Here is a 144179-nt window from a genome sequence, read left to right as displayed (position 1 = left end):
GTTCTCTCGGTGGGAAAGAGTCCATTTCAAGGCGACGCAAGCGGCCGCCTTCTATTCTCGCGCGCGCAAGGTCACATTCTACCGAAGGTGAACGTTTGACTCCTCACGCCGTCCAAGCTCTCCCACAGCCGTGTGTATACTCACAAGTTAGCACATCTTCATCGCTCGGGCCCATTCCTTTCGAGGTTTTTCGGCTGGCTTCGCCAGGAAAACGCAGCACAAAGCAACGTATTTGCGCATAGTTTGCATATTCTTTCCCCGTACAACAAAGTATAGCATCAGTATCGCAAGTCATCAGTATTGCAATTTCAATTTGCACTGCATTTTTTCACCTTATCACTTTTTTAGCATTACTTGAATCTCATTTTTTTCGCGGTAAACCTTAGTTTGATTCAAGTCTTGCTTGGATTGACTTATTTTCATTACATACCGTTAGCATATTTCCGTTTTCTATATAAGTGTATTTGTGTGTATCTTGTACAGCATGGAGCAAAGCATGTTTGGCGGGAGCCCACACCACCTGCATGAAGGTGCACGAGTTACATTTATCATTATTCATAACAATGGAGTGCGACTGTGGGGTAGGTACAGTCACTTTCGAAAGTTTTAGGACTAAGTTTGTGGCGCCAATTCTGCTTCGCGAGAAACTCTAGTTCCCCTCACTCTTTCCGTTTTTCTTGGCTACTCACCACAAATATTTCGTGCGGCGCATGAAGATATACTGCTTCACAGGGAGATGTTGCTTGCACATTGATCATTCTGTTTCCATTTATGTCGGATTTCATGATTATTTCGTGTGCTTTTATTCCGCACTTTCACTGGTTTTCCTTGTCGGTTTATACATTTTACGTATTAACTTCATCGGGAAGCAGTTGTAGTGGTCTAGTAGGGTCAACGTTCGACTGTATGGACGATTGTTCCTCGTTCGAATCCCCAATGCGGAAATTGTGCTTGCATTTTGGTACACGTTCACTTGTTTTGTATTTCTTTATAGGTTTCAAATCATTTAAAATTCTCTGAAACAGCATCATACACTATTTTTTAAGTTTAATGAGCCACATAAAAGTTAAAAATAGGGAAAGTGTGGTATAATCCTTTTTAAGAATGACTACATTTATACGGCAAGGGATCGGAAAAAAGGGTCAGCCGATGGGCGGATAAAAACCCGGCGTTGGCGTTATTGAACAGTTGAAAGATTGGTGTAAAGAGTCACACATTATTGCTAGAAACACATGCTATTACAATTAATATTGCTGTAAACTTACTATTAATTGTCGAACGTATGAAATCTTTTCGGACTTGATTTTGTGAAAGTTTGCTATATCCGTGATAAAAACACAAATGGTAATTTCCACACTATTTAATTCATCACTTTTTCCCTGAAAATGACCCGAAGTGTTGAAACCATGTTCGGTCGTTGAATGGTGAATTAAATAGTGACGAAATTACCATTTATGTTTTTATCACGTATAATCATTTGCAATTAAATCGATCTTTTTGATTTGCTATATTTCATTTACTTCGCACTCTCTTCGGTTTTCTTGGTTGTACTGTCAGATTTGAAAACTTATTCGCATCTTTATGGATTGTGCACATTTCGTGACCATCGACATTCGTTTGTTTACATTTATGTGCCTCATTATATGATGTCTTAGTTGAGTTATATAAAGTAGCCTTCATAATATATTTTCACAATAAGCCGTAAATAGCTTTCATAATCATCACATACTATTTTACTGGGACTTCGCATTGAATGTGTTGTCTGGTAATCAATTCGTGCAACGATCCCACTAATCTCTCAGAACGGATTCGTCCAATTAATTGGAGGGGTGAAAAAAAAACTTGTTGATTTTATACCCTATGGTGACTGCAAAATCTAGTAGGCCCAATGACCTCACAACTTATTACAGTGACACACCTTTCTATCGTCATTGCCTTAGGCCGAGCGCATTTTTAAGTATTTCAATCCTATAGAAGAATTACACTGTTTTTAGGCATAGTTGCTTGCATAAAATTTGCCAAACAATCTTATTTCTTCTTTCAAATAAGCAAATGAATAAGCACAATTCTCATTATTCTTTTTAGTAATCTAAACTTTTCTTCAAACAACCTGAGACTTTATCATATCAATCTTTGGATCTTACCACTTCTCCATGTCACGAATTACTATTAGTAGATATGTGAAAATTGAAGATTGCCATAGTTTTGAAGTGGACATCATGGGAATAGGACCTGGGGGCCATGGAAAATGGAATAGCGATTTAAAGGAAAACATGTGGCTCACCAACAACCTCATCGATAATTCAGAACCAGGCATGAGCTTCTGAGCTAAGAAAGAGTAATGAAGCACGCAGTTGATTCTTACCCTTCGTGGACAGATAATAAGAATGATAGAAGGCGGAGAGACAGTTGCCTAAATAGCTGGGCTGCTGAATTTGTTCCGGAATACTGTTTATTACTGGGTAAGGCGTTTCAAGGAAGGCGACAAGTCGCTGATAGGCAGGCGAAGGAGCGGCAGACCTCGAGCCACCCACGATGTTGAGGACACCAGGATACGCCATTTGATCGAGGATAATCATTTGTGTCGGTAGAGTAGTTGCCTTATCGCAATTTGTACAAGTGCAGATAAATTCACGCAGAGATATCAAAGAGAAATGTATTCCTTGAAATAAATTAAATTCTTTCACAGGAGTTAGGGTAAGGAAAAGTGAGAGATGACTTTCGGAAATCAAACGGATGTAGTGCTACTGGTAAATCAGTGCACCAAATCAAAGTACTTGGCATGGTAGAGTTCCTCTTTTCGCGATGGTGCCAGTGGTAATACTTGATTTCCTCGTAGCCGATATTAATATAATTACGATCTCTAATTACATTTTCCCCGTCTCTTCGTGCGATCGCTCCAATGACGGCGGAAAATGACGTTTTCACGCGATCATTTTCCGCCATGTCTCCAGGGATGGAAGGTCGCATCCCTTTATCCGTCGCTGAAACCATCGCCGTCTTTCAGCCTATCAGAACGCACGGCCGATAACATTGATTGTAACACCACGTTTGGTTTTTAGTTAAATTACAGCAGTAAATACCGAAAAAGGGACGATGGCAATGACCGTGTGATTAAAATAATGACGGGTGCAGTGATTACTTTTATTTTTTGTCCCCGAAAAGCTATCGCTGGAGCTATCACTATGAGGGACGGAAAAAAATGATCGTGTTATCCAGGCTAATTTTTTTCTTATTCTGATTGGGATTGGCGGAGTGGATGGAGTGAGTACTTACTCTCTGCGCTGGGGCCCCGGGTTTGACGAGCGGCGACGAAAAAAAACTACTCTAGGAAATCCGATTGTTGCTCAGAAGCTTCGAGAAGATGTTGGGATCATCCCGGTAGATGGGGCGCTTAACGAGATGCTCTCCGCGTCTAGTTATGAGCCAGTTAATGACTGCAGCCAGCTCCCAGCTTCCACTTCAAACAAGTTTAGAATGGTTATGACGGCTAGAAAGGCGGCTTGCATCGTAAGGGGAGCGTGTTCACATCCCAGTATTCGAAGAAATATTTTCAGCGGGGAGCTTTTGAGTGCGGCGCAGCGTCCGTCGAATGGGACGCTAAACGTGGTTCGTTAGGAGCAGACTAATGTCGTCCGCAGACCGCCCCTTCCCACACTACCTTCCAATTTGAAAACCCTCCAGCAAGTATGAGGCGCTGATTCGTGCAGGGAAGATTGGTGATGAGCAGGCGGTGGCATGGGAATTCATTCGTGTACTCATTGCCTCCATTCCTCCACGCTCTATTTGCTCTGGTCAGAGGGCGATGGCAAACCAATCACCTCTCAACGTGATTTGATTTAACACCCATAGAACGAACTGCTTTTTCTAGAATACGTGCCCATATAAAAATAAGAACCACCATGAAGGCTCTGGACGAATGATGGGGTGCCTAGGAGCTTATGGCAACGTGCTTACGTGAGAAGCAGCCGAATCATGGCTAAAGAAAGGCATAATTAACAAACGTGGTATCTGCTCGTGTACTCGAGTGTTTCAATGCGAAGGCTTATTGAGTGGGTGAGGGGATATATATCATCCCGGGCTGCGCCTCTGGTGTGGCTAAAGGTGTGAATTGATCAGATTCAGGGTGGGGGTGACCCTGTGGTGTTTCCTCTCCCAGGGTCACCTCGTTCTTCCAGGATTTATTTTGTTTTTTTTCCGAAAGCTTCGCAACCCGCAATGGTATCCTCGCAAGCCTCCTAAATAGGTGTGCGGTGGGGAGTGTTTGGACTCTAGCTGTGAACAAATGAAAAGGGAATGCTCCAACGAATATCCACCTGCCATTCAGTAAAGTCTTTTATTGTGCGGGGGAACAATGAATCCCATTCCTATCCGCTCGGAAAAATATCTCTCTTAATTTATCGTTTCTGCTGGACCTGGAAATACGTTGGTATTCTAATATGATACATCATTCATTGATTCCCAAAAATGGCACAACGGGAATTACATTGGCTAATCTCAGAGAGGGGTAATCTAGTGGGTAGAGCACTTGACTGCTGATCGAGAGACTCGGGTTCAAATCCCGTTTGAAGCTCTCGGACACCCCAAATCAAAATGCTGGGAGCGGGCGAGGGAATGGGACTGACCCCTATATCTCAAATGTTCGAAGTGACGGGGCGATCCATCCGCACCGAACCAAAAGGAATCAGTGAGTGAATATGGCCTCAAAAATTAATTTGAACTTATAGACAATAAATTTAATAACAAACCATAAATCAAATTTAACGAAAGTGCTAGGAGGTTTGAGAGCAGATCATTGCTGAGGTGGCATTTTAGGGAGGATTTGAAATTTGTGGACGAGAAGGTTAATTAAGTCCTGAGAAGGATATTGTTATGTCGTGGACCTATTTTCTTCGGCAAGTAAGGTAATCTGTACTTTTATAAGGTTATCTAATTAAATGGACTTTACTTAAATAATTGGTGTGTATTTCTTTATTGCAACGCCTCTGAGGTATGAAAGATCCCGACATCCGAGTTAAACCACATTCCTAGTCTGTGCGTCCCCCCTGGCACACGACAATATTTTGAGGCCAGGGAGATATATAAATTGGGAAATGGGCGGGAAAAAGAGCGCTGAGATGAGGAATTGGGGAACATGAAATAGTGCAATCGCTACTCAAGGGGCGATGAGGAACATGGACATCTACATACTTCCTCGCAAGCCCCCTCAATTGGCGTGTGGCAGGGGGGAGGGGGTTAGGACACTAGCCGAAAACAAATAAGAAGATATGCTCTAACGAATTTCCATCTGCCATTTATTAAGTCTTTTATCGTGCGGGGGAAAAACGAATTCCCATTCCTATTAGTTCGGAAAAATATCTCTCTTAATTTATCGCTTCTGTTGGACCTGGAAATTTATTGGTACTCTAATATGATACATCATCTTCAAGGTACAAATGGGGTGTAGTTACACATTTGTACCTTGAAGATGATGCAGTAGCATGGAAACCTAGGTCTTAATTAATTTTATGATGGAGGAAAATTACAAGTATTTATATCAATATTGAAAAATACTACTCCATCAAGCCTGAATATTCGGATTTTATAAGTATGAATCATTTGTTTACTCATCTAAGGTTTTAAGTGTTCTTCAAACTGTCACCTACTATCCCTGACCTCAAAACTTACTTCATTACAGCAAGGTCAAGAGGAGGAAATATTGCTGATAATACTTAAGGTGCATTTTTGCATGTACCATCCTTCTTTCCACACGCATCCTTCACGCCCTGAAAACAAAACAATAATTACCACTTCCATATCAAAGACCGACATAATTTTCAGAGTAGACATGAAGCCATTAAAATCAGGCCACATAATTGATGTAACAAGTGTCTCTTGAATTCTTTCAACTGTACTTCCCTCGTTTAAAGGTTATACATTCCATGCAAATGCGAAACAGCCATCCGACCCTCATCATCCTCCTGTTTACCATAAATATTTTTACCGACATCAATTCTTATTATTTTAATGCTGATAAACGGTGAAGGATGAGTTGAAATCGCTCAACAGATGAAATACATTTTGCCTGAATGCCACCGATAGTGAAGTGCTAATCAATACATAAATTGCACAATTAGTTAAATTAGTATGCGGAAATTTTAAAAACCTCGAAAATTAACATGTAGAAATAAATTTCCTGATTAGCATAAAGATTCAGTTCAAAATCGAATGGTCAGTCTATTTCAACATATCTCCTCATTTAAATTAAGCATTTATTTTTAACATATCAGTGCTGTCGTCATTTACTTTCCAAAGGACTTTCTTAGCCTGAATGGAAGGACAAGAAAAATCCGAAACATCACTCGGGCAAATAGGTATCCACCTCTAGATTGAATGATTCGTTTTATTCATTTCACCGTTAATAAGAGCGTTGTCATGAATCCACAAAATGAAGGCAAATGAGTCTTTACGTTTCCTTAATATTCGTCGCATAGGCGGTTAGCAAATGCAATACATTTTCTAATCTTTTGCAGGAAGTGTCTTCTCGTTGAAGTATTGGCGTAAATTTACCCTTAGAATGCCCCTAGGCAGGTGGTGAAACTTTCCGTAAAGCGGCACAATGATACTTGCCGCAGTATGATAAAGTCAGGATTGAGAATACTTGCAGCTAATTTGAGTAAAATATCAGAACATAACTGACTTCACAAGAGGTTAATTCACTATTTAGATGAATAATTCCTCGGGACCACTAAGTTTTTTTAGACTATATATACCTTCCATGTAACTAACTACCATTTTTTCAACAGTTTTATTATTGCCATCGAAAAAACCTGAATTGCGATTAGATCGGATTATAATAATTATAAATACTCTAAAAATTGGTATTTGGTCTATTGGTATTATTGGAAGACTTAAAGTTTAGTGAAGTCAGTGGATTGTTGAAGTGTACCTCAACTTAGGTGTACACCATTGACCCTTGTCACAAATTAACTGAATTTCAAATATGATTCGATTACCTCAATAGTTTCTCATATGTAATTTTTTAGATTGGAGATATTAAAAGGTGAATTTTGGTCATGGTCCGCTAAGGCCCCAGGAAAATTTCAAGAATATATCCAAGGTTTCAATCTAGTAAAATGCCAGAAAGCATCTATATCTACATGTTACCTCGATAGCCGCCTATACAGGCACGTGGGGTGGATGTTAGGGCAGAAGCCGGAAAAAAACATGACATAATACAACTGAAAAAACCCTCTATTTTTATGTTTTTAAACTTATGCGTAGAAATCATAGATAGCATGTTGGTATGTGCTTTTTGAAAATCAGCCCAATTTCAAATAGCTGAAGATAAATGACAATTAGATTAAAATAACTTCTCAACTACTAGATAGATTCAAAGGCAAAACGACGATGGCTTAAATTTTGAATCCATGACAATCGACTAGATTAGAGATCGAGATGAGTGTTTCTTTCGATTGAGATTCTAGTTCCTTATTAGCCATCGTTCCATTAACCTGCACGAGGGATGAGCCTCTCATTTTCACCCGAGGACGCTCCTACCAGTTTCACTCATTTCAGCTGAGGACTCATTTCAGTTCACCGGCATTCTTGCTTCAACAAGGGCAACGATTCAATTAAAATTAATCGCTGCGTTCGCTAGAATGGACGAATGCATGTTTTTCCCTTTTCTGGTTTGGGTTTGTTACTTCTAGTCTTCCTTTCCGGTATCCAACTAGTTTTATGGAGTTGCGAAGACATTTATCCACTTAATATTAAAAAAAAACTTTTTCATGGTTGGTGTCAAGTGGCATTGCTCAATGCATGGTCGGTGAGAGCTCGCACCGTCTGCTGGCATGTCCATGTGTTTCGGCCTTTTTTTCGATGACTACGAAGACGTAGCGTATTCAATGCTGCATGCTGGTGTACACTCACCCCCTGCCAAACACCCTTGAGGTGGCTCGCAGTGTATTATGTAGATGTAGACTTACAATCGCCACAGCGGAAGATGTCCCATGGCAGTTTCAAAAGGGTAAGGGTAGGGGTGGGGCCTTGTGAACCCTAGCAATGAAGTACTACTAGTTTTTTTTTAATTAGGGCCAATAGCTGAGTCCTCATCCCCCTACCGACCCTTGCGACATTGTCACACACGGCCACATACCTTTCATACGTCTCCTAATGGGCTACTGACCGTACTTTGACAAGATGCCTGGCAACGATGCTCCCTCCCCACCATTCCTCGAACTTGCTTCCTCCCATCGGACCTCTTTTGCCGTAAAGACTGCACACTTGAGCCCATTGAAATAAGAATTGCATTTTTTGTCCTGCTTTTTTCCATTTAATGTTTTTGCAACCTATGCTCTCCCAATATCTCTCAGCGAATGTGTTCTTTGACAAAGGAGAAAACGATACTTCAGACAGGAGTACGGCTTGTTGGCGAAAACATTCATTAAGTGAGAAAGTAACCCTAAGCAGAGCCTTTTTCTTGACTAGTTACTCTCCCAGCTCTAATGAGGGAGGTGGACTAGAATAAACTTCAGTGACTTCATTTCTCTGCCATAATGCCATTACTAATGGATGAATATTCAACGAAACGGTTGGAAACCATCTTGCTAACAAATAAGACCCAGGCCTTAATTTCACTATGGAACTTCCTGTTGCTCACATAACGAGAACATACCAAATTGTATTGGAAACTAAATTCCATTGTAAAAACACATAAAACCGAAGTCGCTCATAGTTATCTCTGTAATATTACTATGGGTAAATATGAAAATAGAATCAGAAGAAGGCGTGGAAAGAGACCGTGGAGAAAGACACAAGCCTCAATCCTCACTCATTCATTCATTCGTCCCCACTGTTGCCTGCACGCGGTATTATCTCGAGTATATTCATTCAAAGTTTAATCGTTCGTAAATGTCCATCCCTATAATTGATTCTTATTTTTGCCATGTTTCTTATCGAAATTCACCGGAAAACTGAATGATCACAAATATTCATTTAAAATTTCCGCCATTGGGAATCCTTTATTGCACACAACCCCCGAACACTAGTAACGCATCTTCTCCGGACCAAAATTAAAACTCCACCAGATTTTCTCTTATTTTCTTGCAATATTCCATGCATACGAACTTTTTGTAAACCATGTCCCAAGGAAAACTGCAGAAAATTCTTATAGTGTTTAAGAAACCTTCGCTTGAGCCGAGGAGGCTTTCCCATGCAAAAAGGCGGTTTTTGCAATATTTTTTTGCCACATCTTTAGACAGTTAACCATCAAAACATGGGACAAGCAACCTCGTTATGAGAATATTAGGATGAATTTTTTTCTCGGTGATTTATCGGTGTAGTACAATCTTTTTAATTGCACAGATACGTAAAGTAGGAGTTGAGCCGAATCACAGAGTCAGGGGGGAATGTCTATAGAAATGTTTGGACAGCGCCTTCCCTCCCGCCTAGAGCATATTTTCCCTAGAGCACATTCAAGTGATAATTTTAATCAGGCGCCAAGCCACTTTGACGCCTCGGAAACATCAGAGAGAGAAAAACGTAGAAAGCGCAAACAAGGGAGCGCTCGCGTCAAAACTTCCTGCCGACGAGACGCCGGCAATCACCCAATGGTGGTGACGTCATTAAAAGGAGACTGACGGGGGGAGGGGGGAAGGGGAGTGGGGGTGGGGGGTGGAGACAGCTGCAGGTGACGTCATTTGATCTGGGACCACATGCACTCAGCGGAGAGGGCTTGCTCGAGCCACGTGCACTCCATGAAATTGTAAGGCTTGGAGGAAAAAATCCCCATCCGAGAGGCGTACAAAGAGAATTCTCCGCGGGAGAAAGGAGCAGCGACAATGTGGGGGCATCCGTGTCTTGAGAATCCTTGAGGAGAGTTTTGAAGGCTTTCCCTCCCGAGATCCTCACAAAGGACCTGCAAATAGCCTCGGGGATCACTCATTGGGCCAGCACTCATAATTTATCTTCATCTACATGCGAGCATCTTCAAATGTGTTTGGCAGGGGGTGAACAATCACCAGCACGCAACAGGATCCCCACGTCCACACCAAGCGGTCTTATAGAAATTACGCATAGTAAAAAAAAAATCATGCAACGTTGGAACAATGGAAAAATGAAATCATGCAATGATTCCTCATTACGAGTGACACCATTAATTTTATTAATTGAGACACCGTTGTTATTCCTGATTTTACGACGGAAGAATGGCATTTTAAATCTCTCTATTTTCCATTATCTTTCCTTTATTTACTTCTACCATAGCATAACGATAAACTTAGGATATTTTTCGCGTCGTCTGAGAAAAAATCTTCTCTAAATTTACTGAGTATCCTTTTTTCTCAATTTATCCACAGCTCATGGACCGAGGGGTCCACGCCCCTCTCGAAATGGGGATGAGAATTTGTACCATAGTCTGAATTAGCTGAGTCACAAGTGATCTTTTTGGTCCAAAAATTAGTGCAAAGGACTATAATAGGAAACAAACAAACTTTAAAAATGCTTCTACGAGTTAAAATTCTTAAATTACAAATATCCTCATTTCGTTTATTTAACTAGTTATTTTAAAGGCGTAACAAAAAAGACGAGCTTTTGATGATGCAACGTCACCATGAGGCGAAAATAGAAATCATGTAGCCTTTATTTTTGGAGATAAATAAATACATTATCCCCCCCAAATTATTCATTCAAATAACATAATGATCTATATCTAACTATGCGTCAGAAAGTCTACCAATTTTAGATGTGGCATACGTGTATTAATAGATATCACCGATAAAGATATCACTGTTTACCCTCATCATCTTGAAAGGTGTCCAATCTAAAAGACAAAAGCATTGCGCACATTATTTTCGGATTTGAAGGACTTCATCATCCCTTCTCTTTTTCTTGTACTCCTTAAGTTTTCTTTTATTTCCTCAGATCTCCTTCCAGCAATAGTATCGTTTACTAAGGATTCTTTCCTAGGAATCTATGGAGGTTCTTCATCTAGCACATCCTTCCACCACTCCTTCCATGAGGTTGTGGTTAGCGAGTGCCGACACCCGTGTCTCACCCATTCATTGCCTGTTCAGAGGATTGCATTCTCATTGCTTGACCCAATGCAAGTCTTCCCAGAGCCCGAGACTCGAGTTGTTTTTGACTCGCTCGAGATAATTCCGAGTGAGGTAGACTCGACCTAAGGGGGCGTTCAGGATAGTTAAGCGCTTAGAGCAACGCCGTTGAGCCGTCTTAGATCGAGTTTATCTAGCTCGGAATTATCCCTCAAACACAGCCCCCCTTTCCCCTGACCTAGAAGGTTTTCCTAAGCAAAGAGACCATTTTTCTAGCGTTAATTTTTTTAGTGACTTTCATTGCAAGTTAACCATCAAAAATGATATGACCACCAAAATGTTAAGAGATAGGGACGAGAATGAATAGGTTGATAGGGGAGGCTGTGCCGATGTGAACACACAGAGATGACGTGGAGAAAGATGCGTCAGCCCACATATTCATGGCAGACCGAGACCACTGGAACGATGAGAGAATGCCAAGAGGGTATGTGCCTAAGACCCCATTACATCGTTAGTTTACCATCAAATCGTCGATCTTGTAAACAGAAGATTCGTCGTCAGGGCAATATATTGGTCCACACATTAAAAAAATTCAGAAGACCAAGAGTATGAGACGCTTCACGAGTCGCTCAGAGCACAGCCCGAAACAACCAGGTCAAAATCCTGCCATGATTGGGCTCCTTAAAGTGGATATATTACGTGTATGATATCAGCAGTTCAGGTTGATTTTGGGATCACTTGTCATGATGGTGAATTGTATAAAAGGGCTTACTAATATGCCAACGTATTCAATCGAATCGGATCCACCGAAAGCGCATCTCCCAACAAACTTTGCTCCAAAAGTAAAATTGAAGTAAACTATCTCCATCCGGAATTGAATCCGGGCTCCCTTGGTGAGATTGCCGTGTTACGATCGGCAGTAGAAAACCAGGGGAGAATAAATCGAAGGCTTAGGTGAGTGTTGCTGCTCCACAATGCGTAAAAGAGTAGATGCGAGGATTCCACTCTTGGTGCCGCATGACGGATCTGGTTGTGGCATTTAAAATACTAAGTCAGCAAGGCGAAGATCTATTTCGAGGGCGAATCAAGCTTTAAATTCTCTGATGTCAATAGATCTGAAATCAAAAGGCTAATAATTGCGCCTCATTTCAAAGGCAATGAAATTCAAGGAATATCGATTCAAGGAAGTTAGTTACCGTCCATTTTTAGTATGATTGTAATTAAAATCATAGAAAAACAAACATGGTATCATAGATATCCATTGTAAATACATGATGCCGTGATAAATATTCATTCTCGTTATTCAAGGAATGATAATTTGTAAATATTAATCAGCATAATCCTTCACTCTATCTCAATGCCCAAACTATTGAGGAAAGCTAAACTGATTACCATCATGGAAAAGGATTATATCTTATTAATCTGGCAATGCCGGCCTCGGTGGCGGCGGGGTAAAGTCCTCGCCTGCCAAACCGAAGGTCGCGGGTTCGAGTCCCGCCTGGGTAGGTTGCCCCTGTAGGTTGTTATCCAGGGCATGGTGGTGTGTGATAGTTGTTGTTTCATGTTATACCCTACGATGTAAAAGGCCTTGTGAGCTGTTTTCGGGGCGATGGAAATAAATAAAATAAATAAAATAAAAATAAATCAGCTTCCATCAGCTTTTGGCCAGATATGTAAGACTTCTTATTTTTCTGCTGCGTTTTCTCGGCTCAGAACTTGATACCTCTCCCCACAATAAGGTCTAATTTTGAAGTGACTCGGCTTTAGCAAATAGCCTGCAAGGGACACCTTTTTTCCTTTCTTATTGGAAAGGAACTGAGCTGACATCAGAGTAAATCGAGCGGCACGTAAATGAGGGTTATGATATGAACGATTGGAAATCGCGCTTTTTCATCGGGACATCCGAAGAAGACCTTCGCAGACCATGAGAACTCTCCGAGTTCATCGTCCCTGTTGACTCACTTCGACTGTATCTCTCATCTGGCGCGCGCACTGCTTCCTGAGAGAGTGCATCGTGCAAATAAAGACTTCATTTATGGATTGCGAAAGGGGAAACCTGGGCCGTTGTTTCCTGCGACTCAGCAAGGCTGGAGGCAGACTTTTCGAATCGTTTCCAGTCATGCGACTCAACCAATGCCGATGAACCGTTCTTTCAAATCGTTCAAAAGGAACAAAACAACCGTGCGAAATGAATTTGGAACGAACGAGAGACGAGCTCGGAACATCCAAATGAAAGCTGCCAACTTCATGATTACAGCAATCCCAATTAATACGGCGCAAAACGAATCCATCGAAGGCTAAGCGTCAATTATCTTCAGGTGATGCCCATAGCAATCGCTAGTCACTGGAATAATGCAGGGTATAGTATTAAATACTTAAAACTACATTTAGGAGTGAAAAATATAAAATTTTATCCCAATTGCCCAAATTTTCAATGTTTCAACTCAATTACCAGAGTCAAGTATATTCTTTTACACTTCATCATGGTGTACCGTGCGTTAAATTCTCCTAATGTAATTATTATGACTGTTAATACTCTTTTTCTACCAACACAGTAGGCTTAGAATCTTTAGCGTAGGATTTTACAATGGACCAAGTCCTATTCCAATTTCCTTTGATTCTTCATTAGCCAAATAATTGAGGAGACTCAATAGAACCATTTCATTCACTGCGAACAATTAGACAGTTGAAGCGCGGACTTCATCATGCATCATTAACATCGGCGAAGACCAGTTTCACTCCACCTTATTTTTGTATTTTAATCAAGCAATTTTTCTTAGATCAGTATGCGTGAGTTGTGTTTCATTCAGCCTCGAAAGTTCCCTTTTATTTTTCCGCTTTACTCAACTGTAAATACTCTCTCTTATAAGACTATTATTTCTATTGCAATCAAGTTAATTTCAATGAAAAACATAGTACACACTTAGAAGACTGTAGAAGAGGTAAACAATCACGATGCTAGGGAAAAAAGTTGTAATAACGCAACCAAATTTACGATGAGTTTGGACAAATCGATTCAATGGCCAAGCAAGAATAAAGTATCCTAAAGGTTACTTTCCTGAACATTTTTAAAATGTTAACTTGTAATCTTGAAGTAGGTGTGTGAACATTATTTTTTTAGTAAGAATAGGGGTCATTCTGATCGCAGTTGCGGTTCTAGATTTTGTAACATAAATACACACCATATATTTAAGTCTTTTCAAATTAAAAGAAGCTCAGATTGTGAAGGGACCAGTTAGACGAAGGAGAAAGAGGCATGATTACAATTATGGGCTTAAATCTCACTTAAACTTCTGATTTCTCAGAAAATGACGAAAGAAGAAAGGGCGAATTTATCAGAGAGGGCGAATGTACCAGCAATATAGAGTTCAGATCTAATGCCCACTACAGATCTAATGTCAATCATGTGAGAACTACGGACCACATGTAGAGATGAAATTTCCATATAACCATATTTTAATAAAAACATATACATAGTCATTGTAATAATAAAATAAAATTGTTATAAAAATTACATAATTATATAGAACTTAATGTGTAATATAAACTGAACATATATGGCAACTTAATTAAATTCATGTGTTAATTTACTGTTGACCTCATCCAGACGATTGTAAAATGAAACCATTTTTCGTTTCTTGAGTAAATGATAATGAGTAGGGATAATCGAGTAGTACTTTTTGATCTCGAGTACAGTATTGAGTCAAGTGTTGAGAATTGCCGAAAATTCCTGGATGATAATATACAATGCATGCTCCAATATATTCTCATTTTCCCCATCCCCTTGTGAATTATCTAGTCTGGATCCTTAGCCTGATGTAAAAAGGGAAGATAATGAAGAACGCTGATGGTTATTGTAATTATGAGGAACGTGGATGGCAATTGCGTCAAAATCAGGAAATGAATGAAAATTAATTTGTCTTAAATATTTCCAGAAGTACAACTGAAATGAATTAATCTCTGATAATATGTCGTCAAAATTAATTAAAAAGCAACAATTTTACGTAATATCTCAGAGTTCGAGTAAAGAAAGTATGGTAGGGTATAAATGTATCGCATAAGAAAGTATGAGCGAAGCACCGGTCCTCTCCGATTGCTCCGAGTACGCCGCCGGAGGCCGCTGCGGCTGACTAAAAGGTATTCGTCACCCACGTCGACTACCGTAGTGGTTTACTACTACAAGCTAAATATTCCATGCCAAAGCGTTAAAACGATTTTAAAGACGATAATATTACTATTACATGAATTTCATGATAGGGCCTCCTGTCGGGAGATTTCTGAACTCTGATGCTCCTCGACACTCGTAATGGTACTCGAAGCAGTCGAGTCAATCGAGCAGGGGCGCAGGTAGGAACTAAGGCTGGGGGGGGGGGGGTTTAGGTGCAACTAATACCGGGGTGTGTGGTGTTATGGATTACCCACCAGGATAAGCGGTAGCTGCGAGATTAATAAATTGCGGAATTTTAAAGATAAATGCTTCAAAATGGTGAGTTTTACAGCTTTCTGAGGGATATTTTATTCATCCTTACACTATTCTTTTAGTAATATCAATCCAATTAAGTAAAATAGATTAAAATTAAAAAACTCGCTGCGCCACTGCAATCGAGTACCAACTTCTCGACCCGACTCGAATTTTTGAGTACTCGCACATCCCCAGTTATCAGTCAATTTCAGACCCTTCGGTTCCAAAAAGTCAACTCTTAATGATGAAAATCATGAGTGTAAACTATGTATTATGTTATAATGAGAGGGGCCCTTGGCGCGGCTCTAGTGCTACAGCGAATAACGTGATTCAATTCATTCGGGTCATGACAACGATACGTTCACGATGAACGCTTTGCGAGCGCCTCGGTCGTTGCCGAGGCGACGGTCGCCCTTGGCTCATCACGGCACTCGCGAATCTCCAATCAACAGCGAATCCCTCCAGACCTTCCCCGCCACCTACCATCCTCGCAGGGCCGTGAGAGACGCCAGTCGTACCCTCCGCGCACACACTTTACGGCCATTTTTTTCGTAGCATGTCTGGCCACATAACAACGTGCCCCCTGTCTTGTAAAGTCCTTCCAGTCTAGCACCGAGATGGTACTCTTTCGCGAGGAAAAAAAGACGCTTGCGGCTGGGAGAGAAAATGAAAAAATAACATAAGATCAAATAGAATAACAAGTCATTTTAACCGTAAACAATCGAGTTATTCTCCTCATTTGCTGACGACCCAGCTTCCGACGTCAAAAAATTTGTCATCAAATGGAACTAGTTTAAATGAAATTTTTAGTTATGGAGAGGTAACGCAGTTAATGGAATGATATAATATTTTTCTTGTCACACAATCGTTTAATTCTGGTCCATAATGCCGTGCGGTGACATTACTCTTTCAACTTATGGACTTGGAAATTTAAGAAGATATCATTTTAGATTCTTGAAGATACAGCGAGGTGGGAGGGTGCAAAAAATATATTAGAAGCAAAATATTACTTTTTACTGAAAAAATAAGATATGTTATTCGCACATAATATGAATTTATGACAAGAATAATACGGCCCCACCATCATGCTGACCTCATTTTAGCGTCACTTTCAACGTTGGTGATATAATATCGGTTTAAGCAACATATCCGCAGTCATATTAAAACTTACTATTCTCAATTTTGCAATTTTATCGATCAAGCAGATATATAGCTCCTGATATATGTATTTTGACAGCTCAAATCACCATAATCTTCATAGAATTAATTTTTCGCGCACGAACTGGGAAAAATGGAACCAATACATTCAATGATGTCAGAGAACTCTAAAACAGAACATGGGAGTCACTTCAACCATAAAAACATGAGGAGCTTTCCTCGCGCAAAAAATTAATTCCGACCAAGCTTCCAAAGACAAAACGTCACCACGATAACTTCGACGCAAAGTTCACGTCAGAGGATATAATTCAGTGTCAAAAAATATCTCCCTTGTCAGCAGACAGCAAGCCTCGAAACATAACTCGTCCCCTGAAAACGTATCGCTAGAGCTATCACTCTGAGGGACGGAATTAATGATCGTGTACACCAGACTTTGGACAGGAACTTAACGAGTAATTCCGACTTAGCAAGCTCCTGTGTTCCAAATTCGTAGCACATTCCAGTTACCGAGGTTGAGGGGAGTTGGGAGGTAAGCGATAGATTTCTTGGAGGAATTAGGGTAGGAAGAGGAGGGAGGTGAAGACTGACCAACATTCTTCCCTATAGATATTACTCGTTTAAAAATGAACAAAAAAATGAGGTAAGAAGGACGCTCGTGAAATCAAAGGTGAGCGTCGAATATCACTTTTGTAATAAAGACAACTTAATTATAACATAAACAGGAAATAGATATGTGAGAAATAGATATTGAAGAAAATTAAGAATAAATAAATAAATAAACAAATTCAAATATTTTTAAAATTGTAATAAAGCAAGCGAAATCTACGCAATTAAATTATTCACATTTGCTGCAAATAATAAAGAAGCCGCTTCGCAGAGTTACAAAAAAAGTTTCTAGTGTTTCGTAAAATCTACTAATATTTTTCTTCAAGGCTATCATTGAAGTTCAACACATTAAAATTACATAATTTTACAGCATAAATGATAATGCGGACGTTCAAATAAGTTCTGAACTCGGATAAGGTGAAACTAGAAGTATGAGCTGAATTTTACTGGCCGTATGGACTCATTCAGTCTTCTGCCCTCGCTATTGCGACCCGAAAACTTTGTCCGGAAGAGCAACGTTTTAGTGGGAGGAAGTGGGCTTGCCGCAGCCATTAGCGTAATTACAGGGCGACTCAATATCATCTCTGGAGCATTACCCTATATATTCGTGCTAAACACACCAAGATGACGCCAGAGAAATAAACAAAAGCCGGAAGGGAGATAAAAGCCTTCATGCCGCGTTAAAAACATTGTCAGGTTACTTGAAGGGGCACATATTTAACAACAAGCGCAGTAGAATTGTGAGAATACCAATGTCAAGGGCCAAATAGTAGGCTTGGAACGAGCAGGGCAAAGAATAAAAAATGGTAGCTCTAGCTATCATATAATGGAATCGGGAATTTAAATCATTTTGCGATCACCCGTTTGGTCATAACCGTTATAATACAGATAGGTAATATTCGCTCTTGATCCATTAAGGTCAATTAAGCACATACTTACGATATTTTTGCTTACCTCTCCGTATTTAATATAAAATAATTTTAGTCAAACAATAAAAAGTGGAAAAGTTATCAACTTATCAACTTTTGACTTGAGCTAGAAAGCTTTTCAAATGTAAGTGTTCACCGCCCGACTGTATCGTTCTCAATTATCCCATTTCTTCATACCAGTCGCCGCCCGGAAGGACAGCTTCTAATTGGAGAGTAATCCGGGATCACATTTTTATTCACGGCTTGAATCCCCGAGAAGAAGGACGTTGTAAATAGCCTTCTTACATTCGAGAATTGACATCAATTGCAGCATATGACAAACTAGAAAACGGGAAATATCCACCAATATACGACCCTTTAAAGACCTAGGATGACGTTGTATGATATCTTAAGCTTTCACGCGATATAATCAGACTCCTCATATTTAGAATGTAATTGAGACGTCATGTGTTTCTTTTAAGCAAAATAAATTCACGGCCAAAATCGATTTGCCGAGGTCATATTACACAAAATGTTATGATACTAGTATGACAAGAAAAAATAATTAAAATCAAAGGGATATTTCCACTTCCCTTGCGATCGTTCGCCTCAAAGAGCGCTAAACATCCGATGGAGGTTAGTAACACCAATGCCTGTTGAGCTCTTTAAAGAATACAATTACATTTCGAAGTTATTGTATCATGCTTATGGAATAAGATCCCAGACATAAAATGAACAATTATCGATCAAATAATGACACATATGCTGAATATTAAATATTACAATGAAAATTTCCCAGGTTGGGCACACACAGTAAAAGACACAATTAAGAACAAAAAGACTCGCACAAAAATGTTGATTTATACAATGTTTTGCTTTTTCCTCTAGTTACTGTCTTGAAAACTCTAACTGAAAGCGGAGCGAAAAAAACGGATACCTCTTCCTCACAAAAAATGCGTAAAACGGAGATTTATGCAACTGATGGTACATTATTTTATGCCGCTCATTACCTTCTAACGGAGAAGGGATAATTACTCATAATTATCATCAAATCATAATTACCAAAGTATTCTACCGACTGAGGTAGGTTTCCATGGAGTATTTAAAACGCATTTTGGCAGCCTCCCTTTCGTTCATGGAAATTTTTATTTCCTTTTCATTCCATCTAAAAAATCCTCTACTCTTCCTGCCTCTTTCTCTTTTGTTCTATCCTCTAACACTGTCCTCAACATCCCACCTCCGCTCTGTACGCGCTCCAACCATACTGCGCGCTCTTTCCTCCGTCTCGCATCCAGAAGTTGCCTCTCCTCACCCACCAAGAGACAGCAAAAGGCCGTCAAATTGCTGCACAAAAATCCACTGTTATATATGGACGTATTTATAAATAGATAAGATACATAAGATGCCCATAAGAATACAAACAACGTACACTCTCTTTACATCGTTACACAGCCTTCAAATGAGTAAGCTATGGGAATCAAAATGACAGCTGAGCCACATTCGTTGGACTTCGCACTGGAGTGTAGGCCAACCCACGATTCCGAAAACAGACATTAGCTTCATATTCAGGTGGGGGATTGAATATGCGGGCTTCGTGGTTCGGGAGTTTCCCAGCTGGGAAGCAGCGTCCAGACACGTCTCAGGGGCTGGACTCATGAGCAGCACTGCTCCAGCAACAAGTGCCTCAGAGCACTTCCCACGCCACGGAAATGAGCATCGCGCTCAGCCGAGGCGAAGTTGTGTGAACTCAGCTGCCACGTAACTCACTAGTACAAAGCCTAATGATTGCAGCGGCTCTTTCAACACTCCAAAGCTTTACTTCCCGCTCGATAGCGAGACTCCACATTGCTGGAGCAGAGAATTCCGGGCTCTGGACAAAATACTATCGGGGGTTCGGCCGTCGCTGACCACTCCTCGACTCGCCCGCCATTCAACGAATGCGACCAGACCGATTCAACTACAGCCCTTGATGAGTGAAGTGCAAATCCTTTGTTCACACTAGCATGATCATCATTCCAAAGGTGTGTAGGCCTATATCAGCAAGAAGATTGGATGCACGGCTCATACTCGACATGTCTTTTTAGCGACGAATTAAACTTACTCCATAATCTTCGAATTACATGGAAATAATGCAGACCTTTGCTTCACCATTCCTCCGCATTTCAAATTTACAATTTTTGCACATGGCAAACTTTGAGGTTTAAAGTTTCAAATTTCAGATAGGGGCAAATAATCAAATATTGTAATTAATTGACTCTGAAATTATCACGTAGTTGGCATGAGCTTTAAATAAATTCTTTATATTCTCTCGAGTTTTAAAGGCAGGTAGAAATATCAACAATTGCCCGGTGGGAAATCCGAATGGTCTTCCAAGAAATATTAGTCGATTAATGTTCCTGTATTTCAAATATGAGATTTTTTCGAATGAAAATTTTAACTTTTGAGATTTTGGTAAATGCTGATAAAAGGTACTGCATTGATAAAGCACCGACATTATTTTTCAACGCTGACAGTTTCAAGGTGACAGACTTTAACACTAGAAGGACGGCAGGGGTCATTTGACCCATTTTCAGAATTCAAATTTATTATTCTCTTATTAAAGTATTTTTTTTAATTTTGAAACTTTTTGACTTTGTTCATTTTGGTCTATATTTTGACAAATTAGTGAAAATTAAACAATAATGTTTTGTTTTAAATTTTTATGACGTGTTATACCTAGAAGGACGGCTAGGGGTCATTTGACCCACAACTGGTTTTCGCGCTATTTTCTTGCCCGTGGGCACTTTAGTGCCATGTATATCATATAATCAGCAAGAGGCTATTGTGATGATTTGCTTCATATTGAATATGGAAGTACCCGGTTCAATGCCAGTTTCGTCCCGAGGGCTCCTGTCTGTATTCGAAAACCTAGGCATAGCGACTTGTTGTGCACAATCTTTCGATATTTTTTGGGCAGGAAAGGGAAATAAAACCTTTTCAATCCTTGATTTGCGTAAATTCATGTAATTATGATATTTTAGTTTTGTTTTATTTATTGTTCAATGATTATTGTATTACCCACACCGGAAAATCGTCACGTATCTCAAGAATTGTTTTCCGTCGTCCAAGATTCAGAGCTCTTAGAGACATTATTTTCCATATCGACTCATCAGGTTTACGAATAACTTTCATTTTTCTGGCCTGACGGCACTGTCACTTGACCTAGCCCCTTTGCCGTATGTCCAGCATTAGTGCCGCCTGACCCCGTCGGGGTTTGGGGCAGGTTGACTGCACGCTGCGTCCTGGGGGAAAATCCTGTCTATTTTTGAGAGAGCGGAGAAATTGGGTGGACTGTAAAATTCTACAGTAAATCCTACCCTTGGAATCCGCAAGTAGGTCGGAGAAGAAGCATTACTGCAAGTTCCTGGAAGATACGAATCAGGATACGGTTGGCGGTTGAGTCCCTACCTTTCGAACGGCAATTAGCGTTACTTCTGAAAATTTTGTCCTTTTGTATGAATTTCTAACGCTCTCCAGCTCTCTATACCTCCAATGCAACTTGAGAAGATTCTACCATAATTCGCTTTCGTTTGTAGATTTTTTTTGCATTCATATCAGTAGCGAGTTGAGGAAGAAAGTAAGAAGTCGAGAAATATATCAAGAAAAGAGAATCGTCGCGATTCAAATAGCTGTAGGGAATTTTGAAGATCAGTCTGGAAGTGAATCGTAAACATCAGTTCAAGGACATTCTGACCAATGCATCAACATCTGCGTGTGATCGAAGCGACGAAGTCCAAGGTAGTGAATCCGATGGCAACTTTGGCGTGATAGCAAATGCACAGCTCTATCCAACAAAATGCAGCTGTCCTTTTATGAGGTAAATTCCAAATAAACCAGACAAATTTGGAATCGAGTACTGGGTTTTGACAGATGTGAAATGAAAATACAGCCTTAATGAATTTCCATATTGTGGCAAAGATGATGATTGGCCATCAAATCAAGCGTTGGGGAAATATATATTTACTAAAGTGACTGTAACATACAAGAATTCAGGAATAAATGTAACTTGTAACAATTATTTTCCATCCATCAAGATAGCAGAAAATTAGAAAAAAAATGGATAACTACTCTTGCATGGACGATCTGAAAATAACAGGCGTGACGCACAAATATCCATGACACCTAAAATAGCCATGTAATCCATTCATCGTGAGTGTTCAAAAATACCTTAGGTCATACTCTTACGTAAAATCAGGCAAACTAGAACAATAATGTACTTTCACTCAGCAGCATGATCTCATACGACACTATTTCCGAAACTAATAAAAGAATACCAGAGACCATCCTATTTCATTATAAAAACAAAGCGGGAGTAGATATGATGGATAGCATGTATCAATTTATTTACACGTCTCCAAATCCAACAGCCATATCTCCACGGGCACAAAAAAGAGAATAGTGCCAAAAATATTGCATCAATTTTCTTTCCACTTTCAAAATTCCTTTTTATGTGCAAATGGCTGGTGTCCTAACACCCCCTGCCACACACTTTTAAGCGGCTTGCGGGTTAGTGTGTAGATTTAGATGTAGATGAATAAATCATCCAATGAACGCATTCAGCGCAAAAAAATATTTTGTGGAAACAGCGCTGAAAAAATACTGTCTGTCTGAGATTTACAACAAAGTAATAAGTTTAAAAAATTTTAATGCAAATTTTGTAAACCCAGTACCCCTATTGTTTAAACATGCAATATAACTTTTGTATTGAGTGTACGTATTTTCATAATTTGATTTGCAATCGACTACTACATACGGTTTAATTCATGATTCTTTAAAATAATTGTTATTAACTTTTGACGATAGAAATAATATTTAATAATGTTAAATAGTGTTTTTAATGAACTGATTCAACAATTAATACGATTAAACTGAATATTGGTTGAAAATTAGGCGTTTTATTCCAAAATACATTTTAGGGGTCAAATGACCCCTAACCGTCCTTCTAGGTAGCGCGAAACTCCCGTCCTCCTAGTGTTAAGCGAATAACTCATCGGGAAAAAAGACTGCATATGACCGGTCAGTACGGAGTGATGCGTGATCTTAATGCCCATGGGCGGTACATTTATTTTTTTTTTCAATACATTCTTTGTAAAAAATTAAGTCTTGAGAACTTGATAAGTCAATGTTACTCCGTTAAGCTAGAATTCTTGCTTGAATTTTTACTCATAGATGTTAAGAGGTAGCACGAAGTTAGTTAACCCTTCTTGGCTTATATAAGTGATTGAACGAACTTTCTCTCGTCGAATAAGCAGTCGTGGACAAAAAGCGGCGGTATTCTGAGGGGGTATTGGGCTACCCTTGGGTAAGGTAGACAATTTAAAAGACACCAAAACCTGTGAAGATACCGTGACTTGGCGACTGGGGGCCGCCAACAATTATGCCTCTCATCACCAGGGGGAGAGGGCAGCAGCTCTTCTTCACATGTGCGAAGGTGGAGATCATACTGGTCGGTACAGCGACACACATTCCACTACGGGCGTGGTAACATTTACTTTAACGACTGTAGTACTGCGATGTGGAAGGCAAGGGGAAACCACCACATTATCATCCCGAGGAGTCACAGCTACTCCACTCAATTTATATAATGACGGCCGTTAAACAGTAGAAAGAAAATTGAAGAGAAACAGGGCCGTACTCTTTCCCAAAGAGTACGGCCCTGGGGAATTAATTTTCTTTCTACTCTTCTTGGCTTACCTACACAAAGAAATATTTTTACTGATGTTTAATTAATTGTGAGAATTATTGATTGAAAAAATGGTATATACCGCATTTTAGGTTATGTGGTTCTCTTATCAAAATACGTACTAGTGATGGAATGAATATTTTATTCGCAGATCATTGATGCTGTTTCTTTATTGTAAATAGCATTCGCATACATTTTGACCTTAGAGTTCGAGGCACTCTGGTCCTTCATCAACATGAAGACGAAATTCATTCCTTTTTTTACACCTTTTCAAATGATCTAAATACACGGGAAATGCTAAATGAGACGCACATCTCCCGCCCGACCGGTCTCCTCTCGTGGCGTAGAATTATTTCAAACGTAAGCCATCATTTGGAAATTTTTAAGGTAGATAGAGCAGGCTCGATTCAATATTAGCCTGTATCGCACGTTTGAAAATTTCACATCGCTATTCTCGCAGATGTAAAAGTTCAATATGAAAGGTACGCGAAATTATGAAAAGGGTCATACCCTGTACGTACACTAATGTTTCCTTGGGCTTTAAACAAGAGATTCGCCACATGCTGGCGCTTTGTCGATCGGGACAGATGTGATCTCTTGAATATCTTTCCGCCGATTTTTATCGAAAATACTAAAAAGAGTGACAAAAATCGTTAAATGGAGCGACAAAAATCGTTATATGGAGTGAATTTTATTTTTTATTGCTCACTCAGTGATTGAACCCGAATGGTGGTATGGATAGGTGAGGGTAGAGCTCATCTCAAATTCATTTACTGGCGTGTGAACATTGCACATTCAGGATAGGGGTGCAGTTTCTTTCCCCGGGTCACCTCACACTGCGAGAAATTTAATTGGGAGAGTCTTACGGCTTCACCCTGGATATGAACCCAAGGCCCTTCGATTAGCACCCAATCGCTCTACCCAATAGGCTACCATGCCTCCCTTTATTGAAATATAATCCAAATGGCCAAATAATATTGGAGAAATATTTGGCCGTGTTAAGAGATGCCTAAGTATGGAATTTAGAGGAGACGATCAACAGCTGAGGTCATTTGCGCCATGAGGAATGGTTATGGAAGGAAGGGTGGAGAGAAACCCAGCATCGGCGTTGGTTTTCTCTCAACGCAAGGCGCCAAAGGGACAGAAGCTTAACGTCCCATCCGACGGACGGAGCATTGCAATTGAAGTGCCCTTCTCATGCCATTTAAGCAGGGATCCGGCATTCTCTGTCAATTCTCTCCGCCGACGGGATATGAACCCGAACCCACGGGGTGAGAAGCCAACACTATAGCCCACAGACTAACCAGATCTCCAGATATGCATGAATAGAGGCCATAAATCTACCTTACCTCGGCATTGAAGAGTGCGTTTACGGTTTGATAAAGAGGGATAGGGCGATGAGTGAGTGGGAGAATGGGTTGGATGCCATGGGGGCGGGGGGGAAGGGGGGGGGGGAGAGAGAGATAGGAAGAGAGAGAGAGAGAAGCGTTCGAAGGGAATGGGCCCAACAGAGTGAAGAGAGGAGGAGGAGGAGCAACGACAGACGATGCCCACATTCCCATTCTAATTGCGAGTCAAAGAGAAGCACTATCCTCAGCGGCCATTCGCTCTCATTTCTCAGCATATATCATCGGTTTTAGCTCCAAATCAATTGTTCGAAAACTATTTCGAAATGGTACCAACAATGGGATTTCAGCCAACAAATGGTGTTAAAGCACACTATCGTTGTTTTGATCTGCCTAATTTACGATGTTAATTTTTTCCAAGTAATAACCCCACCATTACCCAGATAGCACAGATTTAACTTTATCCCTAAATACGAGGATAATATGTATATATGCCGTGACGAAACCTATCCGCACGCAGAGATAAAGTATGAAGAATCCACGCCCTACTCGGGAATAAATGGGAGATCAATTTCCGCATTTTTGGAGATACACCTATCGTTACGCCGTGATGGCCGATAGGTGGCAGCTGCCTCACGTAAGGCGGGCGGAACACGATTCATGTGTCGTCAGCCGAGATTCATGATAACTAAGCTAAAATAATGTAATTACATACATTTCAAATAGTATCAAATATGTAAGAGATATCTCTCCATGGAAGAAGATGCGAAGCAGGCATCTGTTAAATAAAAAGTAGAAAGAAATTATGAAACAAAATCGACACGATTGTGAGTTTCGAACCTGAAACATCAGATTGGGAAACGACCATTTTAACCCCTGGACAGTAGGGCGGATCGGAAAAATCGTTTTTTTTTCAAATCCATCTGGCCCAATGAAAAAAGTTGTGGGACCGATCAAAAATAAGGCCTGAAAAATTTGAGACCTCTAGGTGAACCCCTGACCCTCGCTCAAATGTAATTTAGGGGGGGAAAGGTCGAAATTCGAAAAATATAATATTTTATGGTCATTCCCTATAGATTTTGCCGAGTTACTGTTCTTTAAGGAAAAGTTTCGTGCATTTTGACGTTTCTGCCACCGTTTAGCCACAAAATGCCTAATTTGAGTCCGCGAAGAAAATATTCCAACGCCCACGCAGCGTCGCGTATACAAGATCAGCTGGCCGATCCCTTCCCCTCCCCGCTCGCTTCTCCCCCTCCCACGCCTCGAATACAGCAAAATTCATCCCGCGTGTGCTTCTAGCAGGGCGTTCATCTTGGATAATGTAAATCGGAAGATGGTAGAAAGTAAAAAAGGATGCGTCGTGAGACGACTTGTCCCTTATTTTGCGCCTCGTCGGCGTTAAACAAATCGATGTTACCAACATTTAGAGAAGTGAAGAAATATTTTTAGATCCGAGAACGCAGGAAAGGAGCCTACGGTCCATGAAGAGGCCTCTCAAGTGGCTGTAAAGGTGTGCAAACTTTGGATATGCACTTCTATTCCGGTATTGTCCGACAGCTGTGACTTAATTAATGCACGAAATTTTTCTCCAAAAAGGTCAGTAACTCGGCAAACTCTATAGGGAATGACCATAAAATATTATATTTTTCGAATTTCGAGATTCCCCCCCTAAATTACATTTGAGCGAGGGTCAGGGGTTCACCTAGAGGTCTCAAATTTTACAGGCCTTACTTTTGATCGGTCCCACAACTTTTTTTCATTGGGCCAGATGGATTTGAAAAAAATCGATTTTTCCGATCCGCCCTACTGGACAGCGACTGGCTGATGACAAAAGGCTCATATACGCAAAGAAACTTGACCTAAAATTGACGTTGATATAAGTATTCACTATTACCTTGTATTCGTTCCAAAGTCACAACCCTCGCGATGATTCCTTCCTTTATGCATTCCTCCCATAATATCCACGTTTCCGGGATGTTTTGCTTAAAATGCCAAGCATGGTCATGCGCTAGTGCGATCCAGGGAAGCCCCCATCAAAGTCACGAAACCACAACGATATTTAGGTTGAATTATTACTCTAAGTATTACTGCATGGAAAAAATGTACAGTTTTTAATCGCATACACCACTGAAAACAAGTATTTACGTAGGTGAAGTCCAAGCAACTAATGGCACTATGACAGCCCCTTCCCAAACGCTTGAAATCGTGGACAAAAGAATATTGAACGTGGAGGATGAGCTTATCCTCAAAATCTCTGATTTATCTCAGGATTAGTTAAAATCTGAGCTACCTGGATAATTATAAAAGAAGCGGAGTTATACTGCGTGTGATTTAAGGCGCCCAGTTAATGTTGAGAAGCGTGCTTGAGAGGGATTGGTACGGGTACTAATGTTCCATCAGGAACACGGAAACGGTCATGATATTTTAACATAAAAAATATTCAATTATATCAATAATAAATTCGATTAAAAAGGAAAATAGTTTAATACAAGACTTAAATTTTAAGTTTTGTAATGCCATAGCATGAGTTAAAACTGCCTGCCATCGAGAGAATCAGCATGACCATGCTGGCATTTGATCATATAAATTAATTAATTTTGAATAACTTGCATGGTTTATATCATTAGGAAACAATTACTGAGCCAATTGAGATTAGTTTTCATCATTAGAGCGTACAAGAGCTTATTTCTTCTAAACGTGGGCTAAAATATTCGATGTGTAACAATGGAATGCCCCACACAGAGACTTGGCAATAGACCTCTGGACAAAATTTTAATTTGCCTTCAAATATGTTCTAAAAATCAACAAGGATAAATATATACGTAAAACGTTTATTACATGCAATAATTTTCCATGGAATGTTTTTTAATCGCAAGAAAAGGAAGCTTTTCTCATCAGCAGACACTCCCACCTCAATACGTATTTCCATTGGCTGACGGAAATATGACGTCAGCTCATGCAACCATGCGGCGGTTTCATGAAATCCATGGGGGTTCGACGGATTTGCAAGGAGATCTTCAGCACGGATCGGCACTTCGTTAGCGTTTCACTTTGAGAAGTGTACATTAGGGCGGATCGGAAAAATCGATTTTTTTCAAATCCATCTGGCCCATTGAAAAAAAGTTGTGGGACCGATCAAAAATAAGGCCTGAAAATTTTGAGACCTGTAGGTGAACCCCTGACCCTCGCTCAAATGCAATTTAGGGGGGGAAGGTCGAAATTCGAAAAATGTAGTATTTTATGGTCATTTCCTATTGATTTTGCCGAATTACTGCTCTTCTAGGGCAAAAATTCGTGCATTTTGACGTATCTGCCACCGTTTAGCCACAAAATGCCTAATTTGAGTCCGCGCCCGCGGAGATAATATTCCAACGCCCACGCAGCGTCGCGGATACAAGAGCCGCAGGCCGATCCCCTCTCCTCCCCGCTCACTTCTACCCCTCCCACGCCTCCAATACAGCAAAATGCATCCCGCGTATACTGCTAGGAGGTCATTTATCTTTGATAATATAAATCGGAAGATGGTAGAAGGTAATAAAGGAAGCTTAGTGAGACGACTTGTCCCTTATTAGGCGCCTCGTCGGGGTTAAACAAATCGATGTTACCAACTTTTAGAGAAGTGATGAAATATTTTTTGATCCGAGAACGCAGGAAAGGAGCCTACGGTCCATGAAAAGACCTCATGAGAGGCTATAAAGGTGTACTACCATCGGATATGCGCTCCAATTTCGGTTTTGTCCGACAGATATGATTAAATGGATTTAGGGCGAAAGCCGCTCGCGTCCCCTCCCCGCAAGCTTCTCCCACGCGCCAAATGCACCAAAATTCACACCAAGTGCGTCTTACTTCGTTAGTCTAAATATTTAATGTTTCAGTATCGTCTGTGGATGAACAATCACGAAAGAATTTTTCAATTACCTGCTTTCCAATCTGTATTTCTTATATCAGTGTCATTCCTCGTCTTTTGCTGTTGTCAACAAAGTTTTTGTGAATATCTTCACGAATCTCTCGTCCGTATCTATAACAAAAAGAAATATTTAACTTCAAATCTGAAAGTTCATCAACAGAGTTTTGAAAATCCACAGCCCTAAGGTCAGATGTAGCCGGAGGTACTGTGGTCTCTCTCTAATATGTCATCAGCGAGTAGTCCTTAAAGTTGATATTAAAATCCAGCACTTTAAAAAATCTCGGATCGGCCGCCAAACAAATACTTGCAACAACGCAAATTCGGTCCTTAGATTGCCCTCCCAATATTTATGCCGCAAATCTAAGTCAAATTAGTGCAATTAGCAAATAGACCTCTGTAAGGGATGAAATATGATTTGATACTTTCCCGGCGAATGATGTGGGTAAACTCTTCTCGGGATTCAACGAAATTTATCCCTGATGATGAGTCCCGAGTCGGAGCTTGAAACGTTTGCCATTATGGAAAAATTAACCCGGTGGGAATCCCGAGAAGAGTTTACTCACATAGCAAGGGATGTTGGAATTATGCTTGTAGCATAGGGATGATGCCTCCTTTTTGGGCGGTATTCACCATCGCATTCAAATCCTTTTTATTTTCGTGTATCTAATTTTCACTCGGAAAGGAATCGAGAATCGCAGATTTTATAACTTTTGCTAATCCTACGACTGGGGAGGTGAACCCAAAAGTGGGACCCTGTTTCTTCAACTAACATCACACATTCCCCTCTAAACTTGGATTGATAAGTGCTCTTGCCTTTTTTCATCAGACAAAAGTATAGTCTTTCACTCCATAAAAATGTAGCCCTTTGATGACACCCTTTGATACCTCTCTTTTCGTATTCACAATAATTAGCATCTTTTTCTGTCAACGTAAGTAATTCTTGCAAACTACCTTGGATGTTTCTTACGAAGTTATGATTTTTGCGTCAACTAAAGTTGCGGGGACGATCATTGCTGTTTCTTGGTTCTTGCATATACCTCTATCACATTTGGCAGACGCATTTTCCTCGCAGAAGTTCCAGTTTGAGTTTAGTCCTGAATTTTTATTTGATGAGGAAAGTAGAGATAAAAATCGGATGATATCTCTTCAGTTTAATTTTCTTCGGATGAAATGATGAAGAAAATTTTTGATACTATTTTCCCATACAAGAATTGACGATGTTGACTCAACACTCTCCGGCGATTCTCTTTTTTTTTCCTCAGTTGTCGAGTTTCTTTAGGACTCAATTCTGCAGACATCATCTTTAGTTTCGTCCGCTGGTCTCTCAACATACTTATTCATTGGGGGGAACATTATGCTCCTTCTTGCACTTACACGCAAAAATATCGCATAATTTCAAATGTTCTTTCCAAAGTGCTTCAGTTTTGTACTTAAGCAAAAACCCTACGTTTGGCCTATTCGCATTTTCCGTAAGTTTTAGTACTTCCTTTTGTACCGCTAAATCATTTAGTCACACACATAATGGAAGGGAAGGGTCACCATAGTTCGCACACCTTTATAGCCACTCAAGAGGCCTTTTCATGGACCGTAGGCTCCTTTCCTGCGTTCTCGGATCAAAAAATATTTCATCACTTCTCTAAAAGTTGGTAACATCGATTTGTTTAACCCCGACGAGGCGCCTAATAAGGGACAAGTGTTCTCACTAAGCTTCCTTTATTACCTTCTACCATCTTCCGATTTATATTATCAAAGATAAATGACCTCCTAGCAGTATACGCGGGATGCATTTTGCTGTATTGGAGGCGTGGGAGGGGTAGAAGTGAGCGGGGAGGGGAGGGGATCGGCCTGCGGCTCTTGTATCCGCGACGCTGCGTGGGCGTTGGAATATTATCTCCGCGGGCGCGGACTCAAATTAGGCATTTTGTGGCTAAACGGTGGCAGAAACGTCAAAATGCACGAAACTTTTCCTTAAAGAACAGTAACTCGGCAAAATCTATAGGAAATGACCATAAAATACTACATTTTTCGAATTTCGACCTTCCCCCCCTAAATTGCATTTGAGCGAGGGTCAGGGGTTCACCTACAGGTCTCAAATTTTTCAGGCCTTATTTTTGATCGGTCCCACAACTTTTTTTCAATGGGCCAGATGGATTTGAAAAAAATCGATTTTTCCGATCCGCCCTAGTGTACATACATACTCGTAATGTCGCCGTGACGTGCTTTTCCGAAGAGTGAAAAAGATACTAGGGATATTATTTTGCTTCTGTGGGCATCATGGATCCTGGTTTCGATAAGGGAGACGCGAGAAACTTGCCTAAAATTTCAACTGCCTCAATGTTTACATAAATAAGTAGAAATAGTAACTACATAAATTCTGAGACCCGGGGAGTGAAGATGGCTAGGTGAGTATATAGCCACGATTATAAATTGAATTTCTTAGGGTATTAGTTGATGTTAACGTTTCTAAATCCTTTTTTTCACATAGAGTCGGACGAGAAGAATACGGCGATGATGCTATAGGTTACGTGCAAGTTAAGCGTGATAAAAATGAATGCATCATCCGTGCTCGTATTCGTAGGTTCGATCGATGGCCTATGTTGTCGAAGCCCGTCTTTTGGAGGAGAGCGGCGAAAGCGAAGTTGTGACTCTTTCGTGTAAGGATTGCATAGCCAGTTTGGGTACGTAAGACTTTACTCCAAGTGGTATTGTATCTTTTTTATTTGGCATTTTAAAGTAAACAAATTTTCCCGTTATTTATTCGTGTAGAACAACCTGATGAAATTTTTAAGTGGTGAAATCTCCGATTTAATAGACCTAACAATTAGTATTTCCTGAAGTGTGGAAAATATAATATGGAACTTCTTTGAAGTAGCCCACCTGCTCAAAATTTCACTTTTAAGTAACTCAATGGGATGAAAAAATTCCCCTTTTTCTGTTGCTGTTCCTTACATTCTTTACCTACAGCAAAAATATAGGAGATAAAACTATCCGATTATTATTATTAAATTTGTTACCTGTCAAAGAGCTGTAGGGTTTTACGGTTCTTATTCATTTGGTTTTGTAAGCATATATTCGAGTTACTATAACATTGTTAACTCCAGTCTTTCCCTAGTTTCAAGAGAGTTAATGATATTAGAGTTTTCGTAGTAAGTACCAATAAATCAAGAAACTGAAATTCGTCGGCACTTTTTCATCCGAACAGTTCGTCGTTCACCGTCTTGGGGGACCGTGTGAAAATACTTATTTGAGGCATTTCCACTAGTATTACTGCACCTAGGCACAATGCAGTACTTATAGCTGCGCTTCGACAAATCGACGAAATACGTACTACAACAAAAACGGCGTAATATCCACAATATCACTAATTCTTTACCTCCTCTACAGTAATGGGCACGGACGCGAACAACACTATTGCATGAGCTGACGTCATTCAAGATGGCAGTGGTGCGAATTACGTTCTTCTTGCATGGCAAGTGACAGCTATTTTAAATGCTCGAAATAAAAAAATGCAAGATTATGCGGCCAAAGTGTTACACCACTTAGCTTAATATTTACACGTACTTTTCAGAAAGGTCTTTACTTTGATAGGTGTCCAGAGGTCTATTCAGTGGACTCATTTTGTGGTCATTTAGTTTCGTTTAATCGCGAAGCAGATACAGAAACTCTAGTTTTATCCCTTTTGAGAGCTAATTACTGAGGATGGGGATCTCTGGAGATGCTACTGGTATTTTGGGAATGTTTTTGCAATCACTTAAAATATCTTTACTTGATATGGTAATACCATTTTCCTCCAACACGTAGAAAATCGTAGAATTTGTGAAAACATAACTCAAAATATTTAATATCTAAAAGTAACTACGAGTCGCGGTGCACTTCTGACACATGCAGAAAACGACAATATATCGCTCCGTTGCACTCACGCCATGCATGAATGTCACAGTAGTGAAATAAATATAACGCAATAGTACCTAGATGCGGGAGACATTCAACTATGACCAGTCCCCGCACCCAAGCGTTCAATATTGTCCACTTTGACATTGGAGGCCGACAACCTGCCCATAGCAGCTCCACGGCTATTATTCCTAGATCGTAATAGTCGAACGAAGATTCTGCATTCCTTTTGAACCGGTCTTTGACAATAAAAATGCATATTTATGGAATTGCCACGATAACTTCTCAGACCTTTCCTAACAGGAGAGATTTCAATATGCCGAACGACAACGGCTTCACAAAGAAGTGACAGCGTTAGTGAAAATAAAATTTGCCGGCACCTGTACAGGTATTCGGACCCAGGACTCCTCAAATCGCGCCTCGAATCTCACACGCTCCGAAATGCCCCTGATTCAAACATTTTACGGTCAACACCGGATAACACCGTTCATGTTACCACAAGGCCAGTCCCGCAGCTCTTCGAATGCGCAGTAGTTTTGCTTTTGTCTGCCCAGGAAAATTCGCATTGGGTGCACGCCCACAGACGGCATAACTTGTATGAAATACGATAGTCCTTTATTCGTAAAATTAAACTTGGAAATGATTTCAGAAAAATGTTTCGTATTTCAAAACCACCCTTGACTAACACTCATCTTCCCTTGCTCCATGCCGGCGTAGTTATTCTATTTTTGAACCGATGCTCGCTTGAGGAATTCCACCACGCACGTAAGTTATAATGTACAATAGACATATATATCCATTGTTTAAAGACAGTGGAGATATCGACGCGTCAGTCATCTCAGCAGCTATCCATACTTCTTGTATGTTTTCAGGTCATATAGAAGAAACGGATCTTACACACTACTAATAGAAAACAAATGCCCACTGGCAAATAGAGTATGAAGATCATCATCCCTAGTTACACTATTTGTCGCGATATATTTTAGGTCTTGACAACGAAAAATGAAATTAATCTTATAAGATCCATAGAGAGGGCTTTCGGGGAGAGTTGTAATTACTTACAATTCTACAGTTCCAAGGGTATAACAGATACCTGGAGCAAACTTGTAACAAGCTATGAAAATTATATAGGCTGCAACTTCTTTTTGGCAACCAATGTGAGCGTAATGGCGCTTACAATGCAGAAAGCAGTAGTATAAAGTAGGGATATGCAAGTACGCGAAAATTCAAGTCGAGTCGAGTAGTTGGTACTCGATTCGAGGGCCTCGAGGGCCATCACGAATGTCGAGTCGAGTAGTTTCGGTTACAAAGCAGTCGAGACCAATAGGTTCATAAATCTACCGACAGTAGTCTTTTAAATCTTTTAATGCCTTGGCCAAGAAGTTCAGCTTGCTGTATACATAGCAGTCAACTACTGTGGTAGTGAACGTGGGCGCCGACTACCTTTTTATCAGTCGCGGCGGCGGCCGACCGTCATCCGAGCCGGCGGCGTATTCGGAGAAATCGTAGTGGACCGCTGCTTCGCTTATATTTTCTTATGCGATACTTTTATACTCTACGCTCCATTCTTTACCCAAACGCCGAGAGAATGCGTAAAAATTGTTAAGAATTCTGGGAAAAGATGTGTAGCTTTTAGGTTTCAGTGCCGGTATGCCGGTTTTGGAATGCCGGGTTTTCCCGGTGTTTGACGTCACTAAGTGGTGCCATATTTTAGCCTTTCATAATGCTACGAATGTCCGATATTAATTTTTGTTTATTCCTTTGCTGCGTTTAGTTTTATTCTTGAAATTACAAAACAAGAGCAGCTATGGTTGGTAAAACGAAGTGAGAAATGAAGAAAAAATATTTTTGTTCTACGAAGCTAAAGCGAAGTTCTATAGTTGGTTCGCTTAGTCCACTTAAATTCCATCCAGATTCACGATCCATAAAAATCGTTGACATATTTTTAATGAAAATTCCCAAGGTTCCCGAATCTTGTAATATTGGCAAGAAAGTACTTGTCCAACCACACAAGTATGTAGCGAAAGTGAATTTTCCACAGGCAGTATTACTGTAACATGGACACGTCAAAACCTGCTGCCTGAGCATGTAGAATAATTTTTTTCTGCATGAGAATTTCAAAGGATCAAACATTACATGATTTATTTATGTATATAAATTTTATTACAATAGTGTCAATGCCTTTACTCAGGGCTCTTCCTAGCAGTCTGGATGCATACATTACTTAAATTATCAACATATTTCTTGATGTTAATTCATTTCAATTGTGCTTATGGAAATGTGAAAGGTAAATTAATTTTCATTCATTTCTTAATTCTGGCACAATTACCATGAATATTCCTCATCATCTTTTCGTTTTCACACCAGGCTAAGCATTCATGATGGAAAATTCACAAGGGGGTTGGAAAATGAGAATATGTTAGAGGATGCATTGTTGCACGCATTGCCTGGTCCATAAATTATTATATTCGATTTGACTCTATACTTGCGAGTAGTTTTCAACCTGACTCGATAGGCGACTATAGATCACAAAGTCGCACATTTAAAGTATAAAGAATTACTTGAGATCCTAAGGCTATGGCCAGGATATCTAAAATTTACTTCAAAACACTAAAATATCTAAAATACCCCCAGGATTGAATTTTAATTAGAGATATTTAGTGGAATCACGAATTTAGTTAACTCTCCATGACTTACTCATGCAAAGAAACGTAGTAACTGACGTCTAAAGCGACGCCTTAAAAGGTAAGAAAAAATTCTCCTTTCATTTAATTCCGGGAAAATTATTGAAAAAAATCTTGGTTTACACCATATTATAGATAATGTGGTCCTCTAAAGTTATAAAATTTCTAATTCAAAATAAATTAATTTTAATCGATGAAAGGGTTTCAGTAATGGTTGTAAGAGTGACTAATTTTTAAATGAAATTACCGCCCAAAAATACGCCATCTCGCTTCATTGGATGAGATAACTTATTTTTCTCAAGAGCTATCCATATATCGACTAACTGGTCACATGCAAACAAATACCGTCGGAGACAGCCATGTGGATAATCTCACGAGAAACTCATTAAAAACGGCAGCGGTAACACAGAGAGCAACACGCTGGAGCACAGAGTAAACAAAAAAGGAACTGCCGGAGTGTTGCTTTATGGTTATGGTCAAATAAAGATTAGAAAACGCCGCAGACAGTAGGCTCATTCGAAGAGAGAATGGGGAATAATAATGATACTAGACGCAAGGAACGATCGCTTGACCGCTAAGGATTCGAATTTATGACAGAATACACTCGTTAGCTCGGGAGCAGTCAGGGAGTTCTTTTTTTTGTGTGTGCTCAAGGGGACGAGCGTGTGAAGTGCACTTCAAAGGCGTTTGCGCCCCAATGAATGGCTCCGTTCTCTCCCTCGGCCCACTCGAAGCCACCGCACGTTTTCCCACGGGCGGCCGTCAATCGGCGCTTTGCCGCTGCGCGCATCAAAGCGTGAGTAATACCCCCGGGCCCTACGGTGGACACGGGCGCGTTAATAAAACAATGGAGCAGCGAATGATGATGCGTCCGTGGCCATATTTTCAAAGCGTAGTGTACCTTTTTTCAAGGTTGCCGGAGAGAATATCGTTCAGCGTTTTCCGTCTATAAATACACCGTGCAAGGCGAAAATAATGTTTGCAGCGCTATTTTACGTATTCGACTCGCCTAGCGCGCCGCATGCCTTAATTTTGGATCGCTACTCCAAATCACTGAGCGTGTCATTTTTCTGCCGGAGATTTTCCACATCGGATGTCTATGCAATCGTTAACTGCAAACAACAACACAAAAAATCTGAGATATTTTGTCAAACTCAAAAATATTTAATCTCTTTTAATCAGCTCTATTCTTCCATGTGTTCGCCACTTCAAACTACCGAGAAAGGAATTACTTCGCAGGCGATTTGCACCATCGATTTCCGATGATTGCAATATGCTCCAAACATTGGCAAACGGCTTTGTTTCATGTTTACCCTCAAAAATTGTCTTTAAACAGACGCTGGCTATATACATATATGATGAATATATTACTGACTTTTTCGCATTTCATTTTATGCATCTAATTATCAAATTACGGTGGTTGTAACAGATATTTGAACTCAGGCATCATAAAAAATATTATGCCACAGTTTAGACTAGTAAAGCCAAAAAATACTTATTATTTTTTTCAAGGTAAGGAGCAAGTGTTTTCGCGGCTGCTGCTGGCAACCCACCCTAAACCCTGCCACAGAATGAGAATAAGTTTACTTAAAATTGTCGTTCTTACTGAAGTTATTAGGAAAATATTCATTCATATCTTTATTTTTATATGAAATGAATTAAATTAAAATGATACCTTATCATCACTCCAAGTCATTGAGCGTGTAAATTTTCAGCAGGTAATTTTCCGTATTTCATTTCTATGCAATGAGAAACTTAATGTATCACAATAGGTAGGGATTATTTATGTTTGAATTTATTAGAAACTTTTGATGATTTCCTTTTGTTTGTGCCAAAGCTATTTTTTCCAAGAGATAAATACGAGATAGAAAAAGGAAGTTGACAGGGCTTGAATTCAGCATCACACCCGCGGGCACCGGAGCAATGCCATTAAAATTAATATAATTGATACGAAAGTACTCTGATGAATTCACCGAATAGCTTTGGAATAATAGACTATAAGTCCCCACTCACTTGAGAGAGGATGACGCGACATGCTACCGGAGGATTTTTGGATCCATCCCTCACAATGACTATTTTTCTCTGTATTAGTCATAATTTGTTTTGTAATAAATCTAGAAAATTGCAATTTCATTTTCTTTACGTCTCTATGCCTCTTTTAAGCATTTTCATGATACGAAGTACTCTCATTCCTAATGCAAGCAGAGCGTTTCTTTGTCTCCGACAATCCATCATTCCGTCCTCAGTTAGGTATCTTAATTAAAACGGGCTGACATCAAGAGTGCAGCCTACTTTCAACAGTCTCGTGCTAAGATTCAACAAGTGACGTCATAAACTTCAACACTTAATAGTGCTCGTCTTCTCACTCACAGGCCGTGGTGCTGTACATTCGTCCCACTTCGAGACCTCAACAAAAACACGGACATGCTCTAGAGTTTGCAGTATGCCCTCATCGGTGGGACATTCATTTGTTCTAAAAGAATCACCCCATAGCATAGCATTTAAATCATATGTACCAGCGTCAACATAAACACGTAATACAGAGTTCAAGATTTTTCTAGAAATATAACTTTGGACTTCATAAGGGGTTACAAACAACTTCAAGTCTACGCTCCATATGGAATTAACATTACAAAAACGGAGGGTTAAGGATTATGAAAAATGTTAGAATCGCCTGGTCGCATGGTCCCGTACATCTTCCCGTCGCATGGCTGTACATAATTTCGCTCTAAAGGAAAGGATACTGATATAATTTCAGCGATTGAGGCTATTTCGGGCGTCTATGCAGAGGTTGCAGACCATAACGGAGACAATAAAGCCCATAGTTAGGGTGCTTCCCAATCGTGTATCTGCGCTGATCTGTTTAGCTCAGAGGGTGTTCCAATCGCAGCTGTGACGTCATCGGCGCTAAAGAAACACATCCTGCACAGTTGTTCGTCTTGTGATGGCGGAGAAACATATTGCTGACGGAAAATGGATTTCACCATCTCAAAGATAAATATGATGATCATTTGAGAATAATAATTAACAATAGTTTGATCTATATGCCTTAGATAAGTTTAATTAACCTCGTAATTTGGGAAATATAATATTTTCTTCGTCAAACATAATGACTGATATAACATGAGCAAAGGAAGATAGCAAGAGGAGGCTACTTGATTTTCTAGAGTAATAGTCCTTATAAAAAAATAGAAATGGAGAATGTAAGCTAAACTAAAATGTTATATTGCTTAGATTCTAAGCAGATTTATTTCATTAAGTCGCATGGATAGCGGGCGTATTGTATACAAAATTACCTTTAACGTTCATGTGGCGTTAATTGCATTCCATTCATTTTCATTCAGTGACACAAAATTACTATAGAATCGGCAGGTTTATAATGCGGTGTTAACATTTTTTGCGGCTTTACCTGCGTGATATTGATGTAAGTTGTAGATTTATCTCAATCCAGAAATGCGAAATAAAGTATAACTGCCGGCACTGTAGCGGTACGGGAGAGGTAATTATTAAGTAGCAATATTTCCATTATTTTCTTTCAATTATTACTTACTAGTGCTTTTACTAAATACAAAATGAAATAGGCGAACAATTATCATCCTTCTTCATTATTCGTGTGTCGAAGGTCAGTTCATAAGCGTCAGGTCATTTGAACATTCAACTTTTGCCGCCGATCGGTCCACATTTGTAAACACAACGGTGCAGATGCGTTCCAATCGTCTGTTTCAATGTGCGCTAATGTGTTTCAATCTGTTGCGATGTGAGCTAATCTGCGCAAGGTGATTGGAAAGCACCCTTAGCTCCCGTATCCTTCGTTTATTTTTTCGGCGCTTTTTAAAGCGCAGTGTTGTCGTCTCAACGTTGCCAACGATGAGAGGAAAGCGACAAACACAGCGATATCGTCTGGTGACGTCACTCCTAATTCAACATGTCAGTAGGCTTTTTCAGCGCTCTACGAAATGTTACACTTTTGGAGCTATTTTGAACATTCTTGTAGAGCGCAGAAAAGAATACCACCTCGACTATAATTTCTTTTTTAGTGAAAAATTTCAAGTATAACCAATAAAAATTGGTGAACAACCTTACTACGCGTAATAATGACCTAAATATTAAACATAACGAGTAACTCAATTTAATTTATCTGATTCATTGCCATAAATGGATAAAGAAGATATAAAAAAATTACGATTTTTTAAAATGGTACTGATAATTGGTTGCAAGTAATATAAATTCCCTTAAATAAGGTGCAATTTTTAGATATAAAACGCGTCAAAAATTTTTATCAGGTCGCGCCTGCAAAATTCGAGCGGTGAAACATGATAGGTATGGTCAAGGGGCAGGCGGAGGAAAGACAGGACTGCGGCAGTCAGCTAATAACTACGTATTCTGATGACACATGAAGTAAGCATATAACAGTGATACAACGCAATACACCGTATTCAAAGTAGCTCAACGGAATCGGCCCCTTCCACGCGGGACGTGCCTCCGGACGACCCGCGCAAAAACCACGACACGCTCTTGCTGGCAGCTCATGCGTTGAAAAACCCGTGCTTCCCAAACCAAGTACCAAGAGAGAAGTGTCTACATTTTAGTATGACCTTTTGGCCACCTACAGATATCGGTAATGCATCAACTGCTTCCTAATACTCTTCCGTTCAACAGAAAATAGGGTCAAAATATTAACGCCTCCCAACGGGAGTCTGCAGTCCTTGAGGGTAGGGCGATAGGACGCTGATTGAAATGACCCGGGTTCGAATACCAAGAGAAGCCCTCGGACCCTAAACCAAAAGTAGCGAAGTGTGAGGTGGCCCAGGGGAAGAGATTGCCCTGAGTTTGAGATTTTCTAACGCTTATGACTTCATGTGGGGTGAGCTCTACCCTCGCCAGTACAAACCAACATACGGGTCGAGTCACTGAGTAGATGATGCGAGATAACACTAGCCGCGCTTTGTTTCAAAAAGGAGCAACCATTTCAAATGTCAAATCGCTCTCTTTTTTAGAAAATGACGGAACCAATTATGTCTTCCTTTTTACACGAATCAACGCTCGGTGAACTGAATCAGAGACGCAAATTATTATGAGCACGTCTCTGCTCCTGAGTTACCTCAGCATTTTGAAATGTATGTGTTCAATGGCTTGCCAGCTAACCTCGAATATATACACAAATAAGTATAAAATTATGCATCTAAATAAAATGTATAAGAAGTTGTACTTCCCTTGACAGTGACACATGAGCGTGGAAACCGGTCGGGACTAACCAAATAAAAAGTTGTGTGGCATTAACTAAAATTAATTTTGCTCTTTGAATAGAGTACTTTGTTCACTCATATGTCGTAAACAGACTCACTGTTATAATTGTAGATGTAATCCGTACACTTTTGATGCACAGGACAAATTAAACGTTGATATGACAAAGATTTATTTCTTGATAGTGAACGAAAACATCGTGTGTGATTTTCCAACATTGATTCGAAAAATATTTCAACTCTATAAAAAAGTAAATACGAATATTCCAGCTATGGTTTCAAACTTAAGCTAAGATAACCAAAAATAATTTATAAAATTTAGGGGACGCAGCTGATATGGGGGATAATTCCGAAAAATTACGCCGCAGGTCCAGTCAATTAAATCTCTAAACCTGAAAAAAAACTTCCGATTTGCATACTAATTGACCACCAAGCACGTTTTTCAAACAGTAATGCCATGTTACTCATCGGTATCAGGTTAATCCTAAGTCCATATTCCCCATGAATTTTTTTTATGGCTCTATATCTCTAGGGATTCAACAGCACTCTCGTTTTTTAATATTTATCTCTTGAGAGGGTAGCGGGGTTCGATATCTAGGTCGTGTCCGTGGGCACCGTGTTCTGTGACGGCCGATATTTCTGAATAAAAAATTCGGAGGGCGGTGCTGTGTCCTTTGACTCTTGTTTTGATCGCTCTACCTGTTTCTCCAAAGTATACTTTCTCGCATGTCTTGAATTTTATTAGGTATACGCATTCGGCCTTCATTTGATATTTGTCCTTGACATTCCTCCAAGAATGAGCAGGCTCAATGAACTGAACAGAAGAAAATACTTTGACCATTCAGAGAATTGACGAAGGGAAACTCAAAAATAACCCTTCTACCCCGTTTTCTCATCTCATCGGCGGCACTAGAGCAGCAGAACATAAGACGTTTCGATAAAGTTCTTTTCCTCCTCGGAATGGCTTTGCGTTGACTATCCGAAGTTCGTACATCATCTCGAGCCTCGCGATAAAAAAGACGAGTTCAAAAAAGAAATCGATACGACCTGAAAGGAGGGATCTGAGAAGGGTTTGGAGTGAGGCTAGAGTAATGAGTTCTCAGACGGTAAGCAAGGCTTAAAATTACAGAGGCTTCACAGAGATCTAATCCAAGCATACAGCGTTACTTGAGCGCGGCGCGGCGGGCATTGCAAGTTCAGTACTCCGTCCGCTGAGGAAAAAAAAGTTGAAGTTATGGGCTTCTTGGCGTCGTTCGTTAGGAGCACATTATCCCTAAGCTGAGGGACTTGGCATCTCCGTTCCTCGTATCTCATCCCTGGACTACCCACCCAATTACCCTCCATGAAGGAAATTACGCGCCTCACCTGTGGCTTAACTCTTCAAAACAAGTACGCGACCAAGTGAACAATGAAAGGATTCATGGAAGTATTTGCAGCCAAAAGACGAGGGGCTGCGAATGAGATATGAATGATGCGTGATGCATCTCGAGCCATTGAGAGTTATGATAAGTCGTGCGATACACAAAAGGGTTCGGGCCAATCTGAAAAGAAAAGATTTCTCAATCAGATGAATGCGTGGGTCTCAACAGCTGCAAAATCAGGGACAATAAAATCATGAATAAATATTAGCACAAACATTTTTGTGATTAGCAGTCAACGCAACCAGAAACAATCAGAAAACCGTAATAATGATAACATAATACGCATCATCGGTAAAGGAATGATAAAGGACAAAATTCCTCCATATTTAAGTATGCCATTAGAAACCAGAAAAGCATTTTAAATAATAACCGTGGTGGCAAGACAAAATACTGCGACGCAATTTAAAAAAAGTCAAATTTTCAACAAAGACCCGAATTGTTTTTACACTATTCAATAATTTGAAATGAACATTTTTAGGTTCTTTGCACGCATACAATCCGCGAACTAAAAGAAATGTTTGCCCAATTCTCTACGTAAACGTTGTTTATGAAATTAAATTTCCTCATTTCCTTTGAAATATCCGTAAGTACCAGAAGGAATAAGAATATTAGATCGATGACCTTATGAATATATATCAAACATAAAGTATTTAGATACCATTACCCGTTTCCCAGCAGGCGCAGTGGAGAATTTCCTGTGCGGCGCCTTCGTCATACGAGGACAATAGAATACCACATGAAGGAGTCACATCCCTCAACGAAAGAAACCCACCTCCGCCGGCGGCAATAATGAATGTTGTCATTATTTAAATCGTTAAGCTCCTCCTCATACGGAGTACAATCCTGGCCTGCCCCCCATCCATTACCAACAATCCCTCTTCAAATCACAATTTGTCTTATTCCCGAACATTCTATCGAAAAATCGAGTTTTCTTCCACCCCAATCGATCCCCACCGAACATCAATCCCTCGAACGCTTGAACGTCCAAAGGAGAGCCGCGCGATTCGTCGTACGAGAGAACAGGGACAACTTTTTACAGCATTTGAGGTCGCTTATGATCACGCGAATGAAAACCATTCACCGTGTAAATCGGGATTCAGCGAAATTCCCGGCTTTCGTATGACCTCTCTTTGTCTCCTCCTTTAAATACCAAATCGGCAAAACAACTCACAAGCAATTTTCTACTCTTGAACTTCAACCGTGAAAAAAATACTTCAAATGTCGGAATCTGATCTACCTCCACATCCACATAGTACCTCGCCTCCAAAAGGCGTGCGCCGGCGGTGTGAGGGCAGCAGTCGTTAGCAAAGAGAGAAACAGATACACTCGTACGAGTTCCGCCTAGCATTTATTTCAATCCTTTGTTGTGCGGGGTAAAAACAAATTCTCATACCTATCCGTTCCACAAAATGTCTCTCTTATTTTACCATTTCTGTTGGACTTGAATACACAAGATATTTACGAGATAGCAGAGTGATCAATAATCTCGCAATAGACGAAAGCATCGTCGGCAAATAAACGTATTTTACTGCTAATTTGGGAGCAGTGTCCAAAACGTTTAGGGTCATGGGTAAAAAAGCTTTCTTATAATCTTGAAATAAAGCGTAAAATTGTCTTATCTTAACTTAATTTAGCGAATTTTAAATTATCACAAATAAAAGCGCGAGCTGTTTCGCATGGTAAAATTTTTGGCAGCGGTGGGATTCGAACCCACACCTCCGATGAGACACCAACGCCACAGACCGCTCGGCCACGCTAGGTAAACGAATTTAATGTAATCTAAATAATTAAATACTGCTTACAAATACAATTAAAATTTTAAATGGATTTTAAACGATATTCTTCGAACAGTCTTCCTTTTTTATATGTTGCAAATGCAACTCTTTTCTACAAGTTAAAATTTGGTAAGGCCTATATTTTAATCTCGAAGTCAGAGTGATCACTAACTTCGCGATCGATGACAGTACCGTCAGTAAATAATGGTATGTTACTGCTATTTCGGTAGCTATTTCTACTACTTTTTACTTAATATCACTCAGAAAGTGGCTTATCCAGTTTGTTATAGTTTTCGTATTACCCGCTTCACTTTAATTTTTTATAAACACTTTGTGTGGTATCGTGTCAAATACTTCCTTGAAATATAGAAATAGGGTATCAATTTGTCTTTTCTACTCATCTGATTTGAGGACGTCGCGAAGAAAGAGCGCGAGCTGTGTTTCGCATGATCTCCCCTTCCGGAAGCCGTACTGTAGGAAGTTTCGACTCTCCAGGAAAGTCATCATATCTCCAGGAAAGTCACAACGACATGTTACAGAACCTTGTTTATAATAGATGTTGATTATATTGGTCGATTATTCCAGGTGTCATGACTTTTTATCTTTGAGAAGGTGTAACGCTTGCAATTTTCCAGTCTATAGCTATATTTCCTTCAGACGGTGACTTCTTGAATATTGTATCTAAGAACGTTGCAATCTGCAAAGTTAACTCCTTGGGGATAGGCGCGGATATTCCTACAAGTAACTGAAGATTTGGCACTTTTTATATACCTTAGCTGTTTTATTATCCCATCACGTTCAACAGTTGTTTCATCGTTTTATCCATGAATGGATTATATAAATCACACGCAGTGTCGACTGTAGTGAACACACTATCTTAGTGAGAGATTACCGTGTTCTCTGGGATGTTAGATGTATATTTAATTAAATTGAAGGATCTTAAGGCAAAATTTTCCCTAGAGAAAAACGTTTGATGGACAGCAGTGGTGTGCGGCACTTGTTTAGCCAAGCGATAGAAATCTGAATATCCAGAGCTGTCTGTGCCGAAATATTATTTCTCGACTGCAGCTACATCATATCGCTACTCCATTCCAATTTCACGAAATTAGAGCGATTCAATTATGTTTACAACCCACTCATCTAATTCTCACTGCATGTTTAATTATGCTGAATTGTTTCATTATGATTAAATCACAATTATGGTTTTGACGGATATTTTTGGCAGGTATGATCCCATGAGAAACCTTTGTAACACGAAAAGAACAAAGTATAATATATGGACAGAACAAAATAAATTAATTTTTTCTCCTTTCACAAAAATATAAAATAAAATAATATATAATAATATGTATGTATTCACAAACACATAAAGAACATTTATATTATCATGGGATAACAACCAATCTTTGGCCTTTTTACAAAATTTATTTATACTCTTTAACTCTTTGATCGAGCAAGGTAATTTATTAAAAATCTTCGGCCCCAAATAAAGAAGCGATCTTTTAAATAAAGAAGGATTAGGCTTAGGAACTAGAAAATTAACATTCCTTCGTAAGTTATAACCATGCTCGGTTCCAGAAATTGCTGGAAAACTACCACTTCGCAAAAAAATAACTTTTAAGTTTTACAAACAAACATGTACCTTAATGGCAATAACTTTAGACTAACAAACAGGGGGTAAGAAGGCTCAAAACGATTTTTATTGGCAATTATTCTAATTAACTTTTTTTGAAGTACCACTGCAGGGTTCAATGTCGTTTTGTGGGCCCCACCCCAACATATCAAATCGTAACTTAACTTGAAGCCAACTAAAGCGTTTTCCTTATGCTGCCTACACTTCAAAATTTTCAATATGTTATGCCCGTACATAGAAAAAAATATGTTGTGAAAGCTCTAGAAGGCCAAAAGATAGACAAAATACACTTATCACATCAAATTCCTGCACGATGGACTAGAGCCGTTTAAGAAATCATACCTTCTATTGTACCAATCGAGCCCCATGAGACAAGCTAATTATCTAAATGAAGCGATAAGGTAGGTATAGGCACTATGTCCTGCTGGTTCAAGGAGTAGGATGAAAAAGAGGAACGCTTCCCAACCAGCCAACTGTGCAGCACAAGTCTCGTTACTCCACGTGATGACTCCGGTGACTGCAAAAACATTCGTTTTCCCTTCCCGAGCTCGATTATACGCGGAACATAACGTAGACCTAAATACTACGGGAATGGTTCCCAATGGGGTCGTGCACTTTGCCCAGAATTCGCAATTTAGTTCACAGAGTGGAAATATGCCTGGAAGAAAAAGGGCGAACCAGTGGATCGAGCATTTGGCTGCGGACTGTATGGCCCCGAGTTCAAATCCCGGATGAAGACTTCCGACACAGTCATACAAATATCTCCGAGGAGAGAGGAGAGGAGAGGTTTTCCAGGGAACTGATCCCCATACTCTGGTACATCATTGTACACGGTTGCGGCTTAACCAGGAATGAAGCTTTACCCTCACCTACCCAAACCAATATTTAGGTTTAAATACAAAGAGACAAATAAGGTTTTCGGTGCAGAAAATGTTTAAATTCAGTTCTCCCTCAAGTATTATTAGCAAAAATTCGCAGTGGCTAGATCAGAACTTGGCTCAGTCCCCTCTTACTCGCTGGAATTTCGCGGAGTCCCCACGGCGATTGGACGGCAGCGGAGAGTGACGTCGGTAGCGCTCTTTCTCGCAAAAGGGCTAGAAACTCCTATGCTTTGTTCATGACCACTGCAAAAACAGGAAGCGGAACAAATTACGGAAACATCGGCGTCTTCGTATTTCTCCAGCTCTATTTATAAAGAAAATGCAACAAGTTGGAGAGGAGTCGAATTCTTCTTCCTTAGCTGCCGGAACATTACCGCCTCCACGCTATTACTATCACATGAAATGTTGGGTACGCATCACTAAATAAGTACTCCCACGCACATTATCGATCGTAGAAATTCCTCAAAACATCCATGGCGCAAGCAACAGCCTTAGCAGAGGGACTTGGTCGTTCGTTTGGTTTATAGGCGAGCCCACCAGGGACCCCGACAGAATTTCAGATAGCCGGATTGCGTCTGTTGGGAAGGGAAAAATGGGGAGGGGGAAGGGGCGAGGGAGAGCGCTGGGGGGGGGGGGGGGAGTGAGAGTCGCGGGAGGGGGGGGTGGAGAGCGCCGTCTCGCCTCCGGGCCGCAGCTAGACCGTCACTCCGTTCGCGGCGACGAGGCGACGCGGTCGTGGAGCCAAGTTGAGCACGAGGGACGAGGCGACACCATGCGCCCGAGACTGGCGGACAACGGAGCGTGGCCGAGTCTCCCAGCACTGGCGGAGATGGGCCATCGCCCGCGCTGACGCCGCCGCCCAGCCAACGTGTCGGCGCCCACACTTTTGCGTTCGCGTGCAGAATAAAAACTTGTAGTTCTCGTGATGGTTGTGCCAGTGCCTGGAGGTGCAGATCGGGGCAGGAGCCCGGACCCAGGAAGACCCGCTAAGGATTCCCTCAAGCCCAAGATCATCTCGGAGCTGATGAAGAAGGGCTGCGATGCGTCGACGCCTCCGCGGTGCGGCCGTCCCGTGGCCCTCGACTCGCCGGCCGCCGCGGAAAGCCCCGAGGCATACGGGGACAGGCCCAAGATGAGCGGTAAGCGGTGTTGACAGTCCCTCCACAACACGAGCCCTCCCTCGAGACGAAGGATCGCCACCCCCCCCTCCCCCACGCATTTTTGAGCGTGTGCGCGCTGTGAGATGAATAACTGGCGGTTACGTAGCGGGCGAGCATCGCGCGGGAAAAGTGACAGCGGCTCAAAATCTCCGGAGCCGGGTGCCCGATGGAATGACAGTGTTTCAACATCTCCGAGTAGGAGCGGCCCGAGTGGCAGCCGTAAAAGGGAAAGGTGGAGGGAAGGATTTTGAATGGGAAAGGACGGCTCATGTTTTGACGCTCCGTCGCTGTGATGTGTACTGGGAGTGCGTGGGGGCAAACAGTTGTTGGGCTTACTCGTTAGACGGCGAGGTTCTCTAATTACGTCGATTCTACACGCGTACGTCATGACACCATGTTCCCGCGATAATTGGTTCATCAAGTTTTTCCCCACTGTCTTATGGACGTCGTGAAGCGTTAGGATTTTCTTATTATTTTTCTCCGCAAATGATATATCAACACTATGGATATTAGATCGTTTGCAAAAGAATTAAGCCAGTATTGCATAAACTACGTACGATCTAACGTAATAACTTGCGGCATTTGTTACGTTATATGCGTTGATTTCAGGTGAAAGCTATTAGGCTTTGAAATATTATATACACTTTAGTTAAGTCGATAACACTCCTGAAGTGTAAAACATAATGGTTCTATAAAATAGCTCCTTAAACGATGATTACGAGGCTTGAGGTAAAATTCTTAGTTACCCGCATGTTTCTTCGTAGATATATTATGATCGTGGTCATAAAATCTTCACTACATGCATGGTCTCCCCACTTACACTACTTTATAATTTTATATGCGAAATAAATGCAGCAGTAGAATAAATAAATTTGCTCTTCCAAAAAAATCGAGCGGGAGAATCGCCTTTGGCGCGATGTTTTGCGGCGTTGCGGCACATTATCTATTTGCTGGTGATAATAGAATCCAATCAAATGCTGTATTGATTTCATATCGTCTCTCTTACCGAATAATCATCGACGGGAACTTGAAAAAGCGGGCTCGGCAGCAGGTCATTGGGGCGTCGGTCAGGCAATATTCGGGCGAGGAAGTTCAAACGAAGCCTTTGAAATATGTATTGCGTAAGTCAAAGCCTTCTAAATCTTCGTAACACTCCGAAAGCCGGCGTGGGGCACTTAGGTAACCAGACAGGTTAACGGCAAGGGGAACAGGAGAAGGTAAAGCAGGGGAATTATTTTGTTTTCGTATGCTTAAGTTTTTCGCTGTACATATCTCAGACGTCAACAATGTATTGCAGTAACGATTCACTCACCTATTTGTTTCCCAGTCAACGTGTCTTCATTTTCCTCATTCAAAGCTGATTTATTCTCTGTCGAGGGTTACATCCTCGGCGCTAATGCGTTTGGTAGCACCTGCTAGGCTGTTGGCTACCGGAGGTAGCAATTCATAATTCAATTTCTGCACATACGAGCGACGGGTAATATTTCATTGGGTAAGGGATAATTTCGACGCAAAACATAATTCATGCACTTTTCGTCATTCTGTCTTACGCGGGTAGTGATATATGCATGAAGAGGGCTCACTGCCTTGGCGAAATGTGTCACTGCCGGCCAATGCGATTTCCTATTTGATTACTTAATTTTGGCCATGTCGCATGTCAATTCCCTCCAGTACACATGATGGCACTTATAACTTCGTGCGGCCGTTAGGTTTTTCAGTTTTCCGCCACAGATTCACGCCAATTCGATCACAAAAATCAAGATATGGTAAATGATTTTATTTAATTTTTGTACGAAATTAATTCGCATGCAATAAGCATGCGGCACAATAGAATGAAATATAGAAGGCACCTCAGTCGAGCACTATTTTGGTGAGGCTGCCATCTGATACATAAAGCAGGGAAGACAAACAAAGATGTATAAGCATCAGGGCAAGTTTATGCCTAGGAAATTTTTCATTATTACAAAATATCTAAATCAGCAAAATATAACAAAAGAAATGAAATCATCAAAAGAAAAATATTTATGAAGGCTTAACCCGTTATAACCCAATGTTGCTTTCAAGTAAAATCAAAAATTTATACATTCAGCTCTATTCAGGAAATATTTAAACTACGTGTTCTTTTGTGCTGTAAAATTTAATGGGGAAATGTGTTGCTGCCACAATAACTACGATTCAGCAGAAAATTTTCACTTTTGTGAAATGAAAGATCTTGATATTTAATTTCTCACAGAAGCAGCTCTGGCTTCGAAAGGGATAAATTGCTTATCAAGATATCTCTTAGTAGCTGCAAATATTGGTCCTGAATTGTGAAATTTAAACAGCGAGCATTATTTGATTCATGAATAAAAAGTCATTTTATTGAAAATTCTTGAAGTTTTACGAGATTTATCACCGTTGTATCCACGGAGCTATCCACAAAACTCAATGTACGGTGGTATATTCTGTATTGCATATTTATATAATAAAATCAATATTCATAGGTTTCATACAAAAACTGAGCATCAATCTGCAATTACGTTTCGAGCGTTACCCTTCCCCCTTTAAGAGTGACACGTCGGCCAAACGCTCAATCGAACGTCTGTCAGCGAACATATCGAGTTCTCTGCCATATTTATCATGCATTGACAGACATTTTTCAGATGGGGAAACCTTTGTTAAGCGAGTTTTTTCAGCGACTAAGGTTGCCCACCCATGCTCTCTGACATGTTTTCCGGCGGTGCAACACACAAAGACGTCACCCAAACTTTCCGTCGGTGATATCTGCAATTTCCAAACGTCCATCAAAATATCTTTACCATGAAGCCAGCTTTATTCCCTATCGATATGTTCTCTTGTTTGATGGCAAATATTGTCCTTTAGCAATCACTTTGGATTGCAATAATTTGGGAATTCTTCATGAGGAAAGGATGCGCTGAAAGGGTATGATTATTAAGGGTATTGTGGTACAAGTGCGAGAAGTTTTAATCCATTCAAATATCTTGAGAAAATGCAAGCATCCAATTTTCCCAGACCCCTGAGTTTATTAGAGCATGATCAAGGCCGCAGCGGGGCGTGGAATGTATCATCAGCTCTCTAGGATCGATTCCTCCCTCTAAAACCATAAGCGCCAAATAATCTCCCAATCACACATTTACACCATTACCTAAACATCTCCCGCGAAATTTTCCCAGCTACGCCCTTGAGAATGATCGAAATTGCAGACATTTGTTTTTTACCACGAATTATTTTTCCACAAACACTCGGGCCACCTTCCGACATACTGCACAGAAAACTAGGGCGCATTTCGTATAGTTACAAAATTGTTCCTTCTCGGGATAAAAATTTACAGGGTGGATATGCCACTTGAATGGAGATTCCACCCACGTGACTGAAATTTTCCATGGGAACACACTGATTATTAATTATCCCGTAAAACATGGCTATTTTGATGGAAATCCCAGGTACCATAAGTTGTTCTACAGTTTGGCCGGCAGTGTTAGACACTGTGATTAACCTTGCAGTCCCCGAATCCCTTTTTCTTGGTGTAACTCCCTACACTCACAAGTCCATATACCATATTTTTATCACAAGCCACATTTTTTCCTCATACCGCACATGATCGGATGGAAAATCTCTGATGCGCTTTAAAACAACTATGTTTCTATAAGGCAACGTAATTGGCGCGCACTCGGAGGAACGGAATTCATTTCCACGAACGTCGTCTGAAGATAGTATTTCACTTATTTTCCAATTAAAATAGTGATTTTACTTCAATTACAGCTCTCATTTGCTAATGGCTCTGAATGTATTTGGGTGACGTGCATAAAATTAATTTTATTACCACATTCCTTGCGTTAAAACTTATGTTATCTCAGTTTTTTGATAACATGACAGGTCTATGGTGCGAAATTACTCACTTTCTAATGTTCCACAAGACTTTGTAATTCCGACCCTGATTTTCAACTACTAGACAGTCATTATACAGGTCTATTATATTATCTCGTAGTTGAAACCCAGGATCGGAATAATAAAGTTTTGTGGATCGGAAGAATAAGGTTTTTTTTTGTATCAATCATTTCGCACTATAGATAGGTGGTTGCACCAAGTAATGCTTGGACACTTGATATATAAAATATTTCAGTCCATTCTGGCAATATTAAACATTTTTCTCATGCTTAGACGAGTATCGCCATCAAATCCTGCATAAAAATGCCGATTTTCTACTATCATCTCAAGTAAATGAAGCGATTGAGACGCTTTCCTTGTTTAGTAAACAATGAAACAAAGATGTGAAACGAATGAGGCTGGCAGCACCAAAAGACTCGCAGGTTGCGCGATAGGCTTAGATCTCTTAGATTAGACCTACGCAATTGAGAATAGATAGCCATCTCTCACTCAGAGCGACATCATCTTAGAGCCCCACTATATTTCCAGGCCCGTCAGTAGTGCTACATTAATTGTGCCCAACGAATAGGTATGGGGATTCGTTTTTCCCCTGAAAAATACACGACTTCAATAAATGCTAGGCAGAACTTCGCTACAGCACTTCCATTGTATTTGTTAACGGCGAACACTGCCCGCCACACGCCTGTTGAGGCGCCTTGTGTGCAAGTATGTAGATGTAAATAAAGCACGAGGAGCCTATTTTTTGCTGCCGTAAGTCGATGAAGTGGATTCAATATTCTGAGATTTTCATGATGATGACATACGCTTCGTTTCTGGTAGGACCGAACGACGGAAAGTCGTATGCACTTCTTTCTATTGATCCCGCCACGCGTTTGGGAAAGGAACTTATTTCTTGCGTTCATTTCTGTCCCGACGCGCAGTGTGTAGTTAGTCACCAGATCGCCGCACTCGCGGAAGGGAGCAGGGCACGTCGCCTTACTAAGGCTGCCGCGCTCAGGAAGCTCTATATGCACCCCGCCGTCGAGGGATTAGCCCCAGCACGGAGGCGTGTTGGCTGATTGGCACAGCTCGGGCGGGCTTGACGGGCGGTCGCCGTTTGGAGTCGCAGCAATGCGTTGCCGCGACAGAAGCCCGTGGTATAGGACCACATCGGTGGAAAACCAATGTTAATCGCATCGTATCAATCTAATCGACTCGCCCGGATCAACTTCATCGCGTATATTAATTCCGTTGGCGTTCACCTGTGGAATTATGTGAAAGTGTGGTAACTGTGGCGTAACGGCTTCTGGCATTCCGCATCCCGAGATCATAACGCATCATAACATTCCGTGAAGGGAAAGTACCCTTACAGTCACCGCGGAAGAACGTTATGTTTAGCCTCTTGGAGCGATGAACTTGAAGCATAAATAATTAGCCAATTATTTAAATGCAACATTCTCTTATGGAGAAAGTCCGAATCCAATTAAAATTTTGTGGAGAAAATACTAATTACCTCATAAATATTGGCACATGTTATTACCACATTCATTACAATTTGTCATAACAAGTTTAAAAAATCGAATCAATTACTCGTTATAATTACATTATTTTTCTTCATCATTTTTCCGGAGCAGCACTTGCTTTAAACGTGGCCACAAAAACGACCTTGTCATAAAGTTCCGAATGTGGTCACGAGCACAACAATCAAGTCTAAAGTCAACAATCAAGTCTACCTTGTTGCCCAATGCTATATATTAATATCTACCAGAAAATTAGATTTCCATGTTAAAATGAAGTATCACCGCAGGAATATTCCTCTGTCCATGACTTTCCTCGCCGTATCTTCATTTCAATTTACTCGTTAATTATTTTTCCGAGTTTCAAAATATCGACTTTCTGTGAACTATTAATACGTTAAAAGTTTATCCAGATACTAATTTCACATTTATGATATGAAGCAATACATCGCTAGATATTTTCCTTAAATATTGCGTAGTTCTAGCAGTGAGCGAGGTGCTCTGCGCGGAAATGATAGCCCAACGGCCGGCTGATGAACAAAAATACGCAATTGGCTCTCCACTGAAAGTGAAATTTGCGACAAATGAACTCATAACAATGATTATTCCAAGAGTCCATAAGGACTGAAAACAGCATCAACGATATTTTCACGAGACTGTTTTTTTACTTTGAAGCATATAAATTATTGAGCTACATTATAGCCATGAAAATCTCTGAAAATAGGTGAGGCAGCGTGATCCTAAGGAAGTTACCTATAGTTTTACCAAGTTATTACGTACTGGTTATATGTTAACGTATGCTAGAACCACGTCAATGGATTAGTTTTTATTTATCTAGAAAAAATCCTTAAAAAACAACTATTTTTGGCTATCTATTCAAGTAATAAAAAATGGAGGCTGTGAATAGGAAGTTGAAAATCATCCAGAAAAGCTATAGCTAACATAAAAATGAATAATAGCATGCACTAAGTTCTGCCACTCACATTATGACACGCAAGAGTAAACATGGCATCCCGTGATAAATAAGAGCAATGGATGATTACAGCGAGACAGGATACCAGAGAAAAGCAACTTAAATGCAAGCAGGAATGGAAATGGAAACCGGTTTTTCAATCAGCATCCTCGTGAAGCGATCATGCTGATTATTATTTTGAGGTATAGAATGCATAATCCTTGATGTAGGGGTTCCAACATATAGGCTTACTCCTTCAATTCTCTCCCACTAATTCAATGAGTTTCTGGACAGAAAAGGAAGTTGTCGCATGTTCTTCTGTTTATGTGGTCATAATTTTACCCGAAAAAGGCTATCGCTTTAGCCATCTTTCGCGTTGAAATTCCTATCGTCTCATTTTTTAAAGCATGGAATATTGCTATCGATGGCCTTGATAAGGTCAAGTACCGCTGACCGATTCATTCTTCACTAAAATTTTATCTCTGTCACTCGTAAATTTTACCGGCCGAATCGAGGAAAATTCGGTCATTTAAAAGTAATGCTAGAGGACTTTCACTCACAATTGTTGTGGAAGTTTTTCAACCCAGGCTGGAATTCCTTCCATATCCGAATCAGATGCGAATGCCATTCCTTATTTTCCTTGAGCGCTAATAGCTATTCGAGCTTCCTCAACTCATGAGAGCCAACATGACGTTTGTTGGTTCATTCTGATTTCCTTCTAAGTTCATTTTATTTCCAGGTGATTCGAGACTATTCCCATTCCGTTACTCCGTGTTGCCCGTTGCATAGGATTCACAATGAGTTCACGGCAAAACATGGAACCACGTGAGGCGCAGCCACCAAGGAGCGTATTAACCTGATATTTTTCAAAAATAGTTATTTTCCGTCGAACCAGGGGGAGGCATGGGAAATTTAAGAAGTTTAAATTTTTGGGCCACCCAAATGTCGACTCATAATGAATCACACGAATGAAAAATTCATATTTCGATGCTACCGGATGATAAGGCATTAATAAAAAATATTTCATGTAATGCTAAATCAAAGTTTATTGCTTAAACGTAACTTTACACCGGATACTCCGAGCTTAATTATTACCATAACCCACCGACTCTCTGATTCAGCCCGAGGGTTGGTTTGTTTTGAGGGATCGGGTTGGGGTGGTGGTTGGAGTGCAGGCATCGCACACTGTGGACCCGGGTTCAAATCCCGACGGTGGCTGAGAATTTTCATAAACTGTCGGATCCCTACTTAAATGTTGTGAGGATGGCACGTCAAGTGCAAAACGCCGTCCGTCGCATGGGACGCTACGCTGTGGTCCCCTCGGCGCCTTTCTTTGAGAGCAGGCCAGTGCCAACGCCGGGTTTCTCTCCACCCTTCCTTCCCTACCCTTCCCTGATGGTGTAAATAACCGTAGCTGTTGGTCGCCTCCACAAAAAGCCATATCTTGGTTCAGATAGGTGAGGGTATCACCAGCCCCGGCTCTAGATATTTTTCAAGTGCAAGCAAACAACATTCCATCCAACAAAAATAACCTGAGAGGTAGTAGGATTAGTACTGAACATGTGACTGAGCGATTAGGCGCCCCCTTTTGCTTGGCGCCACCTACGGCCGCTTACTTCGTTTAAACTTAAACCGGCCCTGGGTATCACCCTATACTAAGCCACAAGCATTTCGCACATTCAGGGCCGGGTCCTATCCCTCCGCCACCGCGCACTACGAGGAGTTTTGTTCGGGGGTGTCCAAAGACTTCATACGGCATTCGAACCCAGGACACCTCGATCAGTATCAGCTAGATCAACGCTATACACTCTGGACGCCCCCCTTAAAATCCTACTCGGAAACTACATACGTACACAAAAAAAATCAACCGAAACAAAATCTCTCAAATTCTCTTTTTCAGTCACGCCATCCCTCAAAATTCATGCGTCCATATCCCACACTCCACGGTGACGCGGCGTTCTTTTTGTTGCAGTTGCCAACATTTTGGGTTTGAAGTATATTGGTGACGCAATGCAACTAGTGCAATTTTCACCACCAACTCAGATACCTCCTCACATTTTATTTTAAAACTGGCAATATAAAACTGGTGGTTTCAAAAACTCATATTTTTCACATATAACATATTCATTCATAACAGGTAGACAAATGAAACAGTTATTTGAAGAAAATCAACTGCATTGGGAAAGCTTTGAATATTTCCGCCTGGCCCAACAAGCCTGAGTACTTAGGGAAAGATAATGGATCTGAAATAAGTTGCACTACTAACTATATGGGTAAATTTTGCTGTTGAATGTGACAATAAATACAGTAGGTTTACGAAATCCGCAATTTACGCCTATATAACCTGTCCATAAAAAGATAATAGACAAATAAGCTCTCGCCAGGAGACACTTATCCGAAGAAGATTAAATGCATTGGCAGAGGAGTTGATCCTATTGCGGCGAAAGCCTTCGGCATAGCACCAAGAAGAAGGCAGAGCTTAGACAAGACAATTGATGACTGAGTGCTGGTCCAAGGCAAATCTTATAACGTGGAATCCGTTTTTCCGAGTTAGTCACGGACTTCACTCAAATTAGGATTCTCATCTGACTTGTCCCAAATATTGGTTGCATCAGGTCGACGGTGGCATGGGTGGGGTGGGGGAAAGTAGGGGGCGGGGTGAGTGAAGATTTGGCATCCCTGGTATGTTTACGTGTCAGGGATGTGACATGCTGCGGAAATCTTTCTTGGCCCGCAGACATGTTTCAATAGCCCTAACCGTGTAAACAATCTGGCGGGCAATCAGCCAGCGTGAGCCGAGTTAGAAATGACCTTTTTAGCGGCTTCAACTACTCCAAAACTTTTCACAGATATCATAACTGAATTCTAGTGGCAGAAAGTTGGCGTTTAAAAGTTTGCAATTGGAGGAAATCGCGCGATGGAAACGATAGGATTAAAAGCATGAGCTCATCACCGGCATAATTGCTTTAATATCAATAACCACTCATATCATGAGCTTCTCTCCTTCCCGAAGAAACGACACGTTCACGATAACCCTGTGTCAAGTCGTATTGGCAGGAGGAGTCTTCCATCGGAAAATATTTTCGTTATTTCCACCAATAAAATAATAGTGAAATAATTCTACAAGGGAAAATCACTAGCCTTCACCAGGACCTTGGAAAAAAATTTGAATCCTAGAAATTAATGAAAAAATAAATTACCAAAATCATGGCCCAATAAAAGTTATTTCCCATGTAGCATTGGTATCAAAATGGAAAAAAGATCAGTATTGTTTACATATATGTGGAGAGAGTTGATTATGAACCTCTTGCAAATCGGAAGTCAATTAACTCGGTAATGGCTATACAACACGAGAAAGATGATCCTACCGAATATGACCCCTAGGAACATAGAGAATACTATTTTTAGCACGAATAATTATCCTTAACTATAGCGAGCTGAAATAAGAACAAACCAACCTTATTCTTTCTTTGCACTAATTGAGAGTGCTGGTTGGACTCCCATTAAGACAAAGGAAGGTGCAGAGACATCCCATCAAAATAAAATCCACTTTTCTGCATCAAGATTTCTATCCCTGAGTCCATGATTGTTTTTGTTCTATGGTTGATTTCTTATCACCCATGCACTAATATGCACGTGTAGATTCCGTTTTATCTCGACAGAAAACAGATCGTCAAATATTTCTTACACGCCCTTCAAGCGTCTCCCTGCTTGAAATTCTTAATTCCTGACTTTGTGAATGTGATTTTGCGGAGGGTAAAAAAGGAGAGAAGACCGCGAGAGGAAAGGGGAGAGCGACGTGAGTGGGATTGATGGATCCCGATTCATCAAACTGCGCAACATTTATTTCCACGTGAGTGATTATCGACTTCTGCGATTGTCGACACCAGATGGGAAACGCAAAATCCAAGATCACGGGATGGATGAGTCTAATTTTAATAAGACTCCGACCACAGCGAGTTTTTTCATTTTATTTATATCAATTGCAAATTTTATTTCCATGAAATTTAAACTCTCGAAAAAGAGGAAGGATTTTTGCACATAAAATATTTAATTATTTCATTTTTTATATATTTACTACATAAGTATTTCATTTGCTAACTCTTTTCCGTTTCCCATGAAGCTGAGGTTCCAATGTTGTCCTTGGCTATTGGTTACTGCGAAGCCACCTTGAGCATTCCTGTCCATATTTACTTCGAGGTATACGATGACTTTCAGGCTTGAATTGAAGGATTACAAAAACAAGCAATCAAAAAATGAAACTCTGATATCAAACTCGGTTTTTCAAATTTGTTTTTGTATGTAGTCTCATTTCCATAGCGGCCGTGGAATATTTCGATCTTATCGATTGTAAGTTGAAGTTCAATCTTAAGAAAAGTGATGTTGACAGTGAAATTCCTCATTAAGTACTTGGCAAATGGACCGTACTGTGACATCAAAGCAGCAAGATACACCGTTAAGTGCTATGATATTAATATCTAGAGAAACAATATATACATTTACTCAGGTATCACATAAGACAATGGGATGATTCAACTGGAAATGAGGGGCAAGTGGGATTAGTGTAAGTATTCTCTGTCTTGTCTTCACTCCCTTAAAGGCTCAATCAGAAAGTTGATTAGGAAAGGTGACTCTCACAGGTATGCCTTTAGTTCATCTTGAGGGCTCCTCAATAAAAGATCCTTTAGTTTTTTTCCAACGTTTTGACCGCTATGCTGTCACCCTTTGGGCCTAGAACTTAATTATGAAACTAGAAGACAACAATCAACCATTTAGTATATGTTGTTCGTGGTTGCTACTTATTTTTATGTACTTTTTCAAGCACTAAATGATTGATTTTTGCCTCCAAGTTTCATAATAGTTACAAGCCCACAGGATGGCAATATTGGTGTGGGAACTTTGTCGAGGATTTAAATACTCTTTTATTGGCCCAAACTCACGAGAAATAAAAAAAAATCTTAGTCATCAAGAGGACTTTGATGTCACCCCAGGTGAAAACAGCGTTTAGGGAGTTGACGCACTTCAGGTAAGGGGGTGAGCTTTCTATCTGATGGCCACCTCGCTCTGCAAGGATTTTAGCATATGGGGTCGGAAGGCTTTTCCCGGGTTTGAACCAGGGATCATTCGCGAGCAGGCCGGTCGTTTCACTCATCCCATCACCACAGCCCAACCCTTATGCAGCCATTTGACACTCTTTTGGTCGGAACGACTCTGGCGCCTGGCTTCATCGAATTCTTGTTCTCTGTTCATAATTTTGAAGAGCAAAATATCACGTTTAATTATGCTAATAATACCGTTCAAAACCTTTAAAAAGCGCCATACTTTAAATTTGGTTCCGTAACATTTAATTTACATTGAGGCCAGAGATCGGAATAGCACTGACGCTGGAGCTAGGAAATTCCCACGTTAAGAATCCAATACCCAGAGGCATTAAAGTACCAAATATCGGTCACAATGCAGTAAATTCCGGATAATTGGGACACATCGGGACCAGTACACTTTGCCCCGACAAAGCAGTTGTCCCATTTATCCGAATAATTGCGAAAATTTGAATACATGAATGTCGAAATTTAACAAAGAAGACTATTTGAGGATTAAAATACAATTTTGCTCAGTTATCTATTAGTTAAACCATAGTCATGAAAAATAAGATTATACCCATTTATCCGAAAACTTGAGAAAATATAAAACAATATGCATATTCCTCTCAGTACCCATGCGTTACAATGTGGTTTTTTTGTGGCATAAGCAGGGGTAAGAGAGACGATGAAAGAGGATACGTGGTCAGGATTACTTTCCTACCGTTCTAAGTTGGCACTTCGTCGTTAAACAGTCAGCCAATCGGTGATAACCTTTCATGCCAGTTGGATGACGTGGGGTGAGGAAGCAAATATGGCAGCTGTCGATGATATTAGGTCAATGCCTGGGTTACAAACTTTCCTTACTTAATTGAGAGAGTTATTGTGTTTCGTGAAAATATAGCAGTTTCATAGAGATATTTGCTTTTACAAGCAACTTTGCAGACTTAGGTCGCCATTGTATAGCCGCTTAAACCTCGTGATGCATTTCCGCGTAGGAAATGCAAACAAATCGCATTACTGACTATTTCAACGTCTATCTCACATCTCACTTCGGGCCTTCAATTATCTGCGGATATTTCACTCTGACTTAGCATACCCACTATCTATTATTAACGCTAGAAATCATTTACGATGGGTTTCCCACTTTACGTTATAATACCTGATGCTAAAATCACTTTCGATATTTCCCATGAAAATTCAATTAAACAACACTTCATTTGTCTTGTTCGAGGGGGAATGATGCTACCTTTAGAAGTAAATAGCCTCTCATCAAAGATGCATTAAGGTTCGACGTATTTCCCTGGTGATTCCCGTTCTTTGAAGACGATAACAGCGGATGCTCCGTCCAATCTTCGTACATTGATCTGTACTTATTATTTATGTTGCCGGGTGTTTTTTTTTTGCCGCTCTACCGTATCCTTCACAAATATTGCTGATACGATCAGTAAATTACAATAATTTAAGCTTTTTTCGAGGTCGATAATCAGTCATTTAAAGTTAAATTTTAAGTTAATTTTAAGTTAATTTTAAGTTAATTAAAGGTCTTTCAATCATTCTCACGTTAGAAGTGAAACTAATCTTACTATAAAGCCAATGAGCTCACTCCCTCCTGTACGATTTCTTTTTAAAATGTTTCTCATCCAATCTCAATGTTGACGATGACCGTAAATCTCGATCCAACCGCATTGATTCACGCATTTGTAATGAAAGCCGCGAGACGTCTCTGGAGTCGAGACGAGAGTGAGACACTCTTTCGTTGTTATTATAATTTTATATCTAATTGATGATCGGAAAATATTTAGAATATCTCATAAGTTATCTATCTATATCAATTGCAGCAGCAACCTTGTAATGAGTCGTAATTCGAATGTCAATTGTTTACTCTTCAAGCAGGCTAGAACAGAAGCATTTTACGTTCTACTGCTGAGCTTCTGGCCCATTTTTGCTCGACTTGATGCGTATTTTCATGGTTATAGTGTTAAAAAGTAAAAATCGATATGAATTAATCACGCCTAGTAATACCAACTAAACACTGGCGGCCGTATTCATAGATTTCCGCTAAAACACGCTAGTAGGGCGACTAACTTAGTCGGCTACTAAGACCTTTTAGTCGCCTACTAAGATATGGTATTCATGGATTGTATTACGTGAGCTACTAAGAGCTACTAACTTAGTATGCTACTAGCCAGCTCGGCAGCCGATACTCGGTAGCGATTTGGGTTCAACCCGATAGGCTACGCTTGACAACACTGCATCTGACTCCGCCGCGGCGCGGAAAATTCGTATCACTATCAAACAAAAGAAATTGATTCAGCAAAGTGCATTGAAATTTTTACTTCATAATGGATAATTCGATGTGATATCGCATCTCAGACATATTTTTTTATTGCTGTACACAAAAATTATGCAATACCTTTGGGAAAGGGTAGATTTATGAGTAATACCGAAGCATTTGTATGTTTCAGATGCAGTTATTGCTTTACAAACGGCCGTATATTTATTGATCATATAAATTGCGTATTGCTTGCACTTCCGATATTTGTTTCCATTAGTGTATGCGTGATTAGTATGGAAATACATTAACTAGCAACGTCAGTATTATACATATCTGTATTCGGAAAGCAGAAATACACCTCAATGTCGGAGTAGAAACGAAAACTTTTGCAATGCAGAAATGAAACGTTAAGAAAATAACGTTGAGATAAATGTGTGAATGACACACATATATTACGTTACAAACACCTACGTGCGAGCAATTAGTAACATATGTTTGCAACTCCTAAAGTGTTAGTCAAGGAAACAACAATCTGCTTCGCTACATTTAAATATTTCAAATATTGACAGCGTGTGGAAATATACGGCATATAGTTTACTAGAGGTGGTTAATGTAAAAAACAAAGCATAATTATCGTAACTTGTTTTACTTATTTATTGCTGATCATATCACAAATAGGACTACAACGCACACAACATTTCACTTCACATTTCACGAGCTGTCTTTATGACACTTATAATCCGTACATTCTGAATCAACTGGTTCAATGAAAAGCTCGACTCACACTTAATTTAAAACACTTTAACGTGACTCTAGTAAACAATGATAATCAGTTTTCCAATCACTCTGCACACACCAAAAGAATTTGCACTCGTTGACTTTCGAAAGAATTCTTCACATCTCACTTCCCACTCATCACTAATGATTTAGAATCAGTTGATGTTATTTCACATTAACATTACGTGGACAATGAAATAAATATGCTGAAACAAATTTTTAAACCAGAAATTGTAACATCAACATACTTCCAATCTCACTCTCCACTATCACTCGTACCGTAACCAAAACAAAAACAACAGCGCAACGAAATACGCGAAATGTAAATACTGCCGAAAGCTCACGATAAAGTGACTAGAATAAGTAATATAATCAAACACAAATTATAAGCGTACAAACGAATGAAAATTTATAAGCGTTTGCTGTATCCCTAAAGAACAACTGCTTCAAATATGAAACATATCCCCTTCGCAACAGCTAGTAGATACCTTTGATCGAAATGGTTAAACCAGTATGAAAGAGATAAATAATTTTGTAGAAGCTCATACACTCACAAATCACTTCACTTGTCGCTTCACTCTTTACTTCATCGTCTATATGCAATCAATTCACTTAGGGGCGCACTGAATGTACAAATTGTGTTCACTTACACTAGAGGCACAAGTTCACTGCAAGTCGTAGCTTCCTCGCAGCTACGAAAAAACTTTCAATTCCTGTCAACAATTACACTACATACGTTGCCTGCCTTGCTTAAAGAATGGATTCTCGTATTCCATTTTGGCACAAATGCATAAAAACTCTATAACAGTATACAAATAAAACCGGAGTTCGATCATCCACAACGGTCCGCCATATTTAGTAGCTCCCTTAAACAAGGCCGGAGGGCGACTAAGAACCAGCTACTAAGATAGTAGCATACTAGGCTTAGTAGCCCTTACTAACGATCTATGAATACCATTTTGCTAGTATGCTACTACTTAGAACGCTACTTAGGCGTTAGTAGCTTACTAAGGAAACTATGAATACGGCCGTGGGATAGTAGCTTTGAGACGTTTGCCGCGACATAAAGAGCCTATAAAAGACAGTATCCTATTGGTCGTAGGTTTAATTTGCAAACCTACGGTCTATGTGTAGTTGATTGGAGAGAAAGAAGGTACAAAATCGGGTTTCAGCAATTAGAATACGCACCGAATAAGCAAGTAAACGGATATCTCCGCGTAAGAAATGGGTAAATATCACCAGCATGTGGCCCGTTTAATGGATTTTTGTCCCGATTTACTGAAGACAACCGAAGTTAGTTCTCCAATCGGATATTACAATTGGAGATCCATCCCAAGTAAGCGACTGCCCATAATGTGCGGTGGCCCAAATGACCAGAATGGACGCTATTGAAATTGTCATTAAACTGAGCGATAAGTTCAGTAAGAGCTTAGTATGGCTATTACATTTACTCTCTTATAATATTCGTAGTATTTCCCACGCAATCTTCTTTTCATGTTCAATATCCATGAAAGCGCCACTTTACAATAGATTAAATTATTTTAGCACACAATGATGTTTAACCAGGCGAACATTGCCTATTCAAATTTAACTACACTGAATGCGTGTATTCGGCTATATTTCCACGAAGAAACTCGCCGCATTAACACCCGCACTCGCGTCACGTTTTTGTCGATCGTTTTCCGCGTTGACTGGCGGAGAAAAATTACACTACTCACAATATTTACCGAAGTGCTCTAGCGAGGAAAAGGGCGTCAGCTAATTTCAGTAATTTAAGCCTCACTTTTCTAGTACCGCCGTATGCTTGTAAATGATTAGTCATGACGAATACTACCTTTCATATTAAGTCAGCGTCATTGTCAAGGTTTCGTTAGAAGTTATTTCACGAAGTCATCAAAAGAGCCTCGACCTCCTCAACTAAATCATAACTTTTGTACCAACAGGCTATAGAAGAAAACGCCATCAATTAAAAGCTCATTTATAAAATACATATAAGAGCATTGAGTTTTAAACTTATCAATAATTTAATTTCAAACTTAATATCCCCACTATTCGATAAATTTAACTTGACCTCACAATTTGAAAGTAGATTTTCAGAAAGATCTACTAAAAATCATTATTAGGAGTGGGAATAGTAGGATTCTATTGCAAAAATAGGAATGATTGATATGAATATGTATTAATTGCAATGTTATTTTTTTTTTTAATATAATGATGATAACAGCAGTAGTTTCAAAACAATTGCTTTAACCAATATAACAAAAAAAAAAGATTTTTATAACATTAGCAGCAATATATCCTCACGGTCCTGCTAAGCCAATCAAGGCTTGTCAGCAGGTGCCGGCTGGAGTGTGTAAACATAAAATTATCCATAAAAATACATATTGAGTGCGTTCACAGATAAAGAAAAGACAAAAAGAAACAAAACCATGTATGTGGAATTAACACTCAATTAAAATACAACAAAATATTTTCATTTGCAACAAGCAAAAATATCTCTCATTTAAGTAGTACAATTTCCATCACAAAAAAATGCCTTCACCCACAAGAAAAAGCATCCACTGCATATAAAATCTTAGTCCAGAAAGATTAATGTCAAGCTTGTGCTAAGATATTCATTAAGCTTCTTTTTTTAATTCACTCAAATGATTTAGGCATTTAAGGCATTCAGGTAAAATCATTAAAAATCATTGGTATTTTTTACCTTTGATTTGTTTTTTCTATACTACCAATCCAAACAAGAGAAAACATCACCATATATGTGGAATTAACACTCAGTTAATATACAACATAATATTTTCCTTTACACAAGCGAAAATATCTCTCATTTAAGTGGTACCAATTCCATTACAAAAAAATTACCTTCACCCACATGAAATAGCATCCAATTGCAGAAAGAATCTTTGCTCAGAAATGATTATTGTATAGCTTGTGCTAAGATATTCTTTTAGTTTCCCCTTTTTTTTAATCACTCAAATGATTTAGGCATTTAAGGCTTTCAGGTAAATCATTTAGAATCATTGGTATTTTTACCTTTGATTTGTTTTTTTCCATACAACCAAGCCATACAAAAGAAACACAACCATGTATGTGGGATTAACACTCAGTTAATATACAACATAATAATTTCATTTACAACAAGCAAAATATCTCTCATTTAGGTAGTACAATTTCCATCACCAAAAAATGCCTTCACCAAAAAGAAATAACATTCAGTGCAAAAAATCTTTGTCCAGAAAGATTAATGTCTAGCTTGTGCTAAAATATTCTTTAAGCTTCCTTTTTTAATTCACTCAAGTGATTTAGGCATTTAAGGCTTTCAGGTAAATCATTAAAATCATTGGTATTTTTACCTTTGATTTGTTTTTTTCCATACAACCAAGCCACACAAAAGAAAAACATAAACATGTATGTGGGATTAACACTCAGTTATTATACAACATAATAATTTCATTTACAACAAGCAAAATATCTCTCATTTATTGTATTTATATTGTATTTATTGTATTTAGCTATAATTTTTATACAATTATGATTTGAAAATTAAAATTATTGGTCCCTTTATCTTTAATGGATTTATTTCATTTTTTTCGTGAAGAGTTGGGGATAAGCATGTTTTTCCTCGTGGAATTGACAGCTCTGTCATCGAAGGGAGCACGAAAGCTTTTTTTCCACAGCTCTAATGAGGCGCTCACCGTTCGTGATGCGGGACCATGATTCCTGAGCCGGCAAAGACATTTGCCAGCTCAAGGCCTCGCTCAGATGGCCAGTGATGCAAATCCCGGATTCCGTCCATCAAAAGTTCCGCCTTTCACTCTCGAAACCGAATTCTCTCGGACTTAATTTTGCTTGTTTTCACGCTAATTCCATTTTATATAGTTATTTTGAAAAGTTATCAGTCTTATCCATGAATAACTGATACGCTCAACGAATATTAGGGATGATTTAGATTCGTTATCAATTTTGAATTAATTTAATAAGTCTAAAGCCTCAATTTTATCATTTTTATTGAACTTAACTCCCTCTTCCAATAGCAGGTACATAATTGGAGAGTACTCTTGAGCATTTTCCCCACTTTGTTTCTACAAATGAAAATTTAATTTGAAACTACTCCAGAGTGGTTAATTTTTTTCATTTTTATAAAATTCAATATTGATTGAGTTTACTCTGTCATAAGTTCTGAAAAAACTCCTCCGCCCGTCAAACCAGCACAGTCGATTCATTGAGCTCAATTGCCCAAGCAGATTAAAATAAAATTGCTTCAAATTGGACCATCGACTCTTGCTTTGGTAAATTTCCTCGAAATTCAAAATGGTCAGCATGAAAAATTGAACTTCGAGTCAAGGAAAGCGTATGCAACACATAAAAATGACAAAAACGAAGCACCTCCCCATCTCTTCGGCAAATGGGAATTAATTTAGCTGATACTAAATTATTATCATGGCACAGGCATAGCTACTGAATTTATTTAGTGTGACTAAGTTCAACTATAGTCAATAATGTAAAACATAATGTACAATCAGTGAAGTTAAGGGGCACGAAAATAGCATCGGAATCAATACTAAAGCAACAATATCACATACTCAAAAGCTCGGTTTCATTTCTATTCCCAGGAATCAAACAGCGGTACATCTAGGAAAACCAATGTTCCGGTCAAAGCCGACAAACCAATTGTCTGAAACAAAGCGTTTCCCCCGGAGTTGATCTGTACTTCCGATTTTGAGCCCCATTTTGGATGAAGCCACCTGGAAAAATATGGATATTGTTGGGAAGTTAATTAATTGACCGCAAACGGCGGGTAAAGGGCTCACTTCCACGAGAACAGCTCATTTCCACCGTGTCATCCTCAATGCGTCGACCAATGAACGACTCTTTTAACGATTCATTTGAAGATACAACAGTCCTCAGAATGCATTCATTGCAAATCGAAAATACAAAATAACCCCCTCGGCCTCTTTCACATAAAATCAAATCGATAAGGAAACAAAATCATCGATACGATATGGAGGAAATCAGGCGTCATAAATGCGGTCCTTTACTATAGATAGAGAGGTTTTTCACGTGGACAACCCTTATATTATTGTGCGTGGTGCTTCGAAATATTACTTTGGTTTCTACTTTACGCATAACTCAAAATCATACTCAGATCTAGATTTAGTCTCGGCCCTCTTGGCCATGATAATGATGCCACTTTCTTTGAAAAGGAATTTCTCCAGAGACGTCAAAGACGATTCACTTCGAGTTCCACGCGAAAGCACGCTTACCGGATCAAGATCTGAAAAGGATAAATACTGCAGGCGTACAAGGGACTCCCTTCCCGTTGTTATGCGATCGGAATCAATACTAAAGCAACAATATCACATACTCAAAAGCTCGGTTTCATTTCTATTCCCAGGAATCAAACAGCGGTACATCTAGGAAAACCAATGTTCCGGTCAAAGCCGACAAACCAATTGTCTGAAACAAAGCGTTTCCCCCTGAGTTGATCTGTACTTCCGATTTTGAGCCCCATTTTGGATGAAGCCACCTGGAAAAATATGGACATTGTTGGGAAGTTAATTAATTGACCGCAAACGGCGGGTAAAGGGTATAAATCAAGTATTTCTTTTTCTTATGCATTTAATGAAATAATATTGGATAATATTTGCCATTATACCTCGTTCACATTACGATTGTCCGAGCGATCGTCATAAAAATTCAGAATTTCTCTTACAAAGAAAATATAGAGCATGGTGTCGCCGTATTGGGGACGAAGTTTGCCTTCGACTGAGAGTTGACGAAGTTGGAGCCGTTTGTATTGAAAATCTATGCACTCAAAATTCATTCATTATCGAACAATATAAACTTATATATCAATCGGAATATTAACAATGCAAAAGCTTGAGCTCAAGGTCGGAACCTTTCAATCAAATAAATGACGAAGTTATAACAAATTTTAAACCTCTTCAAGGCATTCTTAGGTTCTGCTTCCATTTAAACATGTGGCCTTCCAGTTTGACTGCGCTAGCATTCCATTGAGGAAACATCACTAGCATTGGCCGGGATAATTTTTCTCAGGAAATTTTGCACATCACAAGCAACAATTAAAGTTCTTTAGATCGAAGCAAAATAGCTGATTCATTTAATTTTAATTGAAATCACTTAAATCTAATTTAATTTAAATTAAATTTAATTGATTCAAACAGGTCACGTGGAGAAAGTTGGTCGGAGAGGAGAGAAGCATAGCTAGAAGTTTTGGGGCAATATAACACTTCAGCTAGGGTCTTCCCCGAAAATGAGAAAAAAACTGCACATCGTGAAAGCCGAAGTGAAACCAGAAATATTTCTCTTTTGCATATTTCCGTACGAACAAGAATAACTATTTACCGCTCATACTTTGATGACACTATCGCATATCAATATCGTTATTGTTTATAAAGAATACGGCAAGCACAGACCATCATAGTTCCGATATTGCAATAGTTTATCAAAGTGACAATACCCCTTTCATTGCGTAACATTTTCTCAGAGTTGTCTCACATTGGCGGAGAATTTTTTTTCACTGCATTCACTTTGTTTTTCGAAAATATGAAAACAATTTCAATAAAAAAGGGATTTTTATATTAATTTGACAATTTATTAAACAATTTGTTAATGGCATCACAGTGATGCCATCCGCACCCATGTGATAAATGCTCCGGATATTTATGCAACCCGTTACACAAACATTATAAACGACGGACAACATATTTTTACATAGCAACTAAGAAGCTTGAAATAATTTCTGAAATGATGGCGGAATTGAATTATAAAATAAGATAAATAATTTTTCAGATGTCATCCACTATCCATGCATCAAATTTTGGGTAAATAAAAGTTTTCGAATTTTAATTTTCACATCTAAATTTTTAAATTTACTAGTAACTTAGATTTGGATGCAAACATGTGAAAGTTATTTTATCTTTTTGCCATTTTCTTTTGCGTTAATGCTGAAAATATTAACTATTAATTTAGAAATTCTTTGAAAAAAGGGTTCAAACACAGTCCTGGAACATCTGCACATCATACACCATCAGAGTTATACTGATTCGCCACTTTAGTGGTTCTAAGGACGTGAGGAGGATTATTTCTTCTGTTTGTCCTTATAGTTTCAGTGGTGTGTCTTTTTGAGTAACTCAATAGATATTTGAACAGATTATTACAAGTTTTATGATGATTATAATTTTCCATGTATAAACTCAGTAGAGTAGCCACGGGAGGGGGGGTTATGGGTAACAACCCCCGTTGAGGTGCCAAAAACGGGTAAAATGGCCCCCGCACCCTCCAGATGGGCCCTCAAACCTCCGGCAAAAACCCCCCATTTCAAAATCGTGGCTACGCGACTGTATATACTGTGCCCACTGAGGAGAAATCAATCGATTAATTTTCGCACGACTTTTTTTGCATGTCCCCTGCCTCCAACATCAGGATTTTTCGCCCCAGTGTAAATTATAGCATCTTGCACGAGGCCATTAGGCTCAGAAAGCATATATAATGTTATGCCGCGTTTGTGACGCCAAAGCAACATGGACTAATGAAGCAGAGTTCTTTAAACGTGTAATAAATTTCTTTCGTTCTTTGAGTGAATAATTTCAAAAGGGGTCGAATTTTATGCAAGGGGTCTCTTAGTATCGGATCATCTACTCCAGGGTTCCTGCCAAACTGCATGCAACGGAAAATTAGTTGAAATCGGTCTCGGGAAAAAGTGCTGTGAAGGAGGGAAAAATCGAAGATATTTTCCTACCTTTTCCAATAATCTGGAATGGATGGCCATCTTACAATACTTCATACAATCATACATTAGGTATATCGGACCAAAAATGTGTCCCATACCCCACGAGTAAGATTCCTATGCTCGGTATTCCTTGAAGAACTGCATGTTGAGAGGCATTGGCAATATGGACCAAAGCCTTTCAGACGACAACATTTCCTCCAGCTCCATATACTTGCATCCTCAACGTAAACCTCAGTTAACACCTACAAAATATACTACAATAAAATACATTACACTTACAAAATGCACAAGACTGATGAGGTTGCTCTTTTGCAGTCAGAAAGACATGTAAGCGTTAAAGTTTAGAACCGACGCACAAGAAATATCTAAACGTGAATGCTCCAGATAAAACGGCAACGTATAGTAATCCAAAAATAATTGTTTCTTTGCGCATAGAAATTTTGCTGACTTTCTTTTCTGATTATAATAGCTCTATTTGGTCGAAGTAAAATATGTAAATTGCTTCAAAGTTAAAAAAAACCTTCGCGGAGAAGACCCAATGCAGCGTTCCATGCATACACTTGAGTAAATTGTGCCAGAGGTAGTTTTATTGCGAGGAGATATTCTACGCCTAGTTGACCAAAGGCTGATACATAAACGGTCTTTGGGGTTTGAAAATAGGAATAAAGTTAAAAATGAAGATGTCTCCCATATTCCACGTAAGTGGCTAAATATATGTAAAATACCAAAATGTCCAATGGAAAAAGGCCATACGGTAATATTAGAAAAAAAATGTCTATAGAGGAGTGAAAATGCACGCAATCGAAAGATGTCCGAAGGAGAGACTGTACTAATAACGAGAGTCGCAAAAACTGATAAGGAAGAGCTGACCTTTTCTACGACATGCACACAACAGAATAGTTGCATGGATTTCTAATAAGAATGGCAAAAATACTTCTAAAAATAGAGATAACAGGCGACACAGAGCGACTTGTAGTCTATTCCGCGGTGACGGAAAACGACTTTTTTATTTGAGCCCCGAAATTCGATCATTTTTTCCCCAAGGATTTCCCCAATTCTAATTTCTCCATCAAAATGGAAAAAATATAAAAGTTTCCCTAGAACCTTCATTATTTCCCGTGAATAACGAATTGGTGGTCGTAATTATTCCCACCTAGTAACTTTAACAGACTCATACGAAATAAATGAGAAAAAGTCGAAAACTCTTATTTCTTCTTTCGTAGCCAATATAATCAGACCCCTATTGAAAGGATCGTTCAGAAAATGAGTGACAAATATATTATGGAAGAATGTTAGGAGTTATAACGGCATTATGTAAATATTAAGTTTAAACATTAATAAAAACAGCAACAGATTATTCAACTGTGTTTAGCGTGTGTAGGTATAGTGACCGTAATTTGAAATACGAAAATATTTTTCGTCAATGAGATGAATGGAAATATTGTTTGAAAATTTTTAATAGGACTAAAACGAAAATAATAACCTTCAAATGTGGCAACACTTAGTACAAATATTCAGAAAAGTAAAGAAAATATCACATTTAAATTTTTTATTAATGGCGAAAAATCTTACAAATAAAAAAGTACTCCATAAATGTAAAAAAAGATTACTCAAAAAATATAAGCTATTTTTCAAAAACGGAAGGCGTAGGGAGCGATTGAAGGACATAGGCCGGCGTGGCATCAATGTGATGCCACCCGCCCGTTGGCAGGACCTACGCTGGGCATCAATGCTATGCCATCCGCACTCAAAGGGATACGACACCCCATATTAACATATATTTCAAAATTGTATACAAAATGCCGTAAAATCGGAAAAAATAGGAAGAAATGAGAGAGTGATTTAATGTAGATACTGATTTTCATTTTTCATTTGTTATTTTCATTTAAAATAATACGAAATTGACACACATGAAAAGATTCTATGAACTCGTTTACATCCGATTCAAGTCTTCGTAAGCCACTTAGCGCGCAGTCTTAACCTTCCTGCAACTCTGCTTGAAAGCCGAAAATTCTCGCCGTCGACATAAAATAATCAAGCTGAAACTGTACTCTTCCAAAAAAGAGCAAGTCGAGTAGAAAGAGAAGGTTCCTCTTATCCTTGGTCATAACCTTGCCCTGCTCCTTTCGCTGCTCACCTTGATATGCGATAATGAGAATATGGGTTTTCTCATCGCCGGAACAATCTAGCTACGGCATTGCCGCTGCGAGAAAGCTGAACATTCATGGAAATATTGAGAGGCACTTCAAATGAACGAACAGAAATGCTAATATCACTCCTCATAAATATTGACCAACAAGATAGACATTAGCCTTAATTCTTGGCAAAAGGTTTTACAGCCACTTCCGTTTCGCTCCATGGCAATTGGCGCGGTGATATCTTAACAGCCCATACGTTCATCAAATGCCTAGCAGACGAGAGAAAAAATATTCTGATCTGCTAAATAGTTAAATTCTTTGTCCGGTTTTTCAGGCTAATGGATATTGTCAAGGGCATCGTCGTGTAAATTCTTTGGATATCGTTGAATCGGAGAAAACCGACAATTAAACATTTTCAGTTGGAAATTCCAATGGGAACGAGTAACAGATAGATAAGTACACTTCTGGTTTTTAGGTCAGATCCTTATCACTATGAGATTTGAAGAAAATAAAAAAATATACCTTCATAAGTACAGACTTCTCTTGCGAATCCTTTCGCGATGAGCAGAAAATTCTCTCTGGTTTTCGGGTATCTACCGCATTGTTTCATTTTTGATGGCATTAAGCATGGTCATCAGACATTAAAGGACGTGGTGGAAATGCGTAAACCAAGAGAATATTCGATTAAACTAAAGACCGCATGCTTTTGGGGTCCAGAACGTCATTATTCCTCTTTCGCGTGATAATTGACTCGTTGTAGATTACATATAGTTTGAGGAAAAGAAAACGAAAATATATATACACGAGGACAAGCAATCTAATAACCGCAAGATAGCATCGAATACCACGGACTCAGGAATACGTACGCTTCTGAAACATATTCTCATACCACTTCCGCGGGCTAATTGACTGTATACAGATGAAAATACCCTTCCGCTGAATATAGGCCGCGTGTGCCCAGAGGGCGTCGCTGTGAAGACACTCATGCTTTCAAAATAGATATATCCCTCGAACTGAGCACTAAACTTGATAAAATCTGTTTCATTGTCTTCACTTTCATTTTTGAACGGATCTGACGTAACCTTTACCAACAAGTAGGCGAGGAATTCGTCACATGCTGATTAAAAGACAAAACGAAACCGAAAAATTGATAAGACACTCATATCCAAGACAAATAACGCCCAGTGAGGAAACTAGATCAGTGTTTAAATAAAGCATGTAGAGGAATAAGTATAGAATTCCACACATCTAAAATCATTCATGAACATAATAATACATTATTTTACCTTACTAACATCTATTTGTAGTTTTTTCTTGTAAGTCTAAGCGAGTGGTAAAGAGTGAATTAAAGTATTACAATTTAATCCAGATTTATTACATATTAATGAATTTGTAAGCCATTACCTTTGAGCTGTGGAGTAGATCATTAGAAAAATATTGCATACATAGAAAATGGGGGTAAACTATCATCCGAAGGGTGGTTCATAGCCTCTTCTTTTATCTCGTATTTTCATACTTATAGGAGTCTTTTCAACTCTTTCTTCATAAGTGTGAATAGGCTCTCACTGAATCATCTCCATCCGCACAGGAATTCTAAATCGCACACAGTTGACTTAAACACTTACCCAACCCGTTTCATTCCGGGTTTCCTTTTCCCCGTACGCGTCAAATTGTGCCAGTAAAAAAATTAAGGCAATAAGGAAAAAGAATGTTCCAAACCTTCAGTTTTGCAGAACCTCACGAGGTGAAAGTGAAAACGGAAGAGAAATAAATACTGAGAATAATCAGAAGGATCTTCCCTTAACTTTATTCAGTATTACCGAATAATATGCCCATTGCTCTAATAAGTAGATATACTTATGCGTCTGTGAGTGAATAAGTATATATGTAGAATTCATTAAAGCTGCATAATAATAACGACAGTAAAAATATTAATAACAAAAGAAAAAGACGTCTATCTTTTTATTGTATTATTCGTCGATTTGTTAGCTAAGAAAGTTTTTATTGAAGTTTCTCATTTCACGCAAATAGTCCACACACCAGCAAAGTAAACATTTGCGCATAAATATTTGGATTGATTTGTCAATTCGCCGGTTGGAGTGAGTTTTGGAGTCACCGGAACAGCTTCAGTGTTACACCTTGGGCCCGTTCAGAGTGTCCGAAAGCGGGAAGACGGCGTCAAGTCCATCGGTCGTCGTCATATCTCTTGCGGAAAGAAGTCGTTGAGTCTGAGGGGAGCAGGAAGTCCCTCGTAAGAGCCTAAATATACGAAGAAGGAAATACGCTCACGGCTCAGGCGTAAATAACTTCAATGACTCAGATGAACCTAATTCGGCTATTATGTGTGACGATGAGTAAATGACACTGCGGATATCATGGCTTTCACTTGAAATATATTTGCACATACATCCCCATAATCTCCGTTGAAAGAGTGAATAGTGTTGTCCACTCCCTGAAATTTAATACGCGCTGTGATCTTGTTAAAAAAGTTGATTTCATATAATTCGAGTCTTTTTATGGAATAATGTTCCCAGTTTCAGAACCCCTCGAGTCCAATCGATTCATGAACGGATAACGTATAGTAATACTCGCGTATTGAAGAGCTATTAACAGAATGAAAGGTCAAATGATAGCCTGTGAATATCACTCGTGTAGGAAAAACCAAATGTAATTAGGCATATATTGTGACTTTACTTCCCTTAAAGTTGATTTTTACTGAATGGTGTGGAAATGTTAACATGGTAAAGACAACTCCTCAATACGCAATTAAACCTCATCATTGGTCAAATAATATCTCGCACCAACGTACTCGTACCATAATTTTTGTGAGAATGTCCAAATCTCCGTTAAATAATAATCTGTCGCTGAGTCTCGAAAGAACAGGAAGTCCCTGTCGGTCAAAGAACGTTACAGCATTTAGAATAAGAAAAAAATCCGTGGCCCGGCTTAGCTACGGCATTTACCAGTTTCAGGAACTCGTTGGAGCTATTTACGAAATTTCTAACTCAATCCCGGTAATTTCTTCTGAACGCCACGGGCAAAATGAGTTTTGGATTTTTTTCTTCCGCAAAACGGTGTGCAGCGCTGCGGCGGACACCAACTCTCCCACGCCCTCGACAGACGACGACGCCATGGTGACCCTACATGGTGACACAGTGCTTCCTCGGAAATTGAGCAATTGAAAAACCGTCATTTTTATGACTCTATATAGCTTTTATCGGACGCACACAACACGGCTCATGACGCATAAAGAGCATTAAGAATTTCGCTGAAATTCCATTCCTTTGGCGACCCTACGTATATTCTTAACCCTCCCGTACTCGCGCACGAGTCGATTAGACCCGAACGCAATTCGAATGCTAAAAACTTGTCACTTGAAATCGTTTAGTCTATTTCATTCCTGTACCTCACTATAGGAGATTTCTAATATTGTGATATAAGGCTTTATATTCTTACCAATACACCGATGCACAAATTTTTACATTTTTTTTCAAAAAATCACACAAAACATCTTACGTGCACACGAATTCATTAACAGTAATGCCTGCTAGTTATGAGATATTTTTGAGACCATTCTAAAAAAAACTTCATCAGCGAAAATTTTTGAATAGTTGATCGTTTCGCAGGTCCCTTGACCTTCAAACTATTCAAGTTGCACCAAATTTCCCGCTCCATTGGAGTGGCCTCGTGACCCTAAGAGCACCGTCGCGGCCAGTTGCCCGCCCTTCATGAATCACACCGACCGTGACTTTCGCAGTATATCCTGGCAATTTTTTCAGTAATCTTCTCATAATAATAATAATGAAATATTTTAATTTTATGATTATTAATTAATCATTTACATTAAAAGGTAAAGTATTTGCCTATAATATTACCATGAAAAAATTGCCTATTCCTGAACTGCATTCACCCACATCAAATTGTTAGAATCACAGTCCATTCGAATATTTTTGTTTCTAGAGTACCACACACGATTATTTTCTATACGGCTTGCTCGGAAATAGATTGTCGAGTTAACCACCTAATAGTCTGCAGTATTTACATTCCACTGAAAGGGAAGAGACGATAAAAGAAATCTAGTTTTGGCATAAGCTCAGACAATCTTCCATACATCTTCTTTACGCATCAAGTGAAGCTCTAGGAAACCGACTGTAACATGATACTTATCAAAAAGCGACAACTCGGTACAAAAATATGCCTAATGAGTGAAAATATATTTTTTAATATCCAAAAATATTTTGAATAAACAAAAAGGTAGAACTATGATACCTTTGGATCCACCTGCTGCTTACAATACGGTAAACAACGGTAATAAATTTAAAACTGTAACTGAAAGTAATTTACACTCCGAGATCAATTCTCTAACGCATTTCATTGGAAACCATCCTCCACTGTGACTTCAATAGCATTTCGAAAAGGTCGTCGCACTCAGCTTAAGCAAAGAGTATATGTAATCCAGTAAGTATGAATAAAAGCTAAAACCCATGGTAGAATTTTTAAAAGTTCCTATATGGACTAACCGATGTATTTCAAGAATCAGAATTATAATTTCTATACAAATATTTTCTTTGTGTGATAGCTGGTGTTTTGAAATCGTGGCTCAGAGTTAAAAAATAACGAAAAAACGAAAAAAATAAATTTCCTTTAAAAATAAGGAAAAAAAAACAGCGGCTTGATCTATTTCCTCACCTAACGTCAAATTTCGGCCAACGAAAACTAATTAAGTACTTTACTTAAACGTGGAAGGTAAGCAATATATAAGGAGTGGTCAGCAAGTGAACATCGTCAATGATTAAAAAGCATAGGAGTGGGAAGATCGGCAATGAGCAAGTGGCCTCCTCACCCCACACTCCCTCGCCTCATTCCTCCTTTCAGAGAATTGCTGTACTATCGGCCGCATTCTTTCTTTATTCACTACGCATCACTCGTTCAGAAGTTAAGCAACCTTATGGATATTTTCTGGCTACAAATAGCAGACTCTTTCTAAAGTGTACCTGAATATCAAATAAATAAATGCGTGTCAGGCTTACTTTTGGGGAAATTGGCTATACCCATGTCAAAATTAAAAAAAAACCAACAGTTAATTTCCTCGCTAATCATATAGTAACTTTGATATAATATGTCTGAGGTGTGACATATTAAAATTGTTTGCAATTTTTGTTTATCCAGATGTACATTGTCTAATTTTAGCAGGGTTTAGGATAGTTTCTCATGGAATTGCTTCAGAGAAAGAAAATAGGTGCGTAGAGCATTAACAATTATCTCTGCTAGGATTGGAATTGGATTTGCAGTCATTTGAGCGGAAAATCGCTATTGTAACGAAAAATGAACTTCCATGCGGGAGATATACCTACCTCTTTAACCTACGAGACACTTCTACCGCAAGCGAATAGAAAGCTTAATATAACTCAAACACGAATTAGGCAAGAAGCCGTAATAGACTCGTCGGCCACGTGTTACGAGCGATACGAGATACGTGATATGAGCGATGCGAAGAACATCAACTGAGAGTCACGTTTTTTTCAATTCCGACATGGCATCAAGTACGTATGTTTTCGATCCCGCCGGATAGGATACAAAAAGGGAAGTATGTTCCCGAACGGAAAGGTATAAGATTTCCTTTCCCTCCCCGAACCTCAGAGGGCTCAAAAAATGCTCGGCCGAACTGAAGTAGTCATATCTCGAATGCGCGCTTTTATTATTATTATTTTCTTCTTTACTTGTATTCTCAACGGCTGGTGTCCTCACTCCTATTGATGAGGATACCATGGGGGTGTAGATGAGCTTTGCTCCTCGTCATGACATAACCATCCGCGATCCCATGTCCGCTTGGCCTGCCTTCCCCTACGCGCATAAATGCCACACTCTGAAATTGGCTCACTCGTCCATAGGCACACAACCACGAGCGAGCAGTCCGGGATCTCCTGGGCGATTGGCAGCGCAAGCACGTTGGAGGCTAGCGCCCCGCAGGCGCCGCTTTACCTGAAAAGGCTTTCGGAGCTACTGTTTCCCCCCTCCACCCGCCTTTGTCTCGGACGAAATTTCGCCCGCCCCGACGACCATGGCCCACCTCAAGCAGACAGCGGGCAGGTGCCAGGCAGGCAGCCCGCGCGCCAAAAAAATGCTCCATATGAGAAAGCCATGGAAGTGGCGACACGTTAGGATATCCTTCGGGAGGCACGCGGCGGCATGTGAAACACTCGAAAAGTAATCGATTGGTCCTTTGAATCGGACCTTTTTTTGAATGAAAACTCTTTGAAACATTACGCTTACTTAGTGGGAAGAGCCATATTTAGCTGTGGTTATATCAAAATAACTATCGAAAGTCATCCGTTATTTTTCAAAATGTTCTCCAATACGCCACTAACTCACAAGATCAATTTTTATTTATCGGACAATACGCCACCTTCGTCATCACTTCACGGAGCGTATTGACAAAGGGCAGTTCTTCGCTGATAATAGCAGCGAGACATTGTTCTCCAGCGAGCCTCATAGTCTTCACCAGTCTTAGGCGTCCATTCGAGGAGTGCGCTCAATTTCTCGGAGCGACATGGAGAATCTTGTCTTGGAACTATGCTTTATTTCCAAGTCCGGCAGAAAATTTTGAATTACAAAAAATTGCCGAGCGAATGGGTGTTGGCATTTGTTTTTTCCCGATCCGTGAAGGACGTCATAAATAGCTAGGTCGAACTCACACTGTTGAATCTCTCACGACGCACAAACTTGTATTCACGTGCTGATAACGAGCGGTATCCTACCTCTACATGGCACCCGGACCATTTCGTTGCTTAGCCTTGACCATCATTGCACTTAGTTTTTGCAGTAAATTCTAAAGTATGGATAAATTTGGTCAGTCATTACGCGACATTGGTCATTTTAGTGTTGAAGTCGAGGTAAAGTAGACTTTCCAGTTTATGAAGTTTCAATCACAAAACTTAAGATATCACGTAATTGTTGCAAATAATTGTTATTGTTCGTCGAATGACAATTCATGCTTTATTTCATTAATGCATAAAAAGATACAGTACGTAAGCACTGCCATATGCCTATTGAAGGGCTGTATTAAAATTGTATGTGGAAGTAAGTACACTCGAGAACACGTGCTCAAATTCCCCGATGATTCCGAGTACCCTGATGGTTAATTATTGATTATAAGTTCATCAACTCATTCACTAGGACGACTGAACATATGCTTATTTTCTATTTAGTTAGCAGTGTTTTGGTCCTTCACTTCTTCACAGCATTTTCTTGCTTTATTTTATGTTACTCTTGCATGGATAAACTTATTAAAATGCTAACCGTTAACTAATTTATCTCCCTATAGAAGTACCAGCCGTGAACCGTAATATACTCTATAGTCAGACAGAATGCATGCAGTAAGAGAGATATTTTGCCGAACGGATAGGTGCAGGAATTTGTTTTTATAAAAATAAACGACTTGAATAAATTCTACGTCGATTTCAGAATTTTTTGTACTCTCGAACAGGTTCACGGCCGCTGTCCCAACACCTGCGAATACACGCCTGTTAAGCTGGGCTGCTGGCCATTATGTAGGTGCTGACAATTCTGCATTAGTTCTGCGTTGCATGGAGGGATTCTTACTACGTGGAAGCTCACACTACCTGAATAAATATACGCGAGGCATGCCTTTTTTGTTAGCGTGCCTAAAAAAAATACTATAGAGTACGAGCACAAAAGTAATACATGAAATCCAGTACGAGTAGAAAATTATCTCCTAATGTGAGACGGATACATTAATTCCGAAAGTAAGCACTCGTTTAGCTCAATTACTTCAGCACGAGTGCCTGGGTCAACAACGCCATGGTTTTTTTATGAGCACTCGGTGACCTATTAATTACTAGCCCACTTTCTGCGGATACTATCTGAGTACCCGGGTGCCATTTTTAGCATCCAAACTCCAGTGCGAATGGGGTGTTATAGTCCATTCCGCGAATTCCTCGCGTTCGTCCATCGCGTGTGTATTGGTCATACGCAAGGATTTTCAAATTTCACTCCTCGAGGCCGTCTTATCAGGTTGAGGATCGAGGGAAGAGGTAGAAAGTTCCCGAAGTCGCCGGCCTTAACGCTCACCACGCGCTATTGGGAAAGTGACGAAATTGAAGCGCAGAGCCTCGTGGAGAGGACAAACTCACAGCAGGGATTGGACATTTAAATATAGAATCGATTTTTGATTAATCAACACTCGATTTTGGCTTATAAAATCGATTTTATAAAAATTCGATTTCCACCCAAATTAACCGGAAAAATCGATATTTTTATACAGTTAAGTAATTGTTTACTGAAATACGAATGTGATGTTGTCACAAAATGCAAAATTTGAGTTATTGGAAGTACTAGGGATAAGAATTAAGTACAGTTAAATTTGTCAATATAGTATATTATTTTAAAGAAAATAACCCGCGGTATTTTTATTAAACGTCACAGCACCCAGGGCGGGGAAAAGGCCGACGGGTGTTCTGCAGCTAAATTAGCATTATAAATGATACGAAGATTTTTTAAAAACATAATATAATTTAAAAACATGAAAGCAGATTTTGAAGGTATAATACAACATAAAATTACAGAAATATTTAGAATTTGACAATTTTCTGTTTTGAAGGCAGGCATAGTCATATTTGCATCTCATTCATTATCCGCATTTTGGCAATTTGATATGCAGTTGAATACACAATGTTTAACACATACACTACGCTCAGCGATTTTCACACGTATACTGTATATTTTTGTCTAACTTTCTATATGGACAGTAAATACTACAATCCAACAGCAAGTTGGATTGTAGTATTTACTGTCCATATATTGTGGGCGAGTTGTCCATCGAAACGTCGGCCGAGATGGAGTTGGAGAACCTGACCCGGTGGAAATCCCGCGTAACCTTCCACAATTCTACACGCCGCACAGTGGGCGGAAATCGGAAAAAGCCGGACAAAATTACAAAATGGCTTTTTTTGAGTTATAAACTTGAAACTTCGCAGGTATACTCAAAAATAATTGAAATTTATTGATATGTACTTCATTTGACATAGATCTTACCCGTTACTGAGATACAGAGGCTCAAACGTGAGCAAATTTCCATAAAAACGCCCGTCTTCAATTTTCTCTGAAAATCTTCCAAAGTAAGTGAATGGTGAAGTTATGGGTGGATTCTTGCCGAATAAAAAACCACATAATCTGTTAGCATGGTGTTTTTTCTTTAATTTTCCGTAATCTTAAAGAATACAGCCCATAAATTCTTACCGTGCAGTAACAAAATGGCGGATACTGTTTTTCGACGAAGTTTTACATTTAGGTAGAGTTTCAAATAGGTTTTCGGCAAGGTCGCGCAGAGTAACTTATATGAGAGCATTGTTTGAAGATTTCTTGAGGTTTTTATGCAGTTTTCTTTGAAATAAGTTTGCGTCGCCGGAAATTACATTGATTTTTCGATCGCGCGGCGGGGTTCTTCTCCGCGCGTCGGGAGTTGGATTAGCCGCGCCGCGGTAAGGTTATTGAAGCTGTATGGGTTTTAACGCTCAACATTCACCGTTTTTATGTTTTGCTTCAAGAAACCGATTCTCAAATGGTCTATGGTGAAGACAGTGGAGGTTTTTCATGCGATGTACTTGCACGTATCATCGAAGTTCATTTCGTTATCTTTGGATACGATCGAAGACCATGCTTCTATTAAAAGCGTTCAAACCTCGACAAAGTGAGTTGTTCTAATCTATTTCTTTCAAATTTATTGAATAAATACTATTCCACATTTAGCTTTACGTTACAAAATTCATACTTTATTCATACGTACCGACGGATCAATATTGACATAAATGGCGTGAATAAATTATTCTGCGACAACGTTGCGCTTGATAAAGGAAACTTACCCATGCGGGACTCGAACCCGACACTTCTTTGACAGGCGAGCATTTTACCCCGCCGCCACCCAAGTCGGCAAATTGAACAAATAACGAACGGCAAAAAGCGTCATTAAATCTAATGTTTTACTCTTGAGATGAAGAGAATAATGTTCAAGAGGATGGCTAATAATGCAGTGTTCAGTGACTTAACATTACTAATCATGAACATAGATTACTGATGGCAACTAAATAATCAAAATTTTTTGGACGAAAATTATGAATCGCGTGACAATCTAATGTTCTGCACCTACAGTAAGCACTAGAAAGTTGTTGAAGCAGATACGATGAAGACAGGGTAGTTTAGGTAGACAATTCCACGGGAACTTCTAGATTTTTTAAAACGTGTATCATACCCTCAGTTCTACTTTGACTGTGGTGAAGGAAAGTTAAGTTCTCTTGAGTGCGCAGAATTTGTGAAAGTGATTTTAATTTTCTTGTGGAGCGTAGAAATTTCAAACTTCCACTTGCCTGTAAGTACGTTTTTGAATGAATCCCCGAACATCTTTTTCAAAATAGTTATTTTAATTTATATTATCAATTTTAGCTGAAAATTTTCTTAGCATTCCTTTCCTAACTAAAATAAATTTAAATTTAAATTATCAAATGCCACTGTTTAAATTACAATCGATACGACATATCCAATATGCATTCAGAAAATCATATGTGGCAGTGCAGCGTACACAAACCAACAGAATAGTTATCGATATCAGGTGAACGATATTTTACATATCCTAAGTTATTCATACCCGACGCTATTGCACCGCAGATTTAGAACCCCATGATTCAGCTGCCCTTCAGTGTGTTGCAAACTAAAAACTATCGTTTTTCTTAATTTCGAAATGACTATACTTCCCTGTAGGATAATAAATTATATGGGTTTTAAGATTAAGAAAAAATTAGGAAAATAAGGTAAGCAATGTAGGCATTACTTTTCCGTTGATCATGGTCAGTAGTAAACAGAACTTGATCGTGTAAAATCCAGAGTTGAAATCATTAAGGCCATCCACCTGCCTTTCGATATAGGTATATCGTTGTTGTTGTATTTTCTGTTCTTATATATACATGTGTATACTTTAAATTATATTACTGTACAAAAAACGCGATCGTAACATTTTTATGTAAAAATATTGTATATCGTTGTATGTTTTCATCTTTGTATTTTATATTGTTCGTGTTTTCTATTTCATAGCTCTGAGGATGATTTTAAATAAATCGAAACGTTGGCTATAACTTCGTTTTTATTGACCTAAACTCCATGAAATATCATAAAGAGTTATTAAACAAGGTCAAGAATAGAAGAGGAAAAGTAATAATAATACTTATTGTAAAATATTAGGATTAATTCAGTGTCCCTTTGAGGATCAAAAGTATATTTTTATCTCATTGCTGATAAAATTAAGACCATTTTAATACCTTATGAATAGTATGACACTAACGTACTACCTTTTTTGATAGCCAAAAAATTTATTTTTAACGACTCTTATCTTTGAACTTAGTGAATAACGGGTGGCCCATGATTTTGTTTATCAGCATATGCATTGCCCATGTATAATGTTTCTGCTCAGCATTCACCTATTATTTTGATGCCTTACATTGTTAGGCACATAAACACGGAGTCTGCATCTATCCCGGAATTGCTGCAGCATCTCACTCACCGAATATTTCGCTCATGCTTTAAATGCCCCGACAATTAATGCCCAAAATGTATGGAAAATATGTGTCGGTATCCCTAACCGAAAGGGAAAAATTCGCTTTTTTTGTAGGACTCGTTTCGTTTGTGACAGTTGTCAAATTTTAGAATTCGTTGTGTAAACTTGCACCTATTAGCCCCCGTCACAATTCTCAAACGTCAATATTCCCATTGCCTTTTTTGCAAATATCAACAAACATAAAATAGTTCGACTTTTTCAATCTAGCTAAATGCGATAACCCAAAAAAATCGAAAACTCGCCTTGCGGTCTGCAATGCATTACTTCCGAGCGCAAGTCTCCGCTGGAAAGACTAAATTTGCAATACAACTAATCTCTAATGCGCACCTCCAACCGGCCATTGCCCCAAGAATCTTGCCTCCCCTTCACGCTTCCCCCACCAGCGATGCAAAGTGATTCAGCGCGTTCTCGGGCAAATGCATCGTTCAAATGCTAAAAATGAAAATCAAACGGAAAGAATCGCTTTAAAAATATCGAATTAGATTGTATCGAAAATCGCAGGGGGATATGTAGATTAACTTTTTGCGGGTAATTATTGGGTTTGCTGCCCGACGTTTTTTGATCGTTGCTGGTCACTTTTCTTATGGGAATCAGCTTTAATGACCCGCGGAAGCTTCAACGAAGAAGTACGGAATAAGGTCATCGATTCTCCGATCCCTAACTCATTGTCAGATGCGCGCCTGGCTCGTTGTCAGTCACAAATGTTCGGCTGATACCGAGGGCGGTACCTCATTATTCAAATGGTCAATTATTATGATATGCTAACGACAGGCATAGCGAACATGATGGCACTTCGCTTCGACAGAGCATTGAGACTCGGGTTCACTCTTTATAATGAACTGGGAAAGTGGAAACCGTTCGTTTAGGTGCGCTTTACTAACGTTAATTAAAAATAAATTGGTGGACTTCAATACATCAATGCCCTTTTTTCTCAGAAAGAAATTGAAATCACTCTTTCAATCACAGCATGAAACTGATTCTCACACAAGGAGAAACGCTGGCCCAAAACAATACCTTTTCATTATTTCAATCTCTTGCGACGCGCTAACGCTCTTCGTCATGCTGATGATTTAATTTTAAACAGTCCTTGATTTTTCAAGCTTAATAATTATTGCGATATAAATGATTGTTTTTAAAGGGAGTTATTTGTGCTCCGTTACCTATTTAACAATTTGTGGATCATCATGTCTCATCTTACGCAGCGTGACGAAGTTGGAAGTCACACGTCCATCGTATTTTCCACCCCGTTTTTCAAAGTTCCTCGACAACTGACGGCGATCAGGGTACTTATAGACATAATGAAGATTGTTTTTCCAATATTGGCCCTCCCACATGCTCCTTGCATGGCTGCAAGGGGATTCCTTGATTGCGAGCCTACCTAGAGTCATGGCGCATAAACTAGCATCGGCAAAATCGAGATCCTTCCTAGGTAAAAGTTCAAGGCATTCGGGGAAAAAAATTGTGGAAGAATATGTGTAGCAAAGTTTAAGCAATTTTTTTCACCGTCTTTCGCCAAAACCATTGCAAAACTTTGCATCTCCTGTAACATTCTTGCCTTCGGTGCAAAACATGGGAGAGGACGCTTCATATATGAAAGAAACACTTCATATAATTTTTCTTGCACGACGGGCATAAAATATTTGTTTTATAGCTTGTAATTCACGCTTATTTATTCATAAGATAAATATAATTAGCAATAGCTGATGTCTTAGGGTTGCGTGGATGCATTCTGTTTATCAGTATTCAAATATTTCAAAGGGTAAATTATCGCGCCAGTTGTTAATGAAAGTTTCTACGACAAAAAACAATAGTTCTCCATTGACTTTCTCCTACATTGTTAAATTCACTGATATCAAGCTTTATTGGTGAATGTGGAATGGAAATCATCATATTTCGAGGCTGAGAATAGTAAATTATCAACTGTTAACGTATCAAAAATATATATTCCGCCCTTCGAATTGTTTTCAATATATATCCTTGGCCGAATTTATTTTCCTGCCACTCATTATAATTGCGCCATTACAAGCTCTACCTAATCTTATGGTGCATAAATCAGCTCCGGCAAAATCCTTATTCGGTCAATGTTCAAGGTACTTGGGCAGAAAATTCAGGGATGCTAACCTCCTATTCAGATCTGTGATTGGAAAAGATGAAGTTATGATTATAATTTATGATGATGAGCAACTTGAAAATATGGCGCAATTAAGAGTGGCAGGAACATAGTACGGCCGAGGGAATATTTCGAAAAATAATTCGTTACGGTATTAACCCATTACAACCCAATATTGCCTCTAAGAAACGTCAAAAATGTATACATTTTTGATCTATTGAGGAAAGTTTTAAACTACGTGTTTTTGTGCTGTAATGTCTATTGACGAAATACGTGGCTGCCACAATAATTATGATTGAATAGAAAATGTTCATATTTTTAAACTGAGAAGTCTACAAATTGATTTTCTCCCAGAAGCGGCTCCGGGTTACAAAGGGTAATGAAGATACGGTGATAACATTTCGCAAAGTGCTCCTTCTTTTTATGATCGGAGACGTATGTCACGTAATACTGCCAGGTAATATTGTTAAGCTGTCTTCCGATACGAGTTCGAAAATATTTCTTACAAACAAACGTCTTGTTATGTGTATAGAACGTGCGCATAGATATGTGTAATTTTCCATTTTGCGTTCCGAACTACGAGAAGAGCCACCACCGAGATCCAAGCAAGAGGGATTTGTAAACGCAAATTTAAATGAAACCGTGGACTATAATACCTCAATAATCTATCCCAATAAATACTAAATATAATGTATACCATATTATCTTAAGATTATAAACGTTGCGGGTCTTGAATATGCCTTCGAAGACTCACAAATTATTCAGTCGGTCGTAAATCGTAATTATAGCGCTGTAAAGAAATTTCTCCTTTAAAGAGTAGGTAAATATAGACTATACGAATGATTGCTACACCAATGGGGTAGCATAACTTCTGCGTAAATAATATTCATAACCGGGTTTATTTTCGTTAGGTTGGTGGAGGAATAGCGTGCATAGGTAAACTAAACTATATCCATGCTATTTCATAATTAAGGGCTGATAAGTAACCAATATGCATGATATGTTACCGAATACTAAACTTATATCGAAGATTAAGGATAAATATTGCCAATAATTAAGGATTAAAGGTCAGATTATATTTGAGCATTTCGAAAAACACCAAATCGATTGCTAGCGTTGGCTAATGAGTGCCTATTTATTTTTTCTCCTAATCACGGCACTTGGCTTTGTCAAGAAAATATATGGAGAACATTTTATTATAATAATAATACACGTAAGAGCAGACCAGAAAAATGCTATTGCTAATTCCATGTTATGAAAACCTAACCGTTCTAATATACCTAATATTTATCACAAAAATATGCAATTAAATTCTGTCTCTCGGAAAATTACCCTTCGGTGAATGGTATTTAGAGTAGCAGATAATAGGACAGTTTTCATAGCTTTTCATGCAGCAAAATTTACTCTGTATTTTTATTAAACACTACATTTATAGTAGGGGAATGAGGGGCAAGAGTACGCATCTAACAAACAATTAAAAAAATTATGCATTGAGGTTCAAACTATAATTTTTATTTTTACTCAATTTGTTCGTAGTTGCATGTACTACAATACTTATCTTCCATTGCAGCAGAAGGAAATAAATAACTGGCGTTATTCATAAAAATGTTAGAGAAAAACATATCGGAATCTTGCCCCTCATGTGGGGCAAGTGTCCTCCTCCTATGGGGCAAGAGTCTTAATCACAGTTTTCGTCTGTGAACTCTCCCTTTCCAAAATGTGTGGTGCAAGGTACTTTCCTCCATGTTTTAAATTCATTAAACACTATCCAACCAACAATTGGAGGTTCTGAGCACAATTTTCCACAAATTCCACAGTGATAATCAGTTTTTCCGGTGAGTTAATTCCCAGTTTGCCGTCCACCGACCGCCGCTTAGCATCGCAACCCTTAACCTTTGTTTTAGATATATTCATGTATAGTTTCTGGGGCCGTGCCCCAATCCACGGTTATGCACCCTTCGTGCCCTTGCTGACGTCACGTTCAGGAAGTGACGTCAGGGAAGGGTCGTCCCAATACGCGTAGTGCAAGGGTTTGAAGGGCGTGAGGAGTGAAGGGTACAAGAAAGGTACCTACGGGCCCTTCGGCGGGCGGCATTGACGGAAGGATCGGTTAACCACGCCGGCAGAATATTTTAAGAATCTAAAATTATTCATACCTGTTTAAGTGAATACTGTTTAATCAAATTTACGGAAGTTTTCATAATAATTATAAGGAATAAAGTGCTATATTCGGACAAACGTCCATTCCGTGATGGCTGTCGTAATGGCAATGGTGTGTATATTCGTGTCATCTTAACAAGTTAATTCTGTTGAGTAATTTAAAGTTTTTTTCGAATATATCGCATTTGTTGTGCAAATAATAAATGAAGATACTATTTTTTAATTGCGTCTTCTGTGCCATGTGCTATTACTCTCATACTGTGAAGGTTGGCTCGTTGTTTTATGGCTTACAGGCATATATCATAAGCCACTTTACATGAGTTAAGTATTTTGCAAAAAGTAAGCAATATTTAACGGCTTGATGTGAATAAATTTGGGGCCTCAACATTATATTCACCGTTATTTACATTCCCATCTCCGAATCATGTGCTTTCATAGTGGTAATGTTCACTCAATTATGTGTGCATAGAACTCGAAATTTGCATTGGTACCTATTATTGTTGAAATGTTGTAAATGAAGGTACTTTCATTGCTTCCGTTCATGGGTATCCATTTGGTGAACGGGAAGGGGATTTAGTGTTAAATTTAGTTTTACAGTCGAATTAATTCAATAAATTCGTTGTTTGCAGAAGCAATATGAATTCTAAAAACTTGAGATTTAAGAAGGTTATTTTTTTATTGCTCCCAAATCACGTTATCTCTTCATTCAGGTGTGTAAGTTCGTATGAAGCCAACTATATATCTTAATTAGATGGAATACTAAGTGAAAGTTCTAATTGTGAATTAGAAATATGTTTTAACTAGCTTTTCATGAATGTGAATGGAGCATGCATATAATTCTTCGGTAGCGTGTATTCTCATTTTGTTCCACTGAACTTTAGTTTATGTCGATGCGGGTTATGTGGTACGAGGTTATGTGGCACTTGAGTAAACCTGCTAAACGATCAAGGTTACTATTTGCCATCAACTAATTATACTTTTAACAATATATCAATCAAGTGGAGTGGTTTGTACTGGATGGTGAAATGTTATATCACCGCATATATTATCCTTTACGCCGTATTTAAACCTCTGTACTGATAAACCTCACCATAGTCTGTAAAATTAGACGGATGTTACCTTCATGGCACCTCAGCAAGCCTTTTATTACACCAAAGAATTCTTATCATTTGATAATCATGAGTAAATATTTTATATTTAAAACTTATTTTTATTAATACACTGACAGCACATTCATGCTCCATGCTATTTTGTATTTAATTTTCCTCTTTTTACTGTAATAAGGACGATTTTGAAACGATTTTTACTATCAAAAACATTTATTATGGTTGATTTAGCGGATTTAGCACAAAATCAGCATTTGTGGAAACCGTATCTCATTTGTTTATGATTCACACAGTAGCCAGTTTCTTCCTTGGCGCTAGCGTCGGTTGAAAGGGCACGAAGTGCGGAATTTTCCCAAGGGCGGATAGGGCACAGGGCGCAGGGTACACCCTTCTGGATTGGGACACGGCCTGGGTGTAGGAGGAACTCGTAAGAATTTCAGAATTTTGCTTTGAGTTTATACGCCGCTTATGCGCATGCAATGCTTTTGGATGTGGCACCTAAAACACATATAACAATGACGCGGTCCTACAATTTAGACAAACATAGCGGAAAAATGAAAAATAAGAAAAACTCATGTTCTGTTGTTCGCTGTCTTCCAATAAATGCACCCCTATGCTACATTTGGTCACGAAAATGAAACTGATTGACTACAATTGGCATCGTCCCGGCATTAAGAGAAATATTTCGGAAAAGGAATCTTGCCCCATCCGGACTCTTGCCCCTCACTACCCTACAAAAAGGAGATATCATGTGGCCCGCAGAAATTGGGAAGAAAGTTCAAAATAGGTGAATAATGAAACTACTAACAAAATTTCACAGCAAATCAATCGCTCAGGATTTAGTGCTTTCATTACGTGTAAAACTTAGGCAACGAAAGACAATGAGAATTTTACACGAATATATCATGCCATTAAATTATTCAAACGAAATTCCTGCGTTCACTTTCGATTTTTTTCCAAGGATCTTCTACCTACTGTGAGTGTGAAGTTGGCTGCCTCCCACGTGTCACTCACGTCGCGTTTAAGTGATCAGGAAGATGGCTTGGCAAAGCAACTTTCCTTAGATTTTCCAAGGAAAAGCTTCCTGGCTACAGTGCGTTACTTTTCAATTCAATTAGCAGAGGTAGTAAGCTAGAAAACAGACGCATTAAAAAAATCTGATACAGCTCATTTTCAGAAAGGTATGCAAAAATGCGCTTAGATAAGCACAAAGCCAAGCTGAGACATAATGGTGCGACGCGAGAACGGAGATTGACGCATAAAATCTGGGGGGTCGAAGGTTAAACGCGCTTTTCATTGTACCGACTCTGGTTTGAACCGCGGGAGAGGATATGCTCTTGCAATTGGTGCGCCTCGCCGAAACCGATAACTGATCCTCACTGGGCGTCGATACAGAGCCCACTGAAAATGAGATAATGAATCTCCCAGAATGTACTCAGTACTTAGATGCTTACCAGAGTTATAAGTTTTGTATTCCTTAATTTTTTGAACTCAAGTTTTAATCCCTAGTGACCGCGCGTAGAGTATTCATTCTGTTGAACGTGAGGTGTGGTAAAGGATTTAAAAAATCAATCTATTTCTATGCAAGTTGAGAACTAATAAGAGGAATTTGATCAAAAGGTAGCTAGTGCATTAACGCAGCTTAGGAGAAAAGTAGGAAGATTACATGTAGGTTGTGATATACGTGGGAGCATGTCAACGTCAGTAAAAGTCCGCGCCGAAGAGACCATCAGAGAGGACGCGCGCCGCAAATAATATTCGCGGACACCGCCGCCATCGAAGTTTTTACTCTCTGCGCTCACGTCCGTGAGAGCTTGAAGAAGCACTTGGGGTGTCATCCATTCATAGGGAAGTTTGATCATTGGGTGCAGTCTCTGGTTTCACTAGTAATCCTATCCAGAAACCCCGTCTACTCCTAAGTCAGTAGTTGAACCACACTGTCGCGACATGTCGGTCCAAATTTTTCAGCGTGAGCGATATTTCCGAAGACTACCGCGCCGGCTGCTAAGTAACGACAACTTTTCAAGTCTTCATATCTTCGACCTGAAGACGATCAGAATCACCTCAACCATTATCTCTGCAGGAAAGGCGTACTTACTGAATGATCTGTGAAGAAACTGTTGCCATCACATAGTCACTGACACGGTAGTAACCGGAAGATGGAGAAATGGGAATCTCAGCATCGCGGAAACCTTCGTAGCCTTTAATATGCAGTCGGTCACCTCCTTAAGGAACCTTGCGACACACGATGATATTTATCTCTATGCTTACGAACAGATAAGTAATTGACGATCTTCCTCCTTGATCAGGGGTGTACAATGTGCACTGTTATTTGCATGGCGATACCAATTTGATAAGTGAGGTTACTCACTGTGTACGGAAAGATTTCAGCGAGAAGGCGGCCATTAGCTTTGCAATTATATCTTCGGGAGTGGCAGACTTGCCGAATGATTTGCGGAGGAGCTGAGGTTATTCAGTGAAGGGTATTCAATTCAGTGGATTCCCTAGTGATATCGATTCGTACAACTATGAGGGGAATTGATGAATTTTGTGCTCGAAGCACCAAATATTAAGTGCGGTGCAGCAAGATCAACGCCCCGAGAGAAGAAGAGCGGCTTCGCCCAAGCAGATGGAGTTGAGTATAGAACGTTGGCAACACAATTAAAAAACAATACGTATCTCTTTTCACATCCTCGTGTGCATTTTGAAAATTTTGATATCAGAAGCGATAACCTTCAATGATGAAGAATTTTATAAAATAAGACTGATCAAGACTTTTATAGTGGGCTAAAGCTTCGCCCAGAGCTAAATAAATTAGGCGAAAATTTGTATCCTAACTCATTCCCGTTGTAGTTCTGTTCCTTATTAGCGCAACGCATCTTGCTGTGTGACTTATGTATCCGGAAATGGATCGCGTGCATGATGGTTTTCTTATCTGTTCGTTTTTGCTCTTCCTCGTCTCTTGCTACATCTTGTAATCGATTGAACTGTATCAGTCGATGTTCTGTAGAGTGACATGTCATGGAAAATGGTTGAAAGGAGTTGGGTGAGGTCGAATGAAATTGCCTGCCCTCCGTCAATGTCCAGCGGACGATAGAGATCCCATTCCGACTTGAGCTCGCATCGGAGCCTCGGAATCCACGGCGACCCAGCTCATCACAGCGAGGCATTGATATCACCAACTGCTCGCGTGCGCTATGACCAATAAATTTCAAAGTTTTACAGATAGTCGCAAAAAATGTCTTTCTTTGGGTTTGTCTTCGGAAGCAGGTAAAAAACTTTCACGAGTAAGCACCAAATTCTCTTTGGCCAAGGATATAATGCAACGCTGGGACCGTTCTCTTTTTATTCGACACGTTTCAATATTACGGCATCATCAGCAATCAATCTTAATTTTTCCTGTTGATGAAGCCCGGCCATTGAAAGGCGCGAAATGAAAGGAATATTGAGGACAGTGCAACACTTACATCGCATATGATCTCAGATATCTCAATTTCAACACGGATACTTCACTTCTTTTAACTTCTTTTAACATATATATCTCTTTGCAATATAGCAAATTCTCGCCTCTGACCCATCCATCATCCTTGGAGTAACTCCGATCCGGAGAAGGGAAGTCACCGCACTGTAAAGTGTAAGAACCGAAGCACAGCTCGTAATGTTCAACGCATTAGCTCCACGTGATGCGGTCAGTGCGCGCGCTTTAAAGATTTACGATTTCTCGCGTTTTAAAATGTAGCGAGTACTCAAATTTGCTTTGAAATAGACTACTTGTAAAAAGTGCCTACTAGACTACTTGTAAAAAGTGCCTACTTTTTCATAGTTTCCGATAGGAACTTAAATACCAAAAGAAGGTATCGGCACTAGTCATACGATTATATATATTATATATTTTTACCATACTTTTAGTACGATATTTTTACTTCGTTTTATCATATCGTACTATTCATTTTACATTATTTATTTTTCTAATATATTTTAGTTTTTTTAACGTATTTCCCTACCTCAGGAATGCTATGATCATGTAGATCTCATGGAATGTTAGATGCACTAACGCTTTGGGAATCATGGATACCAACGTGCAGTTAAAACTCTTTATATTTTCAGGCATTTAATTGACGATGATCAGTGAGCCATTTAAAAGTAAGGGAGGTAGGTTTCTTTCAACGTGATTAAAAGAACTCTTTCATAGATAGTTGTAAATTCAAATCACCATAGCAAGTTTAAATATATATTTACAGCAAAACCCATGCTTCCAATGCATTCATCATGATTATCAATGCATGAAAATGTGGATAAAGCAAGCGGTTTTTATGTCAATATGAATAAAAGGAGTTTTCATATATATAGATAGGTAACTTTAACTATTAGTTCGCCTTATAAAAATTGAAAAAAGCCACTGACGCTTTGTACACTGCCAGAGGGTGCATAAAAAATTTGTAAAGTGTGGTGGGTTATTAATTCCAAAGGACTGGAGAATCCTTTCAAAACCCCCTCCAGGGTCGTTTTCTGTCTACGCTTATGACCTGGACGGCGTTCTCCAGCACTGCCAAATTTAGTGTTCGGGCGCAGGCATCTGAGCAGCATCCGCTTCGCCACACGCCGCAGCGTCAATCAGCCACGATGGACCACTTGGCCCCTCCCCTTGCCATCTGCACGCAGTCAAAAGACTCGAGCTCCACGACAGAAGACGACAACAAGTGTGCACTTGAGTTGCGGGGCCGGCGGGGAGAGGGGTTAAAAGTTGAGCCACGAGATCCTTCAATTGGCACGATGGTCGTGCACGCGCGTGGTGCTGTACGGCACATGAGGAGTGGAGTGAGAGGCGTTTCATTTCGAATGGTCCCCGGAAAGCGTGAGTCGCTCAATGCCAGAGGAGGTGATGCGATAACCGGAGCCAAAAGTAGGCTTGCTCCAAGGCTACCTTTTACCATGGGCTGGCGACGCATATGGGCCGATCGGTGGACTGGTACGCTTGCTTTACAGATAGAAGTTGACAATTATTTCATTAGCTCAAGAACGATATCTTGCAACTTTACTAGGCTGTCACAGCATTTAGGTAGTTATTTCAATTTCAAGGTAAAGAAAATAATGCTGCTGCGGTCAAGATGCCTTAGAAACAATTCATGAAGCTTTTCGTCGATTGGAAGAACATACATCACGTTAAGAAAGGAATTGAGCGATCGCTCGACAGGTGATTGTCTTACCTACGCCTTTCTTTACACGTTTCTGAGCGCGAGTAGCAGTTTTAGATGCACTGCTAACTTTTATCTCTTCTTTTTTGCCCAATTCTAAGCTTCGAGTCTTAAGGCAAGGTCAAGGAATGAAACTTACCAAGGTCATAACATTTACGCCAGATACGAAAAAACCGATTGTGGGATTAATCATACATTTTTGGGGCATTAAGATCTACTACTGCACTACCATCAACTTCTGATTAGCTATGAAGAAGACACCAAGCACAACTGTATCGCACAAAGAGCATTCTATTAATTTACGTGATAAAAATGGAGACTACTTTTAGTGTAACCATATTCAAACCTTTTAAAATAGTAATTTTTATTTTATTTCCAAAGTGAATTTATAAATTGCATTCATAGTTTTCATAATTTTCCAAAAGAAATTCTCACGGAAAGTGCCCATACCTTCAGCGGTTCAACACCGATAGAATAGTTATTATTTTCCAAAAACTTAAATTAGAGCCTCTATGAAATCCTCGAAAGAACTTCAATGTAGTAAGGTCGCGATTAAAATCCACTTTTGTCGAGGAGAGGGGGTGGAGGTTTAGCACTCTCCGATAAAGAAGAACAATTAGCTATTTGCTACGGTTACGCGTGCAAAGAGTACAATTTTAGAGCTAATTGGAATGGTTATCCTAATGATGGCCATTCGTTTAAGTGGCAAGTTTATTTTAATATAAATGATTGATTTCATGGAGGTAGATTCATCGGGTGCATTTGCAATTCGGGGTTTCGTCACATGACAGTTTCCTCTTCACGTAGTTTAAATATGGCAATTTCCTGCTTTCGATACGGAAAATGTAATTACACGCTCAAAATCGTACGTTTATGTGATATTTCCGTATCCACGAAGCCCTTACATTTGTAGCAAAAACGGAAAAAATGGCCAGTTATGAAAACACACAACTTACCTTAAAGTGTACTTCACGCAGAGTTACAGCACCTGTAATGAGGAGCAAAAACATTAGCCTCCGAGGGATTGAATGATAATTCATTTTGGATTTAGAGTACATTACAGCTGATGATTGTATTTTGCTTGGTTGCAGCTTTTTCTATCGCATTAAAGAGATATTTGACTCCAGTCTAGGTCGTGATGTATCTACTCGGTAAACTATGCAGATGTGAAAAATACGGAATCATTTACAGTAGAGGAGACATCCTCAAGTAACTGCACTTAGATTACATGAAACGGACCGAAATTATAGTAAAAATGCAATGGAATTGTTATGAAATGATTAATTACCTCAAAAGACCACGAATGGTGTGAGCTGCTAACAGGCACAAACTATCGCTTGAGGGAGGTTCCTACGGAAGTCAGGAATTTTGAATATTTCGTATTTTTCCGAATATTTATCTTGGCTGGATAACACAAATTTGATTTCTTATTACTGCATTTCATGACAAAAGTTCGTGGAATATCATAAAAAATGACACAAAATTTGGAAGAAGTCATATTTTCTGCGTGAGTGAAATGGCTATTTTATTTTATCCTTTCATGCATAAGTAAACGTGTCTACAACATGTCTTTCAGGCGATGTTCCATAACTATTTAAATCCATGATACATCGCGACGTTGCTTCATATGTTTTCAAGTTAATATTCAAATAAACTAAACCACATTTGTATTATCCAGTCACGATAAATATTCGGAAAATACAAATTATTAAACAGTTTGGAGAATGGTGAAATTATTTTCAAGAAGTCATGGATAATAAATTTGATATATTGAGTGGCCACTCTGTATATTAAGATATGGGAAATCAGGTAGAAAAATGGGTGGTATTCAATGTATGATTCGAAATAGTGAAATGCTTTTTATAACACTTAAATTTCTACCTTGTTAAGCCAAATATTACTCTTTTTGTTATTCATGAATAGGGTAAATGGGCACAATAATTTCCAAAAACATAATCTTCAGTACTCACATTAACATAACCACGGCCTTCACTTCGGCTGAAAACCCTCACCGGAACAAAGAAGTGATAAATAAAATGGCGTAGAAAAAAAGAATGATCCAAAGGCACGAAAGAATTGATGACAAGAACCGTACGTAATGCGGAAGAGAAAACAGAGCTTAGGCATTATGATGCACAAACGTGGGTCTTGAGAAGAAAAGCATAGGAAATGGTTCAAGCGCAGGAGATGCGGCTGCTAATGAACGAGATGATTAATGGATAAAAGAAATAAAATGACGCGGTGGAGAGATTACTATTGGATGAGATAAAGAGACGGTGTCTGTGGTTGAGCAGTTCAGGATGTACTTGGGATTGAAGGGATGTTGAAATGTACGGATGTTAGATAAGCACGGAAGGAAGAGAACGAGGAGGAATTGTGAGACACAGGAAAGGCTGAAATGCACACTCTCGTATGCATTTCGGAGGGGGTCCTCGGCCCCCTCCCTTGTGTCCACCGCTGAAAGGCATTATCATTAAAATAGAGTGAGCTCGCAAAAGTTTCTTACAAATAGTACGAATACATGAAACGTTTGCAAGTTACATAAGGATGAATACTTCTTAAAAATCCCCTTTATCTATTAAAACTTTAAATGCAAATGACAATTAATTTTTTAATTGAATTTCAAAGAAACTTTTTTACAAATTCGCTCGTTTTGTTCATTATGAATTTTTTGTACATTTTTTTATATTTGGTCATAATTATTTTATATAGAGTTCACGAAGGCCTCAGCATAATTAAAACTTATGGTTAGATTTCGTTCATAATAGAAAATATGTGTAGATTTAATAAAAAACGCGTTCATTTTTTGCACTAGCCTGTATTGATTTAACCCCCTCAAAATTAGTTCAACATTCCAAAAGATGCGAACTTTCGAAAGGTCCATCTCAAGGTACTAAGAATGAAGCTAAAACGATCGCGTTCATTCCAATTGGTGAGGGGCGAATTCCTTGACAATATTTATCATCGCTCTAAATTGAGGCACATGCCTGCCTGTGAGTTGTGAGCGACAGTGAGAAGGGGTGTCCGCAGCAGAGCTAAAGAGCGCATTCATTGAAATGGAGACAGATGAGTTATGACACAGCCCCCACTAATGTGACAACGGGGAAATCTCCGTGGAGGCTAAGTCAGCGAGCGCTCTCGACGACTGCCCCTCGAATATCACGGCATGGAAGATGCTGCAGCGGACGCTTGGATGCTGAAAGAATTCATCACGGAATCTCTTCCGGCTCATCACAATGTATTTTCTGCGGCCAATTTATTGTTTTACAATTGCTAGGAGACAACTCGCACCGACAAGCTTAAAAAAAAACAATCGGAGCATATCCTGCAAACATGCAATAATTCGCATCAACTCTTGCCATATTTACTTATTTTACATGCAAGCTAAGTAATAACAATAAGAGGGATAGGGGTGTGAATTAGAGCACAGTATCACGTGTCGAATATCTATTTGGAAATACAATGAAATAAATGTATTGAGAGCATAAAATTTATCCTACGGATGGGAAGGACTTTACTGCTAAAGAATATTTCCTCGTCACATCATGCATACAACCATTTTGCGACCGAAAAATCTGGCTCACACGGAGTGGAAGATTTTATGCAGGCATGTAAACAAATTAATTTAATTCAATGTGGAAATATGATTTTTTATGCGTTCCAAATAATGTATGGGACAATATTGTGGTCATCACTCAATATTGTTTCACGTATTGCTGCTTATTACTTTTACCTCGTCTTATTCTAAAGGGCAAGATCTTAACTGTCATTAACGAAGTCTTAATAGTAAAATATTAAGGTAGGGACTATAAAAGAGGTAACTTCAGGTACCGAACATTCTAAGACTAAAAGTATTTCGTTCAAGAGGACTTATCGTAGGCTTCAGCCGAATCTTACAGTGAATGAATGGTTATCAACTTCAAAACTACAATCCATTGTTTCCTCTCTACTTCATCCATTTCTATCAATGTTTAACAATCAGATAATTGTCGATTTTTCAAAATGCTTTCAAGCATATGCTTAATAAAACCATAGCATTAACAGCAACCCTTATTTTTAATCCTATAGATAGGAAGCAGAGGAAATAAGCAACAGAGATTCTGAATAAATTATTCGATTTAAAAACTGCAGGTAATCACAAAAAGAGGTTGCAGGCCCAGGATTACATACGCTGGTTTAGCTCGCATAGGGTTTACAAATCCGTCGTGATCTTTGTGGTGCAATCATAACCTTTCTTTCGTAAATGAGGGAACGCAAGGGAAGGGAAGCGAATATAGAATAAAATCTAAGCAATCATGAGATTGGCATAAAATGGACCGACTTCATTTCTTTCGCATGCTCAAAATGCTTTCCTTCCATCGGCTTCGTTGACAGCGACGCCCTGCACAGGGGGGAGGAGCACTTCAAATCCTCGATGGCGAGTGATGGGAAACACAGAATGCCGAATTGAACCGTGGCTCCCTAGCGGAAAGATTCCGTCATCTTAAAGGCCACTCACCCAGATGAGTTGACGTCTGTTTACCGAACAGCGAGCGGCCGCTCTACGACGAGTCAAAGTTCGAGATGGCCGACGGCGAGCAGGAACAGAAGCGAAAACACGATGGAATGCTTTCGGAAAGCACAAGATCAACAAGGCGTGGGCATTTCTCGTCCACTTCCCAAATGATGTTTTGGTTACGACGAAGGCAGCACAAGAAGGCTGTTTTTTACTTCCCCAATTGAGCCACGAATATATTTGGAGTCTTTTCCTCCTCGGTCCCCGATTCCTTTCTGCGCATCTCGCGGTCGCTTGAAAACACTTATGATGTGCTTGCTATTTAAATTACGAGGTGGATGGAATTCACACGAATTGATGTTAAAGGACATGCAATCAGTCCTAAGCGGCGTCGATAATACATGTATTTCAAAACGAATTTTCGATACATTTCTTCGTATTTGAAATACATGTTTTACTTGCTGAAAGTATATTGTATTTCCTTGACAGAACTAATATTATAAATTAAAAAATTAAAAACAACGTTTTTCTCGCCAAATGGAAAGAAGAAAATAAATTTCTCGGTCCATATCTGAGTCTCGATATGAATTGTTACCCAAATGGCGACTCACTTAATGACAATCATTACGACCAAAACGAAAAACCTTGGGCGCATGTAAGGTTACATTTAGTGTTCGCTATAACATTTCAACAAATTTATGTTAAATAATGACCCGCCTGATCCAGTTTGTGGCCATCTACTTTTATCTTGAGCTTCGCATTCCTTGCTCTCGAGGCTTTGCAAATCGAGTAACTTGGGTCGTCTAGTGATTATTCTTCGTGCCGTATTCTTCGCCCTGTTTATCTAGCACATTCACCAATGCCCGCAACTCTCTTGTGGACTGGCAAATGAACGCCAGTTACCCACGAACCTTACTAATTTCACCATCATTCCCCCACCTTGATTGGCTTCGCGAAATTGGTCATTTTGGATGCTTCCCAGCTGTGCTCAGCCAATGACAGCTAAGCAATTCTATGTGGGATTAAGGAGGGAGTTGAATAAATTAAACCGATGAATTCGCTTCAGTAACCCCTCTCTGGCTCAGCAAGCTTTTCATATCAATTATTCCAGCCACCAGTTGCATGCTAGAGGCAAGAACTTTCGCCTCGACCAAATTAATGAAAGGAAAATGTGATATATTTTGCAGAGCAATCTGCTTGACCTGACGTCATCGGCAAGCGAATCCGATTAGAGCAGTAGATACTTTAAATTGTATTAGCGAATTTCAAATGAAATCAAAATTAATGGTCAAATTTCTCAGTTCAAGAAATTTGACGTCCGTGAATTCCGTGGGGTAACTATTTATTGGGCTGAATACCTATGACCACCCATTAGCGCAATGAAAAACTCGTCCACGCTTCTAGGATTCTTCCGTTAATGCTCCCATCAATTTAAAATGGAATTATTTCTCACCAGAGAACTTAATACCCGGAAGCGTTTAAAAAACCTGACCGCATTTTTCTTCCGCCCAGATAAACGAGAGTTCCATGTGATGGATATTTCGGTAAAAGACGTCAAAAGTTCCAATGAAGATCTTTTCATTAAAACGCCATTTCTGCGGAAATTATCCTAAAATTGACACCTATGCTCACGGATCCATAAACGATGCAGGAAAATACCAGAAACTAATCATTTTTCTCTCTTTTCAACTAGATAAGGCTACAATAATCGATAAAGAACGTGGGAAAGTGATGCATCACAGTATTAGCACTAAGGAAACAAATTATATTTTATGTTTTAATTCACACAATGTAAATGCATCGCCAATATTCAACAAGTTTTACGAGAATTTGAAAAGAGACGTCGGGTTTATCGTGAAAGCATGCCATGTATAAATGGATTTATACAAAATCAGCCTTTAGTCACAGAAGCCGAGGAAGTGCTGCTTAAAGTCCGACGCCGAGTAATAAACTACCTATAGCAACATGTTATACCGTATTTTACTTAGCAAAGTAACCCCAATTCACGACCTTCAAGGAAAAACGAGCAGGTTTTCATACCGGATTCTCTATTCGTAGGAGTTGTTCTCATTTCTGAAAAATATTATAACCCCTTGCCCTTCATCGTTTCCCCTGAGCAACCAAAAGTAATTACAAAATGCAAAAACATCAAAGGAACGAGATTTTCCCCTCTGCATTATACCAACGGCTGCCATTTCGGTTATCTCCGCCGGAAAATTGCGCAATAGCGGACACGGCCGAATGGCGCCTCCTCTCACAAAGTCAAGTCCGGAGTGAGAGGAGCACACGCAAGTGACCATCTGGCCTCAGGCACGCATTCCCACCGCCACCACACTCGAGCAAAACTCCAGCCGCCGCCCGAACACGCTCCAACGCAAGCACTTGACGCACGCTGCGAGAAAATGTCACTGATGGAACAAATCGAACAGCACTTCCAAGACTGACATTGAGAAACACTCACTCCTGACTTCGTAAATAAACGCCACTAGTTGGATAAATTCCGCATCATTTTATCAACAAGCGTGTTTCATTTCAAATCTGATGCGTGAACGGTGGTGAAATTCACATTAATTGTAAACATTAGTTAGAGTAAAATTGCCATGGAAATAAAATAACTTGGATAGCGTAGTGGTCTGCGCAGAGGTTCGGAAATCCCAAGGTTCGTTGTTCGATTCCCGGTCCGGGGAAATTTTCTCATGGCAATTTATGAGTACATTACCAAATTTCATTAAAATATTTCATCTACGAGCTACCTAGCTAGCTGCCTCATCAGACGTGTTGCGGAAAGGGTTGGAATGTAGCAGTAGCGGATACAGAAAAAACTCAAGGGGTGCGAAATATATCTTGAGTTGTCTTTACTTCTCTGTCGTAATAAAAAATGATCAAGTCACAGGCAGAGTATAAGAATATTTTATTTAATGTGATTATACACATGTAAAAGACAATGCCATTTTTTGATATAAAAAAGTTACAATTGTGGTTTTGCAATATTCGGCAATACGGGCGGACCCACAAGGGTGCATGCCCCCCCCCATCTGTATCCGCCACTGGAATGTAGGTCTTTTATCGCTAAGACAATAGTGAAAATTTTGGGACGCGTGGTGAGAGGTTTTGACTGCTTTAGTTCAACCTAGTATTAAATTAAGCCCTTAATCGTTCGGGGAAAGGTGGTAAACCAAATTCGCAAACCTAACCGTTCCGCAAGCTGTCTCTCTTATTTCATCGTTTCCGTTGGAACTGGAAATATAGAGGGGCTCTAATATGATGTTCTCCGAGTCGCTCTGAGAGATATATATTCTCAATTGCTCAAGCAATCTAAGGCTAGCACGTACATTAAAATCCCAACTGGTTCCAAACCTCATTTTTGAGAGAGTTTTGTTCGCTCTTAGCAGTTTTTGACGAATCGTAAGGTTTTCATTTCACGGATTAAATATTTCTGCGCCGGATCATACCTTCCACATATTAGAGGTGCGGCCTGACGTGTGCGTTTTATTTTTTTAATCGTTTCACGTTATGAAATAATCTACCCATTGCACCATATTGAAGTACTATAATGGCCTAAGTGAATGAAAAATGTCCTGGCCCGAATTAAAAACTGCCAATTGACTACGCCAGTAATACTCGTTTGCAAAAAAAGCTGTGCATACTTCTTTAATTACCTACAAATTTCACATTGAAATGGTGTGGGAATTCACACTGTCTTTCATACTAATCCCGTGGGGGGGTACTTCCACTGAGAGTAACTTCTATAAGCTCCATAAAGTCATACCAGTAAAATTTAGGCAAGTTATTTAGAACTGACTTTGCTGTACTTTGCAAGGACTAGTGTTGACGGGTATAAATTCTCTCGTCTCGTTCAGGTGAACTTTCCTTGCACCCATTCGTGTTCAATTTCCTTTCGTATCATCACAGTTAATTTAAATTATTCACATGATTTGCTATTCTTCATCTTTTCACTGCCAGACGAAGGTGGTAAACTTCCAGAGGAAACAGAGCCATTCATATTTGCACGTTTGTTTCCTTCGTCCGCTCACACTATCGACGACAGCAGCGAAATCAGAGCGAAATATTAAGGGTATCATTTCGCTGCTTCGCATTCTTCGGCCACAATCCTTGATGGCCACGGGGATCGATTGGGCATGGATACTACGGGATTGGCTTCCTATCTTGAGATCCCGGGTTCATATGCCGGGAGTGGCGGAGGTTTTCACAGCGGGAGCCTCAGCACGCCGTCCTCTTAATGGATCGTCTAGCACCAGGGAAATTTCCTTCGAGCATGCATCACAACCGCTCCAATTACTCCTACTTCAAAACTTACACCACAAACTTGAAATATCCGGGCTACGTAGGGTAATGTCACATTTAATTTTTGCCTACCATCAAATTTGGACATTTTACCTCAGTATTTTTTCTTATGCAATTTTTAAAAATTAAGATACGGGAATATATTGAATAAGTTCAACTCAATACACTCTGAACATTTCGTATGATGTACATTGACAACCTGATGATAGCATTAGATGCTGAAACCCGGGTCGTGCTTTTTAAAATAAAGTGTGGAATAAAACAAAGTAATTTTATTTTATTTTTTTCCATGAACCCAAAGATTGGCTTGGATAGGTGAGGGCAGAGATCACCCCGGACTAAACCACAGAAGTATGAATTTAACACATACACGATAGGGTTCTTTTCTTCGGGACACCTTTCCATTCGAGGATTTTGAATTTGGGTGTACGAAAGGCTTCACCTGGGATTCCGGGTCCTGAAGCCGGGACCCCTCGCAAAACAGCCAACCGCTCAACCCACTGGGCTACCAAGCTCCCCTACCACGTTTATCTTTATCACCAAGCCCTCATTTTTATTAAGATATCAATGATCGGTAGGCCATCAACAATTGGTAGACTGGTGGGAAAAGTTTCCGGTGACGACCATCGACAAGAATGGTGCTGGTCGCAGCGTCAATCTATAATGGTTTAATTGATGGAATCATGAAGCGAGCCTCATCTCCTCTCAGGGACTGTCTGCAGTGATTGGGTGCCTTCGGTTGGGGCTCACGCTGGGGCACTCCTCACCTAATGCGAGGGTCATCCACCGTAAAATTCAGGAAACTGCTTGCCCGGAAACAGATTTGGACGGTATTCTGGCTCTTAAACACCACATAACAGTGTTTTTAAATAGCAAATTCGTTAGAACAAAAATTGTGAAAAGTAAGAATTTCACAGCCTATAAAATTTAATAAAGTATTATGGTTCTATTATCTTAAAATGTATTTGCTCCTTGAAACTGCATTGAAATCTAAACAAAGATCTAAAATACCCTTTTCGTATAAACCTTTCAAAAATCTTTTTCTTTGGGAATCTTTATTTTATTTATTTTTAGTATAATATTTTTACGCTGAGTATGTTGTAAATGAATCAGCCAATGAAAACGTAGAATATTATAGTTGCAAAAAAAATGATTCGAGTAATTTTATTGTTTATATTACACCTTTCACATACGCTTCACGATAGACGCGAGCGTTGTGGAGGGCAGCTAAATTCGGAGCACTCGGCGATTGCCGACCTGGCCAGACCCGGTATGTTCTGCGGTGTGCCGCATGTATACCTCTCGCAATCCCTCTCAGTAGTAGAGCAGCGATAGCACAGCCACGCAACTAAGGACATCTTACCTTCACTTTGCGCCAATCATTCCTAAAAGGATTGAAGTACTCTCGTCTAAGCTGTCCCTTCTGATCTGTACAAGTTTACCTCGCATTGCTGCAACATATTGATTTATCGATTCGACAAAATTTCAGAAAGGCTCCCAATAGGGTGGTTTCCTATTATTTTTTTAATGCCTAAATCGAATGATTATTACTCCTGGAGTACGTTTTTAACGCTTTTAGATTTTTAAATGACGATATCTATTTTTCGCGATTAAATGAAAAGTGAAAATTTTCAAGCGCGCGAAAACGCGACGGGTAAGTATGCATGCCGGGAAAACTCCGTGTGACGTCGTTCTGGTTCCCGCTTCCGCCGTGTGAGGTGACCTTGGGGCGAGGCTCTGAGCGCTGATACGACGCAGGATGCTAGCAGGTAGCAGAGTACCATGCTAGCTGGTAGCGCTTGGCTTAAATAAGGATCATTAATACCTTATCAAACGAAGAAAACTTTCCGACCTTGGCCAGTTTTAATAGGTGATTATTAAGACATGTTTCCCTGAGCTCTGTGCCTCGTGCATGCATTGGTAACCTCATGTAAAACTCCTATCTACTCGTATAGAAACTAGGTCCCTGTTACGTCACGTGGAGTGGAATCGCATGGGCGCCAATCTGGCCTTTTTTTAAATGAGGTTAAAATTGACCATTGCCATTCGTCAAAACTGGGATTTCTAAAATCAAATAATTTGTATATTATGAATACACTAATGGTGAGTAACGAATTGCAATCAATGCCTTTCGTTTTCTTTGACGAAGGAAACTAACCTATTGGGACCCAGAGCTGCGTAAAATAAATTGATTTCTCCACAGACGAAACTTGTGGCAAACGTATCACGCAAACGACCACTACTACAGCAAATATCACTGCCACTAGTGCCACTAATGTAAGGCTAAAATGGTTACAGGAAATGTCGCCAGAAAATGAAAATATCCAGAAAATTTTAAGGATGCACCAATTATATGGTACCTCGGTAGCTAAACAGTCTTCACGATTTGGGACGGAAACTTCTGCTTATTAATATTTAAACTGTTTTTGACTAAAAATTTAAGTCTGAGGGAAATTAGAAGCAATGAACACTCTTTGTAGTTTCGTGATCACAGGCGCCCTACTAGTCCTCAAATCTCATCTAAATCACCTTATTAAATTCATATCAAGTAGGGAAGTATGTTTTCAATGTGATATCTTTACGAACTTCCGTACAGTAGACATCATGCAATAAAAATTCCGAAAAAAATGGTAAATTCAATAATAGAAGCACTCAGCTAGTTTCTAATTTGTGAAATGCCGCCAATGCTATCATAAAATTAACCATATCAGTATTGCAAACGAATCCGTTAACTTCTGATTCCACAAGTTTACTTGCGCAGATGAAATGTTAAACAGCGCAGCAAAATGAATCTCTTGAGATCTGAACTTCTAGGGTGATATTTTAGACACTATACTTCGCTGAGGATAAGGGAATGACGACATCAATTTTGATTTATCCACAGCAAAGCGTTTGCAAAGCAGAGTTGCAGCAAGAAAAATTTAAATTGGGTGCTGAAGGTACAGTCTGCGACTCAAATTGATTCCACCACAGCAACCAATAATAGATAAAGTACTTCAACTTTTATTCATGCACTTTTTTCAAAATAATGCTTTCACATATGAGATCATTCGATCCTAAAAAGCAAAACTAGGATATAAGTACAACATGCTTAAATCGATGACATTCAATGAAGTCGGCCTCGGCGGTAGATGGGTTCGAGGCTTCTTCTATCGTTCTGAGGTCGCGGGTTGGCGCCGTGCGAGACCTTACCGGAGCGATAATATTTGTAAGGTCTTCATATTTTCAGTGACTTAAACACGTTCTTGAGCCTACTATGCCTGAAATTAATTTAACTACCCTATTTTTTTATAATTAATAATAGTGACAGCTGAAGTAGGTACACCTGAAGCAGTATGGCGAGGATTACTTCTTAGAATCGTCATAATTTTACTCTAGTTATGACTCTCTGTATATACCACACCACAGACTGATGTTTGTCAAAACAATACCAAACACAATTAGCATATCACACTAAACTGCGCACGAGCATCCATTGAAATTAGACCCGACGGATATTTGCGGATTTTTAAATGCGAATTCCGTAAAATAGAAGCTCAACCGCTAAGTCAGCGGAGTACAATTAGAAGGTTATATTTTGACATTTCGAGGAAACGGCATTTACGTCGGATCGCCGCGAAGGCTCCATAAGTTTTAGACCCCGTTAGCTGTTAACCTCGTCGCAACGCAAAGCACACTTTGATTCGCAGAGTCGACAGATTCCTCGATGCAGCGAGTGCGCACAATAGAAACTCATCACCTTCAAGAGCGGGAAAATCACTGAGAGAAATCGTGTGAAATTTTTACGGCTCGGGAAATTCTCACGCAGTGTTCCAGGCGTCATGTGGGCGTAGGTTTAAAAATGTGCATATTGTTTGGGTGACAGTGATGCAACAATGGGATGACTTTCATCTCTTTTACGCAACTTCAATGATTACACGCCCAGAACAACACGTTATGGTGTGACATGTTCCTCACCGGCGCTTCTTAAGAGGCACGGCATTTATATTGCAAATTAAACCCATTAATTCAAAAGCCATGCAATTTCTCAATGAGAATCTAATCTTTATGACTTAAGTCACTTAGACTTAATGTGGTTGAATGATTATTTTCCTGAATCATAAATGCTCGCAAGCTTCACCACATCTCAAAGCGAACTTTTCTTGCAAAATATATCCACTTGTGGGATAAGAACGATTGATAAAATTACCATCATTGTCTACGTTTATTAGTGCATAATTGAGTAAATGCCTTGATTTCATCTTGAGAAGGTCAATATTCGGAGGCAACGCGACGGACCGGCGCGGCGCCCGGTCAGGAAAAGAAGTACATGCTATGAAATTATGAAGTATTTGGGCCTTTTCTGATGGTAGTAGTGGTGACTTCTTAGCCAGAATTACACCGATTAAGGCTTTTTCGAATGGTTGACGCTTCGCTTGTGAGTGTTGCTTCCCTATCCTACGGCATGCACAAGCCGTGAATAATTAAAAAATTCTAGTGAATTGCAAAAGGAGGACCAGTGCATAAAATACGACAACAGCAATTACTAAACCAATTGAACAGGAATATAGGGTCAGATCCGAAGTTTATTTCGCTTCCTCAATGGTTACACATCGTTGGAATTAAAAATCTTTCATAGCAACTCGGAGAAATGTATCTGAGAACAGCAGTATAGTTCCAGGTCTGACGGAAACGATACAATAAGAGGGGTATTTTGCCGAACGGATATGTTGATAAATTCGTTCCTCCCCTTCCCCCTCTGCTCCGGCTAAATGCTCAACGGAAATGCTAAAATGTCCAACTCAGGCAGTCGTACCTCCAATGAGCGCGTGTACTATGTTCTACTTTCTTTGTATTTCCTTGCAGATTAACCTCCCGTCACGTGTCCATTGAGGCGTCTTGCGTTGTATGTGGAAACCCAAAAACATCAGCAGAGAGTCTTTTGTATGCATGGTAAAACTCATACTCTGGCAGATACCTCAATGGTGGCTTATGAGTTTGTTAGCCTAACTAAAGTCGTAACATATTTGTGATTTGGAGAGTTGAGGCTAATGCCATGGAGAGGAAGCAACGACGCACGAAGTACTGAATATGGGTCACGGCGAATAGTTTTCCACAAATTGACGCTAAGGGCGAGGAAAAATGAACTGACGAGAGACATCATGCAATATTATGGCTCTTTAATTATTTATTTATCAAGTTGTCCACATACAGCATATTTGCCAGTTTACAGTGGCACAGTAAAACCAACATAAAAAGTACAAACACAATTGAAAATAATACATTTAAATGAATAATAATGCATTGAATGTACTCTTATTGACCTTAAGAGTTTCTATTAAGATAGGAAAGAGAGCAGTTTGTAAAAGTGTGGTTAGGAAAGGAGAACGGGTCAATGTAGTCTGGAAGAGAGATTATGAGGGAAGAGAGGCGGAAGAGGATGGAACGTTTGGTCAGTTTGGACAATCTGGGAATGGGCATATGGAGGGGTGAATGCGTGCGAGTGGGTCTGCATGGAAGTTAAAAAGTTAAATTGGAGATGAAATCGGGACAATCTATGGTAGAGTTTAGATTGCTATGTATTAGTTTTAAATCACATCTGAGAATCAAATTAGGAATATTAGATATAGAGCGTGGAATATAGTTGCAAGAGATGTGTAATTACTACTATTAACAGAGCTTCTCGCTTCCAAAGGACTGCATCAAACCTCCCTTTCAGTATCAAGCTTTTTAGGACTACGTTATGATGTAAAAAGCGGACTGTTTGTCCGAACGGTGATCCTTCGATCGCATACACCGTAGATGCGATGCCGTGGCAATATACTGGTCCTCGGATCAAAACTTTTTCATGACGACGAATGAGTAGAGCGCGGAGTAAAAGTCTTTCAAAAGTTCAACTTAAATTCTTTTTATTTGATAAAGATATACGATGTTTTTTATAATTTTTGTATAAGACTCCTTTGGAATTATTTTTTGCATTTTTTCGGCGTGCTGGGTCTTTTTCTGATATAAAATACCTTTCTGGGACTTATTACTTAATTGTAGTGCCCAAGATAATATTTAAAATGGTGATCACTGATGTTCAAAACACAACGATCCCGCCAAATAAATCGCTCCTTGCGAAATGTCCGCAAGGGTGATCGTGCGTGGGAAATCCCAAGGAAATGGACGGAGAGGGCTTACCTTTATTTTATCCGACTTTATAGCGTGGAGGATGCCAATTTTCACCAGTTGGGTTATAATCCTTACTTGTCGCTTGTTTTTGTATAAGACATGATGCACCAATCTTACGTTGAAAAATCAGCAAATATAGCGTAAAATAACGAATACTTTGATCAATCACCATGTAGGTAAGACAAAAATTTCACATCCGCGGTTATAAATGTATCTATTATGTAAAACTATTAGCTCTTTCATCATATTTTTTCATAAGCAATATTAGTTAAGTAACAGTTAAAAGTCACGCTGTCAAACCATTCAATAAAGAACATTGAAGGAAAGAGATCACTTTGAATTTTTAAGTGGGACGAAATGTCAGGGTGCAAGTTCAAGAGAGTAGAGCATTGCGAACCTAATCTCCAACTGTTCCAGTATTCTTTCATTTTGATCGAAATCTCGTAAAAATCCATCTTAATGAATAGCCAACCTTGAGTACCGCCTAATTTTGTATAACATATCTCTCCTAGCTACCCGTAATTTAATGAGAATCCACAAATTAATGGAGTAGAAATTGTTATGGTACATTATATGTATATTTCGGGTTTTCTCCATCAAGTTATCTTTTTATGAGTAAAATTTATGTATTCTTGCTGAAGATATCATCAGTTAATCCAAAACAGGGTTTATTCACAGACTATTTGCTGCCAAAACTTTCTGTTGTACCTTTTCTTTCGTTACCTTCATCATCTATTAATTATTCTTATTATTTTATAAGTCTCTTTATCTCTTTTTATAGCCATTTGCTGTCGGACGACCTTACAGGGCTATTTTCACCTTTCAATATTTTTAGTTAAAATGCTCAAATCCTGGGAAATGCACTGCTTCTGGTATAAGTAAAGGACGTCACGCACCAAAGGAAAAAGTACGTCTGGCGTCAGAAATTTAAAGAAACTTTTAAAAGCTTACTTTTCATTTATCCTCCAAGAATAATTTTTGAACATGAATTTTCACCAATCAAAATATTTTTGCGCATTATGTAAAATTAAAAAAATGATGCTCGGTGCCCGACGCAGAAAATTTGTAGGCATTATGTTGACGTATTATTTCGTACGATCAAATATTTTATATAAACTTTTCCATTGTAAAAACTATTAATTTGGCTCACGTATGGGCTAAAACATCTCGTTAATTCAGTTCATTGTTATGATGAGCATTTACTATGAAAAGTCTGTTTCGTCGCGAACAAAAGTCTCTGAGAAATTGCAAAAAGTAAAGGACTATATTTTAATGCTTAGAGGCCAATTACAAACTAAATACTATTCATTGAAAAAATTTTGTAGGAGCTTGTTAAGTACATTATTCATCCAGCGATTTATGGAAGCAAAAACGTACGTCGGAGATCTTTCGTGGAATTGCACTGTTAACAGTTTTCAACAAAACTAGGATGTAAAAAATACAAAATCATTGTTTCCTCTCTCATCAAATTTATTAAAACCTCAAAAACCAAAAAAGCTACATCTCTGGGCTCTTTTTTCCATTAATTATGTTAAATGTAGCTACTTTATGGTAAAATACTTAGTCTCTCAAGAGAATTTTGAGAGTTTTTTTTCCAAAAATTATTATGACTATTAAGGCGTTTTTTTGGCAAAATTAAGGGCAGTTGTTATGCGCTCTAGAAATGAGTAGTTTTCGTTGGACCGCGAGTGCCAAACGGCTGATTGGACGTGCTGCGCGTGTAACTCCAAGTTAACTAAACCACATGATGAATATGCTCGTGCGGTTAAAAAAATAACGTGACGGCAGGGGACTGGGTTAAATCGAAGTTCGATATTTGCAAAATTTTAATTGAATTATTCCAATTTATGGCATGCCTACGCTGAAATATCGCTTTCGATAGTGAAATTACAGCATGACCTCTATGTGGCATTGCATATTTGACCAAGTTCAGCCTCGAAAGTGAGCTTCAGACATAAGGTCTATCAGTGACCTTTCACAATCAACAGAGAGTCAAATTCGGAAAATCAAGATTAGTTTTGAAAAAAAAAATTATGTACTAGGTTTGTCACATGTTATTGCTCCTGAAGAATGTGTTCAAATTTCCAGTATGTATATTCGTCCCTTTCTCATGGCTTTATGCTGGGCACTATTATTATTGTTGTAGTATTGATACTATGGGAACGATTAGGTATTTATGTTGATCTGTGGCCTTTATCATTTGTGTTTCAATTTTTCATGCAGTATTACATGCAATTTAGTGCAAACAAATATAACTTATGTGCACCAATTTCATTTTGATTTTACTTAGAGCGATACATTCAAATGAAAATATCTGTATTAAATGCATTATTCGTTTTCGAAAGGTTTTTCTTGTTAAATTAATATTGAATATTAATATTTCCAGGCAAAGAGCACAAATTATCTCATTTCCTTATTGGATTAGAACTGCAGTTTCTTGTAAGTTGTAGACTGCATCACAATGGTCTAAGGAAAATCGGTTCTTCAAACAATTATATAGAAAATGAGATCCTTGGTGAAGTTGTTGAAAGGCCGTATCTGGATACGTATATGACCGAAGCGGTTATTTCGCCAGTTTTATGATTCCATCGGGATTCGAAAGCAGCCATTTGCGAAAACTGTCTGAGAAAGTGGAAGACTTCTCGGCGGAAAGCATTGCTCTCTGCACGCACTTTTTACATTGAAATTTCTTAGGACATCGGTTGACAACGAGAGCAACTTCACTCAATTGGAAATGCTGCCAAATATCGTAAAACTCGCCTTAATCATTGCTCTCGGTTCGAAAGAATGCCAGCCGTTTTAAATAGTGAAGGTAGCGAATGATTGAAAGCAAACGGTAACTGAATAATTATTAGTTCTATGAAATTACGTTATATTTTTACTGCATCTTGCAAGCGTTAAATGCACAATGATTTTAAATGAGCTTTCAATGCGTCATGATTTTACGGAATATTCAAACCTCCTTGAATATGAAATTCCGCAGCAGATTACAGCCTAATCTTTTTTTGCTCCACAGTCAAAGATAAAAAGGGCTAATAATGACAGAGAGCCTAACAATCGTTGATAGTAAAGACATTGTAATTAAATCTAAAAATTACGATAGCGTCCTGAAATACTCTACGGAGACCACAACGCCGAATTAGGTGAGCTTTGTAACAAGATTTCTGGAATGGAATATCAAGGAAACCATAACAATAACAAGGCAAAAATGATTAGAGACACAAGTGTATAAGCAAAACAGACACAGAGTTAAGACACCAATGGATAATTTAAGGTACAAATGTTAGCTATCAATGGCAGTGTCGAGATAATGGACTCCTGAATAAATTCGTTACCAACAAATTCGAAGCGATGATGAGGATTATTGTCGCCTTCATTACAGGTGTAGAGCCAACAAAATGACTAAATTAAATTATATTCATGACGTCGTAATGATCAACTGTAGAATGATTTCCACGTGAATGCAAAACGTAAATAAGACTATTCGGGCAACCTCCTCAGCCATCGTACTCTCCTTCCAAAATGAATCCGTCTTGAATGCCAGCAGATTTAGGATTAACGCCGGAATACCTCTGAGAGCAGGCCCTCATAAAAGATGTGAATTACGACAAGACGCCCCTCAATACAATCCTTGATTCGCCCATATTTGCAGGGGCGGCTAAACGTGTTTTAAAAAAACTAAAGAATTAAGGGTGCACAGGAATACATAAAAGCACATCAGGCTTTCATGGATGGAATTATTTTTTTACGTTTTTTTTAAATGAGTTAGAAGTAACTTTACAAACAGTATATTTAGAAAACAAGTAAAACACAGTTGAATTCGACACGCAATACTACTTCAAAGGTTAGTGATATGTTAATACTGATGAAGTTGATCTTGATAATGCCATTGCGGGCCGAAAAATTGATCGGTTGTGTTTTACATGTTTTATGGAATGTCACTGCCTTTGTTATTTTTCGAAATCGTGCAAATAAAATTATCGAAATAAGAACCAAATACATCAAGCAGCATGATTTAACCATGACCAAAATCCGAATACTTCTACAGGTACTTTCGAAGGGTTATGGGTTATATTATCACCACATAACATCTACATAATACCCTGCGAGCCATCTCGAAGGTGTTTGACAGGGGGTGATCAATCACCAGCATGCAGCATGCATTTGGACTCCGACATGCACACCACACCGTCCAAAAAACGTCCCGTATAATAACAAACTATACTACTATATGCTGTTAGAAATAGAATATAGAATTGAAATTCAGAAGCATGCATTAAGTTTTACATAGGTTAGTAGGCTACACTACAAGTCATGCAATCTATTTACGAGTTCTATTGCTGCCGTTATAATCTCTTATTGATCGTGGAAAAAATGACATTCGGAATCTTTCTGTCCTGCAATCTATCTCTCTTATTTTATTTATATCTGATCTTCCGTAGTACGTTGGCGTCCGCAAGATATGGTTAACTTCGTCAGGAAAGACACTGCTCTTGAATTTATCTAAAAGGTTTAGTCTAATTTTCAATCTACGGTCCGACAGAGATTCCCATCCGAGTTTATCTAAGAGGTCAGTTACACTAACAAGACTATCGTAACGACCTTTCACATACCTGGCAGCTCTTCTTTGCACGCGTTCTAACTCTCTTATAAATCCTTTTTCATGAGGGTCCCAAACACTGGCAGTGTATTCTAAATGTGGTCTAACGAGGGAAAAGTAGCTAATTTCTCTCACTTTGTCGTCGCACTTTCCTAATATTCTTTGAACAATTTTACAACAACCCATTTTAAGATTACCTTGACCGGTTATTTCTCGAATATGTTTATTCCACGATAGATCATAATTGAGTCTAACTCCTCGATATTTCACGGATTCAACAGTCGCTAATTGGATACCCCGAATTATATAGCTACGTTGTAGGGAGTTATTCTTCTTCCAGAAATTCATTACGACGCATTTCTTCAAATTTAATTATAATTGCCATGCGTCGCACCACGCTTGGATAGCAGCAAGGTCATTCGTTAGTTCATCTATATCTTTGCTGGAATGGATTTCTCTGTAAACTACAGCGTCGTCTGCAAATAATCGTAACTTACTCTGCACTACTTCGCCAATGTCGTTTATATATATAAGGAATAGGAGTGGGCCAATGACACTACCCTGAGGAACGCCAGAAGTGACTCTAACCTCATTGGAGACTGCACCGTCTAATACTACTCTTTGGACGCGGTCGCTCAAAAATTCTCTAATCCAGGAAATGACATCTTCGTCTAGACCATAAGATTTCAGTTTTATTATTAACTTTCCGTGGGGTACTTTATCAAATGCCTTTTTGAAATCAAGAAAAATCGCGTCTACTGGAATGTTGTCTTCCCCGGAGACTAAAATATCGTGGGCGAAAATCGCTAACTGAGTTTCGCACGATCTGCTTTTCCTGAATCCATGTTGAGTTCCCATTAATAAGTTTTGCGCGTCTAGGTGTTTCATTACCGAGCTGACTACGATGTGTTCAAGGACTTTGCAAGAGATGGACGTTAAAGATATCGGCCTGTAATTAGATGGCTGTTCCTTGTCTCCACTTTTAAATATTGGCGTTACATTAGCAATTTTCCAGTCATTAGGTACTTCGTGTTGCTTGACGGATTTACTGTATATTAACTGCAAGTAATGGGCAATTTCTGAGGCTAGTTCTTTATATACGCGAGAAGGGATTTCGTCTGGACAAGTTGATTTAATTGGACTAAGCGATTTCAATATATTTTCTATTCCGAGCGTACTAATGTCAATAGCTGGCATCTTATGTATACAGGGATTGTCATCGGCCTCGGGTGAGTTTTCGGAAGGTTCCGTGAACACGCTCTTAAAGTAGGAATTTAATAAATTGGCTTTATCGTAACTGCTTGTCAACGCATCTCCATTGTCGTTTCTCAGCGAACATACGGTAGATCGTTTACCTTGAACTTCCCTAACATATGACCAAAATGCTTTTGAGTTATCCTGTAACTGCTCTACTAGTGTTTTTCTTTTAAAATTCGTGAACGCATTCCTGAACGCTTCCTTCGTGGTGGCTTTAGTCATCCTATATTTTTTAATTATTTGCGCGCGTTCATTAGCGGATAAATCCGTGCTGACTTTTTTCATTTTAGCATGACACGCTCTCTGTCGCCTCAATGATTTTCTCACTTCCGCATCGTACCATCTCGGTTCGCTGCCTTCTTTTACTATTTTACTAGGGATGTAGCTATTTATTCCCGAAGTTACGAGCGAAAGAAAAGGTGCCATTGCGGGCCGAAAAATTGATCGGTTGTGTTTTACATATTTTGTGGAATGTCACTGCCTTTGTTTTTTTCGAAATCGTGCAAATAAAATTATCGAAATAAGAACCAAATACATCAAGCAGCATGATTTAACCATGACCAAAATCCGAATACTTCTACAGGTACTTTCGAAGGGTTATGGGTTATATTATCACCACATAACATCTACATAATACCCTGCGAGCCATCTCGAAGGTGTTTGACAGGGGGTGGCCAATCACCAGCATTTCTCATGCAAGATAATCCCCACATGCACACCTTACAGTCGTATAAATACCTCGCTTAATAAGAGAAAATCGCGCACATCACATAAAGGCTAAAATTGCTTACGGTTAGTAATTTAGTTAGGTATTTCGTAAAAAACGAACGGTTCGAAATAGTAGCCAACTATAGGTAGAAGAGATAATATATTCGACCATTACATGGATAGTGATAATAATAATGGAAATACTTGCGTTCATTAGGAGTATTTCACACAAACAAGCGCAATCTGTCAAGCAATGCAAATCACTATAGATACATCCAAACCCTGCGAGGGATAATTTACCTAAGCGGGATTCAAAGCCGCGACCCTCAGGTGAGAACTTTACTCTTCCACCAGAGCAGTCGGCAATGATTTAACACCGTTAGCACAAAAGCAACTCACGATATTGTTTTTTCCGAACTAAAAAACTCTAAGCCTCCCTCATCGCGGAGTATTTGCTCGCAATAGTTTAAATTTTGAAATCCCGTTGAATAAAATGCGCCTTAACATCAATTTGCCGAAGGTTGTTGAGAGATAGCTTTATTTTATATATTTGATTAATGGTGCTGCCTCGCCAAAGACACCAATCGTAAAAAAGCACTACATACTCTTGGTGTTCCCGAAAAACGCATATCTTTGCCTGTCTTATCACATTACGGAAAAGTCCGCCCAACAGTTTTATTTCAGATTTTCAATGTTCTAGCCTGAATGAATTCAATGCACATGAATATCAATTCTTTCCAAGGCTGCTTCTTGTTGAGCTGATTTCATTTATTCTGATTCTTTGATGTTGCCGTACCAAAGGCATCAATTGCGAAGAAAAGCAGGAAAATACTTACAAATACTATGAAAACGGACACTTTTCTTCGACTAGTACATTCATTCACGCAGACCGAAAGAAAGCGCGACCGCTAGGCGATTGTATTCGAAGAGAAAAATAACGGTCCGAGCAAGTGCTCTTCGTAAGACGAGTCGTCGTGGCGCACTATGGGAAGGGTTTCAAGTGGGGGGAGGGGGGCGGGTTGTTGCATCACACAAGCCGTAAGAGACGCCCTCGCCCAACCGGTTGTCAGCGATGCATTACCGCACACACGGCATGGATTTCGTTGTCAATGACACGGGAGCCGATTTAAAGGGTAAGCCTGATTCCAATCACGCCCACCCGCACTCGCTCCCACACTGCCCCTCCAACTAGCTCCCGCTATCACAGTGCGCATGCCTGACGCCATTGCCGCACATAGTAGGAAGACATTCGTGCCTAAAACAGCCCGGCTATCTTCGCCAATAATTTGACTTTCATTACATTTACATAATACCCTGCGAGCCACCACAAGGTGTTTGGCAGGGGGTGAGCAATCACCAGCATGCAAGACGATCGTCACATGCACACCTCACGGTCTTAAAAAATTACGCATGCTAACAAATTATACTCCCACATTCATGCAAAGGCAAAACTTGCCAACTACTCACTAAGCCAATCTGCCATTTAAGGTAGAACACCCAAAACATGCGGTTAGAAATACTAAGAAAATTCAGAAACATGCATTAAGGAACACGTTCGTAAGATATAGCTAACATCCCCGGAAAATACACTGCTCTTGAATTTATATGATAGGTTTAGTCTATTTTTCAGTCTACGGTCTGACAGAGAATTCCATCCGAGTTTATCTGAGATGTCAATAACACTATCGCAACGACGTTTCACGTACCTGCCAGCTCTTTTCTGTACGCGCTCTAACTCTGTTTTAAGCCTATTTCATGAGGATCCCAAGCACTGGCGGCGTATTCCAAATGTGGTATAACTTGGGATAAATGGTTAATTTCTCTCCCTTTGTCGTCGCAATTTCCCGGTTTTCTTTTACCTAACTCCAATTTGCGATTAGCTTGACATATTATTTCCCGATTATGTTTATTCCAGGATAAATTCCAATATTCCACGTTATTAATGATGCTTTACTCTTTATAAGAAAATAGGATTCTACACACAATACCATTTCCTAGGTGGCCTTATCTCAAAAACTGTATACTACACTGTATACAGCACATTATACAAGTGAGGAGCAGTACCACTGTCTGATTCACCATGAATCGTTTTGATAAGTTACTTTCTGACAGCCTTTGGAGATATAAAATGAAGAAAAAAGACGATATAGATTGCAAAAAGTCATACACATTCATATTAGGAGAAAAAGTGACGTTTCTTATCACGAAAAAACAGGAGTGATTTATTTAACTTGCATTGCGCGCCAGAAATTCAATGCAATCGTTCCCTGGAATTCTACGAATTAATTGATTATAAAAAAGTCCAAATAATACTACCTGGCCCTATCCTAGTATCTACGTGGTAGTATCTTTGGATAGTGTATCCATTGTTGACCTTATGAGTCAATGCAGTGTTTTGTAAGCCCTCGCATTACGCAGAAGATTACACTTCAAAATCAATCAATGCTGTGCGGATTATTTATCATTTTGTGTAATTAGTTTCGATGATAATATGCTACGTAAATTTATACTATTAACTTACCGATAAAGAGGAGCACCTATGAAAACTCACACAGCTTCAACCCAAACATGGGTTTGGATGGGTGAGGTTAGAACTCAGCCTGTTCTACTTCGCAGGCCAGTATGTGGGTCGGGCGCAGTGCGAGCAACCACGATATGAGGCGGAAGAGTTCCGTTCCCTTGGTCGCCTCCCATCACGAGCAATTTCGTCTGAGGTTTCCATGGACTTCAAGTCCCGGGATACGAATTCCTTCCATTACCAGCTGAGCACTCTTAACTTATACTACACTGCTCTTCATCATCACGCCACGCCGACATTTATTTTTATGTTCGTTCGTTATTCCCAGCCTTCAGGCTGTCTACTGCTGGTTTCTTGCATTGTCATTTCAGAAAAGACTATTCATGGATAAGTGGCAGTACGACAGGAAGGTAAATGCGGGGGAAGTGATTTGACTTGAAACGCGACCTTGATTATGATACTAGCCGGTCCATCATACGTCCGATCTGCTGCGCGCACACGCCAGCGAATTAGACCGGGCTGCGCTCTACCCTCTTTAATCTTTGGATTGAAGAGCTGATTGTGAGTGCTCATTGAATAGTTGCCCTCTTTTCTCAGAAAAGTAAACACAAATTTAAGCCGGGTGTCTTACCAGAAAGCTCAGTCCAATGATGAAAATATCCCGGAAAATATCCTTAATATTCGGCGAAATGAAAGTATCCCGGAACGAAATTGAGCTAAACTGCGCCTGAAAAAGAACAGCACGCTCAACGAAGGACGAGTGGGAAATCATCAAGCGAGAAAGCTGGAACTTCGCATAATTTACTATGCCGCGCCGTCGTCATTTTTTTTCTCCCGAAGACGAAAACCTTTAACCATCCGCGTGGAAATTAACCGATCGGAAATCGAACAAAGAGAATAAAAAACATACTGACCTGGCCCACAGGGCCATCGATAGGTTGGAATGGCAACCGTGCCATGCACCAACTCGGGCGGCTGCAGTCTCCAGCACTCATCGTGTTTACACTTAACTGGCCGATTAGTCACGCGTCACTGCGGCCGAAATCAAAAGAAACTCCCTCTAAGCATCAAATATTGCCTTTGCTGTCCATAAAAACTCTCTAAACTGATAAGAAACATTGATTACTTAAAAACAGCCTGCAAGAATAAAAAAGCACAGATTATTCACAGTATGCAGAATAAACCCCGGTCATTAGGCCAAAAATTGTACCACGAAAAAGGCTACACATTCATGTCATTTAAGTCTTCTCTACAGAATGCATAGATTCGCGTGCTTCTCGGAAGAGAGAAAGTAGGGGATAAAGACAAAATCAGGGGATCAGCGTTCGAAAATGTCTCGTTTTACTCACTCCTAATTGGCTCCAATGCCCAGCTCATGCGCATGCCACAATCTGGTCACGATTCCCAAATGAGCTCATCGAAGGAAGAGCAGCCTTTCTTATGTACTTCGCACCTTTTTCACAAATCTTGCCTCAACTCCATTTGGCGATCCTTATATACGAGATTGACCTTGAGTAAGTCTAACTCGAATATACGCGATAGATCTCAAGCTTTTCAATCTACTCCGATACCAGCAACATTGGTCATCTGAACAGGCAGGAAAGAGTAAAATGGACCTCAGTTTCGGACATCTCCTCTTCAGGTTGGCTGAGGACGCGTGGAGCGCAGAAGGCCGCCACCACTTCGTGCAGAACGCGCGCGAATCCCAAAAATATCAATCGGATTTTTTTATATCGCATGTATTTATTTTCGCACTAATGGCCAGGGGAAAAAATTTCCTGGACGAGGAATGGAATGAGGGAGCCTGGCTTTCCGGTCCAACGCGCACGCCACAACACTGCCTCAATTACCACGACAATTGATCTGAATTTCCTTGGCAATAAAGGAACATGCATTTCATCAGAAAATAAGGAATCTATATAGTCTAGTGATTTCACGAGGTATCAATGTACTATTCACGCAGTTACCCCGAAACCTGAGGCTGCTTGATTGGATACCCTGTCCTGTTCCCAATGGCAATTTGCCTTAAGTTCACCGCCGTTCCCGCAATTGGCATTAAATTTATCACATATTTTGTTTTTCTGTTTCTTTTAGTAATATACTATGGCAATTGTTTGCATATCTAACTTAATAGGAACACTTGCACATGTTTTTGAAGTGCTTCATCGTGAATAGTATCACACTGCGAGTTACATACATTAGGAAATACTACGTACTTCGGTAACCTTATTCAGGTGGCTGCTAGGACACACATGCTGAGTAAAAGCGTAAAGCATCGCCCTTTGTATTCATGTCGACCTTTCTAATGCATTTGATTTTTACTCCAGAGTATTTTTTCACGTTAAGTACACTCACGGTAAATATCCAAAATGTCATACGCTATAACTACTACTTTTTAAAAGGCAACGCTCATACTGAACCAAAACTCTTCTTCTGCTCAGTTCAAGAACAAATGCATACAGAATAACAAGAGCATGCGAAGAAAGATATTCGACATCCCTTGCAACTATTTCGGTATAAAACCAATCCATGCCATGAAAATACGGCAAAATACTGCATAGAAATAAATTTAAGAAAACAAATAAAATTTCTTCATAACACCTACACATTTACAATAAATTGGTTGCCTAACACCACCCACCTTTCCTGTGGGCTACGTTTACGGATATACTACATCAGATTTATTCTGATTTTGTGACGGAAGGTTGCGAATTTTCTCGGCATGAAATTCAGTTAAGAAGCTCTTTCGTTGATAATCATCCCGATACCTGACAGTTAATTACGCGTAATTTGCAAAGCATAAGAAATATAATGAGACGGAATTAAAATGAAGGTAAATTTAAAAAAGCTGATCTTATTGGATTGTATACGCAGGATGGTTATCAATCGGTATAACGCATGAACTTGGGATTGTGCGAGGAAAAAATGCCAATCAAACTGTAAACTCGAGCTAAAAGGGACCGAAGTCATAATGGAAATTTATTTGATTGTACAAGCTCTATATATTATCCATGATGAATAAATATCAGAGAGAGAGAGAGAAATGAATAGCTTCCATGTTACCTGTCCGTCTCGGACTCGAATTGCTGCAAAGCGACACCTAGTCGTCATGGTGGAATAATGACGACTTATATTAGGTCGTGGGAAAGATTAGTGCACAATGCTGGCGGAGAGCGTTGATCGACAAGTGTGCCAGGGACCTTCCTCAAGCTCCCACGCATGGCCTCCAAAAGTGCGCAAAGGGAATACAGGGGGGTATATCTACATCTATCTACGCGATTAACTTAACATCAACATGAAATCAATCGATTCAGCTTTTACTCTGTGAAAATCCATGTTGAAATGAAAATACACAAGTCACTTGAGAATGACGCCTCTGCGTCGAAACGCGTCGTACCAATGTGCCAGTGAAAAGTTACTTGTGTAGTTAGTTAGTGTATTTTCATTTCGCACCAACATGATAATAATCTCCGTTTACAATATTTTATATCTTCGCCAGTGCACACAGTCCTATGTTGCATGCGGTGATACATGAATGGCGGGAGCTCACACCTCCTGCGCACACCTGTATATGCCATCTTTACCATCATATTTTAATAGCCGCGAAGAGCTCATGTGGTGCATTGTATGCTGTTTCGGTCACCTACTGTCAAAAATCCAAGAGACGGATCAAATAGATTTAGAGATGTCATTTAGATATTGATGATGCCCTAAAAGCCACATCAAATGACGAAATTGTGTACTGGGAACGGAAAGAAATACGAATATTAGATTTGAAATAGAAATTAGTCAAAAAACGCCTCTTAGCTAAAGCCTCCGCTAAAAGGAATACATGCCAATAGAACTAATTATTTTTCGCACAATAATTCGGGCTGAAAATAACCAAATGCATCAGATCCGCCGGAGAAGTTCCTTAAAAAGGAGAAATTAGCGTAATGCGATTACTAACGGCATGATATTACGCCCTGTGCCAAGTTTCATTTTCTAACAACTCCATTGGGTCACGCATATGAGTACGTAGTTGTATATTCTCGAGTGCAAATTGCGTAGAACTCAAAATTGGAATTAATTCGCTTAAAAAATTCCTTACACAATACGATTGAATAAAGTGTCATATTTAGGCACTACATAACTCATCGTAATGCTAAATGCCGGATTAGAGTTCGAATCCAAGAAGCAACTATTTGGAACTAACTTCATAACATCCACACATTTACAATAAATTGGTTACTTATTACCACCCACCTTTCCTGTGGGCCTTTGAACATTATGGTTTGGAAAATTACCGTAATTATTACATATCACCATAAGTCACCAAAAACGATAACAATTTAGAGCTAGCGATTCACAGCATTCATAAGTTATAGCATTAAAATACCATGCGAGAGTGGTTTCTCCCATAACAGTGGATACCTATTCTGCAAACAAGCAACTCCTTTTTTCTGTCCTCTAGTAATTGACTTCATATTGAGCACCATAACTGCGACTTAAGTGCCTACGTTCCACAACAATGGATATGTTTTTATGCCACGCATGAGTCACAGAATTTCCCGTAACTGGATGCTGAATCAGTATGCATTGTCAACCGTTATGTCGAGTATTTTACCTATGAGGTTGCAGAACCAAACCAGACTCCAGGACTCCTTTATACAATTATTGCATACCTCGAGTTATTTAAAGTATTTCAGGTAACAGCACACACACCCCAAGGTAAGGACACCAATGCCGTCAGGGAAAACACAATTACTGGCATAACTTTCAAAAGCTTCTCACTGAAAGGGTTACTTAGCTTGGATAAGAATACTATTTATGAAACCCTATAAGGATCGGTTTAACAATGCACAGTTAATATTTTGCGAGTAGGAAAATCGGATCCAGCGAAATACTCCATTTAATGTCACTAATTAAACAATACGTAAATATGAGCGACTATGCTTTACTGTAACCTTCAAATAACGTCAAGTTCGTAGTAAAAGCGGCCCTCAGGGGATAAGGTAGACGATAAATGGGCTAAGAAGGCTAGGACGATTAGCGGATACAGCCAGAATGGAAATGTCATAGGGATCCGTGGTACCTCTAATAGACTAAATGGCCAATCCCTTCAACTTTTTTACCATACTTCATAATTGAACTAGCTCTCATTTATAACTACGTCTGACCTGGGATGCTACACTTCATTTCAGGAAAATTACCCTGGTTTTGGAATTTATTTTCAAATTCGAAGTACCTTTATAATGGTATATGAGGGAGTATAAGTAGATAATATCACGAAATTTAAATGCCATACACGATAACTCATCGGTAAAATACTCGACAAAGTCGTTGGCAGTGCATACTGATTCATCATCATATACTTTGTTCCTCGGCTCGAACCTCTCCAAGTGAGGAGAGTCATTTTAATTTCAATATGAAACGAAAGAAATAACGTAATGGAATGAGACAGTTGGTTGTGGCCTCTTACAGGGAGCAGGTTTTTTTGAAATTGGATTCAAAATGGTATTCCTCGTTGAGTAAATCACATGTACCTTAATACATGGTGTTTTAACAGGGTGCAGTTTTTCCTGCGCAAGCATTCACGCTAGAGATTGTAAAGCGAAATGTGCGATGTGAAACAGTCGAGGCACTCACTCTCTTCACAATGCATCACTTCAGCCAGTCCCTAAACAAGGTAAGTAGGTAATACAGAAATGCCGTGCTTTTTGGAATCTAGAGGCCGGTTCGTGAAAAAATTAGTTTCACACTCTGGGGCATTTGCAAAAAGAGTTATGACCTTTGAATTAACGCGAAATGATCGCCATCTAACACTCATGAGAACTTACATCAAACTGCCGCTCGCAGTGTATTTAATTGAGTTGTTCCTTAGCTGTCTTTATATCGTGATTAGAGCTTTTCTTTTTAATGACGCCAACTTTATTTTTTATACCGACATGTCATCTTGAGCACCGAAAAAATGACTTCCACGCGGCGCACGCACAACATTTTGCCCTACTTCAAAGCAAACGTCATGTTTCCGTTAAATTTCCTACGTTTTGCGCCATTTTTTGCTATGTGCACCACCATCGAATATAAATCACCGTAATCTCACGGTAAGTGTATCACGTGACTAACTTAGCTATTATTTTCTATACAGAGGCCTTAAGGTTCTCTGCTTTATTTTTTATTTATTTTATTTTTTATTTTATTATCAAACCACCGGATACAGCTCTTAACAAGAAACAAGAGCAAGTGCCGAACCATTGAGTCACCCGCAAGTGCACTCTAACTGCAAGTTCCTTTGAGGAGAAATCATTCGCCTTCACGTGGTCAAGGCGAATGATGTTTCGTTTAAGGAATTTTTATACTTAACAGGAGGTGATAAACAAGTGAGGCCGTTTCAGCCGAAATGAATCGGTTGTAAAGAAGTTTGCATTAATTAATTATTCACAGAAGTATTCCGGAGTCTGACTCAATCTTGAATCCATTCTAACGCGGTGGTTCAGATCGCTGACTCAAGCGCAAGTTTGAGTTGGAGTCCACATTTTGGATACAAATTTCAACTCAGTCACTCAGAGATTTGTTGAGGTAATTTATACAATTATAGATTTATCTAAACTCTTGTCACCCATCTACATCTACATAATACCCTGCGAGGTGTTTGGCAAGGGGTGTTCAATCAATCACCAGCATGCATCATGAAAGAGGATATGTTAATAATATACTCCAAAAGCCGTAACAAGTCACTCTTTTCAAACTTGTTACGGCTCATGGAGCATTTAATTAACATTAACCTGCCAAGGCCGTAGAGCTCATTACTTCATATTCAATGCAAAAGGATTCCCACATGTACATACACCACACGGTCTTAAAAATTGTTACGTATATTCACAAATTATACTTCTTAGTTCATGTAAAGGCAAAACTTGCCGACTACTTATGAAAGTATTCTGCCTATGAAGGTGGAATATGCTAAGCATACTGTTAGAAATAATAGGGAAATTCAGAGGCATGCATTAATGAATACGTATAGTAGTAAGCTACGCTACAAGTCGACTAGCCTATTAGTGAGTAGTCAACTCACACTTGTATTTAATTCGTACTTGTTATCACAAAACATAATGATACTGAAGTTTGGGGTTTCTATGTTGGCCTCGACTTCCGGTTACTGAGCAGTCACTTTGCACTTGCATATATTAACTCTGATCCATGATGGCATTAGCATAACGTTCAAGAACTTCGTAGCTAGCAAGGGGCAAGGGGTTAGCAAGTTATTCTTTATTCAAGAATTCATGCAAGAAATTGGAAAAAGTAATAGTAAGTTGTGAATGAACGTGAGTGTAGTGGGGAGAGCGGAGAGAATCTCGCCCTCAGCGAGGCTTCGACCCAGATCCATTGCACGTGAAGCACTTTAAAAACAGAAATCAACATTCCCCAACTCCTTCTGTGCGATAACTGCCTCATCTCACTTTACGGAAAATTGGGTTCAAAATGCAATGATCTCCAAATCCTGATTTCCCTTGACCATACCTGCATTGCCCTAAAACAGCAATTTCTGCCGAACTGCTAATGATCAACGCGTGGATCCCCAAGCTTAAGAGTTTTTACACATGGCCTGGAGCGCTGTCAGTTGGCATGATAAAATACCCAGAGATTTCACGAGTACTACTTAACAGGTAACAAGAGAGCGCTTCTCCCAGAGTAATCATGTGAAGTATTTAAATAGGAGAAACATTATATGTTAATTTCATGATATCAAATACATGACGAATCCAGTCAATTTCATATCAATACTTACCTACAAATGACAAAGGATATTAATATGACTTCTGCAATTGAGACAAAAATGTCTTCATTTCCCTCGGTGCCATTGGTACTCACAAAAAAGTAAACGTCCACGGGGACAATTTTGATATCATTCATCTTTGTCATCAAAACATGGATTTGGAGGAGAAAAACCATCGGATGTTCCCCTCAACTTTCGCCTGACCATTGGATCTTTAGAAATGTTTATCAGAGCCACTGTTTATCAACAGGTTGGCTTTGATGTTTGAGGGCAGAGCTCACTCCATATTAAGCCACGGACGCGTGAATATCACACATTTAGGGTTGGAGGGTATTCACACCAGCTCCTTCCTCAGTCTCCTCATTCGGGTTTTTTGTGACGAGGTTTCCAAGGGCATCGCCCAACATTCACGAACATATACACCATTTTAATAGCTAACTGTTGGAAGGTTTTGGCTTTCAATCCAAATTCATGTATATTTGAGTCTTATGCTGTATGAAGCGATGCAAGCATGTCAGGAGTTCACACCCCCTACTCGAATGCTCACGTCTCATTTTTATGATTATACTTTGGCATATTTATGATAACCATATGGTGCTCGTGTGAGGTACTTCTTGCATGCTTCTTGCATTCTGCTGATGAGTCACCCCCTGACAAACATCGTAGAGGTGGATCGCAGGTTATCATGTAAATGTCGATATGCTTCATTGTTTCGGGAGATACCATGAAAGTGTAAATGTATGTATGAGGCAGTGATTCGCTCTATCCGAATGAGCGCCATTTGTTCCATATTTATCAAAACTAAAACACATAAAAATTACCTGCGTATCGACCAGTTACGACTAATACTCGGAATTTATTCATTAATCATTTGAAAAGCAAGTAATTACCGACACGGCCTGACAAAAGAATAGTTTTTAATTCGTTTACAACTAAAATTCATGATTTACCCTCGATTTCCACACAGCTGGGCCGAGAGCGTCCAACCAACCATGTGCCCGAAAGTGGTCGGGAGAGTGGGTGAGTATAGGGTGGTGGTCGGGGGAGCTACAGGTGCCTCTAACGGACGGATTATGAGAGCCAGTGGACGGCCTTCAGAGCTGCCGAGCGACTTGCCTTGGCGACCGTGACTCCCCCTTTCCAATTATGAAACCACTCAAGTCAACACGATTCCCTCGCTTCGATATGATTATTTCACTTGCTGCGACAAGAATGTTAAGCTATTGGAGGATGATGACCGCGGAAAATTCTTTGCGGAGAACATCTGATCACTGGGACAAAAACCTGAAAGCTAAATGAAGTAGCCAGCTTATCAAGTAGGTACTCCTCTCTGCTTAGATAAAAGCAGAATAATTGCTATTGCTGAAAACTTCATTATTGGACACTTAGGTTACTGCCACTTCTACGACTCTCTAATATTTTAAAGGAGACACTCCCCTATAAGTGAAATACACAACGCCACAACTCAGGGAGGAGGATGGAAGGGGTCACCATACATTTTCTTTTTATCGTACGAAGTATCCACGTGTATCAGACTTCCTCCTTTTCCGTTACGAACAAGCAGTGAACATTTTCTTTTGGCAGAAGGCAATAACACAAGAAGGCTAATAACGTTTAGTTAGACAACGTAAAGGGTTCCTGGATGCATGGGTGGTGGATGCATGGATTGCATGCTGTTTCAAAATTTACGAAAATATTCGTAAAAAATCGAGAAAAATATTACAATCGTTGCAATTACAATCGCCTTATGTATGTCAGTCTGGTAGGCTAACGTAAATTACGCGGAGAAAAATAGAGATGATGATACCTACGGCACAAGGGAGAAAATCCACGTCATTTCGCAGCTTCTTACGGGCAACCGTTCCCAAAGTATCGCCCTCCAAAGTCAATTTTATCCAGCGCTCAAGGAACAAATCAGAAACCTCACATATTTTCTGAATGAGATCCAGTTTGCATAGCTGATACATTGAAGGTTTATTCTCCAAATTCTACGGCCTTATAGTCAGTGAATCCGGCAGTCTCCGAGTCAAGTCTTGGACCTTTAGGACCATGTCACTACGTTCCTTCCCTCGGATACTTTTTAAGATTCGATATCCTTTCCTTGAGGTAACGCAAAAGTGAACGTGAAAATTGTTGTAATATATGCCTTGTAACACTAAGGATATATAAATAGCATTGAGGTAAAGCATGCCTGATTAGACTCTAATGAAAGAGTGAACGCACCTGTGATGGCTTTTTTCGCTCTGCTAACAGACATTAGATTCTTCCATCTACATCTACATCTACGTAATGTGCAAATGCTCGAGTCGAGTAGTTGGTACTCGACTCGAGCGTTTCGAGTAGCATTACGAATGTCGAGTCGAGTAGTTACAGTTACAGAGCTTTCGAGGCTAGTTGGTCCAGCAATCTGCCGACAGGAGGCGCTAATAATACAATTTTTAAAGCCGATAAGTCATTCTAATGCTTTGGCCTGGTAGTTAGACCTAGACACGCAAAACTTATTAATGAGAACTCAACATGGATTCAGGAAAAGCAGATCGTGCGAAACCCAGTTAGCGCTTTTCGCCCACGATATTTTAGTCTCCGGAGAAGACAACATTCCAGTGGACGCGATTTTTCTTGATTTCAAAAAGGCATTTGATAAAGTACCCCACGGAAAGTTAATAATAAAACTGAAATCTTATGGTAAAGATGAAGATGTCATTTCCTGGATAAGAGAACTTTTGAGCGACCGCGTCCAAAGAGTAGTATTAGACGGTGCAGTCTCCAATGAGGTTAGAGTCACTTCTGGCGTCCCTCAGGGTAGTGTCATAGGCCCACTCATATTCCTTCTTTATATAAACGAAATTGGCGAAGTAGTACACAGTAAGTTACGATTATTTGCAGACAATGCTGTAGTTTACAGAGAAATCCGTTCCAGCAAAGATATAGATGAACTAACGAATGACCTTGCTGCTATCCAAGCGTGGTGCGACGCATGGCAATTATAATTAAATTTGAAGAAATGCGTCGTAATGAATTTCTGGAAGAAGAATAACTCCCTACAACGTAGCTATATAATTCGGGGTATCCAATTAGCGACTGTTGAATCCGTGAAATATCGAGGAGTTAGACTCAATTATGATCTATCGTGGAATAAACATATTCGAGAAATAACCGGTCAAGGTAATCTTAAAATGGGTTGTTGTAAAATTGTTCAAAGAATATTAGGGAAGTGCGACGACAAAGTGAGAGAAATTAGCTACTTTTCCCTCGTTAGACCACATTTAGAATACACTGCCAGTGTTTGGGACCCTCATGAAAAAGGATTTATAAGAGAGTTAGAACGCGTGCAAAGAAGAGCTGCCAGGTATGTGAAAGGTCGTTACGATAGTCTTGTTAGTGTAACTGACCTCTTAGATAAACTCGGATGGGAATCTCTGTCGGACCGTAGATTGAAAATTAGACTAAACCTTTTAGATAAATTCAAGAGCAGTGTCTTTTCTAACGAAGTTAACCGTATCTTACGGACGCCAACATACTACGGAAGATCAGATCATATAAATAAAATAAGAGAGATAGATTGTAGAACGGACAGGTGCAGAATGTCATTTTTTCCACGATCAATAAGAGATTATAACGGCAGCGATAGAACTCATAAATAGATTGCATGACTTGTAGTGTAGCCTACTAACCTATGTAAAACTTAATGCATGTTTCTTAATGTTATTATTATTTCTAACATCATAGGGTAGTATAATTTGTTAGAATACGTGAAGCTTTTTGGACCGTGTGGTGTGCATGTGGGAGTCCAATTGCATGCTGCATGCTGGTGATTGATCACCACCTGCCAAACACCCTACAGGTGGCTCGCAGGGTATTATGTAGGTGCAGATGTAGTTTCAGCTTGCTGTATACACTATAATTGTCGACGTGTACGCCGAATACCTTTACGTCAGCCGCGGTGGCCGATCGTCTTCCGACCCGGCGCACATTGGTCCGAAATCGGAAAAAGTTGGAATAAAGTCCTAAATGACCTTTATGGGGATAGAGACTTGAAACTTAGCGTAAATATCATAAACTATTACCAGATATAGATTTATATGCCAGTTTACATAAATACGACCCTTTAGTGGCCCAAACTTGACCAACTTTTCAAAACCACGCGCGATGTCGTTTTTCCTCGAAAATCTTTGCATTTATCCAGATGGTGTTGCGTTGGAATGATTTTTATGGAATAAAAAACGCAATATTTCTTTGACCTGGTGCTTTGCCTTTACTCTCAATGACTTTTGAAGATTTTGGCTCGCATCTGTATGGTTTACATCGCAAAATGGCCGACCCGCTTTTCACGTGAAATTTGACATAAAGTAGGCATTATCTTTCGTTTACGTAAAATATAACTCGGAAACTTTGAGCCACAATATAAAGTAGAGATTTATAAAGAGTACTAAGTAGAAATCTTGGAAAAAAAACCTTTGCGACGAAGGAAATGAGAGCGATTTTTCAATCGCGCGTCAAGGCTGAGCTGCACGCCGCGCGACCCTGAGGCTCGGTAACTGAGGCCGATTTTTCAACTTTTAAAATCTATATTCTTGAAAATCATCATTTAAAGCACGGAATATCGTCTTCATTGACCTAAAATACTGAACTGAGGATGTTAAAAAGGATTGTGTATAGATTGACTTGACCATTTAACGCTACGCATTACCCGAGTAAAAATACTAAGGATTGGATATTTTTCGGAACCATCCCACGCATAAGAAAAATGGCTCGGGTATTGAAGTAAAATGAAGAGATTAAGTTGGCATGTTTCAGAGAGAGAGAAATGAAGTGTTTCCGCGGAAGGCAACAACCGATACCCTTTTTCCCTTTCCACTTTCGCCGAGGTGAGCCACGCGGAAAGGGGAGTTTTCACACCACAAGGCATCTTTTAGCCTTTTTATTACCGCATCCGTCCGATGTTTCATTTGTTGCGTTTAGTTTTTTTCTTGAACTTAAAAAAATAAGAGTTTTTAAGGTTGATTAAACGGCGTGAGAAGTATAGAATTTTTTGGCCCTACAAAACTATATCTAAGTTCTATAGTTCGTTCGCTTCGTCCACTTGAATTCCATGAAGATTCAAGTTCCATAAAAATAGTTGATATAATTTTTAATAAAAATTCCAAAGGTTCCGAAATCTTGCAATTTTGGCAGGAAAGTACTTGCTCAGTCACACAAGTGTGTAGCAAAAGGCAATTTCTGCAGGCAGTAATACTGTAACATGGAGACGCCAAAACCTGCTGGCTGAGCATGTAGAATAATTGATTTTTCTGCTTGAGAATTTGAAAGGGCCAAATACTACATGAATCATATACGTAGTATTTAATCTTTATCGTAGTTTTGAAAATGACTATACCCAGGGCTTCCTTGTAGTTTGGATACACATATGACTTAAATGGTCGACATACCTACCTACTCTTGTCCCATTTGGTCTATCTCTTCACAAACCAACCTCTCATCCCTGGACTGTGTCAGCAATTTCTTTGCCAATATAGTAAAAAATAGAATACCGCATTTACGCAACATGTCCACTAATGCTATTCTCTCCTCCCTCTTCATCCCTAATCTCACTACCCATAGGCTCACAGCTGATTTAAAACTTATTTATAAGATTCTCAATTCCACCATCGACTGCCCTGCATTGCTCTCTTTTATCAATTTTAAAGTTCCACCCCGCCCTACCTGTTCTCATCCCCTAATCCACATGCCCATTCCTAGACTTTCACTCACTAAACGTTCGTTTTTCTACCGCATTACTTCTGTGTTAAACTCACTCCCTCCACACATCGACCCCTTTGCACTTCCATTGAAATCCTTCATAAGCCTTTCCCTATCCTATCTGTCACCGAAGTAGTCTGTCACTGCGGTTTCTTGTGGTCCTTTTGTTTTTGTAAATGTAATTATTGTTTTCTACATGTTATATTGCGTCTTCGTCCTCTAATTTATGTATTGTTACCTGGCCACTATAAAATGGCATATGCTGTATGTGGTTATATTTCTTTAAAATAAAAAATAAAAATTATTTGGGGTATTAATTTCAAGTGTGCCTATGGAACTATTGAAGGCACATTAATTTTCATTCATATCCTACTACATGCATCTGACATTAACCATCAGCGATCCTCATTATATTTTCCTTCTTACATTAGGCTAGACATTCATCATAGAAAATTGGAGAAGAATACATTGTAGTATGCATTGCTGTATTGCCTGGTCCAGAAATTATCATGCTCGACTCGACTTGACTCGATACTCGCGTGTAATTTTCAACTCGACTCGAGATCAAAAAGTGCTACTCGCATATCCCTAACTTAATACCCTGTGAGCCACCTCTAGGGTGTTTGGCAGGAGGTGACTAATCACCAACATGCAGCATGCGAGATGACCGCGACATGCACACCGCACGGTCATAGAAATATTACTCATACTAGCAAAATATATACATGCATATTCATAAAAAATAAAAAAACTTAACAATGGTCAGTAATTCCTATAGTAAATACATGCAATATTAGAATTACGGAAGAAAACATGCAATAAGTCAAACCCAGCGGGTGACGCCATTAATCCTTGCACATCCTATTAAGGATAGCAACGTTGCAACGTTGTTATCCTTAATAGGAAGTGCAAGTTGTGCAAAATTTCTGGCTTAAAATCAGCGCGCCGAAATTGCACCAAAATAAATACGTAGGCTGATGGGATAATACAGAAATATGGGTATTTAAGTTTCTTTCTTTAAGTAAAGTTTGTTTCATAACCAAGGTTTAAAATTACATTGGGTTTAACGCTACAATCGCAACAACTTGTACATGGAGATAACTCGACAAACTTTTTCTGCAGTACCAAAGCCGCAATAATTGAATTGAATTCCCGCATCAGCGACCGCTGCATTGAAATAGAGAAGAGAAGCCCTTAAGCATTGTCTCAAAGCACTTCAATCTGTAGTCCATTAAATGGATCCGCAGCGTCAGGAATATGACAATAAAGAGTTAAGACTTAATCTTCGACACATCAAGTTGTCTATTAATGTAACGTCTTGATTGCAATAAATAAGCTAACCGTTACAACAGTCATGAAAATTCATCTCCTCAATTACACTCTCAGCGGGATGAAAACCCTCCGAAGAAAACATGTGAGACGCCAATCGTAACGCGATGCGACTTTCGTGGGTCGTTCCAGCGAGTGAATGCGATCAATATGGTGATGTACGATGTAACGTAAGAAGCAGTTTATTGACAGAAAAGCTTTACAGCCATCACAGGTGCGTGCACTCTATCATTAAAGTCTAAGCAGGCATGCTTTCACTCAATGCGATTTATATCTCCTTAGTGTTACAAGGCATATATTACAACAATTTTAACGTTCACTTTTGCGTAACCTCAAGGAAAGGATATTGAATCTTAAAAAGTATCCAAGGGAATGAACGTAGTGACATGGTCCTAAAGGTCCAAGACTTGACTCGGAGGCTGCCGGATTCACTGGCTATAAGGCCTAGTCTGTTTAGAGCAATAAACCTCATTAGGGCATTACTCCGTTGCGAGGATGATAAATTTCCTAAACAGAAGACAGATTGCTGATAATGCCTGGAGATTGCTGTGAAGCGGCTTTTTTAATTTCCACTAAATTTAAACTTTCCGACATAAGTTTCAACGAAAGACTTTGACCTTGAAAATGACTGAATGGCAGTGGAAACCTGGGTCAGAAATATTGAAATTTAGTGGAAATTACAAAGTTGCATTTATTTCACTCAACTTTTCCACACTCCTACCATTATTAAACATGTACCCAAGCATATTCTGGAAACAGATGCTCGCACAACTATAAAAATTGATGCAATTATTTCAGGGGAAAAAGTTTTTACTCGGCTTTGTTTATTTTATATTGCATTTTAACCTTTCAGAAAGCTCGAGGTTAGCGACGTAATTCCTACGTAATTCATCCAAATCCAAGTTTAACGTCGTGCATTCCACATGAAGAGTTAATAATGGCTCATTTCCAAGAAAGGTACTCAATCTAAATCTTCACGGTACTCCGCGGGCCACTTTAAAGATGTTTATTAAATGCTAGGTTTCCCCATCATCAACTCTCTCCACACAATGCTTCGTGAGAGAGTGCACGCCACACAGACAACTATCACGAGTAGTTTGACCTCTCACCAGTCCCTATTTCCAGTGGCCGACAATTACTGACCAATAGGGACATTGTGCCCACATTTTGCAATCACATCAACCGATCAATTGTGAACCATCCGGTTAAGACTATCAGTCATGTTAACATTCGCTTAGCTTTTGGATAAGGGATCCACGATATCATCGATACGCTCCCTTATCATCGACCTGCATCAAAGCTTCGATGACACGTAATGATGCTTCATAACAGCGGCGTAGTCATAAGAATGTTTCGGTGTTATCCTTAATATCAGCCGTAATAAGTTTTGCATCGATATATTTTTAAATACAATTTTAGCCGTGTTAAAAGGGGATTCGTATTAAAAGTTATTATGGCACTACTTGTTGGTTTTTTTGCTATTCAAACCCCTTAGGTTTGCTTGGAGACAGCCTCTCACCTCTCATCCCTCCGCCGTCCTCCATACTTCTAAAAATGCCCAACTGCACTCTTAAATCTTCTTCCAACTCCCAAATTAATCCATATCTTACTCCATACCTTTTGCCTTATACCGCTATTTTTCAAGTCATCTTCATCAAGTCGTAATTCCACAATGGATGACCATTACATCTTCCCCTTCTTCTTTTTCACATAGATCCTATCAATCAGTGGAGCTTCATAATTGAGGAGCAATTTCATGAACTTTCCCCTCGAAGTCGCTTTCGAACAATATCACCGCTTGAAAATATGCTTCTCTCAACCACATGACCTATTCAATTATTAATATTACAAATTCAAATTATCTCGGTCTTTTCGCTTGGGAAAAAGTGAATCGCCAAATAAATACTTACGACACCCTTGTGCCCAAACAATGCCTTAGAAAAGTGTTGCTGTGGTCTTTAAATTTCTCCATTTCACTAATAAAATTCGACAATTCGACTATGGAAACATTAAAGATGCCAATCTGCGGTATATTTTCTGCTATATGATTTTCAGGAAATTATGTTCTCGAAACACTTGTGCGGATTTTTCCAAAACATTTGCGTTTATTTTCCTTTGGCAGGATCATCCAAGACAAGCACAAATAATTTAAATGCTGTCACACCGATATCAATGCAGATAAAGAAAATATGCTAAGCGTTATAATTACCGGGATTTGTCTCCAGCATTCCCCAACAGTTGCCTGTGACCCAAATAATGAAATTTTACTTCTGAGAAGATATAAAAAGTAAAATAATGAAAGGTAAAATAATGAAGGTTGGAGACTCAGTCAAATGTTGACGAGGGTGTACACAATGTATTCCGAAAATTTCAAGATGATGGCGTAAGTTTTATAAGAGTAATTCGTCCCGAAGCATGACTAACTAGGATGGCGGATTCATACTGGTCGCTTGAGATTCGTCCTCTAAATGAAATATGCCAGCCGTCGGACAGAGCTATGAAAATGAAATAGCCAACACGCCACATCCATGCAAGGGTCAGAATCCCTTTGAAAATTTTCCCCCGCCGCTGGGACCTGAACTAGAACGGTTGACATTGAAAGGCGGTAAAGCAGCCAAAAAATATCCTCCAAGTGCGAGGTGGCACACGGAAATGAGCTCGCCCCACTACCCTGACTGGGTAAAATTCACACGACGCCCATGACTTATCGCTAGTCGGGGGTGAGCTCTAACTATGCCAACCCTCTTTCGGGTTGAATCATTGAGTGGGTGAGAGTGGTCTCAATGTCGTCGAATGCTTTTGACTCGTACTCTCTGTATTTACAAGGAGCGTTTGCTTAAAGGAAACTGTGCTCTTGCAGGAGTGCTGCACTGTGCGCGCTCGGAGTGGTCGCCGCGCTGGGAGCCCCGCTACGTCCGCGTGAACCACGGCTCGCTGGAGGTGTACCTGACGGAGGAGGGCGCCCAAGGGTGGTCCACGCCTTACGCCACCAGCAGCAGGCCCCGCCGGCGCCTCCCGCTGAGGAACCTCAGCCTCCGAAGGGTGCCCAGGAGACAGCATGCCTTCGCCATTTGCCCGCGGGAAGCCAACGCCTCCCCCCTTCTCCTCTGCCAGGTACTCAACCAAGCCCACTACTTAGCGTGGGCAATTGCTGGATGGCCATTCGGGTACCATAAATGGTGCGGTGGTGAGGCGTTTAGGGGGGGGGGGATCAAGCCAATTCTCACCTAATCTCACGCGAGGAAGGTCCTGGGGAGTATCACGTTATTTTTCTTCCGAAAGAAATATAGTAAAATTACGACCTTAGTAGTCTTAACTAATCTCAAATAAAATAATTTAAAAAATTGTTTTTATGAAATAAATCCAACGCAATGAAGCTTATATTAACGTATTTATGCTGAAAATACGCGTTTTAAACAATCTCACGTGAAATTAAAAGGAGAAGGAGGGGGTCAAGCCAAATATATACCTCACTAAGGGAGGGGAGGTACAAAAATTGCCAAAATCGCCTCACGTAAATAATGGACGTCCCCTTATATGGATCAAATTCTGGCAGTAAATCCAGAATCATACGATCATTGGCGCAGCACTACTCAAAAGTTAGTAAAATATATCATTATCACTCGCAGTAATTTGAGACGCAAAGGAAACCATCGATTAAAAGCAGTGAAGCAAAACATTTTTTTACTTGCTGTTTGCAAGAGGGGCGGTCTGGCCAGATCGGCTGGTCGGCGATCGCCCCGAGCTTAGGGGAGCCCCGTAACCCTCGCCTCCATCGTATATGAAAGCGTATATGAAAGGCGCAATAAAAAAAGACTCAGATTACTTCAAAGTGTTTCTGCAATTATAAAATCCTGAATTTCATTAGTCGCTTTTTTTGCAGTATACTCGGCGTAAACAGATCGTATAGAAATAAATGCATCAGAAGATGAAAGATAACCTGATGCTCTTTCGAAAGGGCCATTCGAAAAGGTTATTTTAAAGATTTTTTTAGATTTCTTGCAGTTTCAAGAAGAAAATTCACTTAACATACAATGGAACCACAGTACTCGTTAAATTTTGTAAAATTTGAAATTATCACTTATCATAGTATTTTTTCTCACGAAGTTGCTATTTTTATGTACTTTCATCTAGTTTTGAGAGCCAGAATAGCGTCAAAGTTCATTTCCGGCCATTCAAATTTCCTAATATTTTCCCAGGGAGGACTCCCGAATACCTGCGTAAGATGGGGCCCCATCATGAGGCCCAGCCGAGGGCCCCCAATCATGCAAACCACCCCTGACAACATGGTATGCTGCTGGGCACTGATTTGCAGTAAGGATTTCAAGCAATGAAACATGATAGGAAACGGTCACAATACGGTGGTTTCCTTTTATTTTTTTTTGCCTAAATGGAAAGATTATTACTCCTGGAGTACGTTTTTCACGCTTTTAGATTTTTAAATGACGATATCTATTTTTCGCGATTAAACGGAAAGTGAAAATTTTCTAGCGCGCGAAAACGCGACGGGTAAGTATGAATGCCGGGAAACTCCCGTGTGACGTCGTTCTGGTTCCCGCTGCCGCAAGTGAGGTGACCTTAGAGCGAGGCTCCGAGCGCTGATACGACGCAGGATGCTAGCAGGTAGCAGAGTACCAGGCTAGCTGGTAGCGCTTGGCTTAAAAAAGGATTATTAATACCTTATAAAACGAAGAAAAATTTCCGACCTTAGCCAGTTTTAATAGGTGATTATTAAGACATGTTTCCCTGAGCTCTGCGCCTCATGCATGCATTGGTAACCTCAGACGATGTAAAACTCCTATCTACTCGTATAGAAACTAGGTCCCTGTGACGTCACGTGGAGTGGCATCGCATGGGCGCCAATCTGGCCTTTTTCAAATGAGGATAAAATTGACCCTTGCCATTCGTCTAAACCGGTATTTCTAAAACCAAATAATTTGTATATTATGAATACACTAATGGTGGGTAACGAATCGCAATCAATGCCTTTCGTTTTCTTTGATGAAGGAAACTACCCTATTGTCACATAAGTTAAGGAAAAATGGCCGTGGTACCTATTGATGACACCACTAACCCTGAAACCGGTTCGTGAAAAATGATCCCGTGCATCTGGATTGCCAATGGATTTTACAGTATCGAAATTTCACCACAAACGCCATTAATTGCATGAAAATATAAATGAATACGATAACAACAAATTTTAAATTTTTACCCTAATAATAATGACTTTCCTTTATGCACTAAGTTTAAAAACACAGGATTAGCTATGGATGGCATTCAAAATTCCGAAGCCACAAATATTTTCGATTATTACATTGTTAAGAATGAACTGAGGTTCAGGAAACGTCTAATTGGAGAGTAACTATTTGTGAATGTTTAAATAGCAAATGAAGCATAAAACGGGAACGTGTTCATAGAGTCGATGAATTTCCATTATTTTCGCTTCCGTAGATCCAAATGTATATCCAAAAATGTGTGTCAGAGAGAAGCGGCACCTTCACAAATTTATGAAATACTACAGTACATAAGAGCAGATTAAAAGCATTACTAAATTAAAGTAATGTTCAATTCGCCCGTACGAAAGCAAAGCGATCAATGAGTTATTATTTTTATCTATAGGATGGTAAAATTCTACCTCTGCTAACCTGAAAACGTATCAGAATCTGGTTCATAAGTATCAATCCGTTCTGGGCCAACTTACTACAGGATATGCCGACTTCTTCGACATTCCATGAAGTTACCAACCGATTGAAACCACGGTATTCGACACGGTACGACGAGGGTACAATTTTCTCGAACCATTATTGCTGCGGGCTTTTTCTTCTCGTTTGATTTCGATACTGCTCCATAATTGTGGCCAGAAGTGCGCCATTTCCAAAGGTTGCATGGTTTCCATGCTCTACTAACTTTATAGGAAACAATTGCGTATCGGATGGCAATCGATCTCCAGGCTGCCATTGTTAAAACGACTGATAGATGCTACCGTGAGGACCAAAAAGTTAGGCCGCCGTATTTCCCCAATAATAATCTTGAACTTCACAACTTCTATTACATTCTAGATTTCAGTTAATATGAAAATGTAAAGGACATAGATGAATAAGAGGGTGAAAAGTCCCCCATCCGGGATTTTTTCGAACTTAGGAACTATCAAATAAGACTAACCTCCCCACACTTCCAGCCCTCTAGAGGCCCACCAGGGCCGGCTAGCTCGAAAATACGATTTTCACTCTTTTTTAGATATCTCGGTCAAGAAAGCTTATTTTTAATGCGGTTTGCGACATTTGAAAGCTTATTTAATGAAGCAAATATTCAATGGTTTTCAAGAATTTTCAGCGGGAAATGGAGAAATGGCGTCGAATTGAAAATCTCTAACGCATGTTTTCATATAATATTTTTGAGAGGGCCGCGAAGAAAAAATGTTTTCCGGGGGTGTTTTTGAATTCGGATCTTTCTAAATATTTACCCTTCATGGAAATGACGACATTGTGAAGAACAAATTATTTCAATTAGTCAGAAGTAACACAACTTCTCGGTATTCCTTAGACTCAGAAATTGTGGAAGAAGATTTCGCACTGCTAGTTACTTGTTCTGTGGATCACTTTGGTGTGTTTTGTACTTTTTCTGACAAAATTGAGAACTTCAGAAAATTTAACAAGAAAGTGTATGACCACCATTTGATGGGAGGATGTGAAATTAGGAATGCCTTATCTTGTTTTCTATGTTTGCTCTTTGGCTATTATGATGACATTTCCAGTGGAGGGGGTGAGGAGGGGCCACTGGAGGTGGTGAGAGTGAAGGGGAGATTTTCAGTCCCAGGTGTCATCGCAATATGTACCCAATTCCTTTGATATCACATGAAAAAATCGAAAATATAGCTTACACATCATTTTCATTTTTCTATTGCCTAGAGATTCTTAGTTCCATTTCTGTCCTTGCAGGCCGATGACGAAGAGAGCTTTTCCCGCTGGACACGGACATTGGCTGTGGAACTGATGAGGCAAACGCCCTTAGGTGAAGTTCGCTTCCTCGACATCCTCCGCATCACTGAGCCACCTCATCCTGATGATGTGGACGAACAGCATGGCTTCAATGGGCAGCCATTCCCAGAAGAGCGCCTCTCTGATGAGGTGGAGCGGCTGAAGGAGTTGTGTCAGCGTGGAACTGCCACAGTTCATGAGAGGCGCCAATTGTTTGAGGCTCTTGGTGGTGCAGGATCCAATGGTACTTTGGAGCCCCGTAAGAACCTCACTTCCAGCAGACCATGTGCCAGCTCTGAGGACTTAGGCCAGCAAATACCGTGTAAGTCTGTGGCCAGGAGCCGAGCTAAGAGAGCCAAGTCACTTCATGACCTCCCATCAGACTTCCCTGTACCGTGCGCCCTTGAGGGAGGGCCTCCCATTTCTGTTGTGTCTCAGCTTAGGCTATTCTTTGAGAGAATAGGCACAAAGAGTGAGGAAAGTGGTGATTGCTCAAGGGAGGAGGGTAGAAGCCCAGACTCTAAGGCTGGACAGTCAGTTGCTGGCCACACAAGATGGGCCCCCGATGCCACAGGGCAAACGAAGAAGACTGCGAGGTCACAAAGCTACACGTGCGAAAGCACTCATTACCTTGTCAAAGGCTGCTGTGCCACACGTGAGAGAGAAAATGTGCTCCTCAGTGCCTCAAACCAAAAATTAGGCTTAGGAAAGGACAGTGTTCAGGATGGAGGAAAAGATTTGACCAGTGAGAACCATTCATTACCAGATATCTTGAGCCTATCAAATAAACACTATGATTTGAAAGATGTAAATATGAATAGTTACTCAAAAAATGGCTCATGTTATGGAAAACATGATGGTGGTGTATGTGAGACCTTGAAGAGAACTGAAAACATAACCCAGGCTGGTAATGTGGCAGTGTCTAACAACAGTCAGCCACCTTCCCTCTCTCATTCCCTTTCATCAGAATCTCTGACATCCAGCCATCTCCCTTCAGTGCCTTCACCTTCTTCATCATGCTCCTCACTCTCTTTGAACTATTCCACGCCCTCAACCTCCCCACACTCCCATCTAAGTCAGCACCATTACATATTATCAGTGATTAAGAAGCAAGCTGCAGAAGTGGAAGAAACTATCTGGAGTTTGCAAGAGGAGATGGCAAAGTTGGATAGGGAGAGGATTGCGGCACAAAATGATGAGAAAAAGATAACCAGGTATGTTATTTGGTTGAAGGAAAATTAATTTGGGCATTGACTAGTAGAAACCATCACGCATAAAATGCTTTTCTGTGCAATTCTGTAGCCCACCAAAAATAGCCTTCACATATATTACTTTTAGCAGTATATGTACCAGCTTACACTTTCACTGTGGCACCTTTTAACATCACTGCATATCAGGCAGCCTCTATGACAAAACAATAACGTTTAATTAAAAAAAATGCACATGTGAGGACACAAAACATACGAGAAATTAACACACCTGACTATTCATGGATGTTCATAGCCTAAAGCTGTGATTTTGAATGCAACTGTGACCATCCCAAGGGTATCTCAAGGCACCTTTTATGTACGAACAATGCAAACCTTTGGATGCCATTCAGGTACACAATGTTATCAGTATTTATTCAGAATACAATCATGAAAACATTCTGGTTGAGAAAATAGCCAATAGCGTTCACTATCAATTGTATTGCTTGCCGCAACACTTTTCAGCAGGAATTTCCCTAGTGAGCATATATTTGACTCCTGAATGCTAAAGTGAAATAAGGAAAATATGTCTATTTTTCCTTCATAGGAACACCCCTTAAAATGAGGGGCTCATTAAGAAAAAAAGATCCCGGGTTTTTGCATTGAATTAAACATTTCATTCTTGAACATCTCGCAAGAATCCTTGCTAAAATGTGTAAAAATAGCAATAGCATCCCATTTACAACATCTGCCTTGCATTTTTCCTATCAATTTATCTTATTTCTTATCTGTTACACTATCAATTGCATGTACGATATAGAATGGTATAATGGCATGCATGGAACATGGAAAATAACCTACCTATCCAACCTTAAACCAACTCTGTAAATGCATCATAATTTAGCTGCTTTCCTGCTGCATGATTAATACAAATATTGATTTTTCAGTCATTTCAGTCTGTATAAAGGGAGTTTTAACTCACTTGATGAGTAAATCAAAGCAGGATTAGTGCATGCTTATTTGAAAAGGGGACGAGTTGGCTTTGGCAAAGATATTCAATGATAGCTTCTGATAACCATTCAGAATCATTTCTCACCATTATTCAAATTGATGTAGTTGGATATAAATTTTGTAAAATATAATAACTGGGTCCAGTAAAAGCTTTGCATGATGTTTTCGATAGGTATCACATGACAAGTAACATGTGAAAATAATTTCATTTGTTGAATTATTAGCAGAAAAATCTAATAAAAATATTTAAATCTTAAAATATCTTTTCAATAATTCTCATTTTGAGCAACAATATCACAGAAGTAAGTGCATATAAAAGGCTCCAAAGAATTACGGAAAAAGTCCTCATTTTTTAAGAATGGTATCTGTGAATTTAAATAGTTTTAGAAATGATGAGTCATGATTACTACAAAGGCTTTAAAATATTTCCTAAGAACGTAAAAGTGAGAGCATGTCAAGGCATAGCTAGAAAATATTTGTTGTTCAGTTCACTAGGGACTTTCTAAAAATTTCAGTGTGGTTTGGACCCTTGAGCCCTGTTGGCAATGACTTCAGTGCATGTAGCCATACTCTTAAGCCTAAAATGAATACAAATTTTCACTCAAGATTTTTAAAAAAATGTATAGGTTTGCTTAATTGACAATTGTAACACTTCTGTATTGATTCAACTACAAATGGTGATATAGGGTAGGTCTCCATGGTTTAGATACAAGATGTCCTGCCCTTTTGCCTTGGCATTCTAAATCCTTGCAATGCTACCGTGGAAGGTATCTCCATTTACATATTAATGATTTTTTTTACAGAAAATCAAGCACACCAAAGAAGACATATAGTGAGCTTGAAGCACAACTTCAACAAGAAGAATTAAAGCTTGATAAATTATATAAAGAGGCTGAGAGAGTGCTCAGGCTGATAGAGAGGTCAGTGAAACAAGAGAACGTACTGGTATCAATGGACCAATATCAAATGGATAAAAAGTGGGGTGATCTAAATGCAAGTCAAAAATTTAATCTGAGAACCCTTACATCACAGCATTAGTACGCTTTATAGTAGTGGCACATTGATGTGTGTCAGTTCTTGAGACAGGACTCAATTCTCAGATATACAGATGACTGACATGTAAATATTATAATCCATGACAAGAATGAACTATGATCAATGAAGAACTTTTGAGTGTATTTCTTCATTTCTGCATGCCAGTGAACTAACTTATTAAATGAATGAGTTGAGTGATAGTAAAGGAAGGTATATGCTCAGAGCAATTCTCTGTCAACAGCTCTGGCATTCACCAATCAAAAATTGTGCATTAGTTTTTGAAATGTAAATTTATACTGTATACTCTATTTAAGTTGATTTAAATAAATATTGATTGAAATAATTAGGTACCTAAGTCTATGAAAAAGGTTTCTATGGCATTGTAGCCAGTGAAGTCATGGCAAAATTAGCAGTGCCAGAATGCTCTTTCCTACACTTTTTTATGAGTGCAATATTACTCTGTATTTTTTTACAAATTATTATTTACATTTTATTACAAAATTTTTTGTTTTGGTTTCGAATATATAATATATTAGAAACTTTTGGGCAAAAACATTGATAAAAGTGTTATTTGATTATTATGTCATTTGTTAATCAGTGCCGGAATGGCGTTCTGGCACCATGACACCTTTGATCAGTGGTGCAGCAAATTTTTGGCACAAAAAGTTTTGGGGGATAAACCCCTCCCCAGGACTCACAGAACTTTTTAAGTTTAATCCATT

At 39.4% G+C, this 144179-nt stretch overlaps 1 protein-coding gene across 1 annotated transcript; it reads left to right on the top strand.

Moving 5' to 3' along the window:
- Positions 1–47390: 47390 nt before the first annotated feature.
- On the top strand, positions 47391–143807 carry LOC124171488. Its single transcript, XM_046550664.1, has 4 exons — positions 47391–47809; positions 136108–136361; positions 140186–141438; positions 143226–143807. Exons 1-4 carry the CDS (start codon positions 47596–47598, stop codon positions 143458–143460), a joined length of 1956 nt encoding a protein of 651 aa, XP_046406620.1. The 5' UTR covers positions 47391–47595; the 3' UTR covers positions 143461–143807.
- The last annotated feature ends 372 nt before the right edge of the window (positions 143808–144179 follow it).

The sequence above is a fragment of the Ischnura elegans genome, chromosome X, assembly GCF_921293095.1.
Source record: "Ischnura elegans chromosome X, ioIscEleg1.1, whole genome shotgun sequence".
NCBI lineage: Eukaryota > Metazoa > Arthropoda > Insecta > Odonata > Coenagrionidae > Ischnura > Ischnura elegans.
The sequence above is the reverse complement of the archived record's forward strand: the minus strand, read 5'-3'. Positions and strand labels throughout refer to the sequence as shown.

What these genes read in the sequence shown, in the direction of transcription:
- LOC124171488 (XM_046550664.1), top strand. Translation starts at nt 47,596, where the DNA reads ATGGTTGTGCCAGTGCCTGGAGGTGCAGATCGGGGCAGGAGCCCGGAC. An exon ending in GGACAGGCCCAAGATGAGCG is followed by an intron (nt 47,810 to 136,107) that starts GTAAGCGGTGTT and finishes GTGCTCTTGCAG; the next exon opens with GAGTGCTGCACTGTGCGCGC. An exon ending in GATGAGAAAAAGATAACCAG is followed by an intron (nt 141,439 to 143,225) that starts GTATGTTATTTG and finishes TTTTTTTTACAG; the next exon opens with AAAATCAAGCACACCAAAGA.